This window comes from Danio rerio, chromosome 1 (genome assembly GCF_049306965.1).
Source record: "Danio rerio strain Tuebingen ecotype United States chromosome 1, GRCz12tu, whole genome shotgun sequence".
In the NCBI taxonomy this organism is placed as follows: Eukaryota; Metazoa; Chordata; class Actinopteri; order Cypriniformes; family Danionidae; genus Danio; species Danio rerio.
Window position 1 is genome coordinate 24,245,409 of NC_133176.1, and position 107,717 is coordinate 24,353,125.

At 34.1% G+C, this 107,717-nt stretch overlaps 6 protein-coding genes across 22 annotated transcripts in view; 2 read left to right on the top strand and 4 right to left on the bottom strand.

Moving 5' to 3' along the window:
- Positions 1-2,776, top strand: part of anxa5b (annexin A5b) — an 11,158-nt gene extending 8,382 nt beyond the window's left edge. Inside the window, 2 exon segments of the mRNA NM_181757.2 lie at positions 1,700-1,822; positions 1,911-2,776. Coding sequence (NP_861422.2) covers positions 1,700-1,822; positions 1,911-1,973 — 186 coding nt within the window. The 3' untranslated portion in view covers positions 1,974-2,776.
- The window catches only part of uchl1 (ubiquitin carboxyl-terminal esterase L1 (ubiquitin thiolesterase)), a 28,391-nt gene extending 16,089 nt beyond the window's left edge, over positions 1-12,302 (bottom strand). Inside the window, exon 1 of the mRNA XM_073914623.1 lies at positions 12,185-12,302. Within this exon, the coding sequence (XP_073770724.1) occupies positions 12,185-12,217 (33 nt within the window). The 5' untranslated portion in view covers positions 12,218-12,302. The remainder of the gene's footprint in view (positions 1-12,184) is intronic.
- A 2,066-nt stretch (positions 12,303-14,368) lies between these two features.
- On the bottom strand, positions 14,369-16,151 carry fgfbp1b (fibroblast growth factor binding protein 1b). The gene is made up of 2 exons (XM_021476334.3): positions 16,104-16,151; positions 14,369-15,926 (listed from the first exon to the last, which is right to left on the bottom strand). Exon 2 carries the CDS (start codon positions 15,913-15,915, stop codon positions 15,295-15,297), a length of 621 nt encoding a protein of 206 aa, XP_021332009.1. The 5' UTR covers positions 15,916-15,926; positions 16,104-16,151; the 3' UTR covers positions 14,369-15,294.
- Positions 16,152-23,633: 7,482 nt separating this feature from the next.
- On the bottom strand, positions 23,634-28,861 carry fgfbp2b (fibroblast growth factor binding protein 2b). 2 transcript variants are annotated; one of them, NM_001089526.1, is given in 4 exon segments: positions 23,634-23,848; positions 23,937-24,016; positions 24,636-25,592; positions 28,825-28,861. In NM_001089526.1, a coding segment is annotated over 1 exon segment (840 nt). In that variant the 5' UTR covers positions 25,492-25,592; positions 28,825-28,861; the 3' UTR covers positions 23,634-23,848; positions 23,937-24,016; positions 24,636-24,651.
- A 48-nt stretch (positions 28,862-28,909) lies between these two features.
- zmynd10 (zinc finger, MYND-type containing 10) lies at positions 28,910-42,043 on the top strand. 2 transcript variants are annotated; one of them, XM_073922579.1, is made up of 12 exons: positions 28,910-29,108; positions 29,257-29,365; positions 31,023-31,139; positions 31,245-31,298; positions 31,380-31,532; positions 32,403-32,491; positions 32,606-32,697; positions 34,194-34,366; positions 34,605-34,730; positions 38,061-38,182; positions 38,282-38,439; positions 40,826-42,043. In XM_073922579.1, the coding sequence occupies exons 1-11, from the start codon at positions 29,023-29,025 to the stop codon at positions 38,421-38,423; spliced, it is 1,263 nt and encodes a 420-aa protein (XP_073778680.1). In that variant the 5' UTR covers positions 28,910-29,022; the 3' UTR covers positions 38,424-38,439; positions 40,826-42,043.
- An 8,565-nt stretch (positions 42,044-50,608) lies between these two features.
- prom1b (prominin 1 b) lies at positions 50,609-94,965 on the bottom strand. 15 transcript variants are annotated; one of them, XM_073919864.1, is made up of 30 exons: positions 94,421-94,934; positions 84,289-84,350; positions 83,200-83,226; positions 81,109-81,314; positions 74,649-74,769; positions 73,971-74,034; positions 73,540-73,629; positions 72,429-72,452; positions 71,868-72,085; positions 69,549-69,623; positions 69,396-69,459; positions 69,117-69,125; positions 67,984-68,143; positions 66,861-67,013; positions 66,645-66,768; positions 64,763-64,866; positions 64,261-64,345; positions 64,028-64,174; positions 63,862-63,933; positions 61,415-61,507; positions 59,730-59,747; positions 59,341-59,394; positions 59,140-59,220; positions 58,672-58,740; positions 58,475-58,564; positions 56,454-56,569; positions 55,912-55,983; positions 53,767-53,888; positions 51,781-51,817; positions 50,609-51,681 (listed from the first exon to the last, which is right to left on the bottom strand). In XM_073919864.1, the coding sequence occupies exons 1-28, from the start codon at positions 94,674-94,676 to the stop codon at positions 53,819-53,821; spliced, it is 2,724 nt and encodes a 907-aa protein (XP_073775965.1). In that variant the 5' UTR covers positions 94,677-94,934; the 3' UTR covers positions 50,609-51,681; positions 51,781-51,817; positions 53,767-53,818. The 15 variants fall into 15 exon arrangements, with proteins under 15 accessions (XP_073775965.1, XP_073776078.1, XP_073775996.1 ...); XM_073919977.1 differs by lacking the exon at positions 55,912-55,983; XM_073919895.1 differs by lacking the exons at positions 69,117-69,125; positions 72,429-72,452.
- Between the last annotated feature and the right edge of the window lie 12,752 nt (positions 94,966-107,717).

The window sequence follows — 107,717 nt, forward strand, 5'->3', positions numbered from 1 at the left end:
TTATATTAAGGGCAATATGAAACTGTTCCAGCATCTAGATGAATATCAGAAGAAGAAAAAATTCTGAACCAAGTGAAAGTATAAATCCCACTTTTAGGCATGGTGTTGTCCTTTTGTGTGACCTGTGACATTATCACAACATAAGTTCAGCCAAAGTCTGTTTGAACTTCAGTAGGCTATGTGCATTGGATCAGTGCCTAAGCCTCTGACAGCTACATCACAGACACACAAACACATTTTAAGTGGAATCATTTCAAGTAGCAACAATCAAACAACACAAAGAATTGATTTAGTATTTATTTCCAAACAATTAGTTTCATTTTTGTCTGGACTAAACATGACAGTGTGCTCTGAATCTTTATTATTTTAGGCTACTTTATACATTTATACATTACGTTTAATGGCCCATTTGATTGAAAGTGAGAATACAGAACAAAAAGCAGCTCAATTTTACTGGATAGAACTCTGACGAATAAATGCAAGGGAATTATATTTTTGTGTTGGTATGTAAATATTGTACAGATTACTACTATTTCAAGAGTTCACACTTAGATATTGCTTGATTATAATAGCAGGTTTAGCATGCTTTCCCAGGAGAGAACCCTGAGCTCGGAGATAAAAGGGTAAATGCCGAAGCATGCTAATAGGACTTTTAATTTGCCAGTAACCTGGGTTAATCATTTCCGGGGATTTGTATGACTTAGTAATGCGTTTAAGGTCTGTTTCCTTTCAAAATCAGTAAGCCTACAAAGCAGATTAATTGAACAAATACAGTATATACATCATATTTGATCAATATAGTTTAGCATGGTTCTTCTTATGCTATTGTTTGAAGCAAATTTAACAGTTTTATTTTGATAAATTGTAGTCTTGTATTAAATATAATGCAGCAGACTTTATAAGTTTAAAATGTAAACACTTAAAATCAAAACATTAATGGAGAGTTTAAGATGTGTATATTTAAAAAAAAAAACAACACAAAAAATGTGACAAACTACAGCAAATTTTGAGAAAAGACACTGCAAATTCAGTTACTTTAGGACGCAATACTTCAGAAAAGGTGTAAACATTGGGGGAATCCCTGTAAAACCATATCTCTGTCCAGTTGGTCTGTGATTTTCTGGTTTGAAGCTCTGAAAAGGAGGCCAAGAGCACCAGCTCAATTGTATTTATTTTTGTGACTGTAATTGTATTTTTGTAACACAAAAAACAGCGCATTTTAGCTTAAACTTGAACAATAGCATTTCAAAAAGCTATTTTGTAAAATGTGTGTATATAATTTTTTTTTGTTTCTCTTCATTTAAAAAAATATATATTTCTCTTAAAAAACATCAATTTGGGTGTACAAATGTTTTAGACTGTTTCGTATATCCTTTGTTAGAAGGCTGCACTACTGACTAATCTAATATATATGCACAAATATAATATTGTAAAGTATACATTTTATAGCATACTACAAAATGTTTATTTAAAAGAGAGGTCTGTGAGGGGGGTGTTTTTGAAAAGCATTTCAAAGAAAATATACTTTAAATGTTATATTTAATAACTTGAATTTATTATTTCTTAATATCACTATCATATTTAAAGCAACAAAGACAAAAACAGCACATTTTAGCTCATACTTAAAGTGGTTAATTCAAAAAGCTACAAAAATGATATTTTGGGTATTTCATGCAGTAATTTTATCTTCATCCTGTAGGGGGCAGGCACTGACGATCAGACACTGATCAGGATCATGGTGACCCGCAGCGAGGTGGACTTGCTTGACGTTCGTGCTGAATTCCGCAAGCGTTTTGCAACCTCCCTGCACAAAATGATTCAGGTATCCTCATACACAGACAATACATAAACACTAATTTGCTATTTTTTTGGATCACTCTGCTCAGTCTCTTCTCTTTGTGTTCTTGCAGGGTGACACTTCAGGAGACTACCGTAAAACCCTGCTGCTGCTGTGTGGCGGTGATGATGCATAAACCCTGTCTTCCTCTCTGCCCAGCTCTGATCCCATGATTTCGCTCTCATCTGTGGGTCAGTGGGATGAGGAACCAGTCCACTTCTATACCCGACTGAGTATAAATGACAAAAACATAACATTTCACATCAGTAGAAGGATCTCTTGACTCACTGTGAAGATGCACTGCATAGCACAGATTTACTTAATTCAAGTAAGCAATAAGCGAATTTTGTCTTTCACATTTCACATGATGTGTAATAGATTAAGAGTGAAATCTGTAAACTACACAAGTAACATTCACTTTATGCTACAAGTTTGAAAGATAATAACTTTTTTTTTCGGCTTGACCTATGAAATCTATTACTGAAAAAAAAAGATGAATTTGGCCTTATGAAGTTTATGAACCTCTATTAACTCAGCGCTTGATAAAGAAAAGCAAAGACTCCTTGTACTTGATGAAGCAATGTTTTATATGTATTCAGCTATTTTTCACTTATTTATTGTTTGTATGCTCACTAACTGCAAAGCATAACAATATTACAATCAAAAATATAATTAGCTTCTGTTTATTTCACTGTATCTTTAACTGCTTGTAGGTTTTAATGTGTGTGCTAGTTAAAGGAATGGTTCACTATACTTATATCAGTGGTTTGGAGAACGAAATGTCATTTCATTGATTTCCTACTTCAGGTTTAAAACATGGTGCCAGTCATTGGCTATGTAAGCAATACTCAGTTAAAAGCTGAATATAACGGTGCTACTAAAAAAAAAGGTTTAACATTTCATTGATTTTATGTTATCAATAAACCCTCATGAAATAAAGGCAAACGGTCTCCTGTGTGACCGATCATATCGTGACCTGAGCTGTTTTGTCTGTCTTTAGTCAGAGAAATTGCAAATTATCAACTGCTGATGGATGTGATGTAATGCTTATTGTATAGTGCAGGAAAAACTAAAAGCTGTCCACATGAAGCAATGTGCAAAACAAAGTGGATATCAAAAGATGATGTTCAGGTGTATTTTTATATAAAAAAAGAATGAATTCAGCATTTTTAAAATGATTCTAATTTCAAATAGTATAAAGGGTGTTATTTGAATGTGTATATTGCTTTGTCACATTGAATAATTTGTGGCATTGAAATGAGGAAAACACTTCACTGCATATTTCATGATTCTATTGCACCACATGGAGGCGCTGTAGTCAAACAATACTGTGACTTTATATACTCACCAGCCACTTTATTAGGTACACCTGTCTAACTGCTTTTTTAAAGTAAATTTCTAATCAGCCAATCACGTGGCAGCAACTCGATGCATTTAGGCATGTAGACATGGTCAAGTCGATCTGCTGCAGTTCAAACCGAGCACCAGAATGGGGAAGAAAGGTGATTTAAGTGACTTTGAACATGGCATGGTTGTTGGTGCCAGACGGGCTGGTGTATTTCAGAAACTGCTGATCTACTGGGATTTTCACACACAACTATCTCTAGGGTTTACAGAGAATAGCCTGAAATAGAAAAAACATCCAGTGAGCAGCAGTTCTGTGGGCGCAAATGCCTTGTTGATGTCAGAGAATGGGCAGACTGCTTCTAGCTGATAGAAAGGCAACAGTAATTCAATCAACCACTTGTTAGCGAGTTATGCAGAAGAGCATCTCTGAACACACAACACATCCAAACTTCAGGTCTTCTACGGCAGCAGAAGACCACACCAGGTGCTACTCCTGTCAGCTCTGAACAGGAAACTGAAGCTACAATTCACACAGACTCACCAAGACTGGACAATAGAAGATTGAAAAATGTTGCCTGTTCTGATGAATCTCTTTTTCTGCTGTGACATTCAGATGGTAGGGTCTGAAAATGAAAAGCATGGTTCGGGCTGGTGGAGTAATGGTGTGAGGGATATTTCCTTGTCACACTTGGCGCCAATTAGTGCGAATTCAGCATCATGTCAACACCACAGCCTACCTGAGTATTGTTGTTGACCATTTCCATTTTTTTATGACCACAGTGTACACATCTTCTGATGACTACTTCCAGCAGGTTAACGTGCCATTGTCATAGTGCGAATCATCACAGACTGGTTTCTTAAACATGACAATGAGTTCACTGTACTCAAATGGCCTCCACAGTCATAAGATTTTAATAGAGAACTTTCAGGATGTGGTGGAACGTTTGATTCTCATCATGGATCTGCAGCAACTGTGTGATGCTATCATGTCAATATTGACCAAAATCTTTGAGGAATATTTCCAGTACCTTGCTGAATCTATGCCATGAAGGATTAAGGCAGTTCTGAAGGCAAAAGAGGGTCCAACCCGGTGTTAGTAAGGTGTACCTAATAAAGTGGCCAGTAAGTGTAGGTAGTTGATTGTATTTACATCATCAAAAAAATGAAAACAGTTGTAACATTGAGCTTGATGTTGTGCAAGTTTACAATAGTAATTAGGATCTTTACAGAAGGAAATATTTGCTGACTTAAGACATTTTATTAGTTATTTAAAAAACAAAAACTTTTAACATTTTTATTTATGAAATATTATGCACTTGTCCACATCACTTTTTGGTATTTAATCACTTTAGGAAGTACTTAATGATATATTCCTGTCATGGTAAACGATTATAACATAACAGTTGATTTAACCAAATAAAAAAGTTTGAGTCCATACACAACTGGGTCCAAAAATAAATAAACAAATGCATACAGCTATGTGGAATTACGGGTAGCACTTTATTTTGATGGTCCATTTGAGTATTAGTAGTCTGTCTGTTTATACTGCTCCTTCAACAGACATTTAACTGACTACAAGAAACTTTGCAACTAAGTACTTGTCAACTTACACTAACCCTAACCCAACCTAACAGTCTACTTGTATTCTAATGATAATTAGGTTGCATGTAGATGCAATGTAATTTAAAAACAACAAACTGAGCATCAATATAAGGTAACCACAGTGTGTATAAAAAAAAATCTAAGTTGGACATTTTCAAAATCTGTAAAAGGGGGTTAAATTATATATAAAATTGTTTTTACTCTCAAACAACATTCAGAAACCACATTCTATTGTCTTAGTTGTGGTTTGGCAATTCCTTTCCTGTGCTACAATAACCAGGGCTGCACAATATATCGTTTCAGCATTGATATTGCACATCTCAGAATTGTTATAGATAATTATAGAATTATAGTTGAGCAGGAGCTATAGAATTGTATTCAATCACTGTATTTATATGGAATTTATATGATTTATGCAAAAAAAAAAAAAAGTCTTACTTAGAATTTTTTCTTCCTGTTTCTAATCCAAATGTCTACATTTCAAAGAAAAAACAAGACGATTTCACTTTTTCACATTGGCAGATAATTTAGCTTGTTTTAAGGAAAAACTCTTAATTTAAATTCGTAATTTTTCTTCTGTCGGTGAAAACAAAACAATATTTTTACTTGATCTAAAAAGTTTTTGATATTTGGACAAAAGACAAAACAATGTATTTTTTTGCATTGTAATTATTAAATTGCTGTACCAGAGTCCCCAGAAAACCGAGCTATTCAAAATATCTTGTGAAGCTGTATTTATATCGCAATTTATATTGCAGAAATTTTTTATATCGCAATATCAGATTTTTCAATATCTTGCAGCCCTAATAGGAACTAGAAATGGACATTTGGCTTGTAATTCTTCCTTTTTTAAGGCACACTTGGAGAATGTCCAGCAAGTGTGGACAGGCTTCATTCACACCTGCCTTCAAAGGAAATGGGGTGATGAACAAGTGATGAGTTAGATTTGCTTGTATATGTGTGCTTCGGGAGCCTTTAGTTCTGATTACAGATAATTATGCATGTCAGCCAATAGAGAGGAGCAGATGCTGTGCCAATAGGTGAGCAGAATATCGGCCAATAGGCTGTGTGAATTCGGGGGTGGGGCTGTCAGGCCACCTCGACCACACAAAAGAACAATGAATGTTAAAACCCAACCCACCAAACAATACACATCTCCCATGTGTGTGTGTGTCAGTGAATGAATGAAAGAGGAAACATTGCTCTCTACATGCTACATTAAGTGTTTAAAGATGCGCTGGCAGACATGGTACAGTGTGTGTGCTGTATTAAATTAATCAATTAAGCAATATACCCACATAAAGTTGTGTTGGACTGTAAAAAATGCTGGCTTTCACACAATATCTTCATTTTGTCCCTACACAAATTGATTAAGTTAACTCGCTTGTTTTTACAAATTTAAGTGTATTGAACATAAAACAATTAAGTTGTCTAAAAAAAAAAGTAAGAATTGTGTTGTTTCAGTTAAATTTAAATAAGTCATATTTTGGAGTATAAGTTTTAGGCACAATGTGGAGTTGATTTGGTCTATTTTCTGCTGGGTGATTGTAGTTCCTTTTAAAAACCTCCAGTAGTTTGACATGCTTGTTCTCTAACTTACAGTTGTGCTGTATACCTCACTATTACATTTGTAGTCATATTACCTGCCAGTAATCTGCCTCAAATGATTATAATCAAGGACTAGAATGATCTGTTTTATGCTAACATTTAGGTTTATATAATGGTTATTGGTAAGAAAAGCGTGTGGATAATCTGTCATGTCTGTTTGTTTGTGTGTAAACTCCTGGCTTTACGGGAACTCAAAGACTTTGATCTCGCAGGTTTTCCGGCAGTCCAGGTGCAACAGTAGTCATGTAAGAACACGATCTTTGAATAGGAGAGATATCCTACAGGTGAACACACACACCTTTTTTTCCAAATGTGTTTGTGTGTGCGCGCAAAGAGTCTTTCCGTTCCAGTGAATGCCTGGGTATGTTTAAGCTGCAACTTGAAGAGACTTGAACCTTCCCTTCGTGCACGCACACACACACACACACACACACACACACACACACACACACAAGCACCTATGCACTGAGTCAGAAGTGTATCTGATACTTCAGGAGGTGCACTGTGTTACGGTCTAACTGTTCCTTTGGCTTGGAGAGATTATAGAATGTTTGCAAATGTTAAAATAAGCTTGTATTACAGCTTTCAGATTCACCTGAGTTCTTTTCAATCTCAGTCTGACTGAACAGGCTGTGTGCAGTAAAGAGGAAGTGGTAATTTTTTTATTATTATTATTATTTTATAAAGAATATTGAGTTTGTAACTTTCCATTCAGAGACATTAAAACCTCTTCCTTTTCTACCATTTCCCCCCTCTCACTTAAGCATTGTATTTTACTACAACAACTAATTGATTTAGATTTTTAATATTTAGTTTAGTGTTTGATTTACCTGCATATTAATACAGCTGTGTATTTACTGTATATTTTCACAAACTCTTTATAAAACATGCAAGTAAAAATCATTGTAAAGACTTTTAAAGTGCTATGAAAAGGTAGTATGGTGTCTCAGTGGTTAGCACTGTCACCTCACAGCAAGAAGGTTGCTAGTTCGAGTTCTGGCTGGGCCAGTTGGCATTTCTGTGTGATGTTTGCATGTTCTCCATGTGTGTGTGTGGGTTTCCTTTGGTTTCTCCCACAGTCCAAAGGTGCGGTATTATTGGTGAATTGAGTCAACTAAATTTATAGTGTGTGAGTGTGTATAAGTGATTCCCAGTACAGGGTTGTGGCTGGAAGGCATGAGCTGCATAAAACACATGCTGTGATAGTTGGTGGTTCATTCCACTGTGCCAAACACTAATGAATAACTGACTAAGCTGAAGGAAAATTAATGATTTAAATTGATCAAATAGTCATGCAACACCAAATGTAACAAATCAACATATTAAAATGAATTTTGAAGGATTATATGAGAATAAAAACTTTAAATGTTAGATTTTCAAAGATAATAAATAGAATATTGAATTTATTTAAAATTGGACTTATATTTCACAGTAATTTTTTTTTTTTTTTTACTGTATTTGAATTGAATAAATAATATATTTACTTGCTTATATGTGACACAAAATGCATTACAGTATAAACAATTCCAAAAAGTCAAAGTCCATTAATCTCTGGTCTTTGCTGTATGATGATGACATCATATTAATCTTTGACCGATAACAGTGTAGACATTACAAGTGTGTGAGTGTTGGAGCAGAATGTGGTGTGATCACACAGAGTGTAAAGTAATATGCACAATATAAATATTGTCGTGGGTGTGTGTGTGTGTGTGGGAAAGGAATACAATGGTAACTGCTATTAGATGTTGGCAGATTATTTCTTATTGGCCGTGGACATGATATGATCCATAAAATTAGCCAATCAAAAATGTTCACTTGTTTTTTTTTTTCTTTTTTTGTTGGGCAAATAGTTGCAAGATTTGTTTGTTCTTGTGTTACTTTAACACAAAGTATTCTTATTAGACTCTAGTTAGTGTGGTGTCAGCTTATGTTTTGTAAGATTCTAAAGCTTATGTTATTTTCTGCTCATGTTTCAGACTGCATGAATAAAAATTTAATTCTGTTGACTTTCTATTTATTATTATTATTTTATTAACTACCTGCCAGCACACATCTCAAATACACTAAGATTTGCAGAACGTCTGCACTTTCAAGCAAGCTTCTTTTTCACAAGAACTAAATCAATTACAGCAAAATACTGTATTTATATTTACAGCACCATTTATCTTGCTGTATATGTATTTACTGTAATGAACTGTAAATATATACAGTAATTTTCACAATGCAACTTTATTATACAGCACTTACTGCATAACTGTCCTACAGTAAAATACTGTTTAATGTACAAAAATGGTTTAACAGTGACTAATCTAGAAAATTCTGCCATTATGTGCTCACCCTCATGTTATTTTAAGCCTTTTTGGGGAAGTATCCCTTTTAAAAATAATACAGTCAGTAGGAAGTGAATGTGCAGGAGACTGATCCTCTCACTGATCCTCTCTTCATTCATTGCTGTCGAGCTGTGCTGTTTGTGCTTCCTGCTGTCACACACGTTAGCACACGCAGACCACCCAGATCTGAGGATTTAGCACAGAATGGACATGTGTGTGAATGTCTGAATGCCCATGGGAAACTAAAATGAAAGGAAAAGTATTGTTGCTGGAGGAAATGTCATGGTCACGTGACTGGGCCATTATCTGGCATTTAGGTCAGAAGAATAAGTTTCATTATGGGTTTTTATTAAGTGTTTCATACTTCAGTGGGAACGAAACATTTAATGAGAATTGAAAAGGTGTGTGTGTGTGTGTGTGTGTACCTTGTATTTCTGATTTTGTGGAGCCTAAATGTCCCCATAAGTACAGCAATACTAGTAAATTTGTGAGGACTTTTTTTTTTTGGTCCTATGAGGTAATCGGCTTATAAATCATCTAGAATTAAGTATTTTGGAAATGTAAAACTGTAGATTGTTTCCTGTGAGGATTGGGATTAGGGGTAGGGGGATAGAATTAATGACTTTTACAGTATAAAATTTGTTACGTCTATGAGAAGTCCTCATAAAACATGAAAAACCAGTGTGTCTGTGTGCGTGCGTGCGTGCCTAAAGTAATCAGAGTATAACCTGAAATGGTCATTGATAGGACTACTTTGCCTTTATAACAGCATTCTTGGCAGTGATGCATGTGTGTGTGTGTGTGTGTGTGTGTGTGTAATATTTTGAGCAGGTTTTTACATTGACAACATCAACAATAAAATGCAGATTAGAAATAAACTTATGCTGTCTAAATCTTTCATCATATCTACATAGGAATTAAGGCTGAACAATCTTTTCAACCGTAAAACGGAAAACTTTTGGCCTTTCATTTACACAACAATGCCATTTTGATGGCCTGAAATGGGTACTTTAGATCAGTTTCCTCTGTGCTGAACAAACAGTGGATTTGTCACATAACCTCTCTCTCTTAAAGCCAAGTACTGGCTTGACACCTGAGGTATCCAGATCCAGGATCAGTCCTCAAGTACCAGATGTTAATTATGGAACATCTTGTGAAAATTGAATCAAATGCTTTGGACACCTAAAGAAATGTAAAAACATTATAGTTTAAATTCATTTCAAATGTCTTTTAGTTTTTAATTCATATTTTTAATTTTGTATTTTGTTCATACATTGTAAAGTTATTAAATAGTACTTTTGAATGTAATCAGAAGTGTTCATGTTAAAATATACTATTAAATATATAATAAGATGTCAAATATATTTTCAATAATGTCAAATGCTTTTTTTAACTAAACACTTAAGGACCAATTTACAAAATCTATGGCTTAGTGCCTGCTTATTATTATGATGTTGTCTGTTTATTAGTACTTATATAGTAGATATCCTGCATTATCCTATTCTGAATCCCTAACACTATCCAATACCTAAACCTAACTATTTCATAGCACCTTAATAACTATTAATAAGCATCAAATTATGCTAAAGTTGTAGTACTGCAGTAGCTACAGTACTAACTCGTGTCTCTGATATACAGGACCACCTTAAAGGGATAGGTCAAAAATGTTAATTCCCTGATAGTTTACTCACAGATTATACAAGATGTTGGGGAATTTTTAAGCAAAACAATCTGTTCGTGTACGAAATTGAACAATATTCACAGTATTATTAGCCTTAATCCATAGCCCGCGCAAGCAGATCTCTGCACAATTGGATGTAGTTCAGATTGGACTGAAGGTCAGGTGACGCAGTTTGTTGATATCGGTTGATAGATATTGGTGATTGCGTCAGCAACCCTTGCACATTTGTCATCAAAAGCAACAGAGCTACACTGAACAACAATCACACATGCACTGAAATCTGTTTGAATAAACTGCAGATTATAGTTCATTGTAAATAATGTTCAATTTCTTATAGAGACCGATTGTTTTGTTTCACAAGACCTGTATCATTAGATATTTTAGGTTTTTTGTTACTATACTCTCAAAAGCATTCTACAAAAGTGAAATTTATTAATAAACAAATTTTAAGAGAAGCACATGCTTATGATTGATCACAGCTGATCCCACATTAGCTAACGCATGATTCACAAATTGGATGATTCCTAATTCATTGCTACAGTTATTTTTGCCTTGAAGAATTTTCCCTTCCATCCCTACTCCTCCTCCTTTCCCTTAATAGGGCTGCACGGTGGCCCAGTGGTCAGAACTGTGGCCTCACAGCAAGAACGTCACTGGTTCACGCTCTCAACAGGCCAGTCGACGTTTCTGTGTCGAGATTACATGTTCTCTCTGTGCTCACGAGGGTTTCCTCCCACAGTCAAAAGCTACATGTCATTGGTGAATTGACCAACCCAAATTGGCACTATCGAGCTGCTAACCAGCAGTATATCTCTACATAGCGATGCCTAATTTGTCATTTGCCCTGAATAAGGGGGGAGAGTTGTCAAGACCTACAAAGGCTCTCTCCCTGGACAGCATACCAAACTCACTTTATAATCAATCATCAGCTGAACTCTTGAAATCTGCAGATTTTTAACAAAAAATCTGTGCAGAAATAGCAAAAAAATAATAATAACAGCAGATTTTGCCTGACCCTGATGGGTCATTCTTAAATGATTTATTCATTTTGAATTTCATGTCTTTTATACCAAAACTTAGGAACAATGAGTTGTGTAAGGAAATGACAGTGATTTGCTCATATTATTTTATGCCATGAACCTCACATTAAAGAATCCAGCATTTAGTCTATCTTGATTAATGCGCATTATCAGTAATGTAATCGAGTCAAGATTTGTGTTGTTTTCAGACAGACACACACACATCTCTCACAAAACAATCAGTCAGAGGATGAATTAAAATCTGCAGAAAAATCTCCAGTTAACTTTGCAACAGATGTTCAGTCAATGGTTGTGGTTGTGACATTTAAGATTAAGGTTATCGATAAAATGTTGCTGCTTCGAGCCTCAGCAGGACCAGTTGGCATTTCCGTGTGGAGTTTGCATGTTCCCCCACAGTCCAAAGACGTGCTATAGGTGAATTAAATAAACTAAACTGTGTGTGTGAATGAGAATGTGTATGAGTGTTTCCCAGTACTGGGTTGCATTTGGAAGGGCGTTCGGTGCATAAAATATGTCTTGAAATAGTTGGCGGTTTGTTCTGCTGTGACGACCCCTGATTAATAAAGGACTAAGCCGAAGGATAATTAATGAATGAATTATCATGTACCTAAAACAATGTTCTGTCTACATAAGGAATATAAGGTACTGTAAGCTACTACTTATTTCAAAGTTCTATATGACTATGGGGATAAATGGAAGTGAGATGTATTAAACTTAATATGTTTTCATCATCACTTACCTTTGTCAGTTGCATCTTTTCCCTTCCATTCATAAATCCTCTTCTGTGTGTGTGATAGTAAAGTGTCCGTCAGAATCCATTATCCGGGTACTTCTCATCTCATGCACTGTCTGCGAACACTACACAGTAGGAAAGTATAGTTATTTCTATAGGCATGTGAACATGGATCATTTTGACAACTTCAAAATGTGTTTGACAACATCTGTAAGTGAAACTATATATATATATATATATATATATATATATATATGTTTGGAAATATTACAACTTAACCTCTGTGTATTTCAATATTTACTAAAATACAACCTATTCCTTTAATTCAAAGCTGGATTTTTAACAGCCATTGTCTTCTAAGAATCATTTAGAAATCATTTCGTGGCAACAATTAAAAAAATAATAATAAATAGAAAGAGAGAAAGTCATTTGATTTTGTAAAATATGTCACTTCACATCAGTTAATTTCATCCCTGCCAAATCAAATGAACTGTCTTGCATAAAAATCAGACCATAAACCTTTGAGTAGCAGTGCATGGTTTTTACCTGTGTGAGTAAAGTTTCTGACGTGTATCATTTCAAACACCTCACTTGACTGGGAACCTTGACCATAATCACATGACCATGTTTTGTGAGGCTGCTGTGAGATTCCATTTATATGACAGCATATCAAGACGTGTGACAAATCATCCATTGAGGTCAAAAGGCAAGGGTTTTGATCTGTGTGTAATGTGTTGACAAAAAGTAACACTTTGTTCATTCAAAATTTGCCTCCCAGTCTATGATGATTATGTAATCTTTTGGGTTTGTTACCATGGTGATCATAGTAAAGAATAATATTAAGTAGAATATTAAGTCAAATAAAGTATAATATTAAGTTTCTTATGGAAACATTCTCCCAGCCAATTCTTTGGCCCATTCGTGAATTACATTTTCTTGTACATCATTTTTTAAAAATACTTTTAGATTTTATTAGCTTGATATAATAATAAAATGTTCAACATGGTGGCTCAGTGGTTTGCACTGTTGCCCCACTACAAGAAGGTGGCTGGTTCAAGTCCCGGCTGGGCCAGTTGGCCTTTCTGTGTGGAGTTTGCATGTTCTCCTTGTGTTGGCGTGGGTTTCCTCCGGGTGCTCCGGTTTCCCCCCACAGTCCAAAGAATGCACCATAGGTGAATTGAATAAGCTAAATTGGCCGTAGTTTATGTGTGTACTGGGTTGCAGCAGGAAAGGCATCCGCTGCGTAAAAATATTTGCTGGATAAGTTGGCGGTTCATTTAGCTGTGGTGACCCCTGATTAAAAAAGGTACTAAGCAGAAAATGAATGAATGAATGAATGAATGAATGAAAATAAAATACTAAACAGACTGAAACGGTTTACCCTGACCAGTAGCCAAGCCTTGGAAACATATATTTCCAAACATTAGATAAGAAAGAAATCTTTACTAAAGTGTGTAGACACATGAAAGAGTCTGTGGAAGACTGGATGTGACACTGATGAATGGAAGAACACACACGCACACACACACAAAACATTGCAAGGTGCACCAGACACACACCTGTTTGAGATCTGGTTACTTTATCTTTTCCGCTGCTCTGTAGACAATGAAAGTTTATGTGTGCGCATGATAGGGTTTTTAGAGTCTAAGGCTTACCAAACATTTTTTTAAATACCCTATTTAGTTTACAATACCTATAATTTTATGTTTTACCAGTTGTGTTGTATTATTATATTATAGAACTTAATAATGAATATTTTTCAGTTTCTTTAAGCATACGTTTAAATGATGACTCTTGCTTTAATAAGGAAATTATTCATAAAATCACTTTGCCTTTCCAGTAATATTTGTTTTCATAGATATTGTAATGAAGGAGTTGTCCAACACTTTTGTATCTTTTATATGAGAACAATTCTGTACCTTTATTTCAGTTGTACCATAAACAGCATCATAAGGTCTTTTCTACACCATATACGGTGCAATTTTTACAAAGGTACAAAACTGGTCCTCAAGGTCAAGGAACATTATGTGTACCACCGTGTGCCTTTTTTCTGAGAGCGCACTAGGAACAGGAATGTTTAATATAAGATTTGTTTCCTGTTTAGTCTCATTTACTGTCACATGTTTTTAATTTAATTGAAATATTTGAGGCCATATCACAGGAGCAGAATAACCCTCAACACAAATACTATTTAAAGAAAATAGTAGGCAAAAATATTTATTTTGAATGTCATAAATACGGTTACAATGCAAAACAGTGGATATATTGTGCTTTTACAGTAAAATGAAGAACATGGTGTATTTGCTGAAAGAGAGTAACATTTGGATATGAGTACAAGATGAAGATCAATTATTATTATTATATTATTATTATAAAGAGAAGTAACTGACATATTTACACAGTTGACTGTTAGAGCAAATCATAAAATGAGCAGCTTGCACTCTGTTGAAATGTAAATCAAAGTTTACAAAGTGGTTGGTTTTTAATAATCATGAATAAAGGCAAAAATATGGCACAATAAACTTTTGACAGCTAAACAAATATTAAATCTAAACATTTGCCAAATCCCTTAAAATGCTCTATTAATAAATAAATAACAACATTTAATATCAAACATAATTTAAATACACAGCACTATTATCCCTTTGCATAAAAAAACAATGTTAAAATTGGTTTATGGATTCAACAAACTTGCTTGTATTAAATTTAGAGGCTCTATGGTGAGCGCCAGGGGTGTTGCTAGACATACAGTAAAATTCTACTGGGGCACACGCCCCCCATTACTCGTATCACCTTTTTTCACTTTGATGAGTGATCACTTACTATTTCTAATTAACGTTTTCCTAATCATCTACTTCCTCAATCATTGAGCAAATTATAAGACTGAGAATGATTTCTAACAGACATCCATCCTGTAACTCAATCTTTTATGGGAGACATCATACTTAAGGGGGGTCTAGCAACGTCCCTGGTAAGCGTAAAAGGTAAACGTGGCGGGCTACTGACCCACGTGACCAACAATCAGTACAGTGCATTATCTGTTTACAACATAAAACGTAGTCTTGAAAGTCTATCAGAGGAAAAGCAAAACAAACGTAACAAAAAAAAGTAAAAGCTCAGCAGTCTCCACTCTGGATTACAGTGAAGAGGAACGCGCATAGACTCGCCCAGGAATCTCCACACTTCTCTCTGGCGAGCTCGCGGTGATCGATGCGCTCTGTGCACCCTTGTTCGGTGTCCGGAGGCGGTGTGTTTGTGGCTGTGGGGGTTTTCTCTGTCGAGGGGGGTTTCTTTTGTGACGCTTCTGTGAGTTTGAAATGCGCGTCCAGGGGCGCGCGCTTACACATGCCCGCCCGGATCAGTGCGCGCGGATCCACGCAAAGTTTCTTCTGCTTTTGCAGAGATCTGGCTATCTGTTTCCAGTAGCCCTTGGGATTAGACGAATATTCGGCGCACGTTGCCGGCTTGGCAGTGTATTTACAGGTGAATCCGTCCCCGCTCCCAGGCTTGCATGTAACGTTCATGGTGTACTTGTCCTCTCCGCGCGCCACCCACGTGCACTGCTGCGTCTTGTCATTGATTATGAACTTTCCTTTCATCACGTTAATGTTATTATCACCTCTTCTTTCCTGCCTCCTTCCTTTCCTCCTGGCTCCTCTGGTGCACTCAGCAGTTAAGATGAGCTGTGAGACGCACGCGAGAAAGAGCAGGAACGCGAAAATTCCGCGGAGAGACATGTCCTTCAGTCCTACAAATAGCAATAAAGATATTGTATTAATAGTTTTAATACAGTTTTACTTCATTTAATTTGAATTGTATTAATTAAAAGGATGCAGCTGGCGTAAAGTTAGCATGGAACCTATTTTAAGATGAAAACTAAATCTAAGATAACTTTGATCAATATAAAAAAAGTTGATGAGCTTACCTATAACGGCGTGGACAGATGGGTGATAAGATTCCCTCACTAGTTTACGTCAAAAAGAACTCACGGGTTGTATTTATAGGTTGAGAGACACACCCACTTACTACAGCACAATCACATTCTTTCTCATGAGAAAAGCCCTTTAATGAGCTGCGCACAGACAAGAATCCGCTGCTTACGTCATGCATATATTTGCGAAAGGGGCTGAACTAAAAGATTTTTTTTTACATAGCTGACCCCTAAAGTGTACCCCTAAAGTGTACCCTATTTTAAAAATAAAATATGAGAGCACTAGGGTTGCTTTCAACCACAAATTTTTCCAGTCCATTTACTAAGCCTACACTAAGCAGTTCTTTGCAGCCCTCACACATTTATTTTTAATTAAATTTTAATTAAACGAAGCAATTTTGATATCAGGGAAACCCCTGTATACCTGCTTTCAGATCAAGGAAGAGTGTGAAGAATGAAAAATTGAACCAACCATCTTTCATTTTACAGCTTCAGAACTGCCTGCTTTGGTTGACCAGATTTTGAATGTTGAAGTCATTTAAATAATGAATGTTTTATATAATGGTTTACATACTCAGCATTGTTAGTTTACAATACAAAATCAAAAAAACATAACAAACATAACCCTGTTAATCTACAACACTTGATTTTGGTTTTATTGTATAAAAAAAAAACGAAAGCATGTTAAATGAGAATCTGAAATATTTTATGGCATTCTTCTTCTTCAAAAAAAGACGATTTAGTGTTCAAAAATGTTTTATTTTGATTTTCTTTTTAAATAAATTGGTCTTATACTTCATATTTTGAGATTTTTCCAGTATATGAATTAATTCTGGTACTTTTACCATAAACCGACATATCTACCAATTGGTAGAGATTTATAATTTTACAAATTATGGGATGTTTTTTGAAAAATGCATTGAGTGTGTCAACTAGCGACATTAGGGGTTAAGAAATGCAATCCCAATTTCTTTTTTTTCTTGGTGGGGCAGTTAAAGGGTTAAAGCATAAAATAAACATGAACAAACTTTATCATGAACGAACACCCAATCAATGTTTCAAACAGAATTGTCACATAACCATAAATGTAACTCAGAAACACCAGTTAAGTGTACAGTTAGTCAGCTGAAAAAAAACTGCTATAGCAGTTAAAGCTATAGAGCTATAAAGTATGGTGGTTCATGTTCACAAGCGCACTTAATGTCTATGAAAGACCTGGTTTGCACATTGTATCAAGATGAAGTTTTGATGATCTGGACATAGACAATGCTACAAACCCACCCCTCACTGACAATGGTCCAGAATTTGTCCCATACAATTAAAAGGTTCTATTTGACATATTTGTTAAAATTGTATAATTCACATTCTTATTAAATGTTATTTTATTAACATTTTGTGAGGTTTTTTAGTCGTTTACATTTATTTACATGTGAAGTTGTTTACATCATAAGACTTAATATAAAAACAAAAGAGATTTTGTCTACAAAGTCGAACTCTTGGCTCTATTACGTTCTTTCTGTGAGCTAATCATGGATGCACAAACAAGGACCAATCAGGATTTTTTGTCATTTTGTCAGACTGCTCCGCTGACAGCGGGAAAGACCAGAAAGAAACACAAAATTGTTTCGTCTCAAAATTGAGAAGAAAGCTGAAACTGAACAGATGTGTGTAGATGTGATGATTTAGAAGCATTTTTGACATTGAGATGAAAAGTTACATTTAACATAGTTAAAGTGATTAAATGAGTGTGAATAAGTGTGTATGGATGTTTCCCAGTGATGGGTTGCAGCTGAAAGGGCATCCACTGTGTAAAACATATAAATTAGCTAAGTTAGCAGTTCATTACGCTGTGGCGACCCCAGATTAATAAAGGGACTAAGCTGAAAATTAATGAATATATATATATATATATATATATATATATATATATATAGTTATTAATAATATATATGTAATATATGTAGTTGAAGTCAGAATTATTAGCCCCCATTTAATTTTTTTTCTTCTTTTTAAGATATTTTCCAAATGATGTTTGACAGAGTAAGAAAATTTTTACAGTATGTCTGAAAATATTTTTTCTTCTGGAGAAAGTCTTATTAGTTTTATTTTAGCTAGAATGAAAGCAGTTTTTAACATTTTTAAAAACACCATTTTAGGGACAAAATTATTAGCCCCTTTAAGCTATATTTTTCCTCGATAGTCTACAGAACAAACCACTGTTATACAGTAACTTTACCCTAACCTGCCTAGTTAACCTAATTAACCTAGTTAAGCCTTTAAATGTCACTTTAAGCTGTATAGAAGGTTCTCGAAAAATATCTAGTAAAATATTATTTACTGTCATCATGACAAACATAAAATAAATCAGTTATTTGAAAAGAGTTATTAAAACAATTTTGATTATAAATGTGTTGAAAGAAATCTTCTCCTCTTTAAAAAGAAATTGGGGAAAAAATAAACAAGCAGTCTGATAATTCAGGGGGGCTAATAATTCTGACTTCAACTGTGTATGTATATATATACATATATACATATATATATATATATATATATATATATATATATATATATATATATATATATATATATATATATATATATATATATATATATATATATATATATATATATTCATTCATTCATTTTCTTGTCGGCTTAGTCCCTTTATTAATCTGGGGTCACCACAGCGGAATGAACCGCCAACTTATCCACATTATTTAATAAATATAATTAAACAGTTTATATACAGCATAAAATGAATATTATATTATATATTTAAAATATTATTAGCATATTAATTACATAAAATTAACATCTGCACTGGACAAAATATTTAGCGCAGCCTTGTGTGCTTAATTTATACAAGAAAAAATATGAATCCTAAAACATTTAATAAATGTTCCAGAACGCAAAAATGTAACTTTCTTAAACATCAACATTGTTACAACACCATTTTTCAAAATTAAATTAATAAGCAGACTGATTATATTTGTTGAAAAGTAACGCTTCAATTAATGATCAGCCAGATAAAAACTTATAGTTTCAAGCAGAAAATAACTTTTTAGAATTAGAAGGTTCTATCTGCATTTTTACTCCAATTCACAAATTGAAGATAATTTTGATAATTTGCGTTTAGAGTCCATTTAAAGTCCCTGTCATGTTACTGTATAAAAGAGAACTGTTACACACATATTGTTTGGTATATGGAATGCAAAAACTTTGAAGCTCAATATCTCGAAATCATTTAGAACACAGATAGAACCTTTCGATTCCAAGGTGATGATTTGTCCTATTTTGACTGCTATGATAAATTATGAAAAAATTGCATCGAAAAAGGCTTTAAAACCAAGCGGAATCCTGTTTTGGCTGTTGCCTCAGCGTGACTGAGGAAAGTGGAATGTGTGGGCCAGTTTGCTATTTAAATGGATGATATTTAAATTACAATAGTCTACAGTTTTTAATTTAAAACTTTAAAAGATTCAAATTTTTTTTAATGATATATGATTTGATGAATATATGATGTATATTATGATGTAAATGATAATTAGTGTAAATTTTTATGTTTTTAGTACATCAAAACTGTGGTTATGATGACCATTCAACAAGCTAATCCAGCAAAAAAATAGTGCTTAAAATGTCACTAAAATGTAACCTATTTAAACCTCATAATTAAATAGAAAATAGTCCACTTTTTAAGAAAAAAAAACCTTTCACCAGGCTGGCGGGCCTGCAGATATTCGTAAACTGTCTAAAACATTTTAGCCACTTTTGACCACTTTTTTCTTCTTCTTTGCTTTAGCAATATGCATGCCTGTGTGATCGAATGTGAAACTTTTTTACTTCACTAACCAGAAAGTATTTTGACTTTGTTGCCTTTGGTGCTTAAACATGAAAATATGGAGAGTGTCACAAATTAAAAATGCTTATTTCTCCATGAAACATTTGGGATAATCTAAATGAAATTCAACAAAATGTAAAATACTGTTGTAATGATTTTGGGATATTTTAATATAAATATTTTACATATTGTGCCTTTAATGTAACAAAACAGCAAATGAGAGAATCACCGAATAACATTCCCTGCTCTTCAATGAATAAATATCATAAATGTAATTTAAATCAGTGTTTACTTAATTGAAACCTGTAAAGAAAATATGGGATGAGATTTGACTCACTTTCTGAATAGTAAAATATTATCTATGTGTTTTTCATTTATTTCATTTCTGTATTTCATTTAGATTATTTCTATTAGAATTATCATACCATTTTTTATTTTATTTTTTAATAATGTTACTTTTATTGACTGTTTTAACTTAGTGTTGTTTGTTGACAGTAAAACTTCTTTGAAGAGGTCAAGGCCAGGGTCATTTCAGGGTCATTTAACATGCTGACATGGGTCTCCTCACAAAGTTTTGCTTAGAGCTCCTAGAATTCTAAGATCAGCTCTGAATATAACAAGGTTACAAAAACTGTAATAAGCAAACAAAGTAAAAATATATCATTTAGTTAGATACAATTCATCAAGTTGTCATTTGATGTCATGACTGAATAAAAAGCTGTCCCCCGAGGCCTGTCCCTGAATTCCATGTATGTGTAACAGTCATGGTTGGACATGCCAGAGCTGCAAGTACTTCAACATATGGTCATGTATTATGTACTGGTATATAGACATGTTTTGTTAGCGAGTCATTGTAAGAGTGCAGCCATGTAATGGGATGAGGGGTCCCTGCCATTGTGTCTTTGTGGCCTAATTTTATAACTGATCCACCTTCACCCCCTCTAAATCAGATTCAAATCTTTAATAACTGTGCATTCATATTGCATTTTTAACTTGTTTGCACACATTTATAGTGAAAGAACTCTTATAACAACACTACTCACATCTTTTTTTCATGGACCCTAACTGTAATGGTAAAGATAGATATAAAAATCTGTATAAAAGTCCACAATGCAGCTATAATGACAATGGCACAAAAATAAATAAATAAATAAATAAATAAATAAATAAATAAATAGGGAAGGGACTGTGTTTTCAAAGCTATTAGGCTAACGGTTAGCAATTTGGCAGATCACCTACTGAACCTTTAAATAAGCACAATAAAAAAATTAATTGATACATAATAATAAAAAAAGAAAAGCAGAAAATATAACAAGAATAACAAATGAAGTGCAATAAAAACATTATTACTAATACTAAACTGCTTTACACTTGATGTTATTTTACAGGTGTGCATTCTTCTTTTATTGCGGGATGTTAGTGCTAGTGTTTGGCTTGATTTATGAACAATGAGTCATCCATGAAAGTCCAGTTTCCTTGTGTATCATCATTACTGATTTACTAACAAAGAGAGGTTTTACAACTTAATGATTTTTATACTGTATATTATATCCCTCTACCCCCAAATCCAGTCATCACAGGAAATATTCTGCATTTTAACATTTTCCAAATAATTCATTCTGTGCGATTTAAGAGCCGTTTTCCTTGTGGGAACAAATAAATGTCCCCACAAAGGTCAAAATTTACAAGTATTGCAATACTTGTGAACACACACACACACAGGTTATATTAATTTTGGGGACTTCATACATTTCTTCATACACTACTGTCCAGACCGTATTTTTTTTCTAAACTTAACCAAACCCCTTAACCAACTCTTCACAGAAAACCTGTTTGCATTTTACACTTATAGATAAAGATTATGTAATATATTTAAAAAGTTTTCTCTAGTTTTCAAAATGGGCTAGTTTTCAAAATGATAGAAATGTCTGGTTATACTATCCTTGTGGGGACGTTTGCTCACCACAATGTAGAAGAACTCACAAACACACACAAAGACAAGGTGTGTGTCAGTCCATGTAAATGTTTAGTGATTGTGTATGTCTGGTGGGGAATCAAGCTCATGAGCTATTCTCTATATGACTTCACAAAATCTGCTTATTTATCAGCTTTGGACTATGTAAATTTGATTAACAGAAATAAATTTCTAGTTGGTTAAACAGAAATAAACTAATAACATTAATGACAGTGCTAAATTAAATATCACAGTAATATTTATAAGAGTTCTTGTTTGGCCATTGAAGCGGGGCTTGTTGTTCAATGTAGAGGATGTGTCACATATTCAAATACCAGTGTGATTACAGGGATCTTGAGGGATTTTGAGGGCTTTGCGAAGTGAATATGTGTATTCTTCTTTGTTTTGGTTAAACGTTTGCAAAGAGCTTATGGAATATATTGTAAAAAAAGAAAAAAAAAGAAAAAAGAAAACCTGTCTGTGGCATTTAGAAATTCCAGTCTGTCTGTTGCTCTTTAACATGATTTCTACTTCTGGAGGAAATATATATTCTTCTTTTTTATCCAAAAAGCTTATGTAATTTCATTCTCATTGTGTTTTCCTTTTCATTTATTCTTTCTTTGAGTTTCTTCGGTCAAACAAAACAATACATCTTAAAGATGAAAACTAACTATCCAAAACTGAAAACTAACACAGACTTCCATGAAAACAAAGGTTTCCAGCTTTCTTTAAAATATCTTCTTTTGTGTTTGACAGAAAAAACTTTTAGTAGTTTATAACTACTTTAGGGTGAGTTATTCTTTCATTTTGGTTAAACTTGGTTGTCTTTAATTTGCTCCATATAGATAAATAAACAAAAAATAAAGGGTGTAACTGATGACAGAACTTTAATTTGGGGGTAAACTATGCCTTTTTGTGGAAAACTCACTCAATTCATTCAAATGAAGGCTTTTCATTTTTTTTTCTTTTGTCACGACAGATGTCAATTCGATCAAAAACTCATAAACACATCACTTGTGCTACACAGAATAAAGAATGTCAAGTTGACATATTTGTCAAGAATGTCATATTCAAGTTAATTCATTTTTAACCAGACAAATATTTTACTACAGCTAATTCTCAAATAAACTATATACAATTTATTAAGCTGTATTAGTTGCTAAATTACAATCTACAAACATATCTATTAGACCAACTAAATATTTTTTAACCTAATATAAATTGATAATATTATATACCAGAAGACGTTTTGTTATAAAAGGATACATTTAATGTGAAATACCAATTACACTATTTTGTTATTGGCTCAGATTTAACGTTAATTTGAAATGTAGCATTGCCCTCTAGTGGTGTTGATGTGCTCTGACAATGTGAAACGGAAATTTTTTGAGAGTTCGAAACTCCCTTCCTTTGTTTTTGTTGTCTAAATATTCTGATCATTTTGATGATTTGTTTGTTAAAATATCTATTTATCAGAAATATGTATTAGCTCCAGATTTTAAATTAATTAATAATAATTAATTTAGAAAATAAAGTTTGCTTTATGAAATATTTAGGCTATTTTGAAAATAGGTTTCATTCTAAAAATTGTATTTTTAAAAAGTGTAATTTTAAAAATTGAGGAGGACTGTTGTGTGCAATTAAATATGCATCAATTCTTTCTTTATTCTTTCTTTATTGTCTAAATATAAAATAGAAAAAAAAATTGTTCAGACACCATATACACAGACAATTATGAAATATCTTTTTATTAAACAACATGTTACAAAGTTTCTTTCTTTCATTCTTATTTTCACTTGGCACATACTGTATGATGACTCACATTAAAAAAAAAACACACAGACACACTGGTGCAGTCATAACGACATTCTTACACACGCGCACACACACACACACACACACACACACACACACACACACACACACACACACACACACACACACACACACACACACATACACACACACACACACACACACTCACACACACACACACACACACACACACACACACACACACACACACACACACACAAACACAAACACACACATAACGCACACGCACTGTAGAGTCCCTGTAGAAATCTCAGCGAGGCAATCTAGGTCACTGGTAACCTGTAGGGAAGAGAAAAGAAAGAAGTAAAAGATTAAACAGAGGTACAGTGATTAATTTTATTTAGTTAAACAGCAATTACGCAGCAATTGATGTTTGATTGAATTTGCTTTGAGGCTATAACTCTTTCCGTTTTTTTCCACATCTTACAGTTGCAACTTTTCATACCAAAAACTGTCAATCACATGACTCCACAAGACAACAATTAAGGCATAGTTCACCCAAAACTGAAAATTCTGTCATCATTTACTCACCCTTCACTTGTTTCAACTCTTCTGTTAAACAAAACCATTGCCTTGTTTGTTTTTCCTTCTACTAAAATCAATGCTTACAGGTTTTCAGCTTTCTTCAAAATATGTGTTCTAGTGTTCAACAGAATAAAAGAAAAAGGAGCTATTTGAGGCAGAGACGTGCTGAGTGTTTTTTAATTTGGGTGAACTATCCCATTAACAATTCTAGGAATTTTACATGAAATACCCGTGATTTAGTTAGCTGCCGGCTAATTTATTTTATTGTATACACTCCAACAATTGTAAGCTCTTCTTATACACGATTTAGTTTCCGCATACAACTTTACAAGCATTGACTGATTCTTTTATTCACTAAAAGCGATGTGCTTACCAGTTGTAGTGATGTTTTAACTCTGGAACCAGCTGATGAAGTACGCGCAGACGCCCTGCAGGCTCTTCCAGCAGTATTCCTCAGCCATCTTGACTGATTGACTCTCCTCCGCCACGGTGGGTCTCACTGTGATGGCCTTTACAGGTTTTCGAGGTGAAGCAGGTTTGGAAGCCCCAGTCTTGGCTGGTTTAGAAGCAGCTTTAGCCGGCTGTTGGGGTTTAAGCTGCTGCTTGGTGGGAGGTTTGGTAGGGGGGACGCTGGACTTAACCTGCTGCTGGTGCTTTTGCTGGTTCTGAGAAGCCTGAGTAGGTTTTGGGACCGAGTTTTTAGGCCAAGAATTGTGGAACACCATTTGGACCTCATCGGAAGCAGAGCGGCACATCTGTGGCTTGTAAACCCTCGACCCCTGGCAGGCGTTGTGGAGCTTCCTCAAGTCCCACATGATCTGAGTGAAGTAGTGGCGAGGGTTGTTGTTATATGACTTGCAGAGGTTGGGTTTGCCCAGGAAATCACACCAGTACGACTTGCCCTTGCTCTTGCAGGAGACACGCAGCTTAGTGGTGTTGGTCTGGCTGGAGATCACCATAGTGCAGGTGTCTTTGGCTTTGGTGTTGAAGCGAATAGGCTCATCCCAGAGGTTTGCTTTCGGCTGTGGCTGGGGCCGGCTGTGTTGGGTGATTTCGATGTGGTTACTGCTGTTCTGTGCGTCTGTGGCCCAGATGAAGCAGACCAAAAGGAAAGCACAGCTGCATATGGATCTCATGGCGAAGGTGTAATGGACTGAGGAGGTGTTGGAGGTGCAGTCTGGCTTTATAAATACTAGCCCCACAAAGGGGTCATTGAGTAAGGTACACATCCCAGACCGGGGGGCCTCTGGTCTCCAGTCTGGAGCTCCTGAATGAACTAATTGTAGGAATGTTTAGAGAAGTGTGTGTTTGTGTGAGCAATTTACTTTAGATTGAGTCAGTATGTATGTGATTTAAAGAGAAAAAAATGGGTGTAAAAAATAAAAGAGTAGTTTAGGTTTGGCTAAAACTTGATCTCATGAGAAAATACACGTACATCTAAAGTAGTGTAACTGGCATTTTATTATCCTCATCCATCTGCAATGTTTTGAATTTATTGAGTAACTGAATATGCAAGGTACTCTGAAAGACTAAACAAATCAGGAGGAATAAAAAGATCAGGCAGTTTCTTAATTGGGAAATGGCGGTACCAATTTTTATAATAATAACAATTATAATTTAATGTTAACTCAGAGCATTACAAAGTAGACTTAAATATAAAAGGTGTAAATATGACTGGAAAAGACCTGAGAGAGTTTTTTTTCAGTTTCTAAGGGTTAGTCTAAGTTAGTATTCATGGCCCAAGTGTATCCATGAGAAAATCTAGACATGGTGAATTCCAATTAAATAACTTGAACCTATACAAGTCCATAACTGTACGTCTAAAGCATAAGCAAAATATGTAGAAACACAAATAAGTGTTCATATATATTATGATAAAATTCACCATAACATAAGACCTGAAACAGTTCTGAATTGTGATGAGATTATGCTGGCATTTGTGTGTTTAGTGTGGTTGGTTTTCTCTTCTGAGTGTTTGTTGATGGCTTGAGGGAGGAAAATGCGTGTGGTTACACTGGTGGAACCTTCATGGTCATATTGGTCATCATAGTCTAACATAAAGTGGGCTATTGACTACTGATGTGAAAGACGTTTTAGAGGAGGGACAAGGAAAATAATTCACCTGGAACCCATTTATCTTTTGTCAGCTTTGCTTTCGACCAGTGTGGTTGGCATGTAATGTTTACATTAATGTTGTTTATGGGGAGTCAGGGGAAATTTTCTGTTTTTAAACAAAGATAGTTGATGAACATGGCTGTCTGCTTTCACAGTTTTTTTTACATCTTACTTTGCTTTATTTCTTTAGAGAAGACTTGCATTTGCAGGCCCATTAGATTATATAATATTTTTATCATACAAATACTACAGGAACATTACTTTAGATCACCAGGACACAAGATATACATCTGTTTAATAAAGAATCATTAACAATCAAAATTGCTGTTTAAAATATATGATACAGGTTTCATTGGCATTTATAAATTGAAATACATCTGTTTTTGTGTGTTATACAGCAATAAATGGACACCTATCTAAATTATAGGTAATATATTTACGTAACATATATGTACATATTTGTAATTCTAAGTGTTGAGAAAAAATCCTAATTTTTGCATTATTTTAACATGTATAACATATTTTAGACGTGTAAATTCCAAATATAAACTAGTATGCCACCTACAGTATGTAATTTGCATATATTTCTATATATATATATATATATATATATATATATATATATATATATATATATATATATATATATATATATATATATATATATATATATATATAAGATTTCTGTTTGGTATCTGTGTTTCCATCATGACATTGGTCTGCTGTGATTGGGCTTTCTTGCATACAGTAATGTCAAAAATGAAAGCATTGTCTGTAACAGTGGTACATGGTACAGATAAACCATTAATATGGAAAAAGGGTGAAATCTATAGATAATGTAGTGCAGTTGGGTCATCTTCTGTCATAACTGATGTCATTCAATCTATCCTGAAACTTTCATCATCTAAATATTTAACATTGTACATCAGTTTCCATGAAGTTATGCATCAAGAGTAACGCAACAGTTCCTTTTAGTTTAATGAACACAGTATCTTTGACTTATGCATACTGTATCCAAACATTTAAAAGAAAAAAAGAGTTAAGAGTTTTGCAAAAATGTGCAATTTTGTCAATAGTTGTGAATTGTGTGTTTAGAGTTTTGAAAACTGACACCAGGGTTCTGATATTTGTGTCAAAATGATTGTGAAAAACTGTAGCTTCAGCAAAGATTAGCTATAAAAAAAATTAGCCATGGAAATAAAAACACGGTAATAAAAGTAAGAGTTGAAGCATATATGTTTTTTGCTTTTTTGTGTTTGTTTTCATGGATGTGTGGCACTCACAAACACTGTATCATATTATACTCTCATATTGTACAGAACATATTGACTATGTTTGTGTGTGTGTGTGTGTGTGTGTGTGTGTTTCCATTCTACACATCAGCTTATTTTTCCCACCAAAATGACAATAGACATGACTTTAAATAAAAATGAAAGTGCTGGGTTATCACATGTGTGCGCTAATCTAAATATTTACAATAATTTCATGATTTTAAAATCTTTTGTTTATTTATTTATTCTTTTATTTTATTTTAAATATGTTTTATTTTATGTTCACATTACTACTTAAAAAGCTAACAACTAATTAATAGTTAATAACATTATTAAAAGATAGCACAATATTATTTATGATTTGTTTACAAGATTATTTATGACATTTGCATTTTTATATAATATTCAGAGTATGTTGCATTTATTATGTTTGTGAAAATGCTTGTTTTGTTTTTATATTGCTGAAGTACCTTACAAGTAGCCTACATTACAAAAACATGTAGTTTACTTAAGAACACATGTAAAAAAATTATGTACTTATAAAGACAGCTATTTAGATATAAAAAAATAATGACTAAAAACATAACATACAAACAAACAAATGTATGCATACAAACAAAACAGAACAAATTAAATTCCTTCTAATTTGTCAAGAACAACTGATGATGTACATAAGAGGAAATACACAAAAATGTCTGCATGATAATCCTTTTGGTTAGTCATTTGCATTTGATTTTTTTTTTTTCAAAGATTCCATGAATTACTGTACATTTTAGTGTGCCTTTTCAATTTTTGGTTTACGAATGTTATCCTTGCTAGACTGTACACAATAAATATGTAAAGCCTTCTTTTACAGTTTTGTATAGACTATTTTAAGGAATGTAATTAAACAAAAACAATGGTCGCAAAGTATTTCCTGTTTTACATATTTTTAATTTCTATAGCTTCCAAGAATCCAAAAAGAGTCACATATTGATAAATAATGTTATGACAGCTGTTTTAACATTAAGTTATGACTGAATTGCCCCTTGTTACAGTTATGAAATAGTTTGATAACAATCAGGGAATGTTCATGGGTCAATGATATGACCACATTTAAACTATTATTACTAATTTGATAACAAATGACAATATGTGAAGCGTCAGAAAGCAAGAAAATAAACAACTTAGCTTTAGGAGGACATTTTTACAGCTTTCTTGTTAGAAGAATAATCTTTTAAGGGGGATCAAATTTTCCCCCACTCCGTCACTTCCGCACTCAGTGTACCTGTAACCATAGTGACGAAACGGAAGATGATATCCCCTAATAGAAGTATAATAGAGTGTGTTTGAAAAGCTGCTAGTTTAGGTTTCTGTAGAAAACATTCTGAAGCGATGGATTCAGTACTTCTACACGAAGAAGCTGAAGGATACATTCAAAGCCTGGAAAAGATGTCATTGCGCGATATCGGAAGCCCGAGGTAAATTACGAGAATATAACATTATAAGTCAAGGATCGGTAAAATAAGAACACGTAATCTAATCCAAAACTAGTATAGCCATGCCATCGTTGTCATGCATAGCCAATGTTGTGTGTGTGTGTTTATTTATTTATTTATTTTTGTAAAGATGGTTTCGCCAGCATGAATTTATTGAGAAGCTGAATATGCAAGCTATTCTGAACGCCAGCGCCAATCAGGAGGAATTCATTAAAGACCTTTTCGTTTCTCTCGGAAAGGTAAATTAAATATGATTTTGTTTTGTCGGTCAGTTTCTATACAGGGAATATCATGATATTTTCATGATAGCAGTAATTGTATGTAAACTTTAATGGGATTATAATGTTGTTACTCACTTGATAGAGAGAAATTGTACTCAGGTATAACGTTACTAATATTTATGACCAAAATGTATTGTGGAGAAAAAAAATATGCTTGCCTTGTTCATACTTTTAATACAAGTCCTGCAAACAAAGGTTAGATTTATCTTATGGTTAAAATATTGTACATTATTAATTAATTAATTAATTAATTTATTTATTTATTTATTAAAAACTAAGAGACCACAATCCAGTTTTTCTGGATTTATTATCGGTTTGAGTTAGATTTTATTATTTGATGTAGTTTATAGAAGTCTGAGAAAATGTATTCCTTTTTTCAAATAAAATATTGTATTTCAAATAATTATTAATAATATTGTTCATTTAATTCTTTCAGAAAATGTTTACATTTGTTGTGATAGAAAATCTGGATTATTCCACCAATTGATTTGTAAAGGTAAATTAAATTAAATTTTTTGTTGTTGTTGTTGTTGGTCAGTTTCGATACAGGGAAACTGGCGTGATCATTTTCATGATAATAATAATAATTTAATGTAATCTTGAAGTATAATGTTAACGCTACTTACTTGATTCAGAGGAATTGTACTCAGAGATTAGGTATACTAATATTTATGACCAAATGTATGGGGGAGAAAAAAAATTGTTATGTTTGTCATGTTCTTACTTTTAATACATGTACTGCAATTAAAGATTACATTTATTTAGATTTTTTGGTATTTTCTTTTTTACATTATTTAATTATTAAAAAATAGACAACTTCTCAGTTTTTTACTGGATTTTGTAGTTTTCAGTAGGGCTAGACAGTATCTGTGGACATTTTTGCTATTTTTTAGCTGAATTTTGTAAAAAATGTGTGGATTTTTGCGGAATGATTTTAGGAGTATTGTAACTACAAGCTTAATATATTAAAAAATTATCTGTTTTTAACTTTGATTTAATGTTTACAAGACAAATCTAATTAGATCCACTTATTTGGTCAACAAAGCAAGTCTCTCATATTATAGATCTACTAAAAGACAGAAAATATTACTTTGCAAAGTGTATTGTAAATAAATCATATAAACATTTTCATAGTAGTCAGTACTGAAAATTAATTTAAAAACTGAATAAATATAAATTTGAACACATTTACACAAGTAAATAAATAGACTCAATGATGGATGCATTCGCAGATTCATTGTGAACCTAGTTATCAGTTTGAGTAAGATGTTAATATTTGATGTAATTCATAAAAGTCTGAGAACATTTATTTCTAATTTCAAATAAAATATTGTCTTTCAGAGAATTATTATTAATATTATTTATTCATTCAGAAAAAGTTTTCATTTGTTGTGATTGAAAATCTGGATTATCTGGATTATTCCACCAACTCTTCTGAAGTTAAAATTGATAATGTTTCGTGTAAAAATGAAAATGTTTGATCACCAGATCATCAGTCACCTTTCACAGTAGCACATCTTTCCACATTTCTCACCTGTATGTTTTTAAAAAATAAGAAACAGAAATGACAAAGTGAAGTGAGTTAAAGCTGCTGTTGTTTTTGACCTTTTTCCAGATTCCCACACTGGTACATGCCATGATACTTACCGAAGTATGGAAACATAAAGTGTTTCCTAAAATTTGCAAACTCCAGGACTTTAACCCAAAGAGCACATTTCTTCTGTACATGGTGGTGAGCAGACTCAGCTTATAAATTTCCAAAGCATACCAAGCTCTGATTTAGAAAAATAGAAATCATTCAGGCTCCTTGGGTCATTACATTTTCTCCTAATTTCAGATTCATCATGAAGCTACCATTATAAACCTGCTGGAGACGATTATGTACCACAAAGTAAGCAACGACACACAGGTTTTTATATGTATGGGAATGTGCATTTTATTAGATCATGGTATGTGATTTTTGCACATGCAGGAGTCCAGTGAAGCTGCTGGTGATTGTGTTCTTGACTTAGTGGATTACTGTCATCGCAAACTCACACTGCTAGTGGGACGCTCTGTATCTGGAGAAATTTCAACTCAGGACAGAATCACACACACACAGATTTCAGGCACGGCATCTGTACAGGTAAACAACACTTTATTGATGTGTTTTGATTTTTCTAATCTCATTGAATAGGAATGCTTATTAAAAGTTAAAACTTACTCCAGTCTTTTACATTTACTTTTACTCATTTTTTTCAAAACGAGCATCTAGCTATTTGAGAATCACAACAATTTAAGGGTGTGCAATATTTTTTGTCTAAAATACTATTGTAGTTGTTGGTTTAACAATGTTTGAGCTAACATTAATGATTATTGTGTGTCAAAAAAAAAAAAAACACGCACACACATTTAGAGTCCAAAAACATTCACTTCATCCTGAAGTGTTGAAGCCTACAAGAATGCAGTTAGACTTCCCTTTAAACCTCAAGTTATAAATGCAAAAATATTACTGTATGGTTTTATATAATATGATTTAGATAAATAATCGATTTAGATTGCAACTGTGATAAGAACATTTATAAAAAAAAGTTATTACTGACTGAGTTCAGTTTTAGACACAAGATTGTCGTTTTTTTTCTATTTTGCTTACTGTTTTGCTGTTTAGCATTCGTTTACTTCCTGAATTAATCTGTGTCCAATGATTTAATGGTCTATTCATCAATTAAATTGCTTTGTTTTTAAACTATACTTAAAATCAGATTTTACAGTGTCTATTTTTTGAGGGCACATTGCTAGTTTTAAGGTGAATGATGAGTCTGTGCAAGTTAATCCACTCAAAAAATTATTTTCTGATGAGGTCAGTTTGAAGGCTTGGCAAAATGTGTTTAGCCATGCCCCCTTTATTTGCTGCGAGCTTTGGAAAGCATTTGCCCACAGCAAATGGAACTTAAACTCATTACCATAATTGTAATTTACATTAGATTTACCAGAACCTTTTTACTTTCTGTTGCAGGATCTGCAAAAGCAAAGTGATATGTTAGAGTTTGAAATCTCTATCAAGGCTCTGTCAGTCCTGTGCTACATTACTGATCACGTTGAGAGGTATCACAGCAACTGGTTATTTAAAGAGACACACAAAAATACAATCCCATGTAAAACAGTCTAAATTCATATGCTGCCTTTTAATCAGCACTGAAATCTCCTCTTTTATTGTAGTTTGAGTTTGAGTGTGCTCTCGCGGATGCTGTGCACTCATAATATGCCATGTGTGCTGGTTCAGCTGGTGGAAAATTGCCCCTGGAAAAGAGGTTAGATGTATTTAAAGCAGATATTTTTTTAAAGCAGTTTTTTTTCTATTTCATCCAGAAACCTGAATAAAAGTTTTTTCAGCAGTGCTGGTTGTGGAAGTATTTTTCACATTCATTTTCTCATAGGTATTTTTCTTGCTTAATATGTAATAAACCATGAACCACTCAAACCAGCTGTAATGTGAATCATTATAACTTAGAAAATAGATACAGTATATGAAGATCAGATATATGAACAAGATTGTGTTAATCTACTCAACAACACATTTAAATATAGAATAAATTTAAAATTTAAAATGAATTAATTAAATATAAATTTATTAAAATTAAATATAAAATAAGTAAATAATTTATTTAAAGATGTAGGTTGTATTCATAAAAACTGTGATTCAGGTTTATTACATGCATTTATAGGTCCCGTGCACTGCTTTGAAATATGCATTTTTAGTCGATGTTTGACATAATCTCAACTGAAACACGGAGAGAGGGAAGGACATAGCGTAGCTCTTCTCCTTTTTAAAAAACAGCCAATGGCGTTTTGTTGTTTTACCGCTCTGCCAATGAGAGCTCAAGTACATCAAATGAGAAGCCAATAAAAAGTTGAAGGGGCCATTTGATTGGTTATTGGTTATTTGATGAGAAACTGAATTATTTGGTGACGTGAATAAAACCGTTGATCCATTTAGGTGGAAGTGACAAACCATAAGTTTTACATGTTTTTTATCAGTTTTATATCTTGTAAATGCAAATTTTGTCACTGTTTTGGAGCACACTTATAGATATCCTTAAAACATACAATACTGATACCAACATCCAAAAAACGTTATTTTAATTTCATGGAACCGTTAAAAGGTGTTTTACTACATATTACAAAAACACTTTAGTTTGGGAAGCATAAAAGAGTTTGCTAAAAATCAAATATCATTTAATGCATTGTGTTGCCTTCTTGAACAGTAGTAAATGTTTTCATCTTTTTTTAGTTGTCATTTGTTTAAAAATTGTAATCTCAAAATCATATAGTCAACTATGTAAAAGCATACATAGTTGTAGGCTTGAAGTACAGTCTACTTAAAGGCCTATGAAAGGTTTGAAATGTGCATTTTTATATTTAATGTTTGACAGTATTAACTAAAACATGAATACAGGGTGGGACATAGAGTAGCTCCTCCCCTTTTAAATCAGCTCTGCCAGTGAGAGTGGTTGAGCTTAAGTGCATCAAATGAAAAGCAGTCACAAACTTCAAACTTTGGATGTTTAAATCTTCTAAATGTCTTTGTCACTGTTTTGGAGCACACAAGCTTGACTAAAACTGACATACTCATACTAATACTTGTACTTTTTTAACATCTAAAAAATTATTTTAATTTCACAGGCACTTTAAATCCATAACACTTTCATAGACCTACATTAGAAAAGAGCAAAAGCTTATAATATGATGCACAGCAACAGTTGCTAAGGTAGGATTGACTGCTGGAAGTCTTTTTTTCTCTACATAGGTACACAGGAGAAATACACAGAGGGCAAATGGAGAGCCGTCCTCCCTGAAGATCAGCTGAAGCTGAGTAAACATGATGGCCAGGTGTGGATAGCTTTACTAAACCTGATGCTCAAACCAGACTGCCAGCGGAAATATGATTTCAACAGCTTCAATAAAACACAACTCTTAAAAGTAAGACTTTAAATATTTGCTTTTCAATAAGGGTTCCTGTAGTGTATCAAGTTGGTATATAAAACTTACATTTTGATTTTGATTCAGACATTAAATATCTGAAGAGGGGATAAATCTGCATTATTCAACGCTGAGTTTGATTTACTCATAACCTAAACATACAGTCTGTTCCTCTAATTCTGATTTATTCAATGTCAAAGATAATTACTGTATGATTTTTTTCTCTGTCTGCATGCAGCTTCGTGGGTTTCTGACAGATGTTGTGATAGATCAGTTACCAAACTTACTTGATCTCAAGCATTTCCTCAGTCAACTTGCTCTCACAGATCCAGTGGCTCCTAAAAAAGATCTCATCTTGGAGCAGGTATTCTACAAACACATATATGTACACTTGGGATTAGTAAATTTTCATAGGCTGTCAACTGTATGTCTTGTACACTATATAGTTTTTTTAAGAGTATATCTATATATATATATTCTCAAGAAAGATTATGGTAACATACCAAAACAATTATAACTGACAAAAAAGAATTTAAGAACTTCTGTAAATGTAATTTTTCAAAAATGCATGTTCTGAGGAAAAAAGTTAGGAAACTCCACCCCTGAATAACTAGTGTTACCCCTTTGGGTGAAATAACTGCTGTGAGGCGTTTCTATTAGCCATCTACTAGTCTCTGACATCGGTCTGAGGAAAGTGTAGCACACTCTTTAATGCAGAATTCTTTTAGCTGTGAGATGTTTGAGGAGTTTCTTCCATGTACAGCTCATTTCAAATCACCCCACAGCATCTCAACAGGATTATGATCTGGGCTTTGACTTGGCCATTCCAGGACTCTGCATTTTTTAGTTTTACGCCAGTTTTTGCTTGATTTACTGGTATGTTTTGGGTCATTGTCATGTTGCAGTTTGTTTCAGCTTTAATTTTCAGACAGATGGTCTCATGTGTTCCTCAAGCACTCTCTGATACACCATAGAATTCATGGTGGATTCTGTGATGGTGATCTGACCAGGGGTCTGTTCTTCGTACGTGGATTACTCAGTTAGCTGGATTTGGATATTGATGATTTGACACGATTTAGGATCGTTTATTTCTTCAAAACTCATCTGAGACTTGCTGTCATAGCAACAGTTCTGGTAGCTCAAGCCTGATTGGGTGCAGGTTCATTTCATAAACAGGATTAGATCGGGTCAGTTCAAGCAAAGGTAATACTAAAAGTATGTACCAAATGCTGACATTGTCTTACAGTAGTTATATACACTTGGTAAAATAGTAATTATATATTTTTAACTATATATATATATATATATATATATATATATATATATATATATATATATATATATATATATATATATATATATATATAAAGTAAAAAAAATGCATAAATATTAAACTTATGCAATCGGCATTCCGAAATAAAAGTACAAAGACTGCCACCTGAGTTATTGGTGTGTTTTGAAAATAAACCAATCAGAGTCTTATCTCCCATTCCCTTTAAGAGTGAGTTGCATCGTGCCATAAGCGCATTTGCTATTTACATGACGTAAAGTAAGTGTAAGTGGAAAAACTGAGCATTTCACAAGCAAGATAACAGTTAAACAGAGCATCTACTGTGCAAGAAATGGTATAAATGATCTGCTTTCACTTTCGCTCTTGTGGATAGGGAAACCTTTACACACAGACATCAGTTAGCCTATAAATAATTAATTTTGTTTGTTAAGCGCAAAAATTTGTTTCAAAACTATTTCTAAATTCAGTTCTAATTTCCAGCAAACGAATAAATGAACAATAATAACGAAGTGTGCTCAAAAAGTTATATCCTAAAACACATGCTGTGCTCCTTATGGTCTAAAACCTGCAGGTGGACAAATCTAAGCTGTTTTAATAAAACAAATATAAATATGGATATATTAAATAATACTGCTAATAATAATAAAATTATACAAAAGCAAATTGTTATGAATGAACTGAAAAAGCCTCCCGAGATGAAAAAGGCATAAAAGCAGTGGTTTTTCATATTTATGTAGGCTAGAAAATAATACGTTTTGTAATTATTTAATCCTTTATATTTATATAATATATATATTCTTATTATATCCTATATATATCCTTAATATTTTAATTTTTTTCAAATGTAAAGATATTTGCGTATTGCTCTACCTCTTGTGTGTATTAAGCAATGTGTAAGCGAGGCGCAACTCTGCGCTGGAGTTTAGACCGGGTTTGTTTTGGTTTATTGCAAAATCTCTTATAGTTTCTCAAAATAGCAACGCGCCAGCAGTGCGCCTCAGAGCGCCTTCGTTTTTAGACCAGAACGCCAATAGCCCCTTTCACACATACAGACCTTTACGGAAAATTGCCGGCAATTTTCCGGAAAGGTTGTATGTGTGAACAGGTCCTTTTTGAAAATACCTGTAAATTCATTCTGGCTATTTTCCGGAAAGGGAAGTTGTAACATTACCGCCAATTTGCCGGAATGCTGCGCTGTGTGAATGCAGAAGGAAGATTGCCGTAATAAGCGTGTGCACGTCTAGAACGTGCTGACGTGAGACGTCTGCTTTAGCCAATCACAACAGTCAGACGCATTTACGTCCGCGCGGTTTGTGAGAATAAAAGCCTTTGAATATTTTTCCAGACACATTTAGCTGCTAGAAGTTAGTCAGATCACGTTTATATGTTCTTCTTAATGCCAACTGTGTAAATAATCATCGATGAGATGCTTATGATAAGCCGTTGTTTGTTTACCTTCAAGCTTTGCGTGTGCCTGTGAAACAGCCTGTGAGCGCCTGCCCTGCACACGCACATATTATGAACATCTCGACATGCGAAAGTGATCCAGCGAAAGTTGTTCACAATATTGATCATCCACAGAGTTTGTAATTTAGTCAAATGTTTACAAATACAAGCGCAGCCGTTTAAAGCTCATTTGTTGGTGAATGATGTCAGAATTTACCGGTATTTTGGAATGGATGTGTGAATGCTCTTTTCCGGAAAATTTCCGTAACGTCCTCGCCTGTGTGAACAGTGCTTTTTTGAATATACCGGTAAAGTCGTTCCGGAAATTTTCCAGATATTTACCGGTATCACTGTGTGAAAGGGGCTTATGGGTGCACATATGAGCCCAAATGCATTTGCTATTTAAACAGGGTAGCGCAACGCCTCAAAACGACTCTTGCGCCAAGCTGAAACTTGAAAAAAAACTATTACGTCGCGCCTTGCGCCACATTGCACCGGGTGTATGATAGGGCCCTAAATGTGAGGTGTCCTAACCTTTTCCTCAGAATATGCATTTTTGTAGAATTAAATCTTAAATTTAAATAAAAGTTTTCAGTTTAAATGGTTTACTTATGTTACCTTAATCTTTCAGTATTGTTAAAATTCAGATTTAATAACAATATAATATCCGTATTATAAAACCTTACAAAATACCCAGGCTTTCATAGGGTGTCCTAATTTTTTTTTACATGACTGTGAATATATCCAGCACAACTGTTTTCTTTGACATCATGTTTACATTTAAATTTTTTTTTTTTTTTTTTACAATTTTGTGTTTAAATTGTGGGAGCATAAAATACTTTCTTCCCCTCCCCTAATTTTTAAAAGACACAGTAGATGGTAATATTCAATTGGCCATCTACCCCAATAAAAAATCGTCAAAATCATCAAAAATGAAGCATGTTTTTTATCATTTAGCTGCCAGAAATATGGAATAATATTGTAATGGAGAATGACAAGAAGTGGAAAGCCATTGCCAAATACCAAGTGACGAATGTTTTTAACCCCTCTGAAAGTGAACTGAGAGAACAGGCTAGCAGGTAAGATTTGATGTATATCTGGATGAGGAGTTATTCAAATCTCAGTCTGACAGTTGGCATATATACTGAATAAATGTTGACATGAGGCCTTCTGATCAGGTTGGCTCAAACGTATAATCTGGATGTGATGGAGAATCTAATCCCAGACAAACCTAAATGTGGAGCCTGTGGAAGAACGGGTGTGAAACGCTGCTCCCGCTGTCAGGGAGAGTGGTACTGCAACAGGTATTGTGCTTTCTGACAAAAACATTCAGACTGTGCCCATTTGAAGATATTGTTTACTCAAAATATTAATTGTTATAACAAAACAAGTTTGTTTTTATATGCTTTTTCCGACCAGAAAAAAAAACATATATTAATTTACTAAATCAAATGAATTATATGGAAATACTGGCTTTGACTGTAAACCTTCGTCCAAAATCGCTTAATACTCATGTACAGTTCAGAGATATTCAGCTTAGTGAAGAAATGGCACAAATACTGTGGAGTTTCTAGGAAGTGGGACTCAATTTTTTATTAAGCTTGTTTAATTTAAAAGGTGCAGTCATGTGCTTTTTCTGGGAGACTTAGAGTGAGAATATTGCATGAAATGATCAAGACCAAGATTTTTAATAAATAATAATTTGTAAAATTAATTTTGTATAAATCTTGGGATCTTATTTAAAACCATATAGCCCCAAAAACGCTATGTGTGGCATGAATAGGACCATTTTTGATACTTCTCCAGCATTGCTAAAACCTTATTGTTGGTCACTTTTTGCTGCCATTATATGTATGGACTTTAGCATTTTCTTAAAACTCTTAATTCTTAAAGAAAGTAGCACTGGAACCGGTCTAGTAAATACATTTTGATTGAAATATGCCTTTAAATGCCAACTAATCAGTAAACATATAAACACAGAATGTTTTCCCACAAACTCAGCTGGCAGGCAAATACTACGATTATACATAAAAATAAACAATAACACAAATCATTTTAAGTGCAATCAGTAACAGCAATAATTAACTATAATCTAAGCAGTGTTCTCCCTTTTTTATTCCTTTTATTATTGAATGTTTTGATTTTGAACAAAGCCCGAGTTCCACCCTCCAAAAAAGTAAAATAAAATAAACACAATAATACTATAATAATAGGTACAAAACCAGGATTTAAACATATATGATACAGTCTCTCATATTTAACCAAAATTGTAGTTTTTTTACTGGCTCCGTATATTATGTATTCCAAACTAATAATGTCCAGTACATAGAGCCTAGTAGGATAGATCAGCCAGAGAAAGCTGTGCTCTCTTGAAACTCTAAAAACATCTTTACTTATTTCTCCAAGCACAACATTTTGGTAGTTTACTACACCGAATCTTGTACACGTTTTTTTTCCCCCCTTTGTTGGGAATCTTGGGATATGACAGTTTGTAGAGTGGAAGCAAAGTTGGAGAGAAAGCGGATGGGATTGGGACTTGACCTTGCGATGCCTGAAGCAAAGTAGCTCTATACCCCCCTCTTTCCCACCAAACAACCTTGGCATTCAAACCCAGTGAATACGATGTGATCATGCAGCCAACTATAGTTTATAGAGATGGAGATTTCAAGCAATAATAACTTGTTTATTCACAGTGCCGTAATTTGCACAGAAGGAGTATATAAAGGAGAGTAATGTGGTTTATTATTAGCACACTTTTTAGAACTTTTTAGAATGCCAATGTGTTCAGCATTATGTTCCGTTACTATTTATATATGGTGCTCGAAACATTTTCTGCTTCGAGTTTTTGTTTATTGTGTTGGTCAGAGTAGCCCCTCCCTCAGCACCTGACGTAAACAGTTCTTACTTGTAGCCCAACGATGTTTTGTTACGAACCACTTTTCTTGCTGCTTTTCCATTAATAAGCGCTCAAACGGACTTGTTGATGCACTGCTGGAAGGCTATTTGTGCCGACCAGTCAGACCTCGCGAGGTCTTGTCACGCCCTACTAATCAGTTCTTTAAGTAATTAATTCACTCACTTACTCAAAAAAAAAAAAAAAAAAAATCTGTTAATTACTCACCCTTATGTTGTTCCAAACCCCTGAGACTTTCATTGATCTTCAGAACACAAATAAAGATATTTTCGATGAAATGTGAGAGCTCCCTCATCCTCCATATACAGCAGCAGTCCAGAAAAGTTCAAAGATTCACTGTAAAAACGCTGGCTTCCACACAAATCTGTCATGTTGACCCAACTCAAATCTATTAAGCTAGCTTAAATATTTTTACAAATTTAAGTAGATTGAACAAAAAAAAAAATTGTGTTGTTTTAATTCATTAAATATAAGTATTTTTTTTGTAGGAAAGGGACCAAAACACTTTTAAAACATTACTGGTAATTATTACTGGTAATACAATTGTTTGCTTTGTTTGTTGGTAAAGAGGTAATTCTCCTAAAAATGTACATTTTCTCAGACTCAATTGGGTCAAACTGTTTATTAATTTCTCCCTTTTGTCGAACACAAACAATATAAGATATATCATGAAGAATGTTGGGGAAAAGTAGCCATTGACATCCATACAGCAAAAAAATGTGGAAGTCAGTGGCTTTTTTTCCAAGATTTTTGTGAATATCTTCAAAAGAAGAAAAGAAAAACGCAAATATGTCAAATGTTTGGGTAGTTCATTTGATTAATAATTCTGTTGGTGTGATTTTTGGCTGTAGGGAGTGTCAGGTGAAACACTGGCCCAAGCACAAGCCCTCATGCAACCTCATGGCAGAGGCTTTCCAGAAACTGCAGGAGGAAATGAAGATCAGCAGCTGAAGGGGAGGGATGCTGTGGACACAGATATGCTTTACAACATGTCCACTACTGAACGTCTTATTGAATGCACACTAATAGTAAAAGACACAAGAAACTGTTTCCGACATCTTGTATATTAGGTCATTTGTGAATTAATAAGAGAGCATTCTTTTAGGAAAACTTTTACATACCGTATGCATTTTGTCATATATACTTTGTAAATATATGCATTTTATGTCCATATTTGGCATCATTTAGCTATGTTTCTCATATGTAATTGTCTTATTAGATATATTAATATTCAATGAAGTTTTGAGATGCAATCACTTTTGGATCTTTTCTAAGTGACTATATTTTGAAACAAAAAGGAGTCTATATTTTACATATGATTACAATAAATTGTGACAGGAGCTTTTAAGTTTCAGATGTATTTTAGTGAGCAAAAACTAAAAACAACTAAAATAGGGTGACAGGATTTCAATAGTTTTTTTTTTGATAGTGATAATTTAGGTGAAGATAAATAATGTAGTGCTTATATAGGAATAGTACATGCACAGTTACAGGCAAAATAATAATTTTTAATACATTATACACACACACAGCTTCAGTAGTTTGTTGTTCTTTTCTCACTATTATATAGTGAGAAAAGGAACAACAATAAACTACTGAAGCTGAGAAATGACAACATGCTTGATGGAAAGATATTACTATATAAATTGCTTATAACCTATTTTAACATAAAATTTAACATTGTGCATAATTACAAGCAAAAACACTAAATTTAATAGCAGTAAAGTCAATAGTAATAACTATAAGTAGTTAATAAATATCACTCAGTAGGCTACTTATTTGTGCAATTACATTGTAACAATTTAACCTTAAAATTGCAAAATAAACCTTATATAGACATATATGATGACTGTTACTGATTAGTACTTATTGTCGTGTATTGTTATTTGTTATAATGTAGAGCAGAGAATAGGATTAAATAACTTTGTACTCCTTTTTGATACACCTAGAAGTTACTATTGTTTTTATATTGTTTTAGTTTTTTAATTAGTGTTATTGCAGTTATCTTGACATGTTCAAAATAAAGTCTAAAGCAATTGTAACACATTAGAAAAAATGTATAAATAAACAACAAAGTTTATTTTAAAAAAATATTTTAACAAGAAACACCCCTTAACATATCCAAAAAATAATACAAACTACAAAGGTATATATGTAATGCTTGTAGGGTCCACCCTGTTGGTCCAATGCCGGTGTCCACTGGTGGATGAAGGTTCAATGCCTGTTCGGTCTTTCCAGTGCACAATGTTGATTTACCTTAAATGTAAATCATATCTGACTCCAATTTTAGTACGAGGTGGTTTAGAATATTAATATATTTATCTTTAGTTTTATCTTTTTCCAATTATTATTTTTTTTTAAACTTTTGTTTTTTATTCGTTTTAACATAACGGAACAAACAGATCACCAGAGGCATCACATACAATTATTACATTCTTCTTATACAGTCGTTTTCATAGTACAGGTTACTCTCCCATCAGCCCCCACCCTAACCCGTCAGTAAAAGTTACTGTGTTATAAGCATAAACACCAACATAGTTTCCTTCAAGTCCATATGATTCAGTCTTTTACAATCTGTAATGTGCGGTCCAAACAAAATATTTCACATATATAATATACATATATATGTACATATATTGAAAAAGAAAAAAAAAAACTAATAAAAAATATAAATAAATATAAATAAGGGGAGGAGGGGGGTTCGCACTCATTGCAAAGCATTTCCTAGCAAATTATATATTTTCTATATTCTTATATATAAACCATTTTGACCAATTTTTATAGCATTTATCCATGTTTAGTCTTAAAGAAAAGGTGAGTTTCTCCATTTCAAACATATTATCTACAATTGTTATCCACTCATCCTTTGTTGGTGGAATCTCTTCCAACCATTTCTTGGTTATTGCTTTTTTACTAGCAACTAATAGTATTTTGAGAAGGTATTTGTCTTGTGCATTAAAATCGGTTTGTATGTTTCCTAAATATATAGTACCAAAGCTATGATCAATCTCAAAACCCAGTATTGATTCAATTTCAGTGACCACCATTAACCAATAAGATTGGATTGCTGGACAATTCCAGAATATATGATAATAATCAGCCATAAAATTGTTACATCGTCTCCAGCAACGTGCAGAATCTAAGTTACCATTCTGTGAGTATTTCCTTTTTGGAGTAATAAAGAATCTAATCATATTTTTCCATGAGAATTCTCTCCATTGACCAGAACTAGAGGTAGTATGTTGAGTTTTACAAATATTTGTCCAATCTTCTTCTGACAGAAATATGTTCGCCTCCTTCTCCCATTTCTCTTTAACATATAAGGTAGAGAGAGACTTGGCAGACTGTATGTATGCATATATTCTTGATACTAGTTTCTTATGAATACTACCTTTATATGCAGCAACAAAAATGTTAATGAGACTCAGGTCACTTCCCTCCTTATTTTTAATGTTTTTATTGAAGTGAGTTCTAAGCTGTAAATATCTATAGAAATCCTGTTTCTCTAAGTTATATCTATCAATTAGACTTTGAAAGCTATCTAAATCTGTCTTGGATGAGATTGTACAGTATGAAGTAATGCCGTTCCAAATCCATTGTTTAAACCGTGCGTCCATCTGAGAGGGTTTAAAGTCTCTATCATATGCCACCCATCTTAACAGCTGTGCATGTCTCTCCAACTTTAGGGTTTTGCACTCTTTAAACCAAATATTAAGAGGAACCAATGTCCAAGTGCTTAATTTGTTGGAGTGCATAGTCAAAGTCCTTTTGTCCCCTAATGAACAAGGAAGGGGAAAGTCCAACTGATTAAATTCTATTTCTTTCCATTTTGCATCATAATCATCTATACACCAGCTGACTAGGTGTTTTAGTTGTGCCGCTTTATAATAATCCTCCAAACACGGAAGGGACAGTCCTCCCCTTTCCTTTGTTAATTGTAGTGTTTTAAGTCTCACTCTGGGTTTCAGATTCTTCCATATAAATCTCGAAATCATTTGATTCCAATCATTAAATTGTTTTTTTGGTATTTCAATAGGTAGAGATTGGAAAAGAAACAGCAGTCGCGGCAGAACATTCATCTTTATAATTTCTATTCGGTTACATAAACTTAAAGGTAGGGGTGTCCAACTATCCAGGTCTGTTTTTATCTCCTTTGTCATAGGGCCATAATTAGTTGTATACATTTTAGTCAAATTCTTAGGTATATTAATCCCTAGATATTTAATATTCTTTGTTTTCCACTTAAAATTATATTTATTACGTATGTTTTCCTGTGGTAAATAATTAAAAGAAAGGCATTGAGTTTTGTGTAAATTTAGTTTATATCCCGAATACCAACCAAATTGTTCAAGGCAAGACATAAGTTTAGGTAAACTAGAATCTGGGTTGGAAATAGTCACAAGGACGTCATCTGCATACAGGCATATTTTATGTTCTGTTTTTTCCATTGGAATGCCTAAAATTTCCGTATGTTCTCTGATAGCCTGAGCTAATGGCTCTATGAATAGAGCAAAAAGTGTGGGACTTAAGGGGTATCCCTGACGACATCCCCGTTCCAGTGTAATTGAGCTGTAGACGTTACCATTTATTTTAATCTGGGCTGTTGGTAAATGATATAATGGTTTAAGACTTCCTATAACTTCTTTATTAAAGCCAAAGCGTTCCAGCACCAGGTACAAATATTCCCATCGCACCGAATCGAAAGCTTTTTCAGCATCAAGGCTTATTGCCAAAGATTTGTAATTATTTTTACTCATGTTCTCAAGTAAAAATAAAGCACGTCTTACATTATCGTGTGTCTGCCTATTTTTAACAAATCCTGTTTGGTCAGTATCAATTAGTTCAGGAACTATATTCTCTAATCTTTTTGCTAATATTGATGCGTATATTCTGTAATCTATATTTAAAACTGAAATAGGTCTGTATGAGCCGCATTCTGTCCTATCTTTTCCAGTCTTTGGTATTACGGATATAATAGCTTGTTTCCAGGACACTGGGGTTCCCCCTCCCCTAAGAATATGGTTAAAACATTTTAGAAGCATAGGTTTTAGAAATTCCTTAAAGGTTTTATACCACTCTGCTGGGTATCCATCTCCTCCCGGTACTTTGTTTGTTTTTAAGTTTGATATTGCGTTATCAATTTCTGTTTCTGTAATTTCTTGTGTTACCGATTTGTTTTGTTTCACTCCTACTGATGGTAAATCTAGAGATTCTAAAAAACTTTTTATAATTGAGGGGTCTGCCGCTTCTGGCTGACAGTATAGTTTCTTATAGTAATTTTTAAAAGATTGTGATATTTCTTCTGGTTTGTAACACATTACATTGGTTTCAGGATCCTTGATTTTAAAAATTGACCTTTCTGTTTGTTGTTTACGAAGTCTCCAAGCTAACATTCTTTTAGCTCTGGGACCGCTCTCATAATAGTTTTGTTTAACATATTTGAGTTTAATCTCCACTTGTTTGTCAAGAATCTTATTTACTTGTTGTTTTATTATTTTTATTTCATCTAGTAATTCAGGTTTATTTAATTCAATATGTTTCTGTTCCAGTACCTTTAATTTATTTGTTAAGACATTCATTAACATCTGTTTTTCTTTTTTTTCCTCGATGCCCACTTTATGAGCTTTCCTCTCAGCACTGCTTTGGCAGCGTCCCATATAACACATGGTGACATATCCTCATTATTATTAAACTCAATGTAGTCCTTAATTTCTTTTTTAATGTATTCTTTACATTGGCGATCATTCAGAAAACTAGTATTTAGTCTCCAAATAGTGTTTTTGGGTTGAACATCAAGATGGAGTCTCAAATACAGTCCCGCATGATCCGAAACATCTTTAACTCCTATTTCACAGTCTATAATTCTGTGCCTCTCTGAGTGATACATGAAAAAATAGTCAACCCTAGAGTAAACCTTGTGAGGATGGGAGAAGAAAGTGAACTGTCTACTAGATGGGTGGAGTTCCCTCCATATATCAAACAGGCCTGCGGCCTTTAGCATCCTCTTAACAAACAGTGATTCAGAATTTGTCTTCTTTGTTGGATTTGAAGAGTCAAGGGTAGGATGCAACTGTACGTTCCAGTCCCCCCCACAAATAAGAGTACCCGAAACTTCTGAATTTATTAGGTCAAATATTTTCTTAATTAATATTTTATCCTGTCCTGGTGGTCATCTTTTTCCAATTATAAAGCATTAAGAAGATTATATCAATATGTAATTTAGATAAATGTTTGAACCTTTTATCTTCACTAGTAACTATCACATCCGTTCATTCGGGTGCTCATGTCGCTCAGAGAAATCGCCTCGGCCGAAGGCGGCCCTCACGGTCACAATCTGGTCAGTCTTGAATATTAAACAGAGGTAATTGACTAATACTTTTAGATGGCCGCTACCAGCGCGCTCGTTCTAAAATACTTTAGTTAGTCCCGCTTAGATGTACACCCTTGAGTTAAGACAATATCATTTCTAATTAGAGGTTAGGGCATTATTATAAATGTACCCGACTACTGGACTCTATAATAACTTTGGTTTTCAACAAGCCCATGGTTTCCCATATGAACTTAATTTAGAATAATATTACCTTCAAACAAAGGTCGGGTACCCAATCTAGGATAGCCGTGCAACTCCTTGTTGTCCTAGACGGAAGTTAACGGCCTTTTCACCTAAGTACACTTGAATCAGTATCAAGAGTCAGTCGGATCCCTAAAACACAATTTGTGTGCCCAATGCTCCATCTCAACTGGATTCTAGTCCTTCTACTGACCTGACGCAAGAAGTGCGGAAACAAGGATACAGCGTAATCTACTACTAATAATTACAGAGTGAGCGAAATATGTTCAAACATAACAATTTATTAGTCAGGTAAATGTATTATACCAATTCAATCAGTCAATTCATAAACGATCAATTCAAAACATCAAATTATCAAAGATAAATCCAAGATGAAAAGATGCATACCTGACTTTAAATTAAACATAACATGGAGCGTAAGCTCCATGTTACGGGCTGATCTGGGTAAGCAGAATCGCGTCGAACATTTCTCAAACCTTAACTTAAGTAATCCAAGAATCCCCTCAAGGAAAGGGGTGTGTGCATAACAAAAGGCATTTGCATTTAGTGCTGCCTGTAGGAAAGTCACACCCTTCACAATGGTTCAAAAGGTGCCTGAAGTTATATATTTATTGTTTTGATTGTCTATTTCTGAGAGAATGAGACCATTGTATCAGTCGCAATGAGACATTTCAAATGATATCAAACATGATAGATAAAGTCACTTGGGTTAATTTAGAACATTCAGACTTTAAAATGACCAAATGTGTGAGTTGGGGTGGTTGAAGTCAAGTTTCAGTAGGGGGAACTGGTTCTTTCCCGCATTCCCACCTGCTGGGTTGCAGAGTCTATTTGTCTCTGCTTTCAGCTCATGTTTGATTTGTCAAAAACATCAAAATATTTGTAATATCTCAATTCTTACATGCTAAAATAAAACCATTAAAAGAGTAGTTCAGCTACAATTGACAATGACATTATCATTTAATCCATCATAAATTTCTTTGTTCTGTTGAACACAAGTTGCGACAACTCTGTAGACTCCAAATGGAACATTTCATCAACAGCACTGCCTTCTCATGAAGCATCTCAATAGTTATCAGAAATTAGCTCTCACAGCCAAGTTACAGCTGAAGATGGCTGATTATGTACTTTCGAAAGATTTAATGTTATCTAATTTTAGGTCTACATGAATCACATGATGATGGAAAATTTTGGGCTTCCGATTTAACAACTCTCTCTGGCTCAACAGAAGAGGAAAAAACTCAAGTAGGTTTTGAACCAGAAAGGATAAGGAAATGATCAGAAGTGCACAACAGAAGTGTAATTTTTGGATGAACTATGCCTTTAAGATTCCAGAGGCTGGAACATTACACTAAGGCTGTATTATTTTATGTTACTTAAAAGGTGCAGTATGTAATTTTGAAACCCAGTGGTTGAAATAGGTAGCGCGCTCCTGGATCAAAATAAACGCAAGTGCAGGTTGCCAGATTGAGGACAGGAGCAAGTAACAAACAAAATAACAAAGCAAATAAACAAAAGCAAAGGCACCCGAAAGAAGGATTCTCCGTGTAAAAAAGGAGTTTTTGTTCTCATCAACACCTCAAATTGATATATTAGAAACGGCTTCTATTTCATACAGGTGAACAACAGAAAACTATGACAATAATCACCTCAGGTACACCTTGTGTGCCTTATTCAACAGGGTGTTTTCACACCTCTAGTTTGGAAAAAGTCTGTTTAGGGGGGAGTGTCGGGGGAGGGAAATTGCATACAGATTTGCATAAAAATGGGAGTTTCGATTTGAGCACAAACTGATTTTCACAGAGGCTAAACAAACACAGGCGTAGGGGAGAAAGACAGTGACTGTGTTTACATGGATATAATGGATGTAATAGAATTATTTGACAAATTATTAAATGGTGGACTTTGTTTGGCTCTTCCATTCAGGAATTTAATTTATTCCCCTCGTGACAAACTAGATATTTAATTCGAGGAACTGCTCTTAGCGTGTATTTTTAATTCAATGTTTCATACCACACGGCGAATGAGAGAAAAAAAACTCCGCGTTTGTTGGAAACTGTGATGATGCACTCTGTAGGTAGCGTCAGAAAGCCATGTGTGTTATTTCTGTCACAAAGTGCAGCGAAAATCCTCCACAACGGTAAAAGTTTGACTGCGGTGTTTAACTTGCAAGTTGGAGAGCAGCAGCGTTTACAGCAAATCTTTCAGCCTATAATATTGTAGTGATATTAACGTACTGTAAACTTTAGTAAATAAGAAATCATTTGACTAAGGTCTTTCTTTAAACACTGAAAGAGAACTGCTGAACATACCAACTAACTTTGCCATCTGAATAAACAAAGACCACTGGTCGCTCACTCACCAAATCTGTAGAGATAAGACAATCAACACCAACTGGAGCTGTGTCTTTATTAAAGGGAGACGTGCAACAAATCCGGATTCCCAGGTGAGAAAAGCTCTCGAGTAAAAAATGTTCCTTAGACACGTATTTCTGTCGAGCGTCGCATGCACTGTTATCCACACATGAGTCCAGCTGCACTCTCATAGCGGGAAAATGAAACAAAACCTTCACAAAGCAAATAATAAAAGCATCACTGACGACTCGCATCTCCAAACAATTCTTCTTCTCCCGCTTGTTTTGGCAACACAACATGGTGTCTCTCTCTGCCGTCTGAACACTGTATCAGCTACAGTCTTCGAAGCTATCGTGCATATTAATGAAGTTGCACCGCATACACAATAGAGGGCGATTGGTTTAAACCAAGTCTTACTCATGAATGAATGCAGCACACTCAGAAACGTCAGAAAGTACTCCCAGGTACTGACAGCCAGTCTACACGCTGGAATACATGCTAAGATCTTATTGCCGTGACACAGCTTCAAAAATTCGTTTCAAACCAGAAGAACGAATTTGCTTGAAATACTGCAAAAACAACCAATTTTCACTTTTTAGTGAAATATGTGTCCTAATAGTGTTTTTAGCAGAATATGGGACACATATGACTGTCAACAGCTCAAAAAATGTGTTTTAGCATTTCATAACCCTTTAAATGTAAATTTGAATGCCATTTTATGACATTTATAGCCATACTACTGAAAGCAGCAGCAGATTGATACCTCCGATCTTGAAAATAAAATAAACCATTTGAAATTGAACTATAGAACTAAACACATGATTCAGCATCTACATTTAATAGTGTTTAAGAGGATTAATATGTATTCATTAGATTATAAACCTTACCATTTTGTGAGTGATTGCATATTTTGTGCTTCTGAATAGCTGTATTTAATTTCTGTCGTGTTGCGTCTGTGTAACAGCCAAAAATGCTTCACTGCGTATCTCATCACATAGGGTGTTGTTAGGACACGGGGTTACAATGTAACCTGCTCACCTAATGTTAACGTTCGTAATATTTGTATTTATATTTGCTATTTAATAACCTCATGTGGAACTCCTCATGTGGAATCTGCGTCTCATTTTAGAGTCTGCTACTGTCCACCAGAGTTCGCATTTCGGTCATAGATGCATGCTTTCAGAGCTTTTTTGAATGAATGAATGAATGAATAAATAAATGAATGAATAAAACAGCTTTAGTCTATGAAGTTTTCCACCAAGGCAACCAGGGGTGCTGAAATATAATTGGCTAAACTGGCAAATTAGCAGAACAAAGACAGCGTTCCGGCACAGAAAACACTTTTTTTTAAAGCAGAATATATGATTCAACATTATTTTTTAGATAAATATGTTCCCTTGACATGTTTCTTAAATATCTGTAAACATGTATGATATTTTTATGCTTTAGAGGAGTCAAAAACTTACATACAGCACCTATAATTAAACAATAAACAACACATTTATTACAGTATTTGTTCATAAAGTTTACATTAGTTAATGAAAATATAGTTGTTTATCGTTAGTTTATGAAAACCCATAATGCATTAACGTTAACAAGCATGAATGTGGATTTTAAAGCTGGATTAGTAAAGCAAGAGTAATAAATTTACAAAGCACACCACAAACCATTTTAAGCTGATTGTTTTATTGTAACTTTCATTCGTCCTCCATGTAACAGTGAGATTACATTGTCATGTTGCACACTGCAAAATCCCAAATAGTACAATGAGTGTAAAAATGTGAGAACAACAAAACCCACGAGAGAAAGAGATGTTCGTGAATATCAGACACAATAAGATTCCAGCTTTCATTCACAAACCTTGCTTTTTAGAATATAAGGGAAAAAAAAAAACCTTTGGTTTGAATTTCATGACATTTGTATGCTGTACTGAAACATGCATTTCAAGAAATGACAGTACATTACGATTACAATGGACATAAGTAACTATTTTCAATTCAATGTGGACACAAAAAAGTAAGACACTCAAAAACATGAAAACAAATACAACAAAAACAAAATTGTCCAACTGCTCTACAGTAGTCATTTGTGTTTAGTAGCATAATTATCTTGTATCAAAAGTACTGACATTTCCAACATACAGGATCAGTCTTTTAGGATGTTGGCTTCAGATCATTTGTCTGTAAATACATGAGCGTTGTCTAGTGCGTTTCTAGTGCAAACAGTTTTTTATTTGACTAATTTCTACTTCATTCGTTGGACAATAGAATGTAGAAAAAGGTAACATTTCACAAAAGAACTTGATAAATGAAGTACTTTTCTAGGTAAATACTTCAGCTGCTTTGATCAATCTTTCTGATGTTTGGTTCAGAAACATCATTTCATCATCAACAATCACCACCGATCTTTCTCACTCCTGCTTTAAAATGTTAAAAAGACCGATACAAAATCTAGATGAACCCACAGTTGTGTCTAAAGGACATGTTTTATAAAACAGATATTAACAAAATACGTACAAAACTTTCATAAACTTGTTGAAAGTGTAAAATAAAAAAAGATTAGACTGCTGTTTGCCTGTGTGGTGAATATGCTGGAAATTCTTCAGTTAAGGTCTGAACATGATTTAATCTTTGAGACTGAAATAAAGATTTGATCATTTCATTTTGCTGATAATATTCCCTTTATGCCTGTCTTTGTTTGTTGTCCTTAGAATCCGAATGAACAAAGACAATCTCTTGACTTAAAAAAAAAAAAGAAATGGTGTAGAATTAGACTAAAATGCATTACAAAAGCTGTCTTCAAATCTTCAAAATTGAAATATAAAGTCCAACACCTTACCATGCTACATTGTCTTTAGCTCCAGTTCTCAGAACCACTGCAAAAGAACAGAAGAACATGTCACTGAAATAGTGTTGTTTCTGTGAAGTTTTAAATGACTTAATATGTAAAGAGAGTCAGGTATAAATGTATTAAAAGTCAAAAAGTTACAGGCATGAAAATTAAGCTAACAAGCACAGTGTGAAATTATTGAGAAAACATGTGGAACATCAAAGAAAATATCACATTTCATTGAAATGATTGAGTCTTGACAACAAAAGAGTCCAAAAGTAAACTCGACACGCAAAGACTGTATAGGATGAAATGAAATGAAGGTAAATTCTGGATGGTGCACAACAAAGAAGGCAAACAAAGGTTTTATAGAATAATAGTTCACCCAGACTCACTAGAAAATGTGCCTCTACCAACAATTTTGGAAAAATTCCAAAAGCGTGGCTGAAATGAATACGAATAAGTAAAACGTTAACTATCACTACTCATTTTCAAACAAACAAAACTTTCAAACTCCATGAGCATCGCTTGTAAATGAATACAGCTTAACAATTGAATTGCATTTCTGTCCCCTTATACTTGTTTTACAACAGTAAACTTGCTCTGAAGCTCATATCATAGAGCTTTGAACGTTTGAAGTAAAAAGTTTGCAGTCCTGTGAAACTCAGTTCAACAAAACAGCTTGAAAGTGAAGTGATATGAATGCTTCAGTAAATTCATTTAGCATACTTCTTGTCACTATTGGTTGGATAAGCTCAAAATATAGTACCATTTGAACTTGAGGCTCTGAATACAGTGTGTGTTCAGGGTTGCCAGGTCCAAGACAATTTTTCAGTCCAATGAGGACTTCCACCCAAAATGAACAAAAAATACTCACTGACTGAGTTTCCACATACCAAACGACACTTCTAAAGACCTTTCAAGGAAGTGGCCATTCCAGTCGTTAGAGATGTTAAGTCAAGTTATTTAATTATTCATTCTTTATTTTCTTTTCGGCTTAGTCCCTTTATTAATCCAGGGTCGCTACAGCGGAATAAACCGCCAACTTATACAGCATATGTTTTACGCAGCGGATGCCCTTCCAGCTGCAACCCATCACTGGAAAACATCCATACACACCCATTCACACACACACAATTTTAGCCTACCCAATTTACCTGTACTGCTTGTCTTTGGACTGTGGAGGAAACCAGAGCACCCGGAGGAAACCCACACAAACACAAGGAGAACATGTAAACTCCATACAGAAATGCCAACTGGCTCAGTCGGGGCTTGAACCAGCAACCTTCTTGCTGTGAGGTGATCGTGCTACCCACTGTGCCACCGTGTAGCCCGTTATTTACTTATTTTTTCTTCAGATCACAACAGAAATCGTTTAACTTTCCTTCCTACAGAACAGGTCTTTTTTTATATATTTAAACAAAGAAAATGCCGTATGTTATTTATCTTATTTACAATGACAGAAAGATATTTCTGGCTGCTCTCTGTATATTGTGTGCAGTGTATTTCCATTCCGATGCGCACTCACACACAAGCAGAGAGACAGCCCGCTATTTCTGTTTTCTGTTATTTAACAAAGTAAATATGTAAAAAAGAGTCATACCTGATCATTGTCCATCATAGTGGAAAAGTAGTTAATAATTAGCCATGATGTGGCTAGCCATAACACTTTACTACAATTAATTTTGGGCCACTCACTGAACATTTCAATTTGAAATTTGCCAGAAGCAACGTAATCGATTTTTTTTTCTTTTTTTTTTCTTTTTTGCAAAAAGCTTGTCGTAGGCACATTTTTAGTGTATTTTGTAAGCCAAGGTTGGTGATGGTGGAGGTTAATGAACAGGAATCCAGTAGAGATGTCAGTTGAGAAACATTAGAGGAGCATGAAGTTTTGAACAAGAGGAGCAAAGATGTGAATGAATGTAATTGTAGAGAAGGTGGACATCATTTTCTGGACAGAAAAAGGAACAGATGATCTCTTGTAGAGTTTTGTACCTGTAGGACGCAGGTACAATTCATACCCAGTGTGAAAGTGTGTGAATTTGTGTCACCAGTCAGGTTGTCTCGGGGGGGCTGAAGCCCGAGGATACCACCTCATTGTGTCATAGGATGGATAGCTGAAAAAGAATCCAGGTTCATTTTTGGTGAACTATTTTATTTCTGAATGCTTGGAATGGCAGTGAATGGACAAATGGAAAAAAACGATGGAGTCTGAAGTTCAACTCAAAAAAAAAAAAAAGAGTCATGCAGAACATACAGTACATCTGGGTAAACATGAATGCTAGACAATAAACATGTTATTATTCACTATATGTGTGCACTCCAAAAAACCTTAGGACTTCTAAATGAAACCGATTTTTCGGCATTCATGTTGATACAGGTAAAAACAAAATACACATTTATGCTATTTCACTAAATATATATGCTCCTTTAAAACTGATTAAATAAATAAATTAAAAACAAGCAGGCAAGCAACCAAGTAAATAAAATCAACTTGACTAAATGATAAAGTGCAACAGTATATTATATTACACTGTATTAAAGACACAGCTCTTAGTTTTAAAGATGTTAAAAGTTGTAAATAACATTCTTCTAAAAGCATTTTTGTCCAAGATCAGCTGTTGATAATTAAAATATATTATATATAAAACAATAAAATATACACTCACCGACCACTTTATTAGGCACAATAAACAGCTTGTTAACACAAATTTCTAATGAGCTAATCACATGGCAGCAACTTAATGCATTTAGGCATGTAGACAAGGTTCAAACGATCTGCTGCAGTTAAAACTAAGCATCAGAATGGGGAATAAAGGTGATTTAAGTGACTTTGAACGTGGCATGGTTGTTGGTGCCAGACAGGGCTGGTCTGGGTATTTCAGAAACTGCTGATCTACTAGGATTTTCACGCACAACTGTCTCTAGGGTTTACAGAGAATGGGCTGAAAAAGAGAAAATACCCAGTGAGCAGCAGTTCTGCAGGCACAAATGCCTTGTTGATGCCAGAGGTCAGAGGAGAATGGCCAGACTGTTTCCAGCTGATAGAAAGGCAACATTAACTTAAACAATCACTCGTTACAACCGAGGTATGGAGAAGAGCATCTCTGAACGCACAACACGTCCAACCTTAAAGCGGATGGGCTATAGCAGCAGAAGACCACATTGGGTGCACTCCTGTCAGCTAAGAACATTTGCACAGGCTCATCAAAACCAGACAAGATTGTAAAAACATTGCCTGGTCTTATGAGTCCCGATTTCTGCTGCAACATTCAGATGCTAGGGTCAGAATTTGGCATCAACAACATGAAAGCATGGATCCATCCTGCCTTGTATCAATGGTTCAGGCTGCTGGTGGTGGTGTAATGGAGTGGGGAATATTTTCCTGGCCCCATTAGTACCAATTGAACATCGCAAGTATTGTTGCTGACCATTTCCTTCCCTTTATGACCACAATGTACCCATCTTCTGATGACTACTTCCACCGGCATAACGCGCCTTGTAATAAAGCCCGAACAATCTCAGACTGGTTTCTCAAACATGTCAATGAGTTCACTGTACTCAAATGGCCTCCACAGTCACCAGATCTCAATCCAATAGAGCACCTTTAGGATGTGGTGGAACGGGAGATTCGCATCATGGATGTGCAGCTGACAAATTTGCAGCAACGGCATGATGCTGTCATGTCAATATGGACCACAATCTCAGAGGAATATTTCCAGTACCTTGTTGAATCTATGCCATGGAGGATTAAGGCAGTTCTGAAGGCAAAAGGGGGTCCAACCCGGTACAAGTAAGGTGTACCTAATAAAGTGGCCGCTGAGTGTATACTAGATTATGATGATATAAAATATATATAAAATTACAGAAAATAAGTAAATATATACTGTAAAAATCATTTATTCATTTAAAATGTATAATCAATTGCTACATGTTTTTATACAGTCAAGCCCGAAATTATTCATAATAATATTATTAAATTATTTTAATAATAATTTTGAGATTGACTGTCATACCCACAGTCAGGGTTCATGCATACTGTATATATAAAAACAACAATGCACAAAATTGTCTTCTATAGTCATCCAACTAAAAGAGTGATTTCAGCATGCAGAGATGAAATGGCAGAATGAACTCTACCTGCTCATCATGGGGTTGTTTATGCCATATAAAGGCTCATTATGACAACCACTGACAACAACATCCATACTACTGTAAATAAAACAATGAACAAACACGTGAAATGAGCATGAGATGCATGAACGAAAGCCAGCAGTTCAAAGATCAACATGATTTCACTAAATACATAAATACTAAATTAAGATTTCAAAGGCACAATGGAAAATATGCCAAGTTAAATACAATTGAAAAGATGAAGTAGATCAAGAGATGAGAAAAACAAAGAGATGAGAAAAACAAAGAAGTGGTTGGTTATGAACATGAAGAGATGAAGATTGTGGAAAGCAAGTGTGAAATTTGACGATATAAGAAACATAAGATGTCTCTTAAAGAAAGGGAACAAGGCTGTTTCAAAGAACTTCTTTGAATGTTGGTAAAAGATTTTCCATTCTGTTGCAGCTTACATTCTAGGAGCAATCCATTACATAGTCATCATGAAAGTTATTGCGTATAGTCTGACAGAAGGACACAAACTGAGCAGGTGTGTGTGTGTGTTCACTCACTCATCAAAGACATCCTCAGTGTCCATCCTGCGGTAGAATTTGGCGAGTTTTACTGACATGATGATGCTGGGAATGAGGAGCACACAACATCCTCCCAGACCAAACCAGAATGTGTTCTGAAACACACAAGCACGCACATATGAACTTAAGAACACATTAGCATACATAAGCCCATAAACAATAACATGTTTTTAATCACAGATGTTTTTAAACTTCCATATGTAGATTGACACAGTTTTTACATGTTTTCATTTAAGACATGAATAATAAACCTGGCCCTACCATTTATTATTTGGTTGTTGTTGATTTAAAAGAATAAAACTTTTTTTCAGCAAGGACATACTAATTAAAATTATGGTAAATTTATAAATATTATAACAGATTTTGACTTTAAGCCAATGCTGTTGATTTAATCGTTTAATTTATTTAATAGAGATGAAAAATTATATTATATTTTCACAAAAACAGCAGCACATTTTTTCATTACTGATAATGAGTAGATTTTTGTTTAGTTTTTTTCCAAATCATCTTTATCACAGTAACAATTGAAAAAATATATTTCAAAATATCACAGATTTGACTGTATTATTATTACTTGAAAAATGAAAATTACTTGACCATTTATTATGTGGTTTGAAAACTTTTATGAAAAAAAATCCGCCATTTTTCAAAATATCTGCTTTTATGTTCAACAGATAAAAGAAACTGAAAAAAAATGTTTTAAACACATGAAGAGTGAGTAAAGGATGGCGAAAATGAATTTTCACCTTTTGGTAAACTATCCCATTAAATGCAGTTTTGGTAAGACAACAAGGCTTCTGTAGTAGATATACTTTATTTGTCATAGTATGATAATCAATGTTTTTCCGATATGATAAATCTGTCACATAGTTAATGGCACATTGTCGAATGATTTAAATGTTCAGGATAATGCTGAGAGAGCTATTCTGTACTGTATCATCAATAAATCAAGCAAAGAAAAAAATCATTAAAGTTTAACATAGCTAGATTTATATAACCACATACCATTTGTAATCAAACTGTCATAATCATAATTTCTTAACTGTTATTTTCTACCACTCTCAGTTTTTTTGTGTGTTTATTTTGATATTGAGAGAAAGAAGCGCAGATTATTTACATATCCTTGTAAAAATAAAACATTGGCTTAAAATGGTAAGGAACAGTTGAAGTCAAAATTATTAGCCCCCTTAATTACTAGTCCCCCTGTATATTTGTTTCCCCAAATCTCCAAACGGAGAGAAGTTTTTTTCAACACATTTTTAAACATGATTTCATGACATTTCTAATAACTTATTTATTTTATCTTTGACATGATGACCGTAAATAATATTTTACTACATATTTTTCAAGACACTGCTATTAAGTTTAAAGTGACATTTAAAGGCTTAACTAGGTTAATTAGGTTAACTAGGTAGGTTAGGGTAATTAGGCAAGTTATTGTACAATGATGGTTTGTTCTGTAGACTATCAAAAAATATATAAATCTTAAAGGGGCTAATAATTTTGACCTTAAAATAGTTAAAAAAAAATAAAAACAGTTTTTATTCTTGCTGAAACAAAACAAATAAGACTTTCTCCAAAAGAAAAAAATATTATCAAACATACTGGGAAAATGTCCTTGCTCTGTTAAACATCATTTGGGAAATATTGTGTGTGTTTTCCTTTAAATTGTATACATCTACAAGCTCATGGTTTTTGCACATGTTATATTTTTCATATTTGCTATATGTGATTCTGAACCCCAAAATAACATTCCATATAGATATTTTATAAATTTCCAATAGTAAAATATCAAAATTCAATTGTCATACATAAATACTTATTTATTAACTTATACATTTTTCATGTAATGTAAAGATCAGAATTTCCATTTTATTAAAACTTATGATATATCATTTGTATATCTTATATATGATCTGATTTCATATAATAGATATATTGCATAACATATAAATATTATATAACATACAAATATTATATATTTGATTTCTGAATCATACCACTGAATCAACAATGAAGCTGCAGGCTACAATCTCTGCTGAGTCCACAATGTTGCTGATAGGTTTGCACTGGGCGACCTCCATTGCCAGCTGCAAATACAGAAACATAATTCTATTTAGTATACCCCTACATAAAAAACAGTGCTCTTTAGAAGAAGGAAGCTGAACTTTATCTTATCCTGCCATGGCATACTTACTGAGTGTTTAACCCACTCCGTATATTGGGAAAAGTATCCAATAATTTTCTTAATGAATTTATCAGACTCCTGTGATTATAAAACAAAAATACCAAATAATTATATATAATATATTTGTACATAAACATTCATTGCAGACCATTTAAAATTGAGCTACTAATGTTTTTTTTAATTCATCAGTGTTTTTGCCCAACTTAAAATGTAAGTGTTTAAAATTAAACTTGAGAAATAATAAGACTTGTGTGTGTGAAATGTGTGTACATTAAGCTTAAAACCAAAATTATTTCTAAAATTATACAAAAAAATCTGTCTTAAATTATTTAGCTTGAATGACATTAAGATGTTTTTTCTTTCTTGAAATAATTAAATAATAAATTTTTGATAAATACATTTTTGTCTTTATTCCTGTGGATAAAGATTAGTAATAACTAAATAATAACTAATTAATTAAATAATGAACCATCATACCTGTTTGACCACATGTGAGGCATTGTTGGAGATGAGATATTCTGCTGCCTCGATGGCATTCAGTACATTTGTCACTTTAACCTAACGGTAGAACATAATTATCATACAAAATCACCCAAATATGTATTAGACACAGAACTATTGTGGCATCTATTTCCTAAAACTGATTAAATTATATGATTGTGTTTTTACTGGACTTACAGGCAGCTCTCTGGATGTTTTCTCCAATTGTCTGATGCTTTGATTTAAATTGCTCTGAAAGAACAACACATACATTCGATTTTTAAAAAATCTATACAACATAAACCTCTTTCAATCTGTTGACAGCTTTGATGTATCTGAATTTTTAAAAATATTTAAAAGAAGTCTTAATTTCACTATATTGAATCAGTTGATTTTGGTAATGAAACACAATTGTACAGCAAACACCAATACCAAATCACAACACACACAATGAGCCAAAATGTGGACACTTAAACATGCAAACACATTTAAACGACGTTTTTGAACACACATTTACTCAAACACATGCTTCAGAACTACATTCATATTCGGTTAGTCACATCACATGATACCAACTGCTGGCTTACCCTTGCTTTCACAAATTTCTGGTTCCATTTGAAAAAAAAGAATAACATTTAAAATAAAACTTCTTGTTTAAATCAAAAGATATCTGCTTGTGAATTACTAGGTTGTAAACATAAATTTGGGCACTGGTAAAGACAGTGATGAGCTTGTTTCACTACATGATGGAACACAAAGTGTGACATGAGAGCATCCTTGTTGTAAAACATCAAAATGAGAATTTATGATCAACAGCACAACTGATATTTTTCAAATATTAACTTCATAATGTTTTTAATAGTAAACTGCAGAAAAGTAATTGATTGTTTTGTGTACCAGCAGCTTTTTATACATTAATCAAATATAAACATTCTCTAGGTTGTTCTGTATCTGTTAATTCAAGGTTAAATTTAAAAAGATTTTTTGTTATGTTTGGTGAGTTGGTTTGTGCATCAGAATTCTGTTAAGGGAACATAGTGAGCATCAAAGCACCTTGATTTTCTTAGTGCATTATGGGACATTTCAGGGAACAAATGTTTCAGTGCACTGGAAGAATTTTGAGATTGAGACAACACATAAAAGAGCCAACTCCCTGATTAATGCCCTGACTACTGAACAAAAGAGCTGATTGAGATGCACAATAAGTTTAAGAGTGAGATAAGGGGATAGAAAATATAATTAGCTGAATATAAAAACAATTATATTTATGGAAGCCATGGCTGTTTCTCAATATGTGCTCTTCAGCGATCTTGCGTCCTCTTGTTCTCGTGTAACGTCATCATCAACAGCCAAAGTTCAGTTCCAAAACTCAAGACCGCAAGAACGAAGGATGCGTGAAAGTTCCCGGATGTGTTCTTAATATCAAGAATGCACCAATGTGGACTTGAGCAACCAACTAGCTCGAGAAGTCTAAGAAGTCATTGCGACTCATAGCGTTAAAGGAGGTGGGAAGTACAGCATTTTATATAGATTTATTGTTATCTATATCTATTTAGACTTCTTTATCTCAGGAGATTCCATGAATGAAATGGTGAAAGTAAACGTCACCATGAAAATCTTAATAAAGACATAAACCAATTAAGGGTGTTTGTTTGCTGAAATTCATATTATTCAATTCGTATTGTGCACCATATATTCGGAAGGTTTTGTGCATGTTATACATATATTGAAAGGGGAAAAAACATAAATCATTGTATGAATGCTGTAATGTTTAAATCATATTCAGTTAAAAACGCGTGACCATCAGGAAGAACGCAGCATCCCATTTCTCACAGGATGCGTTCTGTTTTCGCGGTCTCCCAAGTTTGTTCTTCCGAGATGATCTGGCGAGACCGGTCTTCACAAGAACACAAGTCTGTTCTATGCGTTCTTGGAATTGAGAAACAGCTGACAGTATGTCAGATTGTGTGTTCATGTGTCTATTATTTACAGTACCTAACCATACATTGAGGACAAATTTGTACCAAGATTCGAGATGATGTCATCCTTTTTAAAATTGCCTTTATTTTTTATCAATTTTTTTGTATTTTTATACTTGTTATGTTATTATTTGCAAGGAAATTACTTATATTTTGAAAGGATTATAAATAATATGGATTCTTTTTTTCAGAAACTAAAATGCACAGTTTCTTGTGAGGGTTTGGGTAGGGTGACAGAAAATACTGTTTGAACAGTGTGTGTGATTGTGTGTGTGTTTGTGTGTGTATTTTACCATAGCCTGTTCCATTGGAACCACTTGATCTTTGTGGATTTGTCTGATACTGCTGGCATGACCTTTCAGTGCATTCTCAAGAGCCCCGCGTGGCTAAAAAAGACAGTGAGAAAATCAGCTTTTTGACACTGATATAACTTCATAAATAGTTTTAGTTCAGATGCAAACCCTTGAAGAACCTTCAGAAATATGCTTCTTAAAATGTGTAGGTTCAGCAATTTCAACTTTTATGATTAAGAATACATTATTTTCATTGCCTTCAAAGTGAAAATAATAAAAATAAATACATAGTAGGCTGAAAAAAATGACAGAGCTTTTTAGATGGAACTCTTCAAAGGTTCTTAAGCAACCAAAAAACAGAAATGTGCGCACATCAGAGATTCTCAAGGCAGGAGCTCGATCTAAACAAACACAGTGGAAAAAGTAAAAAGAAAATCAGCACACTTCCACTTTAAAGGAGATTAAATTTAGATTTTGATTTGAAATCTTTTTTGTAATTGTATATACAGTATGTATCTCATATTGTCATATGTATTTTGTTGTGGGGGTTTTTCCCCCTTGTTTACTGGCTTGTTGGTTGATTGATGTGATTATTGTTTGCAGGTTTGATGTGTAGAGCTTTACTTTTTCTCTTTTTCTTGAGTTCTTGTTTAACCTGATGAAGACATTGTTGGTCGAAGCGTTGTTTTTTTTTTTTGAGAGCTAAAGTGGACTTTTTCCACTCTTCGAATGTTTCAAATTTAACTATTTAAAAACAATATAATAACTACACACTATGAATCATCTATTAAGCTTTAGCAAATAGTTTATTTATTATCTGTTAAGCATTAACTACATTAACAGATGTTAGTAAGCAGTTTACAACTACAGATACAAATACTCTATTTTTGACTTATAAGCACATATATAATGTGCTTAGTGATTGTATTTTCATACTTTGTTAATTATTATTTTTTCATTAATAAATTCAGTATTGCATTATCTACAAACCAGTTATTTGAGAGAAGTTGCTGGTTTTTAAAGATCATTTAGAATGGGTAAATAAATGATTAATAGAATATTCAAATTAACATGTTTATCTTATTATTTTGCCATATATTTAATTTGTATGTTAATAAATGCTTTATTATTCATTATTTATGCTTTATAAATCCCTTATAAATGACAATTAGGCTCAGTCATATTCTAAACAGGAAAAAAGAAAATAAACGACTTTATTAATTTCATTTAAAGACACACAAATGAAACTGTATCAGATGAAAAATAAATCTTTTCAATCCTAACTAAAATAAAATTACGGTGCAATTTAAGCATTGCTAGATAACATTGAAATGTTGTATCATAATATATTGTGAAATTATTATATTGTTGATGTTTAAGCCAATTTTCTGTTATATTCGGACACTCCTGTTATTCTACAATGCTTAACGTTTACAGTAATTTAACTTTTTAGATAATACTGCAAAGATTATTGTTTATTTGATATTGAGCCTTTAACTGTCATTTATTAGGGATTTATAAAGCACAAACAGTCTCCACTTTAGGTCACAAAACTGGATAAAGTTGAGTTAATAAAGCAGTTATTAACATACAAATGAACTATTAGTACATGCCTGAATATAAATAAATCGTTGATTCAAATAGTTTAAAAAACATTTACTTACTCATTTTGAATGATCTTAAAACCCCCTAACTATTCATAAATACAAATGATTTGTAAATAATCCAATACTTAATTTAATCATGAAAAATAAATCAGTAACAAATTATGAAAATACAATCATTAGGCAAATTATATACATGCTTACAAGTCAAGGAAAGAGCATTTGTATCTGGAGTTATAAACTGCTTACATCTGTTAATGTGGAGTTAATGCTTAACAGATAATGAATTAACTATTTGCTATTGCTTAATAAATGATTCATAGTGTTATTATAAAGTTTTACCAAAAATGTCATTTAACCATACAGAAATGATTTCTGCTCTTTATTTTGGGATGAATAATGTATATTTATATACTTTAAAACTGAACAGCTAGGTCTGGGTCATATTTAAAACAACCTAAAAAATAGAAAGTCTTGCAATAATCCAGTTAGAGTTGTACTCGTTTATTACCTACAAACAATATTAGCTATTAACAAACAGGCTCACATCTCTGACATTTTTCTGCCCAAGTGCTGTAAAAGGCCCACAGTCAAATTCCCATAAGCACATGCACACACTGCGGTGTGTTTTCCCTCATGAATGAGTGCTTGTGTTCCTCTACACTGGAGGCCAGATCTCCAAAAAAACATTTCTAAATGTTCCATAGACTGACCTCTTGGTGTTTGCTGACGTGACTCACTATGATACATCCAGTAAATGATATCTAACCTACTGAACTGCGAATATTAGCATGTTTATGAAATAACACTGGAATTTATACGAATTGAAAGTATTTGACTTACCAGGTTATCTGCTTGAGCATCGAGTTCATTTGCATAGGACAATAGATCCACAACTGTCACTCCTTTATTCACCTGTCAGTCAAACAAGTATTTTTTTTTTTTACAAATTACAAGTGTGATGTGTTGTAGTACCAGCTGTAAGTGTCTGTAGGAATGTGTGGTTCACCTCTGTTAAATAAGCCTGGTAGTCAATGTCTCCAATGCCTGTGTTGGCAAAGTCGATGAGATTGTCTTTACCCTCCTGTTCCAGAAGAAGCATTCCTTGCAGATCCACATTTACATTATTAAATATATCGCCAATTTCAGGGTTGAACTGGTGAGAAATCACAAACACCAAGTTAAAGTATTGACTTCATGATCACTTTGCAGAAATACACAAAAATACAGTTGTTCACGCACCACTGTGGCATTGAGAAACTTGTTAAAGTTGAATTTGGTCTCCAGTTGTAGAGCTGAATATAAACCATTATTCTCGTAACAATCTCTATGAACACAAGACAGACGAAAAGTAAATATAAAAGTATGAAAATCAACAGAGGAATTCACAAGAGAAAAAAACTACAGTGTCAAAACAAATCCATTGTTAAAATGATAACCACACACATAAACACATATGATTAATGGGAAATAATAATTCTTTGGACTCTTTCTCTTTGGACTTTCTTCATAAATAATGATTTTTATGCAGTAGAAAATAATACATTCTTTCCCCTTACCTCAACATAATCTCAGTCCTTGCAGAAAACATTTTGTACTTTTTTTCAAAATGCTTTATTCTGTATGATTTATTATCAGTGGGGACTCAATTAAGGTCCCCATATTGACACAAATCCTCATAAGTCGGAGTGCACTTACGTCCCAAAGTCCCCACTAAGATATAAAAACATCCACACACACTTACCTGTACATACTGCCAATAGTCAGATCGATGTTGGGATCTTGAAACAACATGCCAGGAAGGAAGTTTTTTTTGGTCGGATGGACCATGTATGGTGTATCAATAATCTGCAGAGCATAAAAGATTTTAAGATTTAGTTTTAAATTTTCAATTTTTAGACGAATTAATTTTTCCTTATTTGTGGACCAGCAAAGAAAAACGATGAATTTTAATATTAATTGAGTAAATACTGTAAAAACACATTTTTGCCATTGCTAGATATAGGTATAATGGACAGGACAGTATATTAGGGCTGTCAAATGATTTTAAAAAAGAATGTAATTAATCACACTTTTTTTGTAATTGATCATAATTAATCACGAAACGGCGTATTTATTACAAAAATAAAAACACAGGCATGTAAGTGCTATTTGAATTTCAAAACAATCAATGCCAATAACAAACAAAAAGGATTTTTATGTTGGATTCTAAGTGGACTACACACACACACACACACACACACACACACACACAGACAACACGCGCAGTGCGTGTGGGATACTTTCTGATTCATCAACACGCACGATCGCGTTCATCAAATTTGCTTAAACTAAGCTTTCTAAAGTCTGGCTGTACTTTACAAGCAAGGATTTTGACACAGCAACATGGAGCAGATGCTTTACAAAAGTTGCGTGTAGGGGAAGCCACGTCAAACTTATGAAATGTGAGGGCTTATGAAGGCAGAGAACAGGGCTGTTTTTGACAGCTTGCGACTTCCATCTTCCATTTTCACTGAGTACATTTACATGGACACCAATACTCCGCTTTTATGATTAAGCTAATACTGATTAAGAGTTGATCTTGTAAGCAGCGATTTTTGATTACCTTAAAGGATTATGCGAGTCCCGAAATGCGGAGGTTTTTCTTTCCGTTCGCCATGTTCGCCATTATTTGTATCAAATTCCATTAAAACATCCAAAATGAAAATATGCTAAATAAGAGCGAAATGCTGAACTGCAGTTAAAGTCTAAAGATTAAAAATAAAACACCTGAAATTGCATGAAACTTGGAGGAAAAGCAGGATAGCCTGGTGATGTGACATTAATTGTTTTATACTGAAACTTTCCTTCTAAAAGCACGTCCTTAGTCTTATCCAAATTTCTTTGAACGTTAAACACACGCAGGGCCGGAGCAAGCTAAACTGGCGCTTTAGGCAAACGGCAGTCACGCTGCCCTTAACCCGAGAGTGACCGATTCGTGGATGAAAGGGCTGTGAGGATGAAAGTGAGCACCCGGGGTTCGCTTACTATTCTGCTGCCCAAGGCGGCCTAGGTCGCCTCTATGCACGTGCTATCCCTGAACACACATCAGCCACAACAGGAAATAAAATAAAAAACTGCAACTGCGTTATTTGCATTTTTTTTTTTTATTCGTTAATTTTTTTAACGCCTTAAATATTTCAAATTAATCATTTGGAATCATTCGAAAGACATTTTTTCTCTACATTGTAGGAAACACTTGAACCCTCACACACACACACACACACACACACACACACACACACACACACACACACACACACACACACACACACACACACGCACACACACACTTACCCTCCTTGTTAAACCACAGTTTAACAACATAAATACAAGAGCCCCAGTGTTTTGTGTGTTACGTAAGATTATACAGGTCTGCTTCTCTTCTGCCTTCCAAAAATACACTTCAAGTGTGTGTACATTTTAAATCAAGTTAATATATATATATTTCAGTATTCAATTTCTGTGTGTCATCTATTTTATTTTATTTTTTTACAGATCAGTTAGTATTTGTTAATAAACTTAAAATCAAATAATCAAACTTTTTAAATGTTGTTATTTTTTGTTGTAGATCAATGTGGCAGTACCTTAAAAATCTGTCTGTTAGCCAGTGGCTCGCACACAAGCTTTTCAATGTTTCCACCAACAATAAATGTTGTGACCACAACTCCCATGAGCACCCAGGAGAAGATGAAGCTGAAGCCAACAGAACTGAGCACCACAAGAACAAAAAAAAAAATGTTATTGTCCAACATATAACTGAATTTTTAAATGTAAGGGTACATGTAGTTTTGGTGACTCACGCCATCAGCAGGTTTCCTCCAGTGTTGGACAAACAGCCCCGTGTGGTTGGAGTGGAGTTTTTATCATAGCCACATGATCCACACAACAGACCCAGAAAATTAAAAGCCAGAACCAGCACAACCAAACAGCAGATCAACACACACCCGATCCATCTGCACTCAGGACAGAGATGTTTGAAAAAAATATAACATTTTAAATTAAAAAAAGAGCAAAATTCAAGACAAACAAAACATTTACAAAATTGTCTTGAAATTTTGTAGTTTGTAATATTTTTATCCCAAAATTTTACATTTAAATGTACATTTTTACATTTTAATTAACTTAAATGTATCAACTTTCTATTTATAAAGTTGTTCATTGACTAAAGTATTCTTTTGATAAATATATCCGTAAATATAACCAAACTATATTACCTGTATTCACTGAGAAATTGATAAAAATATTCATTTTCACAACTCATTTATGCTGAGCACTGAAGGGTGGTCAGATGTGGGTGAAAATCATTAAAATTGCTCATGATGACAGGAAACTTCAAATAAACATGGTGGAGAAAGAGCTAATACTGAGTAATTTATATTTAACACACTTAACCCAAATAGTTGACTTATACCAGGAATACCAGAAAAGTGTGTGGAAATCCTAAAACCTCTGAAGTTTTGGCAAACGGAGAAACTAAACAGCTCTAGTTGAATTAACATATAGCTTAAGCTTCCATTTACGTTTAATTCAACAAGGGCTATTTTGTTTCACCATGTGTAAAAACCCTGTGTGGCTTAAGACAACAGGTTTTCCACAAAAGTCCCTGTTTAGTAATCAAATTAATCGATTTAATAGATCCAGTCATTAAAACATTCACTTGCTTCTATTGTAAATAAATCTGCATTTTTTTTAATCATTTGAATGAATGATTAAGTAAATAATTCACCAATACATATTGTTGTATTTATCACAACATTTCGATAAGAAGCAAGTAGTATAGACCCCTTGCCCCATCAAAGTCCTTATTTGCCACACCATCCTCCTTAATTTTTTTCTACATTTTTTTTTTAAATAGTGAGAGCAGAATTTATTTGTAGTGTGTGTATGGTGTTAGTTTTATATTGGTGAACTCTGCAGAAGTACCTGTAGAAGTCCAGCTGGTCGATCTGTGGATAGTATGCTTCAATATTCTTCTGGCTGTCTGTCAGGAACTTTGAGAAGTTTTGAAGTGCTGGCTCAACCGGGAACATCTTTGTGAAACCAATAATCTCTGCACCTGATTTATCCAGCAGCCCTTTCACTTCTTTAGGAGACAGAGATAGAGAAATATGATTTTATGGAGATTATAGGAACACTACTACCATTTAAAAAAATGCTTATTTTATGATTCTTCTAGATTTAAACAGTTGAATTTTATTTTTATATCCATTTCCCTCATTTAGCTTAGCTTAGCATAAATCATTAAATTGGATTAGACCAGGGGTCACCAAACTTGTTCCTGGAGGGCCGGTGTCCTGCAGATTTTAGCTCCAACCCTAATCAAACACACCTGAACAAGTTAATCAAGGTCTTACTAGGTATACTTAAAACACCCAGGCAGGTGTGTTGAGGTAAGTTGGAGCTAAAACCTGAAGGGACACCGGCCCTCCAGGACGAGATTGGTGACCCCTGGATTAGACCATTAGCATCTTAATAAATTCAATAAAGAGTTTTGATAATGATCAATGAACTTTGAGGCTGTACGCTGGCTCCAGCTGGTGCTATGATATAACACACTTTTACATAGTTACCTAGCTGAAGACTATTTTTATCTTTGCGTAATATCATTTTGCACCTGCTGCAGCAATGGTAAGTAAAGTCCCTCGATCATTATGCTGGAATGAGAGAATAGTCCCTGAGAAAACTGAGAAAAGAGCCATTTTTAATTTTCAGTCAGTCTTAGTTCCTGACGAAATTACAAAAGAGTAAAACTTGAGTCAAAATAGGAAAATTATGAAAATACTTGAAATTTTTTTTTGAGCTATATGCTAATGGTTTATTCCAGTATAATGATTTGTGCTAAGCTAAAAGCTAAAAGTGCTCCCACCAGATCCAGAGATGAGCTGACTTGAATAAAATAGCCGAACTCAACTCAAGAGTTGTAAAATGAACCTATTTCCAAAAAAGTGTTTCTTTAAACAAACAAACAAACAAAAAACTATATACAAAGACAAATAATTTCATTTGAAACATTTCTGTGAAAATTGGCATTGAAGAAATATTAGAGAGACACTTACTGGGTAGAGCTTCATTTTTAAAGAAGACAGACAGGTTCCCGCATGCATATGAGAGTAATAGCAGAATAATATTTAGTGGTTTTTCTTTATTTTATTAGAACAACTGAGCTTAGAATGATGACAAAGAACAGAGCTGCAGGCCTACAAAAGCATCTAACAGACATTCTGTTAAAACACCTATGAAGGTAGCACATAAAGACAACTATCTACTGTATGTACTGTAGGTAACAAAGCAGCACATCAGGGCTTTAGACAGAAGAATAAAGAGCACACCCTCACCTGACACAATCCCTTTAGTCTGTTCCCTTACCAACTGTGGTGTGTCGTTAAAAGAAGAGTAGCCCTGAAGAGGTAAACAAAAAGAAAAGGTGGTGAAAAGCTGTCACTGGACATTACAGGTATTTAAAAGTGATGCAGACAGAGCCATCTGACCTTTTGAACAATATTACTGAGGTCTGTTTTAAGCACAGCATCCAGATTGGCTAAAGGTGCCTCAACATCGGGCAACTGTTGAAAAACAGAAGTGAAAATTACACAACACAAATGAACATAAAGTCATTTCACACTTAAAATCAGTTGGGTCATTAGGTAAACAGGATCATGGGTGGTCTGTCTTCATGTTTCCAATTTACCTCGGGTTAACAATTAATCTTTTTTATTCTTACACTGACATTTCACAATAAACACAGTTGGTGGTGTCAATAGAAACATTCCTTCCAGGCTTCCACCTACTTTTATGTGCAATTTGGAATTTCACATAAAATGAATCAGCTTTGAAAATGCACATAAAAACGTATTGTGGGGGAAATACGTAGGTATTCAACATGTGACCATTTTTTTTCAGAAAAAATATTTCAAAAAGTGCTGTTGACTGAATGTTGGGACCAACCAAAGAAATCCATATATGCAAAAAAAAACAAAAAAAAAAAAAACAACTAATTAGTTTACAAATGAAGTTATGTGTAATAAAATAAAATGACACAGGGGAGAAGTATTGAACAAATGAAGAAAGGGAGGTGTACAAAGACAGTGAAAGTCCAGACAGTAGCTAAACTCTCTCAGTAGTTATTCAGCAGCCCTCTGCCCTTCGTCGCTGTAAATAATATTAGCTGCTTCAGTCCAACACTTACATTACCAGGATGATGAAGATGAAACTAGAATAGGCATTTTAGCAAGACAAATGAGCCAAAACACAGTCAAGGAAACTCTCAAATGGTCTCAGAGAAAGAAAATTAAACTGTATAGTGGCCCAGCCAATCACCTGACTTGAATCTGATATAAAATACAAATTAAAGATCAGATTTCATAGACGAAAATTAGAGAACTATCAAGATTTTTACATTCTGTTGAAGTCTGTAAAAAACTAATCTCTGAGCAATTCATGTGATCGAATTCTGCCATCACCAAAAAGCCTTTTATATAAAGCATTAAATGTGTTTAAGTACTTTCTTTGTGTGTCATTTCATCGTTATTACACATGACTAATGTTTCTGATTTTTTTGTTTAGTTTTATTTTCATGTTTGCTTTGTTTGGGTTTTTACAAGTATCTGGTTCAATTCCATTTCAACAGCTTGTTTAGAAATATTGTTCCTGGGGAAATAACCAGGACGTGCTCAATACTTATTTCCACCACTATAGGTGCAAAAACTTAGTAGGAAGAACTTCTTATCTGATAAAAATAGTTGAGCATAAAGTACAACAGAAACACCTTGGGAAAAGTAACATGACATTGATTTTACAAATCTGTTCATTGAAAATGATTACGATTAAAATGCTTGACAATGCTAAACAACTGTAGCTTGTCAGACTGCACAAACATGTTTCCCATGTCAGACTGTAAGATTTCAATTGTCAAAATGTCAGACTTAAAGACACAGACAAGCAAGAAAACTCATTCAGAGTTTGACTTCATCCATCTGTGACACATTAAATAATCTGTGCTCTGAAATGATACCTCACATCAAACATTATTAATCTGTAGTAGTTATTTTGCTCACAACATGCCTTAACAATAAACCAAGAAAAAAAGGGCAGTTTTCACATTTCCCCATGGTGGTTGGAGCTGATTGTATCATCAAATTCAGCATTCTTAGAGGTTCTGGGTTTGACAGTCATCTTTTTGACACTGCCAGACCATTCAATGGAGTAAAAATTTGATAGTCACTAATTGGCTGTTGGTGAACATGTCAAATCAACAAAGACTGCAGATTTTAGTGTAGGATGGCTGGAATCCTTTGGGGTTTTCTGACCAAAAAGGGGCTGAAATCGCGAAGTGTGAGCAGGGCTTTAAGTCATGAATCAAAAGTCTCAGAGTTTTAATTCAGTATGTTAATGTCCATCCAACTGAAACATAATATTGATTAGGAGCAGGGCTTTCTTTTTGAACATTAATCCCTCATAGCAAACTAATGGTAAGGGGGCGTGGTCAAGAATATTGTCAAACTGTCATCAAACTGAGGTCAATATAAAAGAACCATCAGTTCACACATGAAAGCAAAAGGTCAGGCTTTGGTTCACCTAAAGTAAAAGTGCTTGTGATCTAGTAAAATAAGAAATGTCAATTTTGGTTTCACTTGGAATCGAAGAGCTAGGATGTTCTCATTTCATGAAACCCTCATCTGTCCTACATTGAATAAAACTTGATTTTAGACCTTTCACATGATGAATTCATTTGTTAGCTCTTCCTGGGGGATAGAAAATTCATTTAGGACTTTATCTGCATATCTATGTGTGTTATGAGAGAGTGTTACCCCATTGAAGTTTGCACTGAGAGCGAGTTGGTTGAGGGTCCCGCGGATGGAGTTGCAAGTGTGTGTTACGTCTTCATTAGAGCATGCCCAGTCATTGAGTGTGTTTGAGAGAGACACTCGTTCAGACTGAAGAGAGACCTGAAGTCTGCCTGTTCCCTCCTGCAGGGTCTCTAGAGATGTGCTCACACTCTCTAATGACTCTTTGGTTTCCCGCATGGCTGTACAAACACACAACTTTCATTAAAATGCAACCAGGTGTAGATAACTACATAAAGGCACCAGCGGAAGGGATTTCACTACAGCAAATACACAACTGATCAAAGAATAATGACTAGAACTTTTTTTTGTTCCTTTTCTCATCAAACAGTTAAGTTTTCACCTTTGCTGAGATTTTTATCGGGGTATATAAATTCTTATTTAATTATTAAACAAACATAAAAGGTGCTAATATTAACAATACTGAAAACAACAACAAAAACAACAACACCACCATCAGGCACAAGAACAGCAGCCACAATCTCTACATTCACAAAACACAGGGCTGAATCCGTTGACTTTTACCTTTAATAGCACTCTCCACTTTAACTTTATCCAAAAACACAAGCAACAGAAACAGAAATGAACAAACTGATAAGAATAGCATCAATGGGCCTGTGTTTTGTTGTTTTCCTGCTCAAAAAGCACAGCATCATTCTATTCATTGCAATAATTACACAACCGGTCAATAGTTTGGGGTCAGTAGGATTTTTAAATGTTTTTAAAAAAGCTTATCCTGCTCATTTATTTGATCAGAAATACAGAACAAATTGTACAATTGTGAAATGCTATTTCATTATAAAATAACTGTTTAAAAGAAGTTCATAGTTTAATAATTAATTCCAGTGATTTTGTAGATGAATTTTCAGCTTCAGTACTCTAGTTTCAAGTCAGAGTCACATGATCCTTTAGATATCACTCTAATATAATTATTTTTGTTATTATTAGTATTATTATTACTATTAATGGTAATAGTAATAAAAGCAATATTGACTGAGGCAATCATTTCATTTTAAACTACATACAAAAAGCAGTCATTTAAAATTGTAATAACTATTTAACATTTTATTTACATTTAATAAATACAGCCTTGATGAGCCAAATAATCTTATTTTTTTAAAAAGAGGGGAAAAAACGGACCCCAAACTTTTGACTGGTAGTGCATATTATTTTTTATTAGATTTAAACCTATGCAAGAGAAAGAAATGACTATACTCACTCACAAATGTTACTTTATACCATACTTCTTATAATATATCTTAAGATTTTGGCTTGTACATCTCACATTTATGGCTTTAAATTCCACAGTGTATGAAGTTGACTCATGTTACAATGTTAATTTGTCATTTGAAAATGTATTCTTACAAAAATATTTTAAATGACTAATTCCCACAGAAATGTATTGCAATGTATTTTAATTGCACGAATCATGAAACATGTAAATAGGTAAATTTATAGATATATACTGTCACATTACTTTCTGACTTCAAAAAATGACTTTTAAATATCAAAGATTAAAACACCTATGAGTAAGATCACATGAATAAGAAACACCACATTGAAATGTCGGATTAATTTTGTGAATTCTGCTCTCTGTGAATTGCCTATGTGTGTGCATGCATATGTGTGTTTGTACCTGCTGTCATGCGAAGAGCATGGTCTAATGCAGGCACCACTTCACTCTCCAGCTTATTATGAATCTGTCCACCCAACAGAGTCCCGATATCTGATAAACCACATTGACAATACACTGTAAAAATACTTATAATCGTGTTCCAAAAATACAATAGGTTTGGCTTTAGTAACCTTTTCTTTTTAAGTAATGTATTTTAATTAAACTGATTTACAATGTAATTTATGGTGCAAATAAATGCTGTTCTATTTAACTTTATATTCATGAAAGAATCCTGAGCAAAAATAAATAAATACTTATAAATAATACACAAAACAATTAACAGAATATCATCTATCATTTATTTAATCGCACAATTTTTTCAACCCAAAATTAATGAATGTTAATGTGTGTGAAATTGAGACACAGCTGAGAAAGAAAGGCATAATACTTACTGTCTAAGTCTGATAATACTTTATTCTTGGCTGTTGTATACTGTGCAGTGAGGTAGTCTATTTGCTATAAACACAAACAAAATAAAATCAAAGACATCCTTCATATTTAGTGTGTGGAAATATGAAAATACTTGACTATCACAGGCCCAAGCAGGATCTACAATACACAATACACACAATTTAAAGATTTTAATTTTAAGCTAATATAATTAGCTTTCAGCTAGCAAAAATAGTCTTTGTTATACTTTGTTAGGAGTAAAGTAAGAAAGCAAGTGAGATAATTTATTCAGTTAACATAGTTTTTACTTTCAGTAAATGTTATTTGTGTATTCATTTATCTTTTGTGGCTAACACATTACATTACACACATGACAGGTGGTTCTTTTTTGACATTCAAGGATTTGGTGACTCTCACATATGGTCTTAAATGTCAAGCTTCTTATAAAATAGTAGCTACAATATTCTCAAGCAAAATGTCATGCAAAACCTCACAATATGTATCTTTACATAAAAAAATGAACATTGTGATTATAGTCAGATGCATTTGTAAAGGTTTGAGAAAATATGCATTATTTTTGTAATTCCACTAGGTGACACTATATAGCTTACTTCAACTTTAAGCTTTGTTTATGGATTTTAACACTTTCACCATACTGTCTGAGCCTGTTTTTGACTTACCGCAGGTGTGTAGTTGGCAAAAGCTTTCAGGTCTCTTATGTTAGTGCTCACAAGTCGCCTGGTGCTTTTAATCTGAGATGTGATGTTCTGGTTTGCTACATAGGCGACTGTCACTCCAACTCTGTAAACAAACACAGACAAATTGTGAGACATACTGTAATATGCATACACTAATGTTTGCATGTATCATAAAATGCTAGGCTATTTCAACCCCATGTTTGATAAAATATGGAAATAACCAATATAGGGTGATTTTTTCAAATTAAATTTATAGGACCAAACTTAACCCAATTTTAAACCAAGGTTGAAATAACCCAGCGTAATTTAGAATGTACAAGACTTGTTATGACACTGTTATGTTGGTAAATCATTTATAAATTTTAGGACGATGGTAATATCGGGCCATATAGAGGGCCATATATCGGGCCAAATAGAGGGCCATATATACTTGCAAAATAATAGAAAGTTTTGCAAACAAAAAATAAAAGCAAATCTCCAAATATAGCAAAGCAAAAATTAATTAACATGAAATGCAAATAGGCAACAGCATTGCAAACTCATGACTGACTAAAAAGCTAAAAAAAATGAGCATTGCAATTGACTGGACGGGTTTTGTAAAGGCAAAGCTAAAAAAGTGTTTTGCAAATATATATATAGCTTTTTTATTGCAAATTTTTTAGCTTTTCTACACTGCTTGATTTTTATTTGCGGTTCTTTTTTTTTTTTTTTTTTTTTTTTGTAAGTTTTATTTTTATATCCCAAAGCTTAAATTTCCCTTTGCATTTTTTTTTTTTTTACAAAATTAATTTGTATTTTTCAAAAATACATTTTTGCTTTGAGATTTTTAGAGATTTGCATTTATCATTTGCTCAGTACTTTATTTTTTGTTTGCAAGTCTTTAATTTTAATTTTGCAAGTATATACAGTATGGCCCTATATAGACTCCATGTGGTCCTGCAGTAATAACATGCGACCACGATATGGCGCTATTTACATTTGAGAAAGGGCAAATATTCAGTGAACTGGGTATTTGTTTGACTGCTGTATCATCAATGTTTAGTTCAATTCAGTTCAAGTTTATTTGTATAGCCCTTTTCACTATAAAAAAAATGAGATATTGTACATTAGACACATACTTGATGGATATTTTGATGTGGGATTTATCTAAAACAAAAAAGCTAATTTCAAATTATTTTACATAAAGTATTGGACTAGTGAAATGTAGCATTGCTATAAAATGGAAACGCAGATAGAAAGCCTTCTCCAGACTTCATTGTCACTGTTCACCCCAAAAAAAAAAAAAAACGAAATTCTTTCAGAATTTACTCATTCCTGACTTGTTCCAAACCAGTGTGTGTCTTTTTATTTTGTTGAATACAAAAATATGTTAAAAAGTTCCTGTGACATCTTAATAATTTTTTTAGGTGCTAGTTTCAGTATGTAAGCCTCGAGTATATCTATAAGCTGTACTGCAAAACAGTGACAACACTTGCATTTGGAAGACATAAACAAAAAGATTGCGTTTTGACACTTCTGCCTAAACGGGTTAACATTTTCAAGACATCACCTCATACTTCATTTTCCCATACTTGATTCTCATTACTTTGATCAAAACTGACAACATTAGTGCAGTTTCAAAACTATATTTAGAATATATGATCTTTAAAAAATACATCTAAATCTTAAAACCATAAAATTGAGATACAAAATGAAGTCGCTAACATCAGTCAACATTCACACACACACTGGTGCTCTCATAGCAACAATCTAGAGATAACACTTTCCTAATTGAGTGCTGCAGATACATATTAAATTGTGGCTTCTGATTACAGATTGTAAGCCTCTTTCCTCATTTCCCCACTCTCTTGTTTGTTCTTTCACTGTTTCTCTCACTCCATCTTTCTCCCCAGGTAAAACAAAAAAAAAAAGATTTATTAAAGAGGAAATGTGATTTAACAAAGAAAGCCATACATACAGAAAAAGAAAAGAGTGAAAAACGAAACAAAGCAGATTTGCACAGTCATGTTCTCTGCTTGCAGACCTCATCCAACACAATTACAGCAAGCCCTTCAGCCAGTCATTGAAAGTCCATCAAGACACACACAAACACACTCACAGTACAGTCAAAGCCTCACAAACGGCCATTGTGACCCAAGCAACTGCTGTCAGCACTGTCACAGAAAAAAAAGAAAACAGAAAGAAAAAGAGAGTGAACAGAGTCAATGAATGAGGGGGATGGGGTGCCGAAATAAAGACAGGACTTTCTCTCTGGACAGACTCAGGGCTATCAATGTCACATGTGTGAATGTGCCATTCTAGACCACTGCAGGTGTGTTCTCTGCACTCTAGCAGAGCTGCAAACCTCCACTATGACAACAGGCACACAATCTCGTCTAATTAGTCGAACCGTTTTCTAAAGTATCAGTTAATAATTCATTATTATTCCAAGTATGACAGAACACACAAAAATAAAACACATTAAACAAACAAGCGCCAACACATTCACACAGAGACCCAGTAGCCAGCCTGGTTAGATTAGTGTGGAGCAGCACAGCTTGTGTTTATCACAGAGTAGAGAGAGAGAGCAGTGATGGGATAGGATGATGGTGGTTCAGTGTACCCGTGACCTCTATTCTATTTCTAGATGTAAATAAGTCTAATGTACTTTAACTAGGTGAACACATTTGCACGCAAACTGGCCTCCACCACCCATTTAGTCACCTGCACATTTTCTTAAATATATCTTCAAAGAGACCAATTATGCTCCTTTTTACAACATGTAAATTAATAAGTATCTGATGTCCCTGGAGTATGTTTATCTCAAAGTACCCCACAAATGTTTCTTATAACTCTTTGAAACTGCCCCTTTTATTTTCATTCAAAAGAATGCAGTTACACATGCCTATGCATCAGCATAGCGGCATGTTCAAAAATAGATATCTCTGTGAAAAACTAAAAGTGTAAATAACAGTGAATAAGGCAGCCTATTGAGACTACAATGTTGATTTGTGCATCGTAAAACTCAAAATCTATATTGTTATATGACCTCTTAGTCACATTAACATCAGCAGATACAGTGCGAAAACTAAAATGGCGGGCGGCTGCTTCGTGATAGGTCCCATTTAAACGTTCTGTATAGCACATACCAGCATACTATGCTGTATAGACAGATACACAGCTACATAGATGCAAGTCAACATTATAGTTATTTTCTCAGCATTTGAGTTGAATTTGGGTTTTTTTGTTATAGAATGGGGACAGGTAAGGGATATTACTAATCATTTCAGACAAAGGAATGTCTGAAATACATGAGCATACAGATCACGGCCGAGTTTAAATGATTGACAGCCCAGGCTCATTGGAAATACATTGTTGTGGGTAAATTGTGCTTCACTTTTCAGATGACAAAACCACTGGATGGCGCTGTCTACAATTTTGAGAAACAAATGCGTTATTTAGGGTATGTCCTATTGGTATACAGTACATCCATGAAAAGGTGGGTTTTAAACCCTCCCCTAAACCCAATCAATAGTGTTTTGAAAGCATATGCAAGAGAAAAGTGCACTGCAACCATAGTTTTACCTTCATTTAAAAAGAAAAAAAATGTTTTTGTGTAATTAATTTATGGAACTGCTTCACTGGATTTGAACTCGAGCATGTTGCATCATAAGTATACCACCATACACAGTAAGCTAAAGAGTGTACTGACCATCTATACCCATAGCTTACAGATTTATATAAGGCAACCTTGTTTGATTACAAATTTTACACATTGTTCAGTATTTGTGGTATTTATTTGGTGTAAATAAATATTCCTTTAATCATCAATAAAAATATCAAATGTGAAAAAAGGACAATATTTACTGGCATCAAACTGCCAGGTAACATTTTTTTTTTTTTACCTAAAACTGATGTCAAACCAATGTATACTTTCTTTTCACAAAAATGTAGTCTGCATCATGTATTTCTAATGAGCCTGTGTTGCAGCAACCTCATTACAATTACAAATCAGGAATGAAATCTGGCAACCCTGACATTATGAAATGTGTTTTTCAGTTTTTCAAGCTGGTCCAGCTGATGTACACTAACCGACCATACTGTACAGTGACACATTTATTACAGGTTTTCTCAGTCCCTTTGGTGCATTTTTCACATCACTATTTACATTTGCACAACAGTTAATGCATTTCTCAAAACAATTCGTGCAAACTGCAAAACCTAGCTGATAACCAGCAAAAATATGTCACTTGGATAGTTTATTCCTTAAAAGCAAGTATTCATGTCAATGAAAGTGTCAAGATGAAAATTCCTGACACCATTGTTTATAAACAAGATAGTCAAATGGCTTTGTCATATTTTTATTATGACAGATTATGACTCTGTAAATGTTTTCCAATGCAAATAGTCAGAGTTTGGTGACACTTCCTCAAAACGCTCAAGACAGCACTATATACTATTTGCACAGCCATTTGAAAACTACAGTAAAGTTAGACATTACTGCATTTAGTGAGGTATCTGAGTACAAGACACTGAATATGTATGTTTTACATATTTACTGCATTTGCTCTTTGCAATTCTATTTTATTGACAGCAGTGTGCAACAGAATAAATACACCCTCATTTACAACAAACATAAACTTCATTTGGGTAGAGCTGTGCACAACTCAACAGTAAACAATATTACAGTACAAATTGGAACTTAACCTACAACATACACAGGTATGTAAATAATTCATCAAATTGTTCAATTTAGAAAATATTTTCAGGGAAAAAAAAAAGATTCAATTTTCTTTTTCTTTTTTAATTAGCTTGACAGATTTTGACAACTACTTCATCATTTTTGTATGTAATGACTCAAGTAATGAAATGAGGACTATAAGTTTTATATGGAATGACTATTCAGTATTCACAAGTTTAGTTAATTTTGACTGACAAGACATTAGCAATTGATAATGTTATAAGACAGCTGAGAGTTGTATGGAAGCAATTGATGCATGTCCAAAAGCATTTGCAATTTGTTGAAAGGAATGAGAAACTGCTACTATAATGTGCACAAATGATTATTTTGAGAAATGCATTAACTGTTGTACAAATGAAAATAATGTTGTGAGAAATGCACCAAAGCTGTAAAATAAGAATCGACTCATCAGTTTTGATCAACAAGCCATATGCAAATATTTTTTGTCCAAATTACATTGTATTTGCTATTTGCGAACATGTGCCAAAGCATGTTAAATTTGCATAAATCAACAAGAAATTCTACTCTTATTTGAAAAAGAAGCTAATTGTTCAGAAATCTGAACTTATTGGTTTAAAAAATAAAAATTTCAATCCAGAATTGAGAAAAACTGTAAATATATTTTTGAGAAACTGATGTTCACATTCTTTTCACAAAAATGTAGGCTGAATCGTGTTTTTAATGAGCCTGTGCTGTAGCAACCTCGTTACAATTTCAAATCAGGAATAAAATCTGGCAACCCTGCCATCATCAATGTGTTTTTCAGTTTTTCAAGTTGGTCCAGCTGATGTACACTAACTGACTATACTGTACAGTGACACATGTATGTACATATCTCAATATATTTGAAAACATTTGTAAACTATTCTGTACAATGCCTAATATACAGCATGTTTTAGACACAGATTAGATAGATTTTTCTGTAATAAATCGATAGACAGGCATAAATAGATTGATCGACAAATCAATAGATAGATAGACGGATGGACGGATGGATGGATGGATGGATGGATGGATGGATGGATGGATGATTGGTGGGTGGGTGGGTGGGTAGATAGATAGATAGATAGATAGATAGATAGATAGATAGATAGATAGATAGATAGATAGATAGATAGATAGATAGATAGATAGATAGATAGATAGATAGATAGATAGATAGATAGATAGATAGATAAATAAATGTATAATAATGTTAATTTGCTTAATAGGCAAGGATTTATAAGTATATTGTTTCTAATTTCTCAAGAATTACTAATAACGTATGCCATTTTTATAAGTGAAATTAACCAAAATTACTATTTAAAATCAGTCAGAGCTACAGTAGAATGTCTTGTTTATTTGGAGATCCTTTAGAGCAGGGGTCACCAATCTCGGTCCAGGAGGGCCGGTGTCCCTGCAGGTTTTAGCTCTAACTTGCCTCAATACACCTGCCTGGGTGTTTCAAGTATATCTAGTAAGACCTTGATTAGCTTGTTCAGGTGTGTTTGATTAGGGTTGGAGCTAAAATCTGCAGGACACCGGCCCTCCAGGAGCAAGTTTGGTGACCCCTGCTTTAGAGGGATCAAGCGGCACCAAAAAATTCAACCAATTATGTTTAAAATTATTTGAAAAACTTTAAATTAAGAACCTTCTATCAAATGTCATGCCTTTGTTGCATAACTTTTTTTTACAAGCAAATGAAATGTGTACAAGCAGTGAATGTAGATGAGGAGGACTTACGCGAGGAAGACAGAGGTAGCGATGAGTGTGGCCATGTAAAATCCACGCAGGCAGTCTCCATTCTTCTTCTGTCTCTGATGCATCTCGCCACCACAGTTCTCACAGCAGCGGCACACGCAGAAACACAGACCCACTATTGGCATGAGGAGCACAAAAAACACCCCCAGCACTGACAGCACTATAAAGCCCAGCTCATAATAGATAGTCTGCAGAAGAGAAGAGATCATTTGATGCAGTTAATATCAAATATTAATATTTCATGAAAATGTGTTTAAATGTAAATAGCAAAACCTAAATCACAAGAATTGTAAGAAAATGTCAACACAGGCTCATTGGACATACTTGCTTCAGCCTATATTTTTGTGAAAGCACATTTTCCATGTAAAATGAATGTCATGGAGCAGTATGATGCTAACAACTTTTGTTCTTTTTCACACTAATGATATTTACAGGGACATATTAATAATTTAAAAAGTATTATTTACATGCAGTGTCTTGCACAACACCAAATATTCTATGATTTGTAATCAAATATGTTTTCTTCACCTCAAGTTGAGGTCAGAATTATTAGCCCTCCTGTTAAATCTTAATTCATTTATGTTTTTCCCCCAATTTCTGTTTAACGGAGAGAAGATCTTTTCAACTGATTTTTAAAACAAGATGGTTTTAATAACTCATTTCTAATATGACATTATATGACATAATAAATAATGACATAATACAAAATTTAACAAATAATATTTTACTAGAGGTTTTTTCACAATGCTAGTATTCCACTTAAAGCTCATTTTAAAGGCTTAACTAGATTAATTAGATTAACTAGGCAAGTTAGAGTTATAGGCAATTCACTGTATAACAATGGTTTGTTCTTTAGCATATCAAAATGATAAAAAGTTCTTCTGGAGAAAGTCTTATTTGTTTTATTTCAGCTAGAATAAAAGCAGTTTTTAATTTTTAAACACCATTTTAAGGACAAAATTATTAGCCCCCTTAAGCTTTATGTTTTCCGATAGTCAACAGAACAAACCATCATTATACAATAACTTGCCTAATTACCCTAACCTGAATAGTTAACCTAATTAACTTAGTTAAGCCTTTAAATGTCACTTTAAGCTGTATAGAAGTGTCTTGAAAAATATCTAGTCAAATATTATTTACTGTCATCATGACAAAGATAAAATAAATCAATAATTAGAAATGAGTTACTAAAACTATTATGTTTAGGAATGTGTTTAAAAAATCTTATTAACACTTTGTTTTGATGGTCCATTTGAGTATTAGTAGACTGTATCCCTATCTGTTGACAATGCTCCTTCAACAGATATTTAACTGACTATAAGAAACTTTGCAAGTACATGGCATCTTACAGGTAACCCTAACCCAAACCCCAACCTAACAGTCTACTTATAATCCAATGGGAGTTAGTTGGCATGTAGATTCAATTTAACTTAAATTTAACAAACGGACCATCAAAATAAAGTGTGATCAAAATCTTCTCTCTGTTAAACAGAAATTAGGGGGGAAAAATAAACAGGCGGGCTAATAATTTAGGGGGGCTAATAATTCTGACTTCAACTGTATATTATAGTAAATACTGTGAAAAATGATTTGCTCTGGTAAACATAATTTGGGAAATATTTTTAAAAAATCACAAGAGGGCTAATAATGTTGACTGTACGTCAAATTTTAACTGTATGTATCTATATTTGAACAAATTTTCTGCTGTAGTTAGTTTGCTCAGTAGCTCACTTCGTTCGGTTTTGTTCTTGTAATGCAGAGCGCTTGAGCTCGAGTCTGGTAAATTCACCACAAAAGAGATAAAAGCAATGTAAGATCAAGGTAAAACTATGTGGTCACGGTGCACTTTTCTCTTCTGTTTGCTTTTGAAAACATTGTTGGTTGGGTTTTGTGAAGGATTTTTGTCAGTAGTTTGCAGGATAATCTGACAAGCAACGCCACCTCATGGAGGTGTACAAGGAGGATGTGTATCCAAAAAGTACAACAAAAAACTCTAAATAATCTATTTGAGATTTGTAATGGAAAGAGTGGCAGTGCGTGATGTAAGAAAAAAAAAAACATTTTAAACAGTACCTGAAGTAATAGTACAACATTCTCTGGCTGCATTGGTGTAGAGTTGAAGAGACATCATTTGCATTCCCAACACAAAGAGAAAGAAAGAGAGATTAGAACATGATTCCATTCAATCTATTATATATTACAGAAGTAGAAAATAAATTTCACTTCCACTGTCCTACATTATATCAAGTGGCCCTCACAACTCAGTACTTACACCAAAAAATAAGTACAATGTACTTATTGTATTCATATTGTATTGCACAGCACTTATGGTGCTCTTGGGTTATAGGTAGGGCCAGACAAAATCTGCAAACATTTTTTTCTATTTCTGCACAGAATTTTAATAAAAATAAAATTAAAAATCTGTGGATTTATGTGGAATGATTTTTGGGAGTATCGTAACTAAAAATGTAATATTTTAAATTAAAAAACAATACGTTTTTAACATTTATTTAATTTTTACAAAGCAAACCCAATTTGATCCACTTAATTGGTAAGTAAAGCAAGTATTTCATATAATAGAGCTAATAAAATACAGAAAATATTACTCAATAACATTAGTCAATAATTTTACTAAAAATAATTTTACTATAAAATGAATAAATATAAATTTATACACATTTACACAAGTAAATAAATAGACTCAATGATGGGCTAAAAAGCTACTGAAATCTGCAGATTTTTGCGTGTGCAGATATTGTGTGGCTTAGATATAGGTAAGGTTTTGGGATATGGGTAGGTATGGGTATGGGTAGGTTCTGTACATTGTAGCAAATGAATAATTTAAATGTAAGTACATAGTAATTAAGGCCACTAAATATAAAGTGGAACCAGTTACACAACAAAAACGAAACAAAATATATTAATCAAGTGAACTTTAAGATGAAATCCATAACTTAATTCTAAAGATCAAAAAAACAAAAAACAAATTCATTAAAGTCTGTAATCAGATTGTTCAAGTTTAAAGTTTGAGCAACTCATCAATTTGTACCAGTACAGTTATGCAGTGCTTACAAACTGCTCTTTTGATTCTCAATGCATCTCCATTTTGATTAAATTACACACAGTGTGACCATTATAAGCACATAAATCCTAAGCACACACCTTTTTGTAATCATCTCCTTTAATTCCTCCCATGTTCTGCTGCACCATTTTAACAATGAGATCTGTAACAACAAATTGACCAGATTACTTCATAAATCCAACAAAATAAAATGTTTGATAACTACAACCTGGAAACTAAAGAATGCTTCACGAAATATATTGATGTGATTGATTGGATTGTATAAAAAGGATGAAACACTTCTATTATCCCTGAACATATTAATTTCTCAAGTGTGACATTTCTATAAAATAAATTAAATATTAAACGTTTTAATTGTTAAAATGTTGGAACCATGTTTGTTTGTTAGTTTTTGAGAGAGAAAGTAAGAGAGTAATGGTGTTTTATAATAATCTTATTTTTGAAGAAATGTTTTACTGTATTGCTCTGAGAACAAAATGGTTAGGTTATTCTTAAATGGTCTGTTGCAAACAGTCTAACCTGTTTTTAGGCAAAGGGATTTTCATACAAGGGTTATTATACATGTGCTATTTGATTTAAACAGTGGTTACAGATACAGTGCCAAGCACTGGTGTTCAGAGACAGCTGATTATGCTGGTAATGTTAAAAGCAAACCTGAATAAAGCACTGCAGGTGTCTGTTAAGCACTAAATAGCGTGGTGGCTATGGCATCAGTGTCATGTTGTTCATACTAATTCTATTGCTACAGTACAAAACCATCTGTTACAAACCATCTGCTTAACCTACATTTCTGTATATGAATGATATTTATCTCCATGTTTAGGTCATACACCACTTAATAGCATAATAATCTCCTACACACTTTGAATCCACAAATATATTAAACGTCAGTGATGTTTAATCCAAGAAACAAAACCTTTGGCTAAAATTATTAGAAGGGAAAATAAACAAAGCTAGAAATGGGCATAATGATTAGATTAATTTACCGTAACGTATATATAACATGCTCAAATTAATTCTGACCACCTTTTTATGATTTAGTTCACATATTTAGTTTTGTCTAAACTTAAAACTGGTTGAAAAGATTGAAGAGACTTAACCTAATACCTGATGACAAAGGTCTCACCCATCACATTTTACCTCACGTGAACTAAACTTAGCCTTAATGCATTTATATACCTCACTTCTTTCAGGTAAGTACTGTATCCCTAACGACAATAGTGAAGAACCAACACAACACAAAAATAAATGAATACATTAATGAATGAAAGAATGAATGAATGAATTAATACATAAATAAATACAAAATTAATAACAGCTCTAACAAGTTTTTAATTATTATTAAATATCTTTTTAATGACATTTTTTCATTATAAATATAAATCTTTTGATATACATAGAAAGTATAGTCTTCATGAAAATGGTTCTGAAAGGTTTAGAGTTTATTAAGCATCACGACCTGTACATTGACATTAACATGGTATGTCTATAGTGAGTAATATATGATATATATTCTAATCATCCTCCAGCACTTTCCTTCAGCTTATTTCCTGCTTTATTAGGCGCTCGCAGCAGAATGAACCATCAATTGCTCTGGCAATTGTTTTACACAGCACATGCCCTTTCAGGTCACAACTCAAAACAGTGTGTAAACACCTACACACTCTCACATTAACACATGATGGCCTCTTTAGTTCATCTAATTCATCTATTTCGCATATCTTTGGATTTTGCGAGAAAACTAGAACAACCAGAAGAAACCCATGCAGATGTAGAACATGCAAACACCACACAGAAAGGCCACCTGGTCAAACTAGGACTCAAACCATCAACTTTCTTGCTGTGAAGCAGCCATGCCAACTATTTAGCCACCATGCTGCCTAATTGTCTTTATTGAATGTAAAATATATATAACACATAAATATAAACACAGCCTACACTGATCTAATGTTATTTTAAGATTCATAATGCCATTAGGTACATGAGCAGCATATATATTTTGAGTAAATTGAAATGTGTCCTTTATGAAACATCTCCTCTCCCAGTGGCAGACGTGAACTGTGCACGGCTATGCTCACTCGCGGACATAAACAAACACTTAACCCTAAAACACCTTTGCATAAAAGGATTAGCTTCTTTGCTGTTGTACTATATTTAGCAGGTATTTTTTTCTGGCCTGACACCTTGCAGGGAGATCACCAGAACATGATCCAAAATATAATGGCATGGCCAAGATTGCGCTTAACAGCATTAACTACACAGCACTGCATTTCTACTGATCACAGATGCCCTGTCTAATTACTATGACACTATTAAAAGCCCAAAATCATGCCTCTCTTTAGTGAAAACACCTGCATTTTAAAAGTAACTAATCCAAAATTATGTTTTCATACAGTAATACTATAAAAGAAGCGTTCTTTGTTCCTCAGAAAACATTTTCTTTCCTGATTTAAAGAACAGTTTGATCATCTGAAGTATGTTCTTTCACAAAAAAAATAAAAATTGCTGTTTATGGAACCATCACTGAAATTAAAGGAAACTTACTTTTTAAGAGTGCAGTACTTCCCTAGTTCTATAGGTAGCAAAATAAAAAAAACATACACTTTGTAATATATACTATACATGAATAGGTTTATACACTCGCCGACCACTTAATTAGGTACCCACTTTTGACCTTCAGAACTGCCTTAATCCTTCGTGGCGTAGATTCAATAAGGTACTGGAAATATTCCTCAAAAATGTTGTTCCATACATGACATGATAGCATCACGCAGTTGCTGCACATCTATGATGCAATTCTCCCATTCCACCACATCAATGAGGTGATCTCTTAGATTGAGTCTAGTGACTGTGAAGGCCATTTGAGTACAGTGAACTCATTGTCATGTTTAAGAAACCAGTCTGAGATGATTCACGCTTTATGATATGGCACGTTATCCTGCTGGGAGTAGCCATCAGAAGATGGGTACACTGTGGTCATAAAGTGATGGACATGGTCAGCAACAATCTCAGGCAGGCTGTGGTGTTGACACGATGCTCAATTGGTACTGATGAGCCAAGAAAATATCCCCCACACCATTACACCACCAACACCAGCCTGAACCATTGATACAAGGCTTTAATGTTGTTGACACCAAATTCTGACCCTACTATTTAGAAATCGAGACTCATCAGACCAGGCAACGTTTTTCCAATCTTCTGTTGTCCAGTTTTGTGAGCCTGTGCGAATTTTAGCCTCAGTTTTCTGTTCTTAGCTGACAGGAGTGGCAACTGGTGCGGTCTTCTGTTGCTGTAGCCCATTCACCTCAAGGATGGACGTGATGTGTGTTCAGAGATGCTCTACCTCAGTTGTAATGAGTGGTTATTTGAGTTACTATTGCCTTTCTATCAGATTGAACCAGTCTGGCCATTCTCCTCTGACCTCTGACATCAACAAAGCATTTGCACCCACAGAATTGCGACTCACTGGATATTTTCTCTTTTTTGGACCATTCTCTGTAAACACTAGAGATGGTTGTGCATGAAAATCCCAGTAGATCAGCAGTTTCTGAAATACTTAGACCAGACATTTTGGCACCAACAACCATGCCACGTCACTTTAATCACCATTCTGATGTTCGGTTTGAACTGCAGCAGATAGTCTTGACCATGTCTACATGCCTAAAAACAGTTAGTTGCTGCCATGTGATTGGCTGATTATAAATTTGCCTTAAATGAGCAGTTCGACAGGTGTACCTAATAAAGTGGCCGGTGAGTGTATATTATCAAAGACTCTAGAATACACAAGACTTGTCACTCGTATCTTTTTGAATAGGGTGTAACGGTCAGCATAGTGAATAAAGCCCCGCCTACTAGCACAGGAGATAATCATTGATCGATATATGGCGAATAAAGCCTGCCTTCTAGTACAGGAGCCAATCATCGATCGCTATAGGCCAACGATACTCTAGGGGAGGGGCTTGGACCAGACGTGAGTTTCTGCAGATTTTGTGGAATTTGGATGTTTAGAAATGAAACTAAAGACACAGCTGTTGTTTAATTATATTGATGATTCCTAATATGAAATTTAATCGTAAGCTTGGCAAGCAATTTTCAAGAAATTGATGTATCCCCATCCAAACAGAATACCCGAGCATACTGCCATAAACTAATGGAACGTTACAGTAAATTGTGACCATTATGTTCAGACTAAAAAGATGTAATTTGGAAGAAAATGTATTTATTTATTTTAAAAGAATTCGTTTTAACAGTAAAAGTAACAGTAAATATATTTAAACAAGGTTATGTAATACACATTTACATTTATGTTTCATTCATTCATTCATTTTCTTTTCGGCTTAGTTCCTCTATTAATCAGGGGTCGCCACAGCAGAATGAATCGCCAACTTGTTCAGCATATGTTTTTATGCAGCGGATGCTTTTCCAGCTGCAACCCATCACTGGGAAACATCCACACCCACTTTTTCACACACATACACTACGGACAATTTAGCTTTCCCAATTCACCTGTACCGCATGTCTTTGGACTTGTGGGGGAAACCGGAGCACCCAGAGGAAACCCACGTGAACACGGTGAGAACATACAAACTACACACAGAAACGGCAACTGACCCAGCCAAGGCTCGAACCAGCGACCTTCTTGCTGTGAGGCGATCGTGCTAATTTAAAAAAAATAATAATATATATATATATATATATATATATATATATTTATTTTTATTTTATTTTTATTTTTTATTTATTTATATATTAAAAAAGTATTATTAAAAATAAGGAAATGCTACCCTTTTGAACATTTGATTATAAAAACTGTTAAGGCATCTACAAATAGCATTAGCAAATAGCAAATCAGTTTAGCAGAATTATTTTTGAAGTATTCTACATAATTATTTTTATAACTATTCTGATATTAGCAGAAATAATTATTTTTAAGTTACAAAAACATTGTTTCTAAATACAATAACATGAACCTTGTGTGAAGCTGCTTTGGAACAATAATTATTGTAAAAAAAATCGAAATTGAATTAAATTAAAGAAAAAAAAAAAATATATATATATATAGATTAGTATATATAGATTAGTGTGTGTGTGTGTATATATATATATATATATATATATATATATATATATATATATATATATATATATATATATATATATATATATATATATATATATATATATATATATATATATATATATATATATATATATATATTAATCTATAGGATATATGCTTAAGAATAATAGGACTTTGAATTTGCCAGTAACCTGGGTTAAGCGCTTTTAAGGTCAGTTTTCTTTAAAAATCAGCGATCTCCACTGGCTGAGTGATATCCGATATAAAGTTGGTCTCAGATTGTACAAGAAGCGCTGCATTAAATTGCATTTTCCCCACCATGTCTTTATAAAATGAGTATTTATTTTACCCATATTATATTCAATGGAGCTTCTGCGCTAGCCTGCCGATTCTGATGGGCGCGTGCGAGTAAAATGCTTTTTGTCTCATTTTTTGCTTGAGCAACTAAACGAATGCCAGAAGTTTATTTAACTGAATGCATTTTAATAACATTACAACATCGATGCTGTAAAAGGAACCATATAAAATGGAAAAAATTCACAATTACAGGTCACCTAAAGTTTATCAGTATGGAAAAAACACTAGCTCGGCATATACCCTATTAAAGCAGTTAATGGACATGGCTCGTGTTCTCAATTCAAAATACTTAATAATCACACTTAATGGGATCCTTTTACAATCATAATCTTGAAATAGGATTTCTGTGAGGGTGGGTTTGGACTAAACACAATAAGTGTCTTTTACTGTGTAAAAGAACTTATGCCTATGGAGAGTCTTTATAAACCACCAATACAGTGTTTGTGTGTGTGTGTGTGTAGAGAGAGAAAAAGAGCGAGAGAAAGAGAGAGAGAGAGGATGGGTGAATAAGAAAGGGTATCACTGGTTATAAAGGCATATGGTTAATCCTCTTACAGTGGTCTTGCTGTTGGGCAGTTAAGTGGTCTCTCTGCCTCTCTAATGCTTTCTTTCCCCTTTTCCTCCCTTCTTCAACCAAACCCCATTTCTCTCTTATTTAATCCCCGGCCCCCCTTTCACGCACTCTCGCCTTCTTTCCTCTTTTCTCAAAGATACAGCAAAGTACTCAAACACAATGAACTGTTGAAGCACATATAGGGGGTATTTATGTCTAGAGCTGTGACTTTCATGATATTAAATAACACGATGACATACAGAGATAAACATTAAGTAAAGCACCGACTAACAGAACGGAAAGCACTCCACATACCCACACAGACAATGGCAGCATAAGTGGGTCATATTTGTGTGTTGACCTCCCTGTCTTTCAATTACAGCGCAGTTTTAAATCCAGTGATCAGCGATATTAAGCTTTATCTGGGCTGAGACGGAGGGAGTCCCGGGATTAAGCTCCATACCCAAACTATGTATATTCACGTCCCTCGCTTTTCCTTCATCTGTCCATTCTCAGACAGAGCGAATGTGGTTAGATTAAGCTGCATTATATCCATCATGCATAAATCCATCTATTCCTTCACAGACAACATGCTGGAACCTGTGAGTTGTGACTAATCTGTAAAATGAGACTGGAGGAATGGAGAACTATAATGGCCTTTAACTTGACCCGTGTGTATGTGCATCCGTGTGGAAGCTCAATGTAACTTGCTGTTTAATCCAGTAATCCAGCCTCAACTCAACATCAGAAGTACCTGTCTATAAGATCAGGAGTTATGAATCTGCAAAGAATGCTTTAGCGAAAATAAAGGGATTGCAGAGGGAATAATATCTGTATTGTTTAATCTACTTCTGCCTCTTAATCCACACCCACATGTTTACAGGTAAAAAATAGCATCTCATTGATTATAATGCGCTGTTTTTCTTTTAACATCTGTGGTTTCCAATTGGAATATTTACCTAATTGTTGTATTTGGGTTGCATGAGTGTACGTTTTGTCAGGAAGAGGCATTTACATTGAATGTACCTTTGGGAGCATATGGTCCTCAGATTATCAGCTTACCTGATTGGGCAGGTGACTCATGGAGCAGATCGGCTAATTGGTTAGGCAGCAGGGATTTATCTGTGCAATCCTATTCTACTCTAAACACACTTACACAGACACACATTTACACACACACACACACACAAGCTCTTGTCTATGCTCAACATGCTGACCTCACAAAGAAAACCACCTGCCAACAACCTGACCTTAAACAGACCTGGGCTAGTTGTCACAGTTTTACTCAAATTGATATTGATGAGGTTTATTAATGATAAAGTTTCATTTACATATCCGTTATAAAGCAGGGGTGTCCTGTCCTGCTTCCCAGAGGGGCAGCCACCAACAGATTTTAGCTCCAACACATTTGTCTGGAAGTTTCTAGAACTGATTAATGATGAAGTTGTGTAAAACAGATTAAGATGAGGTTTTGACACTCCTGCAATACAACGAACATTCCCACCACCCAATAAGCAATCAGACTCTCTGTATTACTATAAACATTTATATAATATAACTAGAATGGTAAATACAGTTTACAAAAATGTTCCAAACCACCATATCCATTAATTTGTTAAACCAACATATTGATTAATTGAAAGTAAAACGAAGATGATAATTTATAAATGGATCTCTAGGCATAACAGTATGCATAACACACTGTTTTCATTATGATTTTTAAATGTAACTATGGACCACAAAACCAGTCAAAAGTGTCTTTTTATTTGTTTATATATTTTTCATTTATTAGGACATTTTATTTGTTAGGCAAATATTTGCTATTTAAAAAAAACTATTTAAAAATCTGTAATCTGTAAATTAAATAAAATCTAAATACTGAAAAAAAAACTATTTTTAAGTTGTCTGAATAAAGTGTAAAAATTAAGTTTTAATAGATTTACAGTAGGACCTTTACAAAATATTTTTATGGAACATGATCTTTAGTTGATATCCAAATGATTCTTGGCATAAAAGAAAAATCAATATGCATAAGGCCATGTAATTTAAGATTTTGTGGTCCATGCATGGTCACATATGGCAAGCTGTTTTAACATCTTTTCCTTAAATTGAATTTGTTTCATATTTATGCAAGTAGTGTTGTTTATCACAAAACAAGTGTTTGTCTAAATAAGGCAATTGCATCTCACAGTTATTGCATTCTGCATGCTGTTCTTCATGCAGATTACTCATTGTCCACAGGGTCTTAGAATTATTAAAAGTTGATAAATCAATGTAGAGAAATTTAAAACCCTTAATAAGTAATAAAAAGTCTTAAATGGTATTTTGCAAGGAAATAAATTGTATATGGTGACGCGGTGACGCAGTAGGTAGTGCTGTCACCTCACAGCTAGAAGGTCGCTGGTTGGAGCCTCGGCTAGGTCAGTTGCATTCCTGAAGACATGTACTGTAGGTGAATTGGAACACCTAAATTGACCATAGTGTATGTGTGTGAATGAGAGTGTGTGAGTGTTTCCCAGTGATGGGTTGCGGCTGAAAGGGCATCCGCTGCATAAAACATGTGCTGGAAAAGTTGGCGTTTCATTCCGCTGTGGTGACACGAGATTAATAAAGGGACTAAGCCGAAAAGAAAATGAATGAATGAATGAATACATTTTATACAATTTTTGATTATGCAATGTATAGTTGTATGCTTAAGTTTGCCTGAATTGCATCTGCAAACATCAGGATGCTGTAGTTTATGAAATCAATCAAATCCTGCTAGATTTGACATCATGCTGCTTTGTTTACTGCAGTAACCAAGGCAACACCATTATTTCTGCAGTTCTATAGTTGCCAACCTGCTGAATTAGCTAGATTTAATAGATTTTTATTCAGTATATATAATAGTGTGTTAGTTTTGAATTAGTTTCTTACATTAATGTTTAGTAAATATATCAATATGTTAAATCTCGCCAGTTTTCCTGTTGAAACCTAAAGTAGTTTTAAGGTCTTAAAATAGATCGAAAGAATCTTAAAAAAAGGTATTAAATTTTACTCTCTGATTCCTGTATATGCTCTGATACTGTAATTTTCTTAACTGCAACTGACTTTACATTGAAAGTCAGATTACAAATAGTTATCTTTAAAGACCCAACATTCTCATCCATTCAAGAAGAGTGTGCTATATGCCGAGAACTGTTTTGTCCCTGTATAATCATTATCATGAAGTTAAGATGCTGTTTCTTGAACAAGAGCATAAGGTGCAGCTAAAAAGGACAAAATAAACAATCTTTGTTTTCATGATCGAGGGACAGTGTCATTGCTAATTTCTCCAGTACTTCTGCCAACTCATCCTCAGATACCTACTAATACTTATTGCGGAGCAATCTAATCAATTAGTCAACAGCTGTTTCCATTTAAAGTTGAAGACAGGATATAAATAATATGCGGTAAAACACTGTTTCCATCCAAAACTGTCCTTTTCTTGAAAGCTGAGACAAAGTTTTAATAATAATAAAAGCTGGACCAAATTTTATTTTATGAAAATTTTGCTTATTTTATCCACATCTTCCTGTTTCCATCCCAAGTTTTTACAGGTTATCCCACAATGTGGTAAAAATATATGGTTGAAAAACTGATGTGAACAATTTGAGCTTGTTAGTCATATTTACACAATTAATTATTCATTTGAATCATTATTAGTAGCACAGAAATAAATATTACTGACAAACCTATTAGGCATTACTGGAGAAAAAGGTACTAGTTATTGATAGATTACTAGAAAATAATGTATTAGCTATACGATTTAACACTGTATTACTGATTCCTTGTTTTATGTTATACTTATAATAGTAAATTATGCATAATGACAAGCAACAAACCCTAAAGCAAATCCTAAACTCAACCCATGTTATATATCTATTAGAGCAAATTGTGCCCCAACATGTTTAAATGTAGATATGTTGTTAATTCAGATTTCCTCATACAATCCTAAATATCCTAAATAACTAAAAATGTGTACCCAACAATACTAGTTGAACGAAATGAATGTGAAAATGGCTTGCCATAATATAAATCTCCAAACCTATTCTCAAAGATGGATAAACAGTCTTCCATGTGATATTGACTTAAATATGTATATGTCTGTAGTCTATGATTCTGCAAGCATATGTGATTTTTTGTCAGACCGTAAACATGTGGGAAACTTTTTGCGCGCTCCCAAAGCCAGTGTGCATCTCACCTTTGGGGAAGGGGTTTGGCTGAACCACGTAAAGAAACGCGTGGACCATGTGGAAAAGAATCCCCATGGGACCTGGTTCATAATACGCGTGTGTCTCGTACACCACCGACGGCACAAAGCCAAAGTCCAGCGTTTCCACGGGCGCTCGGAGCATCGCTGTGCGCGGCGGGGACTCCCGGTGCTCCTCGCGGTCTTCGCTGCTTGTGAGACCCCAAAACATCACCAGCACGAGTCCCACTTTCCACCACATGTCCATCAGTCTCTGCCGGAGGATTTTGATAGGGAAAAAAGGGGAGGACGGATTAGGTGTGAGAAAAGTATATTTGTTTGGGTCGCTCTCTAGTCCTCGACATGAAAAATTAAAAATGACACAAAATTAATCCGGGACACATAATAATAAAAGATAGAAAACAAACAAAAGTAAAAAGGTATTCCAAGTGATTCGTTTATTCCCCGTATCCTTCTGACGGCATCATGGTAAACATCTTTCTCTTCGGTCTGCGCCGCTCAGGATGAGCTGAGTGTTTGTGTGACCTGCGCCTCCCGCTGCGCGCTCCTCTTCTGTCCGCCGGCACGCGGAGGCTCTGTGCACGCGCACTCGAGGTGGCTTTTCGAGGGAATTCACGTCTAGTTGAGTCAAGCCAAAATTAAAATAGTTTTATATAACCGTTGCCTAGAAGGAGTTATAAAATAATAATAATAATAATAATAATAATAATAAATGATAAAGAATAATGACACTTTGAAAACTTTTATTAATAAATTAATTAATGAAAGAAATAATTTAAAATAAGTAACCTAACATTTTATCGTGACAACAATACAAAAATCTGTATAATAAAAATAATAGAATTTAAGTATTTGTCAAAATAATTGTGCAATACCTAATACAAACATGTGATTAAAGAATATTCAAATGCCTAAATTATCCAAAAAAAATGTGGTTTAAAAAAAAACAGAGATTATAAAAGAAATTTAAATATTTAATTAAAATAAGTATTAAATGTGTTAATGAAAGGTATGGATTGTATTTTGGACGATATTGTACTACGATGATATTATCCATATGCATGCCTCATCTCAGAGTCTGCATTCAATGGATACAGTTTACCATGGTGCACTAAGATTTATAACTAAATCCCTTACTCATCATTGTGTTGTATACTACAATATACTATGGTCTGCTTTGTCCATACATAGGCTTAAGCATTGGCATGTCTTTGTTTACAAATCAATATTGGGTATACTCCCGTCATATCTTCAGAATTAAATTTGTAAAAACCTGTCCTTACAGGATATTTATTTACTGTCTGTTCCTAAAGTGCAGACTGAGATAGGAAAAAGGCTTTTAAATATGCAGCACCTTTTGCATGGAATAATCTACAAATAAAAAATGCAGTTTAAAGAATTGATTTCACTGCTTTTAAAAAGAGTATAAATGATTTAGAAATTGAAACACAGGCTTGTAGATGTTTTGAATAGTTTGTTTGTCAATGTGTGATTCATGTTAACTGTAATTGTTTTTGTTTGTTGTCTGTAAGACCCATGTGACATGTATACTGCCTAGTCCTGGCCAGGATTCTCTTGTAAAAGAAATTTTTAATCTCAATGTGTCTGTCCTGGTAAAATAAAGGTTATGATAATAATAATCCCTTTTAATATTATTATCAAATACTTTTAAAGTGTTGTAAAGAGCATCACAAAATATTAAACTGATTACACATTGTAGGTTAATAATTTCATATGTTTTTGGATTAACATGTCCATCGATGTATACAACTGATGTAAACTGTGTTTAATTTTATACTATATATTCAGAGATATTGCATAAATATACTGTAAATGAGTTGTAAATATGACAGACCTTTGGAGTGTTTATTTTAAATAAACAATTTCAGTTTACTTCAAAATTTGAAATTTAAATCAAAGCATTTTCTTTGTAATTTGTTTTGTAACATTTATAGTGCAACAATGATTCAAAGTAAATATTTTTTTCATCATGTATAATTTATTATATATTTCTTGACTTTTCTCAATGTTTCAGTAATGAAAAGTCAAAGAATGCTGTTAACTCTCAGGACAAGTTAGTTTGCAACTACACGGTAAAAGAAAATCTTGCTTGCCTTACATTTTTAAGCTGAATCAAATTAACCTTATGAGTTCATTGAACATACATTATGTTAAACTGACTTAAAACAGCTTGCATAACTTATGAAATTAAGTTAGAACACGATTAACTTAGTTTAGTCAGTTACAATGACAGAAACATGTGCCTAATTGATCATATAATTTGTTACAGTGTACATTTCAGAGCAGTGAAAACTTACACCACTAATGCTTGTTCGTACCATTACATGTGAACAGTCAGAAAGTCAAATGAGCAGAAAGCAGTAAGTCTGGATTCTGCCAAGACACAAGCTGATGGTCTTTTTTAAAATCTGCTGAAAAGCCTCTGTTTCTCCGTGTGTGTGTGGACAGAATACCAACACACAGAAACAGAGAGGGAAAGAAAGAGAGGCCTCTATTTGTAGACATTATTTGTAGACACACACACACACACACACGCGCACACACACACACACACACACACACACACACACACACACACACACACACACACACACACACACACACACACACACACACACACACACACACACACACACACACACACACACACTCACACACACACACACACACACACGAACAAACACACACAAACACACACAAACACACACAAACACACACATGCACACACATTGAATTTCTTTTTATATATTTAAGGTGACGCAGCGGCGCATAGCTGTCGCCTCACAGCAAAAAGGTTGCTGGTTTGAGCCTCGGCTGGGTCAGTTGGCATTTCTGTGTGGAGTTTGCATGTTCAGTTGATCACCCAGTTGAATTGGATAGGCTAAATTGTCCGTAGTGTATGAGTGAATGTGTGTGTTTCTCAATGATGGGTTGCGGCTGGAAGGGCATTCGCTGCGTAGAAACTTGCTGCAAAAGTTAGCGGTTCATTCCCCTGTGGCGACCCTGGATTAATAAAGGGACTAAGCCGAGTAGAAAATGAATGAATGAATATATTTAAACAATTCTTATCTATTGCAATAAATAGATATCTGAATCTCTTTATGAGATTAAATATAGTATATATATATATAACAAAAATGATCCAGTCAAAAGGAAGTTCCACTTTATCCCACAATAGTAAATAAATTCATACTGACTTCAACTAAACATGTTTTTTTCATTAAATAGTAATAAAAATTTGGTTAATATTTTAATTAAAATATTTTTTATTGTTTCAGGATCAAAATCAGAAAGAGGAATAATGTTAAGAAGACATTACGTTTTTTTACAATTGTTTTGCCACAAATTTCAGAACTCTGGTGTCAGTTTTTAAAACTCTAGACAAAACATTCACAACCAATGCTGAAATTGTAGGTTTTTGCTAAACTCTTAACTCTTTTTGTCAAATGTTTGGATACAATAAACACAAGTCAAAGATATTTTGTTTATTGAACTAAGATCCCCTATTCAATATAAAACAATTAAACATCAAATTGATCCCATTTCAAAATGCAACTCAAACATTACATTTGAAATAAATGCGTATTCATTTACTTAACACAATGTTATTATCAACTGATACAAGCACTCAAAATGACAAATAACTGGAGCATTTCTCTTGATGAGTAGAAACTGATGTACAATATTACATGTTTAGATGATGAAAGTTTAAGGATAATTATGGAAGATGACCCAACTGGACTACATTATCTATAGCAGTGGTTCTCAAACTGTGGTACGTGTACCACTAGTGGTACATAGGCTTCCTTCTAGTGGTACAAGGAGGAATGAAATATGTCATGTACATGCTACACACATTTAAAAATTTATCAAAAATGATGTATATAATATGCTGTTTATGACATATAGCCTATATTTCTGAGGTAATCAGCCACGTTTTTTTAACTGTGCAGAGTTGTAGCTGCTTTACTGGGCCTACTATGGTACTGTATTTCAATACTGCTAATTTTTGGTGGTACTTGAAGAGACAATTTTTTTCTGAGGTGGTACTTGGTAAAAAAAAGTTTGAGAACCACTGATCTATAGATTTCATCTTTATTCATCCTTATTACATATTTATGGTTTCTTTGTTCCATCCATGTACCACTTTTACAGACAATGTTTTCATATTTGACATTACTGTACTGTATGTAAGAAAGCCCAATCACAGCAGACCAGTGTCAGGCCTGGATTTACATTGACAGAAGGTTCTTCCCAAGATTTTTGAGTAATGAAAACACCACTGTGATGTAAAGGAGAACCTGTGATCAAATCTACAAGACCAGACTAATAGATACTGTAGCGAGTCTACTGATGCCACGTCGCCCTGGTCACAAATTCATACCCAGCTGGAAACTCATCAGCACCGGATTGCTCACAGCTGGACCTCATCAGCCAGGGAGAGATAAAAGCCAGCCCCACACAGGAGGAAAGCGAGCTTCATTTCCACATGACTCCCTGCGCTAACGCCTGTCTCTCTCTGTCTCTCCCACAGCCGAATCCAGCTCGTGACCGATCCAACACCAGAACTCTCACCAGCCTTCACCATCTCCCCGGAGCACTTGAGCACGCACCCCAAGAAGAGCACTCATTCACTCATATCACTTGTAAATAAAGAACCCTCCGAGGCATTGTTTGTAACTTTACTCAACTGTGTTTGTGTTTTCCCTCTGCCTCGCTACAATACACAAAATCCCAAAATAGAAAACTGATACATAGAAACGTAAGCAAATTATATGTGACATAAGTTCATATGAATTGTGTGTAAATATATTATCTATTATGTTATATATTCTACCCCTAAAAATATATAACCTATAATTTGTATATGCGTACATATGGCTGCGCGCGTGCTCACGTTCACGCACACACATTTATATATATATATATATATATATATATATATATATATATATATATATATATATATATATATGTATATATAAGTATGTGTGTGTGTGTGTGTGTTTGAACGTGAGCTTTTTGCGTAGATTTTTGCATTATTTTGACATATTATTGACTAGTATGACATTTTATATACAGTATGTGGAATCCAGTTGTAATTTGCATATGATGCCATATTTCATGCCATACATCAGCTTTCTATTTGGAGATGTGCAGTGAGAAAACAATGACAGTAAACCTACATTATGATAGAATGAATAAAACTAGTTCAGTGTATCCAGTGTCTGTACTGTTCCCTCTACACTTATGTATAAACCACAATGAAACCTGTATCATATATTTTAAACAACAATATTTAATGATTATTAGAGATTGTTTATTGAAACGATGTGCATCTTGTGTGCTGGTGATATAAAGTTGTGTTCCTGTAGTATTTGTATGATAAAAGGATTATGTAAATCAATGATCCTGCAAATGCAAGACTTCTTTAAAGAAATGAATGCAGCATGCAGAGTTTTGAACACTGGGGAGCTTGTGTTAAAAGTAGTGACTGTTTAGAGTTTTGTGTCTAGAGTTTTGAAAATTGACACCAGGGTTCTGAAATTAGTGGCAAAACAATTGAAAAAACTGTAATAAAAATAAAGAAGATATTAATGAAATTAAAGAACAGATTGTAAAATATACAAGGTTGATATATAATGAAAAATGTAATGTAACCTGTAAAAAAAATAAATAAATAAATAAAACTAATTTATGTTCAGTTTTAAGAAACTCTGAAAGATCATGTGTGAGAAAACATCATATGTTGTTTTAAACAGCACATTTTTCAGCTTTATGAGGCATGTTTTTGGGGCATAGTTTTACTTAATTTTGTCCATAAGTAAAGTTAACTAACTGCAGCAACTATTTTTGGTTAGACTGCAAATACTTAAAATTTTGGCTTTTAATTGCCTTTAAAATCATGCAAATTAAGCTTTTGGAAGCTGTTGGAACAATAGTGTGTTTAGGTATAGTGTTTACACAGAGTGATATAAACACAAGTCTCTTTTTAAAATTTCCATAAGTTCACCGATATTGATTAACAGGCGCATATTATCATCGTCTCAGTATTAACACATATTATCATGTCCATGAGTTGAACTGAGCTGTTGAACTCTCTGTGAAGTGGTACGCTTTGTGTTTTTCAGAATTTTTAACTAGACTTTTGAGCTATGCAATTTTTAAACGCTGGAATCGCCAGAGCTGGTGAACACAACTATAAACAAGGATGCTTCAATTACACAACTTGGATGCTAAATCAGGTATATTTTGCACAGTAACCTAGGTATAATGGATTTCTATACAGCAGCATACAGTTGAGGTCAAAATTATTAGCCCCCCCCCCCCCCCCCCCCCCATGAATTTTCTTAAATTTTCTCGAAACTTTTTCTTGAATTTTTTCTTCTGAAGAAAGTCTTATTTGTTTTATTTTGGCTAGAATAAAAGCAGCTTTTATTTTTTTAAAAACCATTTTAAGGTCAAAATTATTAGCCCTTTTAAGCTATTTTTTCCCGATAGTCTTTAGAACAAATCATCATTATACAATAATGATTATACAATAATCATCATTATACAATAAGCCTAATTACCCTAACCTGCCTATAGTTAAACTTAATTAACCTAGTTAAGCCTTTAAATGTCACTTTAATCTGTATAGAAGTGTCTTGAAAAATATCTAGTCAAATATTATTTACTGCCATCATGGCAAAGATAAAATAAAGCAGTTATTACAAATGAGTTACTAAAACTATTATGTTTAGAAATGTGCTGAAAAAATCTTCCCTCCTTAAACAGAAATTGGGGAAAAAATAAACAGGGGGGCTAATAATTCGAGGTAGCTTTTAATTCTGACTTCAACTGTATTTACCTGTTTCAATAGTATCTGTTTGGGCATGTCACTTTGTCGCAAGTATTAGATGAGCAAAAACAGAGCAACGTCTTATGCCTCATTCACACTAGCAGCAACTTTGTAGCTATCTATCCCTTTGGGACCTGCTGCAAACGCAGGTCTGTTTAGGTCTACAGCACAGAGAATACAACCGGTGAGAGAAGATGATGTGAGCTCTACTGGTGCTCCTACTGGCTGTCGCTCAAGAAAGTCACTCTTCATTTGCATAAGGTTGAAGGATTTTCAAATTTGTCACGTCACTTGACACGGCCAAATGGTCGCCAATGGTCATTGTCTCTCGTGTACACGGAGGTCGTCGGAAGTCATTTGCTCTCCATTGAAATGAACGGTAACTTGTAGTGTGAATGAGGCTTTAAACATGCACCCAACAAGCATTGTAATGGCATTTGTTTGTGGCTTATTCATTATTGCAGTAAAGGCTGAATAAAACTCCACAACAATTACGAGAGGTCTGGCTGCAGACTCTGAGCTGCATCCAATGCTTTTTAAAGCGCTCATCTAACCCCACCCCGAGCCTTACCCATCACAGTGAAGTCACTCACTCCATTGAGTGCATTGTGCTGAGTGATGCAATCTCAGCTTGCATTATAAAGGCTGCATCTAGATACTACTGACAATTACATCAAATTTCCATTCGGAAACTTTCTGGTTTATTATTACTGTGGGTCAGTGTGACTGTGGGTCATTTTCTCATGTCGGAGCTGCTGTCAGTTACTGTGCTGTGTTTATTCTGATATCCCTGAAACATTCCCAGATGAGTAGGTGGGGAGAAGCTACTCATTTGCATTTAAAGGCACAGGGGCAAAACAGCTACATTTACCTTTGAACCAAAAATTGACATTTTCAACAGGGTATAATAAGTGATCTGATGAGTATTTTGATCTGAAACTTTCTGGAGACATATAGTTATTGTTAAGTTATTGTAATTAAATACTTATTTTAAGTTATTGTTATAAAATAGGCAAAGGTGGAGCCCTGCAATACTGTTTTCAAATGTTATCAAGACATTTTCGTTTTATTATATCTGTGTTCTATTTTCTGTTTTTTTTTTTTATCTCTATGTCTTCACAATTAAACACAGTTAAGAGCATAAATATACCCTAGACTCAGCAAACAATGTTTTATAAACACAGTTTAAGCACATTTAAAGATATACAGTATTTGTCATTGAGGCAGGTTCATCCTTGAATGTTAAGTTCCAGAAATAGATCAAATCAAGTTGTTAGTTTCAAACCTTTGTCATATTTTTCAGTAAATGTTGATAATCTTGATGCTTTTAAAGTCACCTTTTTAATGACAGTAAGTAAAATTAAGTAATTAGCAATTTGATTACTTTTTACTTGTTTTGATAATGTAATCAAATATTCTAGTATTACATAATCTACGTATCACATTTTGAGTAAACTACATTGGATAACTGTCCCAAAATAACAGATGAACGCTGCCAACATGATTGACTTCCAGTTGTAAAAAGAGACGTGTTTAATAAAGCAGGATATTTTTAAGTGTTGATAAAATAAAAATAAGGGCAGGTATAAACTGCTACAACAAAAACCCTGAAGTATGCAAAGTACTTGTTTCAAGCACATGGCGAATAAGAGAAAAAATCAGTATATCTTTCCTTTCTATAACAAGAAAACAAGAGGGAATATTGAGGTGGATAGTGAGACAGTAATTTAATTTTTCAGTTCAGTTAATTAAATAACTGAGTAAAGTCATTTCCTTATAAAACAAGTTCAAACTAATGTTATTAAAGAATATTTGGTGTCCAGCTAAACAAGCCAAAGGCAACAATGGCAAGGTAACCAAATTTCATCAAAAAAGAAAAAAAAATATTGTGAGAAACCAGCCTAGTCGGGTGAGCAGTTCTTCTCTGGCCCACACAAATAAACATTTATTAGAAGCAGCGTATATTCAAACATTAATGCCTCTGTTATTACAGCAAATGGGTGCAAACCAAAAACCAGTTCTAAATTTAATGAAAAAGTAAAGAAAAAACTTAAAAAAAAAAAAAAGTGAAGAAGTCTTACTTTTGACCTGTGTATAATGAAGAACCTTTAAGACATTATGCACAGCAAATATCTGAGATTTCTAATCCAGCTTTAAATAGACTTGATGGTGCTTCTCGTTCATTCTGGGATCTAAATTTACATTCCAGGTCAAATTGTCAATCTAGCTCATGTTTGGATCTCAATGGTTTTAGCACAGATCAGTTTAGAGTTACATAATCTTCAAGTGATTATTTTTGGCCTGGGGTCAAAGAGGTTGGACTTAATCCAGATCTTGACAACTACTCCTACACCAACTAGTATCACCTCTTGTTTTTCCCACTCCAAAATGAAAGTGACGGACAGCTACTGTGACTGCTATTAAGGCTGTGACTGCAGCACATTTAACACATGCATAATCAGTGGTTTGTTAATTATTGCTATTAATCTGGCAACCTGGTGGTAATTTTCTTTTATCAGAGAAACCTTACATTTTTAGCCATGCAGTGACCAAACCTTCGTTAGATGAAAGTAACAAATGACTGAACTGATCTTTGGTGGTGGACATGTTTTATGGAAAAAGATATTCGGTGTTCATCACTTTAGTGATAAAAGCAAATCAAATTTATTTGGGTCAGGTAATAATAATAATAATAATAATAATAATAATAATTAATTACATTTATATAGCGCTTTCTGGGCACTCAAAGCACTTAAACCATTGGGTGGGAGGGGTGGGAGTGGGGGGATGGGTGGTCCTCCTCATCCACCACCAGTGTGCAGCCATTTTGCACCAGACCGCACACCACACACCAGCTGATTGGTGGAGAGGAGACAGAGTGATGAAGCCAATTAGGATATGGGGATGATTAGGAGGCCATGATGGACAGAGGCCAGTGGGCAGATTTGGCCAGGATGCCAGGGTTAAACCCCTACTCTTTTTCGAAGGACATCCTTTGGGATTTTTAATGACCACAGAGAGTCAGAACCTTGGTTTAACATCTCATCCGAAAGACGGCGCTTACTGAGGGGTAAGGGGTCCCATTAGGACCCACACAGACCACAGGTTGGGCGCCCCCTGCTGGCCTCACTAACACCACTTCCGGCAGCAACCTAGCTTTCTCATGTGGTCTCCCATCCAGGTAGTGACCAGGCGCAGCCCTGCTTAGCTTCAGTGGGCGACCATGTGAGAGTTGCAGAGAGCTAGTTGCTGGCAATATTTTCATCCTCAAATTGGAGGAAAATCTAATATTGCCCCTTTTGCTGTTAAATAGTGAGGAAGCAACCACTTGTAGTGATGCCTGAAACCATATTGAACATTTTAAAGAGAATTCGATCCATCCCACAATGCACCACATTAACAAGTATACAACCTATGTATACCAACCCATAATACACTAATAGTTCACACGCCAAAAAAAATTTCCACATCTGACCCCAAGATGGCATCCATAGGGGAATCCTATTGGTAAAGTTTATAAATAAATTGTTATTAAATTTAAGTACTGTTTGAATACATGACAGGAATCGAAATACTTTGATAGTTTTATCACTAATAGACAGCTAGCTATTAGGTGTTAAAAAAATACAAAGCTCTGTTGTGGAACTCTATGCGTGCCCAGTCTGATAGGTCATGCCTAATCTGCTCCGACATAATCAACTACAGTTTATGCTGCACGTGACTGGTTGCTGTCACCTCAGCAGCCAATCAGCTTGTTACTTAAACTTTTAAATGCATCCCTCATACCAAAATATTTTTGGCCCAGGTCTGGCCCACACAATCAGCTTTTGCTTGGCCCACATGCCGCAGTGAATTACAGTACATGACTGGACCAAGTTTTCCAGACAAGGGCCAAACATGGACCATATCTGGGCCAAGTCTCAGCCAAGTTTATATGCAATGAAATTGACAGCGATGAAATTAATAAACCCATGAATCATTGAGCTTTGGGAGCACTATGGGCGTGCTTTTTCTTAAAGCAACCTGATAGAATTTTTTTCTTTATTTAAAAATAGTAAAAAATTATTTTAAATGCCAGTCAAGATTTAGGGCAAAACTTGCATGGTCCACATATCAATTATTAACATCTGAGCCAAATATTGCGCGCCACCTTAAATACAATGCCACCACTGATAGACTAGGGCCATGTTTGGCCCACATGCTGTATGCCAGTGCCAGATAAATGCCTGCTGTGCCAGATTTATGCCAAATCTAGGCCAGAATTCTTTGCTACCCAGGATCAGTGATGTTTTACCCTGAGAATATGCACCACATTTTTGATCACAGAATAACCTTGTCTAAAATACATTTCACAACCAAAGTGAGAAGAGACATGACAACAATGCGAGGTTACATAATATATCTTTCATTATTAACTACATAATGAAAAAAAGAAGGCTTTAGCTTTAGAAACATGTGTTGCTCACCTGGCTTTTGAAGAGAATTAACAATCTATCCTCAACTTTATTTACTTTTCGACCAGATTGTGATTTTGATCAGATGACACGTCAAATAGACACAGTGCTCCTCCTAAATTTACACTAGTTTTTCCTCCATTTCTTTGGTCCAAGTCGGTTAAAAATAAGCGATTTTAACTTCTCCCGCAGCCTTCCGCTGGTCTGTAGATACCTATACTAGCTCATTGGCTGTAAGTGATTGCTGATGTTATTTTCAGTCAGAACTCATTTCACACGGCATGATTTAAATAACCGACAGCTCCAGATATTTAGCAAGCCAAATATCTCACGGTTGTCGGTGATTCTCTCATATTGCGTCCTTGATTGTTCATGCTGTGAGATTGTTACTCGCATAAACGAGCACTGATTAGCCAGTGATTTTTGGCATTTGTCGTCAATTTCTCAAAACCTGTTGGTGAGTCAGAATCAGGGCTAAAAACATGCTGTTGGAACTCGGCATTAGGTTAAAATGATCATGCCATCAATTAGGTGCAATTTGATATCTCGGTGCATTGACAATGTTTTCCATAAACAATTTTATATTTTACTATTTTATCTGTATTTGTGCATCAAACAAAACACATGCACAGAACATTTGAAGCATTTAAAGCAAATAAACAAACGTAAATAATATTCCACTTGCTATTTGAGCATTATCGAGCGAGTTGGAAAACACCTTGGATTGGTCAGGCGCTCAACAGAAAGGACTGCGATTGGCTCTAAGGCGCTATCGCTGACGCTGATAAAAAGCAGCGGGAATCACAGCTGATCCATGATAGAAGCCAGGGGCGGACTGGGACAAAAATTCAGCCCTGGCACTGTTGCCACACCAGCCCACATTACCACACCGACACAGCCCCACCCACAGACACACACATTCACTATTTATTTAGGTGTAAAGAGGGTGAAATAATATGACATTCTTGCCAGATTTTGATTATGTCCGGGTAACCTTGGATTGGGTCGGCCCATCTTGAAACCAGGCGGCAGTTGCCGATTGGGCCAAATGCTTAACATTTATTATTATTATTATTTTTATTATCATCATCATAATATCACATCTAGCAAGAGATAAAAGCTGTCTGCACTTAAAAACAATACATATTAAAAAAAAAACTGACCGGCCCACACGTAAAAATTGGTCCGGCCCTTCTGGCATTTGCCAGAATTGCCAGATGGCCAGTCCGCCCCTGATAGAAGCTGTGGGGAAAACTCACTCTGCAGACACGTTCATGACTGGATCCACAAGTATCGCTATAACAGCCGAAAGGAGAGGAAACGTCACGCCAGCAGCTCAAAGGACCACAGTAACGCCCCATTCACACGGGGCTTCATCGTCAATGATTGACTGAAGGCGTGTCTGAAGTTGGGGCTGAAGCGATCGTCATGGAAGCATTAGCCAATGAAATTCAGTCAGCAATAGGCCACTGTCTAGCTGGTGTATTTGCATATACAGTGATCTGATTTGCTGACGCTTCCGTCGGCACTTGAAAAGTTGAGCTAGTCCCAACTTCTGCAGCGAGCAATGCCTCTGAAGCGGCGCCAATGGATCCACAATGCAGTTCGGCAATGCCTGACGTCACCCATTCAAAGTGAATGGGAAGCATTGATGCTGAAGCCCTGTGTGAATGGGGTGTAAGAGAGCAAGAGATAAATGGACTTTCATTTTGTCTACAGCAGTGAAACAGGGCTTCTGCTGTCACTTTAGTGTCAGTGAATGACTGTCTAGCAAACACACACCGTGAATTGTGCGTGTGTGTGTGTTTCTGTGTTTTAATAACTTGTGCTCACCTCCTTCACCATAGTATTCTACTGCGACAGCGCATTTGAGATAAATTACATCAGTTGAGTTACGCAATAACCGGTTAAGATCTATTAATGAACCAATTCCGAATTGTCCACATTTGCATCATGGTGCACCGAAGAAACA

Excerpts from the sequence above, each read along its gene's own strand:
- fgfbp1b (XM_021476334.3), bottom strand. The coding sequence starts at position 15,915 with ATGTCTCTCCGCGGAATTTTCGCGTTCCTGCTCTTTCTCGCGTGCGTC.
- fgfbp2b (XM_073944110.1), bottom strand. The coding sequence starts at position 25,491 with ATGTGTACCTTACTCAATGACCCCTTTGTGGGGCTAGTATTTATAAAG.
- zmynd10 (XM_073922579.1), top strand. The coding sequence starts at position 29,023 with ATGGATTCAGTACTTCTACACGAAGAAGCTGAAGGATACATTCAAAGC. Across the intron at positions 31,533-32,402 it reads CAGGCACGGCATCTGTACAG|GATCTGCAAAAGCAAAGTGA; the intron begins GTAAACAACACT and ends TTTCTGTTGCAG. Across the intron at positions 32,698-34,193 it reads AAATTGCCCCTGGAAAAGAG|GTACACAGGAGAAATACACA; the intron begins GTTAGATGTATT and ends TTCTCTACATAG.
- prom1b (XM_073919864.1), bottom strand. The coding sequence starts at position 94,676 with ATGGACATGTGGTGGAAAGTGGGACTCGTGCTGGTGATGTTTTGGGGT. Across the intron at positions 58,565-58,671 it reads CGGAGTGGGTTAAACACTCA|CTGGCAATGGAGGTCGCCCA; the intron begins GTAAGTATGCCA and ends CTGTATTTGCAG. Across the intron at positions 55,984-56,453 it reads ACTGAGGATGTCTTTGATGA|TAGTATGGATGTTGTTGTCA; the intron begins GTGAGTGAACAC and ends TTTTATTTACAG.